Source organism: Haemaphysalis longicornis, unplaced genomic scaffold, assembly GCF_048455015.1.
Source record: "Haemaphysalis longicornis isolate Haplotype H1 unplaced genomic scaffold, Haemaphysalis longicornis Haplotype H1 scaffold_4, whole genome shotgun sequence".
Lineage (NCBI taxonomy): Eukaryota > Metazoa > Arthropoda > Arachnida > Ixodida > Ixodidae > Haemaphysalis > Haemaphysalis longicornis.
The window spans coordinates 116,785,972-116,929,081 of NW_027526361.1; the positions used below are offsets into that span (position 1 = coordinate 116,785,972).

At 47.1% G+C, this 143,110-nt stretch overlaps 4 protein-coding genes and 2 long non-coding RNA genes across 7 annotated transcripts in view; 3 read left to right on the forward strand and 3 right to left on the reverse strand.

Annotated features, from left to right (window-relative positions):
• Positions 1-9,399: 9,399 nt before the first annotated feature.
• On the forward strand, positions 9,400-31,677 carry LOC144179296 (follistatin-related protein 1-like). The gene is made up of 11 exons (XM_077707594.1): positions 9,400-9,549; positions 9,663-9,704; positions 9,896-9,920; positions 10,487-10,714; positions 14,145-14,186; positions 17,376-17,440; positions 18,725-18,885; positions 22,171-22,283; positions 27,255-27,318; positions 29,497-29,573; positions 31,460-31,677. The coding sequence occupies exons 1-11, from the start codon at positions 9,535-9,537 to the stop codon at positions 31,495-31,497; spliced, it is 870 nt and encodes a 289-aa protein (XP_077563720.1). The 5' UTR covers positions 9,400-9,534; the 3' UTR covers positions 31,498-31,677.
• An 866-nt stretch (positions 31,678-32,543) lies between these two features.
• LOC144179297 (NADH-ubiquinone oxidoreductase 49 kDa subunit-like) lies at positions 32,544-69,001 on the reverse strand. Of its 2 annotated transcripts, XR_013324197.1 has the most exons (12): positions 68,765-69,001; positions 63,579-63,688; positions 60,400-60,601; positions 52,908-53,020; positions 49,914-50,152; positions 48,569-48,688; positions 43,520-43,649; positions 41,034-41,129; positions 37,220-37,303; positions 35,977-36,201; positions 33,962-34,019; positions 32,544-32,718 (listed from the first exon to the last, which is right to left on the reverse strand). XR_013324197.1 is itself a non-coding variant. In XM_077707595.1 (11 exons), the coding sequence occupies exons 1-11, from the start codon at positions 68,817-68,819 to the stop codon at positions 32,681-32,683; spliced, it is 1,245 nt and encodes a 414-aa protein (XP_077563721.1). In that variant the 5' UTR covers positions 68,820-68,999; the 3' UTR covers positions 32,544-32,680. The 2 variants fall into 2 exon arrangements, 1 of the variants encoding a protein (XP_077563721.1); XM_077707595.1 differs by lacking the exon at positions 35,977-36,201 and having other exon boundaries at positions 68,765-68,999.
• A 14,975-nt stretch (positions 69,002-83,976) lies between these two features.
• LOC144179299 (uncharacterized) lies at positions 83,977-85,734 on the forward strand. The gene is made up of 2 exons (XR_013324199.1): positions 83,977-84,368; positions 84,949-85,734. It is a non-coding gene; the product is annotated as an uncharacterized LOC144179299 (long non-coding RNA).
• Positions 85,735-95,350: 9,616 nt separating this feature from the next.
• Positions 95,351-105,507, reverse strand: LOC144179298 (uncharacterized). Its single transcript, XR_013324198.1, has 3 exons — positions 105,236-105,507; positions 99,458-99,577; positions 95,351-97,970 (listed from the first exon to the last, which is right to left on the reverse strand). It is a non-coding gene; the product is annotated as an uncharacterized LOC144179298 (long non-coding RNA).
• A 4,033-nt stretch (positions 105,508-109,540) lies between these two features.
• On the reverse strand, positions 109,541-134,950 carry LOC144179300 (NADH-ubiquinone oxidoreductase 49 kDa subunit-like). Its single transcript, XM_077707597.1, has 12 exons — positions 134,793-134,950; positions 134,301-134,404; positions 133,673-133,782; positions 131,716-131,917; positions 129,081-129,193; positions 123,638-123,876; positions 121,167-121,286; positions 120,510-120,639; positions 118,598-118,693; positions 117,039-117,122; positions 111,222-111,279; positions 109,541-109,731 (listed from the first exon to the last, which is right to left on the reverse strand). The coding sequence occupies exons 1-12, from the start codon at positions 134,885-134,887 to the stop codon at positions 109,694-109,696; spliced, it is 1,389 nt and encodes a 462-aa protein (XP_077563723.1). The 5' UTR covers positions 134,888-134,950; the 3' UTR covers positions 109,541-109,693.
• Positions 134,951-135,107: 157 nt separating this feature from the next.
• LOC144179303 (uncharacterized) overlaps positions 135,108-143,110 on the forward strand; it is a 160,391-nt gene continuing 152,388 nt past the window's right edge. Inside the window, exons 1-4 of the mRNA XM_077707600.1 lie at positions 135,108-135,330; positions 136,513-136,703; positions 139,337-139,966; positions 142,511-142,705. Of these exons, the coding sequence (XP_077563726.1) occupies positions 135,278-135,330; positions 136,513-136,703; positions 139,337-139,966; positions 142,511-142,705 (1,069 nt within the window). The 5' untranslated portion in view covers positions 135,108-135,277. The remainder of the gene's footprint in view (positions 135,331-136,512; positions 136,704-139,336; positions 139,967-142,510; positions 142,706-143,110) is intronic.

Consider the following 143,110-nt stretch of genomic DNA (forward strand, 5'->3'; position numbering starts at 1 on the left):
ATTTTCGATCATGACTGGGTGGTTTTCTGGTAAAGTGGCGGTGGGGTTACGACCAATCATCTGCTGGTGTCCTGTGACAGTGGCTGCCCAGGAAACAGTGTTATTGTTGGGACGGCTTGTTTGCTTTGTTCCACGATTTGCATCAGACTCTTTTGGTGAATCGGTCTTTGGAAACGACAGTCAAATCAAAATACAAACAAAAATTCAAAATGCTGCTGTTCCCCAAGGGCAGTGGCGCAATTGCAAAGCAAACTTTAAAGAATTACGATATTATAAAAACAGATGAAGTGGCGACGATTTACCATCCACTTTCTCGCCCAGACTTTATGTTGTCCTAGCGACTATTCATAAAGCCACCGCCAAAAGATATGACGGTGGGATATATTTTCTGCCCTTCCCTTTTTTGTTGAAATCGCAATCGTCGCTATGGAATCGCCCATCACGCTAACCTTGAAGCCTTAAATTTAGTCTTGCGCGTTCAAATACCAGCGCTTAATATCAACGGCGCACATTCTTTATATTTGTAACAAAACATAAAAATCCTGCAACAGGCACATAAATACTACCAATGAATTAGAATATTTGGTAACCCTGAATAGTTTGTTAGTTGTCCCCTTATCAAATGTGTTAGCCACACTTTTGTTAAAAGTAAGCTTTAGTTAACGCTCAGTCACTGCATTATTGCTCTGACCACTGCAATTCCTTTTGCGATAGCTATACCGGATGTGTGCATTACAATCAGTAAGTCATCGTACCGCTTGACCCCCTACCATCGTTCCGTGTGCTACATTGCGGAATCTTATAACAGATTATGCTGTTACAAAATGAACGGGAAATTTTACACGCAGAGAATCAGATGGGAATTTCTTGAGTAGACGCTCTTTCATTCGTCCACAGCAGTACTCCCCTTGGAACGAGTAGCAGTAGAAGTAATGTAGCGAGTTGGGCAGTCAGTACAAGCGCACCTTAGAAAAAAAAAAAAAAGCAGATCTGAAAGACACAAAACTGCAGACAAGCAGAAAAGATGATCGCCATGGACGAATGGAACAGTGTGAGGTACCGGCCTGCCTTTCTTTACGTGTCCTCTGCTTTATTAGTGTTTCTGCTTCCAAGACAGGGTCGAGGGCTGCAGTTTCTTTCCAAGGGATTAAGTGCGCACCTTAACAGTTTTCCCTGACATATCTGTTGTTATTTGTATCTGTAAAAAACGGAACTTGACCACTGTACTGTCCTCAAAATGTGACCACGGAACTCACTTCCTTCGCATTGATGACACGTTTGGTTGTGAAACGGGCAAAGAAAAGTATAGAGCAATATCCACGTTTTGGTAGTTTTTTTTACTTATTCGGTTTTACTTACTTTTTGCGTAATATTTTAAAACAACGTGATTCGCCTTTTCTTTTTTGTTTTCCCTGTAAACACATTTTTATAAAATACTGGCGCATTTGAAGCCCCGTGCTATATCTCTGCTCCGAGGCGCAGCTTATGTTGCAGGCCAGCAGACTTATTTTAACCAGCTGGTGATATTGAACATGGGTCAAAATCTCGATACACGGACGTTCTCGATTTCCATCTACTTCAGAAAAACTGTCGTATGGAAGGAAGATCAAGGCCACTTGTGGTCAGCGGCAAACGGCTTAGCCACGGAGCAGCTCCTGTGGTCACACTGGTCAAGTATTAACAATTTGCAGGTGTCGGACCTTTCAAACAAAGTATGAAATGCAAACAGTTAGCACACATCGGGTATGGGCTTTCGCTGTTGCGCAGTGGAGCACTCCTGCAGCCTGATTGCTCCAATAAAGTCGCAGCTAGGGAACGGCAAAGTCGTTTTATATCCCCTGCAAGCTGCCGAGAATGACATTTCGTTTGGTCAGCTTGCACTACGCTCGCGCTTCCAGCAACAACAGACCATTGCTACACTGGTGCATATTCATTTCCCCTGTTGTTACATAGAGCGTGATAGTGTTCAAGTGTCTGGAGGGGAAAGTGCGCGAGCGGATTGCGAAGTTGATGGTACGTGTAAGAAAAAAAGCCTGAATTGTATTGACTGTGCAATATCAACAACAGAGGGTCGAACCGTTTCGGCATGAACCGGTAACCGTTATTTCTTTTTTCGGTTTAGTTCCGGTTCGGGTTCAGCGTGCTCAAAAAATAAGGGCTCGGGTTCGGGTTCAGTACCGGCAAAAATATCGGTTCGGTTCCGGTTTTCGGTTCGGTTAGGTTCCGGTTCGACACCCTGATATATATATATATATATATATATATATATATATATATATATATATAGAGAGAGAGAGAGAGAGAGAGAGAGAGAGAGAGAGAGAGAGAGAGAGAGAGAGAGAGAGAGATGGATTTTCCGAAACGTCAGCGTAGTGGATTGACATTTGGACTGCTAACTGTCCCGGTAAGGAAGGAGTTCAAATCAAAGTAGCGTTGATAGTATTCCGAGAAATAAGTGTAACGGGCCACCAATTCTTTACCTGCCACTAGAGGAGAAGTCGAATGCATTACCTCCTTCAAAATATCCCCTGATTACCAAGTTTTCTAGTTCTAAATTTTTAGATCTTTCGTAACATGCATTGGATGTAAACATTTAAAAAGGATTGGCACTCAGCCCTGCTCACATAACTGGATTGTGGAGCTGCTAAAATACCAATGAAATGCTATTAGAAAATGAACGATAAATTCACTTTGAATTGCAATTTGACCAATTACGTACGAGCGTTTTGACCGGGCCGCAGTAGGAACGAATGCGAGAAACATCCGGTGATTGCGTCATATTTGCGATTCGACATTGTATAAGATGAGATGAGATAAAGTTTATTTGCCCGTTTATACACTGATTAGATGAAAAGCGCTGAGGAAAAAAAGCTACCAAAGCAGCTTGACGCGCCCACCAGCCCTTTGAGTTTATGGCAGCAATAGGCAATCATGCTGAAACATCTAGTTGCAGGCAACTATACATATACAAAACGATGGAGTTTGCGTGACATCGTCGCCGTATACTGCCGCCCGAAAAAAAAATAAAAAAAAGAGGGGGGGTATAAAAAGTATGCGCAAGAAACCAAGCTGTGTCGACAGGCTGTCTATGATAGAGGTCCCATATACGGAAGTGAATTAGATAAATGAAACTTAAAAGGACTGCAGTTTTGTCCCAGCGGACAAACATGGGGCTCTTCGTTCCACGGCAGCGTTTTGATGCGGCTGGAATGGCTCAGGAGCGGAGGCTTCATGTTGTTTGAATTATAACTGCAACTCAATAGTTATTCACGATAAGTGCTAAGATAAAACTTCTCATGGTTACGTGTTCTTTTGAGTAGCTCAACTTCGTATAATACGTTTCGGGGTATACTTCCGGTAAAACACAACTTACAGCCGTTTCCTGCAAACGTAATACTCCTGTAAAACCCATTCATTGACAGTAGAAGAAAATTCTGAATTGTTTGTCACTCCACTGCGACTTATCATGACAAGCAAACAAAACTAGGCGTGTAGGGCCGTCTTAGCGGCCATGAACTATGATTTCTTTCCGAGACATCTACATTTGATCGATAGCTACAAAGCAACCACGAGAAAATTGGCTCCGCCGCAAAGCGTATTCTGCTGATGGACCGCGATACGAAGAAATCCCGAAGAGTGTGTCATGCGGAGCTTCGCTGAAAAACAAGAACTTGCTGCTTTTCGTCGTATTTTTATGCATACGAAGCGTGTCTCACAGAATCACCGCAGGTGTTTTGGCATCGCTTTTCTGAATGGCCACCCAGCACGTGGGGTCAAATGCGAAACGAGTAGTTTCGGAACACGTCCTCACGTACACCAAAAACAGATTGCATCACGTTTGGCCGCCATGGTGAATCGATAATGAAGCTTTTCGCCTAAATATGGCTCGAAGCACGGATCGCGAATGACGGCCATTTCCTGGTTACCACTGCTTATCGCAATGCTCCCACAAAAAAAAAATACAAGCGTGTCTGGAAAAGAAATTTGATAAAGTTATTTGATGGGCGAGTCAGTTCATGTCTTCAAAAAATAAACGAAGCGCAGAGGACATGGACGAAGAAACACAAGAAGACTGGACGAGCGGTCACTAAGAATTAGTTTTTTTTTTTTTTTTTTTTCTGGGAAAGAAGGTTGGAAGTGCTTCAGTGTGTGGAACAGTGGAGCTTCATGCCGTCCCGCAGGTTAGTGAAGGGCGTAGTGAAAGGCGAGACCATGATCCAGCACCTCGTAAAAGACGGTCGCTTCATCCTAACCCGAGGAAGGCAATGACAGGCGGGATAATCATCGCAGTCTTCGCTTGAGGTGGATGCGCACGCGAAAAGATGCAGCCACGGACAAACGAAATTAGAACACGTAAATATGAACCGGAACACGCGAAATCAAAGAATGCGGATAAGCGGCGTGGTTTATTTGGACAGACACATTTTCAATCTTGGTTACTGTTACAAAGCCTTGCGACAAATTAACTTGCACGAAAAGAAATCGCGCTGACAGTTCTATTTTCTGGTTCATATTTTCGTGTACGCGTTTCATTTGTCCATGACTGCACAGACGAAGTAGGGGCATTTAGGGCTGTCTGGCGAATTGAAAGAACCACCTTCAGGCTTCTAAAAACTCTGAAATCCCCTTTGTGGGAAAAAAAATCGCTGTCATTGTCCAATCCTTGTTTACTTACTCTTGAAGGTATATACTTCCCCCGAAGCAGCGTCAAAATGTTTGTCACGGGAGTGAGAGCTCCAGTCAGCGTATATTGACGGCCCAAACGTACACATATGAAGATGCCCATTTTTTCCGCGGAGTGAAAGGCGCTAAAAGCCAAGAATAAAAAGAAGTAACCCGAGGGCGCTTAAGCACTCTTCATTAATTGTGATTGCGAAAGTGCTAATGCCGAATTGAACACCGCTGAGTGTTCCTTCTAGGTTTGCGCTGCGAGTAACGTTTTTGAGTTTTAGTACGGACCATGGTTTCGAACTGGCAGTAAAATTGGTGTTGGTTATTTTTTTTAGTTATTAATTTTACATCTTTGCTGCAGGGCCGGAATCATTAGGTCGCTATGGCTGAGAACTCTACTGCCACGCAGAGTGGCCTGGCTCTCTGTTGAATATTGCGCCTCTGGGTGAGGCCAGCGCACAGTTCATCTGGGCTTGGAGGAGCTCCGCCAACCCACAATTCGACGACGCAATGGCGTCACGCAAGCCCGCGCATGCCGGCGGTTATGTGTAGACAGCTTGCGCTTGCGGCATACGGGCCCCGGTATCTTCATATGCAGCTTGCGTTCTGTGAACACAGTTAAAAAAGGCTAATTCGACTGTTTCGTGTGCTTTTTGTTTGCATTAATGCGTATTACCTTCACAATAATACACTTCCAGAACACGCTTGCGCTGCCGCTTTTCGACGCCAGTGAGGTTTTGCGCCTGCAACTTCTGCATGTAACCCTCTTCCTTTGTTCGCATACAGGTTGTTTGTCTATATGCAGATGGGTGTCCCACACGAAGGTGTTACATTGGCGAAGGCGTTCAACTACCCACCTCCGTCATGCCGTGGTAGTGTGGTGGGCGAGTGTCTTGTCTTGAAGGGGATCTAAAACGGAAGACTGGGCGAGTTGGTACTTGTTCATATTAACAGCGCTACCGACACAGACAGAAAGTTTGTGCCCTCTTCTTTCTGTCTGTGTCGGTAGCGCTGTTAATATGGGCTTGAAGGGGAGCTGCCTCCATTCCGACGACGTGGAGCCAAGAGCCAAACTTATAACTTGTTTAATGCATGGCGAGTAGAGAATAGCGATGATAACAGGAAGCAGCCCACTTACGTGCTTACAACATAAAAACAAGAACGGGCAGAGTAACGTTCTCCGCAAGAGCCCAGGACAGACTACTGTGCGCTCGCGGAAGGCGAGTATTTATAAGCAGAATGCCCAACGGTCAACAGGCGTTCAGTGTGTTATTCACGGCATCAAAAGTACAATATACAAAAAGCATCTTTTCTAGATTCACGGTTCGCAGTCCCTAGAATCAGCGACGAATGTCCCCAGAAGCCGGTGCGCGCTGTGCCGGTGAGAGGGCGGGAAAAGAGGGAGGCCAGCACACGAAGCCTCTCAGCCGGATTCAGGGATTGTGGTGGTCCTTGCAGCCGCCGCCGGCGTGATTCACTGGCCTCGAGGGAACGCGCGATTGACAGCCGACGTGTCTAAACTTGTTTGATGAGCTGGTTTCACCGTCACACACGGGACTTCCCCACAATGCACAAAACTTATCCGGCGTATTACGCGCGCACAGTAATGGCGAAGCACTTCGCGCTGAATCGTAACAAAGGTTGTAGTATTCGATACCCTGCTCGTAGCTTTTGGAATTATGATTGAGGGCGGAATTAGGGTTTTTGGAGAGTCCGGGAAGCACAGAATGTTCTGATCAATGCTGTCCAATTTGTTGATATCACGATCTCTGAAATTCGACATCGGCTGAAACGAAGTGTCGGTGGCTATGCTTGGCCGTCCTCTTGCGTTTGCGGTATAGCACTTGCAGCGACCTGCGTTGGCGGTACTCAGTCAGAGCTGCTGCTTCTTGCATTGTCGATAAGCCTGGAAGAGTGGATATATGTCCCATAAACCTTACAATAGAGTTTAACATCTCTATGGAAGGGTGTTTGTGATTACTAACCTTTCCTTGTACGTACATTTTGCCTTCTGTTCCCCCATGCGGACTAACGCCATCCGATTTAATAAATGGTACTTCTGTCTTCTGTCTCGACAAGCCTGGATGCATTACACGGCTGTTTGCGGTGCAGCTGGGGAGGTACACGGCTGACCATCTATCTGCTGCAGACGCAGCGCGTTGTGCTCTTGCGGCAGGAAAACGGGCTGCACATGTGGTGGTAACGGAAGCTCACCTTTCTGGCATTGCTTCGTCCGTTGGCTGAAGGCCCTGCGACGTCCGAATTTTGCATGTTGCGTCGGGGCAAAGCAGCAATGCAGTGAGGTGATGCCAGATTAACAACATGACAAGTACTACGTGCCCAATTATGGGCCCTGTTAGCATCAGGCTGCGGCCCACGGCATAGATTGAGTTGGACCGAGAGAGAGAGAGAGAGAAAGACTTTTATTCGGTGGGCCCAGCAGCCAAGGCGTTGGAGTCTCAGCGGTGGGCCTCAGCCGGTGCCTTTGTTGCCAAGCTCCCTCACCTCAGCGACACGTGTGAGTGCAGAAGTTAGCGATAACAACAACAATTTTTTTTTTCATATAAATGGTTTAGCATGCCGGCGGAGTCTGCGCCCTTCGATGTAGGGGAAGAGAGAGTTGGTTGTGGAGAAGAGACGCTCCAGTTGCCCCAGTTACTTCTCCGCCTGGCAACAGAGGTCGGCGTCTGCATGAAGGTTAAAGGGACACTGGAGTGAACTGGAAACACTGTTAATTATCATACCAGAATAAAGTGTGGAAGGCCCATAGGCCACGTCTTGAGTTTTCCCGGCAGAACTGATCGCATTTTCGACGAGTAAAGTGCATCCGGAAACGCTCTGCCTCACACCGTCCTTGCTCCCCGCAGATTTTCTGGCGGCCGCTATGACGGTACACACTGGCAGATCCACACGGGCCGCGGCTAAATTTAGCTTATCGCTGCACGTCTAACGCGTACAATCCGCACGTGAGCCAAGGAAGTCGATTTCGGAAGCTTGAAAATGTAAACGCTGAGATGGCATGAAAACGCACCACGAACCAGTGTCACTCGGAGCTGCATGGTGCGAACGGCCCGTGGAGTTTCCTCTTCTGCTGCCCATGGCAGATAAACTAATTAAGGCCGTAGACTTTCGCTCAGTAGTCAAATAACAAATTACAGCACCCGCGTTGGCTGTTCTTTTCTCGTCTACTATAGCGCTGTTTTAGGTCACCATGGATTACACGCGTTAAACAGCTCAATGCACCCACAAACCATGGTTAGGTTGCTTCACTTCAGATAGCCTCGTATTAACGTATTATAATGCCAAAGAGCCCTTCTGTCCGCGCGATTCATCTTGTACCGTAAGTGGATATGCGATGTACGAGGTTGGGACGATGATTTCACGTATTTGGCGCTATGTATGTTACAGTATGTACAACGTTATGTTGGCCATGACACCATGTTCGCCTTCATAGACACATTATTCTCTCCTCTTGGTGGGTATTCGCATGGTCCCAGATTAGAATTCGGGAATTGGCGGGGGAGATGCTCTTGTAGATATGTTTTTAATCAATGAGCATCCTGCATTATCAGCCCTGGACCGTATGCGGACTGCCCGGTACGCGATCGGGCCCTCGATCGTATACCATGTAGTCCTAGGGTACCATCCATCCGAGAGAAGTCCTCGGACTGCAAAATCGAGAAGGCCCAATGTGTCGAATTTGTGTGTCACTAAATCGTGACAATCCGCTTTGGTCTCGCTAAAACGCGCTAATGCTGCAGACAATTCTTGCGTCTTATTTTGTGCTACATAATACAGGGGGCTCACACAACGCGTAAGACTGGAAGGTAGTGAAGCTATGTCGCGAAGGTAAAAGTCCACGATTGCAGCCGATTTGCTTCTTCTTCGCTGCCGCAGCGACCTTTACTCTATCATTGTTGCTATAAGTGTGAGCTTCCTTCTTTTTTTTTTTGGAAGTGATAATCATAGGACATCACCTTGGAGGGGCGTACGCCATGACGTGTTTTTCCCGTTCGGAGCAAGTGCCGCCACAATTACAGCGAACACTGGAGTTTCTTTTTCTTTTTTGCCAATCAACCAATCTCCCTAAGTGGGTATCCTTGGCTTGACAAGCGTGCGCCGGGGACGCGGGGCGGACGTCGTGAGGCACGCACACACGAGCGGTAGGCACTTTCTTGGTTTCGTTAACTGCCCGGTGGCCGCCGCTAGGCACGCGCACACGTGCGCGTGCAATTCGGCAATTTTTCGGTATTTTTAACTGCAGTCACGAAAAATTACAATTTGCCAAACAGCTTCGTTGTTAAAACAAACACGGAGAGCGTAACAGGTAACTCGTAGATATTGCGAGATAAATAGTAAGCAAAAACACAACTGCCTTAATGAACCGTAAAATTGTATTTCAATTGGATTAAATTGTATTTCAACCTGCTTTGCTTTATTGCTTATCGCGCTTTCTCTTGTCTAGAGAATATGCGAATATGCTTGCTGAAATACAAAATTCGGACAGCCACGGATTGTGCGTGACGAAATAGCCGTTGGCAGAATCTTACACCCGTAGTTTTTAATGAGTGCCGAAACTTATACTTGACCGAAATTAGAGCTGGGGCAGAACATGCAGTATTTCCAATAACTAAAGCTTCAAAATATGGCGCGTGTCACGCGCCTGTTCTCGCAGTGCTGGCGTAACAAGAAAGATGGAGCCACCAGCATCTATTCGCGCGCCTCTCGCCCTGAAACGGATACGCCGAGGATGGGTTTCCGCTGCGGGATCGTCCGATCGTGTTTCAGAAGCGAGCTCAATTCGATTACTGCCGTTCGCGTGACCGGCCTCAGTGCCTCCCGAGGACCTCGGCAACACCCACGATGAAGGTGCTCTTCGTAAGTCAGCACCTTTTCACCCTTTGAGTGGGCGACGTATTGTTAGTCGAACTTTTAAAAACTTTTCTGGGGTGCATCCGGACAATTGCTCAACTTCGTTTCTTTCTCTGCAGGCGTGGTTGTCTTGCGTCGCTGCGTGGACATGCGTCGCATCGGTGAGTGGCCCCGATTACAGTGAATTGAATTTAGTTTTTTTCGCGCACGTTTCTGTGGGACGATCTTATTTTTCACTTGACGGGCTACTCTCCGCAGAGACGAGTGGCCTAGCGAGCGGCTGCAACATATGTCGCCGCAGAGTGTCTCGGGGAAGTATTAACGCGAAAAAATGCTTTTGTCCCCACCACAGGTGCCGTTTAAAGACGACACAACAGGTAAGACCTCTTCGTTAAGTCTTCGTGCTTGTTGGTTTATTTTAAGCGGACCTTGAAAAGCGGGGGAAATTTAAAAGCGATAGCGGAAAGTACCAAGGTCCTTGTCCGTCCGTGCTGCTGTAATTAGTCCGCCATCGAGGGAAACAGTTTTAAACGTTCTTTGACTGCCGACATTTACCCTGTAGCAGTTGAGTGTGGGTGTGTCATGGTGTCAGCGATTTGCTGGATGTCTGTCGTCCTTGCGCAATACTTCAAGCCTCCTTCAAGTCGCGCCTTGCATCATTGCAGACTCAGTGCTCCTTTTTTCGGTCGCGGCGAATGTTCTTTTTTCTTTTAATACGTGAAAAAACAAATAATTTATGTGGGTGCGATATTTTTTCTACGGTAAGGATCCCTGCGTGGCTCCCAACTTCGCCGCGCCTCAATGCCCAGGCATAGCTTCGGGGTGTAGACCTGTAGTTTCATTTCAACCCCCGGGCCGTGACTCGAGCGTCTACATGTCGAGAGTGGCTTGGTCGAATGAAACCTCGGGAGTGACGAAGTGTTTGTCCTCGAACGCCTTTCAGACAGCGAGTTGGACATCTGCGCCGCTGTCGTCTGCCGGCCCGGAAGGGTGTGTCAAATCTTGGACAACGGCTTAGCGTCTTGTCAGTGCGTGCAGCACTGCCCCACACACTACAAACCCGTGTGCGGCACCAATGGCCTGACCTACGACAATCACTGCCTGCTCCATAGGGACGCCTGCATCTGGCAGAAGCACATATCCATCAAGCACAAGGGACACTGCAAGAAACGTGAGAAGTGCTTCCACTATGCCGTCGCCATTTTTTCACCAAGCCGAGAATTAGATTTTTAGTGCTGTGGGTGAATTGTCTAGGCAGATTTTCTGCCTTGTTGAAACATAAAGTTGCTTCTTGGGCGTTGGCACATTTTTGTTTGCAATGGTGTAAGATTGGCAAATCACTGCTTGTTCGGTGCAAAGAGATGACAAAAAAGGAAATCTGTTGTAAGCAAATTTTTCTTACCTAAATATACTATCGTCTCTAGTGCATCGTCTATAGTGATTTGTAAAACAACAGAGTACATTAGCAAGTGCAAATAGATTGAAAAAGTGTCAATTCTGGATTGGCTCTCAGCCTGTTGAGGAAGGCTGCTGTGTAATATATGCAGCAATTTTTTAACTCTGAATTTTTGACATCGATAACAGTTGCCTGTGATTAGATAAGAAAATCACCACCAAACCGTTTCAGTGACACCAAATTCCCCCAAAATTCTCGGATTATTGAACTTTTCTGAAATAGCGTTCCCAAAATGCCCAGATGTGGCACTTTTCGTGAACTTTTTCTTCCATGCGGTGGCTAAACTTGAGAAATAATTGTATGAACTATATTTTGGGTCAATGCAAGAATTGATTGATTGAACTTTTATTTAAAGCAAGTGCAGATGTTAAGGTTTCCACCCACGAGGTGCCTTCTAGTTGAGGTAGCCCCGGGGCTTCACTGACCATCCTGGTCTTTGCCACTAGCCTGCACTGAGATGGGAAACTGGAAATGGCCAGCTAACCCACCCAATGCTTGTAGGTTGTGCGGGGGGTTCGGGTTAAGGGTAGGGTGTGTTGGCACTCCCATATCATAAAGCAACGTGCGGAATTTAGACATGGAAGGGTACGAAGTGTGGTACGGGGCACATAGTAGGATGCTGGGAGGGTACCCAGCCGAAAATACCTTTGGATGTCCAACTGAACCTGTTGAAACACCATTGAACCATTTGGAACCAATTGCACTTCCAATTGGTTCAGTGGTGTTCTGGACGGTTCCAATGGGACCTCCAATGGTTTTTTTTCCGCTGGCTAGGAATTGGTTCAAAGCCAGCCAGCGAAATTTGCCTCTATTCCGGGGTGGTGGAAATGCTGAGGCAATAGTTTTCTTTAGTTGTGGTGATAGTGGAGGCATTTCTTTTACTTGCACTGGCTGCACTGGTGCAAGCAGTGTAGCATGTGTTCATTTTTTTTAGTGGTAGCTCCAGTAGCCCTCTGCACTCGTCTGCACGATACTGCACTAATCTGTACCAGTTTAGTTTTAAAAAAAATGCCCCTAGTGTGTCAAGAGATTGTTGTATTGGTGGGGCAGGGAGTGGGGTGCTAGTGGTTGATTCAATGAGTCGCCCTATTTAGGAACTGCCTGCTGTGTATGAACATGGGCTGTAGTGTGAGTGGCCGCATTTCTAATTCATAGACGCTGACATTAAGGTTCAGATGGTGTGCAGGTTGGGAGGAGTCTTCAATGACTGTAGAATGCGAAGAAATTGGGGGATAGGAGGGGGCGGCAGCATAGTGCTCGCAGGCTTGAGAGTTGGTAACTACAAGGGTATTTTAGGCAGTGGTGGCAACACACTATGGCGATTTCCTTTTGTGATGGTGTAATCAGCCATGATGGTGGTACAGTGGGCTCCCAGTAATTCGAAGTCGCTCAGTTGGAATATTTGGTTAATTGGAAGTGATGTGCTGGTCCCGGCAATTTTACACGCAATTCAATGGAAGAGATTGCTCTGTGATTCGAAGCTAAAACTCCCAACATTGGTCAATTGGAAGTTATTTTGAACAGGAAGCATCGAGGTGGCCATCCCTTTTCTTGATGAAACTCAAAATTTTCAAGCGCAACAACAGCAGTGTTCTGTGCTGACGTTCGCACCATCACAGCTGAGGCAGCGTTCAGTCGATAAAAAGCGGCAGGCCGGTTGAGCCTCGTGCCAGTGTGTCATCTCTCTGTTCAGGTTCTCAGCTTTCTTTTGTTGTTGTGCACAGCATTGGGCGAGTGGTCTGATTGATTGATTATGAGGTTTAATGCACCGACGCTGCGCAGGCAATGAGGTACACCGTAGTGGAGCGTTGCGGATTAATTCTGAACACCGGGGGTCTTTAACGTGCGCCGGAATCTTTTACACACGGGCGTTTTCGCTTTTCGCCTCCATCAGAAAAAGCGGTGGGAAATGAACCCGCATCCTAGGGCTCATTGGCACAAAGCCTTAGCCACTGAGTCATCGTGGCGAATTGTGAGCAGTATGTGTGGTAAACACTTCAGTCTTCGATTTTAGGGATAAGTCTCAACTATCATGGCAACCTGTGTCGTATACTCGACTTCGGGACGGAAGTCAAGATTTGGAACAAAATCAAGAAGGGAGACGTGTTGTGGACTAATAACAATGCTGTTATTGGGCTCTTTGTTTATTTGGAAGTTCGGTTGCCATATTTTTGCGCGTATAACCCGCCCCTGCATATAATCTGCAGCTCCACTTTCAGCCCGCCGGAAAAGAAAAAAAAAATCCTCGCGTATTGCCCGCACGTTTGATACAGGAAAGGCTGCCCTAAAGCTACTGCTCAAGCAACACATCACATACTACGTAGACAGAAAAAGCGTATATTTTTCAAGTAGAATACTCTGACTGCATGGCGGAAGACAATTCACTGATAAAATTTAGCTCTGAGAGTGCGCTCATGCTTGGTTTTTTTTTTTTTACTTCTACTTGTATGTTTTGGGCAATTGCTACCATGGAAGGCTGCCAGTGTTACTGTGTAGGGGCTTCATGGCACAACATGCATTGCTGTGAAACTGCACTAAAGAAAAACCCCGCATATTATCTACACCCCTACTTTGCCACTGGAATTTTCATTTTTGGTGCGAGTTTGCGTGCAAAAATACGGTAATTCCAAGTTTTCTTGCAGTTCCGTGGACTTTGTATTAGTGGGAGTCGACTGTAATGGCGCATTAAAAATTAATTTGCAACCATTTGCTTCAGTGTGCCTGGAGTGCCACAGTAGGCTGCAGTGTGCCTAAAGCTGTTCATCAGGACCATTAAATCAACCATTTGAATTTTCTTAATGGATTGAAGGTATACACAGAGTACAAATAAGAAAAAATATAGTACATATGTAGAAGACTCCTTGGTTTCCCTGCACTGAATAAGTTGAGAGACTGCCATTGCTAACATAGCTAACTTGTCTTCTTTGTTAGGTTGTTGTCAAAGTATGTTAGCGGAAATAGCTAGCAGTACAACATAGTGGTGACTTTCATGTGTGTATTTACATAAGGATACCTGAGGCATGAGGTTAAGATATCACCTACCCTGGTTAAATTATGAATTTGGTCAACGGATGAACCAGGGGATTAGAATTTGAGTAAAATTTTACCCAGGGTGACACTTTCATTCCTTTCGTTTCTTTTCTAGCCAAGGTCAAGCCCCTGCATCACAAGTATCACCAAAAGCCAGGTAAAATTAAGCAATGGACAGTTTTTTTTTTTTCAACCTCTTACTTTTATTTTGCCAATGTTCATCTAAGAAGGAAGTGCAAGTATTTTTGTGCTTCCAGAAGTAATTATTTCCTGCCTTCCAAACTTTTTTAATGCATACTGCACACAAGGTACGACGCAGTGAGGCATTGGAATGACATTGTCCCCAGTTAAAATTGCTTTGCAATGCTGCTTACAGCTTGCTCACAGACATTGCTGAGAGTTGGTCTTTTGGGTAGACGCTTGCCTTCATGCAGTTCTGAAGGATTTTATTTTTGCTTTGTAATGCGTGATCTTTTTAATCCTGTGTGCCAAAAAAAGGGAGCTTCTTTATTTGAACTAATTCGTTGATCCTCCCGAGATTATTAGGTTTGACTCAATTGCCTGCTGTGCAGTGTCGAGGCTGGCCCTTTGAAGCTGAGGCCTTGCCCACGATGCTGTTACCAGGGTCCTTTAATGCTTTTCTGGTCACTAAACTCTGGTCAAAGGTTGGTATAGGGACAGAAGTTTCTGCTAGGGGCACCACTATTCGTAAGGGTGCAATGTTTCAAGCATGCAATGAATCTTGAATTTTCAGTGCTAGTGATACAACTTGTAGGTCAGAGGTGCATACTACGGGAGATTCATATTAGATGCATGTGATGAGGAGAAAGCTGGACATGATTCAACGTAATACAGGTAGCATCCTGGGCATGTTGGTACCCCATAGCAAAAATATAATTGCACAATAAAGCGGAGACACGGACAAAGTAAAAAACGGACACACACGGCACCGTGTGTGTCTGTTCTTTACTTCGTCCATGTCTCCCCATTATCCATGTCTGATAATTTTTTGCGCAATTATATTTTTGGTATGATGTAACACACAATACAGTAAGAAACAAAATGCTTTGAGCAAGAAGAGCGGTAGAAGCTCTTATATATACAACATAAATATTTATGGTTTCGCAAATGGGTGGCTTGTCCGGGTTTTCCCATTTTGCTTACCCTCTCTCTTATCTTAGCAAGCTGCTTTTGACACTGTTCGAGTCGTTGCCTTGAACTGCAAAGCTGCGCACTCTGCGCCTGCAACTGAAAAAGTGAACACACCGCCTCTTCCATTTGGCAAGCCTGATGTGCGTGTCCGCTATGGCTGGCCGCTACATCTGTAAAACAGTCCGATATACTCTGTTCAGAGGCACCTCAGTGCTGCCAGTCACTATAACACAGGGTCGTATGACTGAAAGAACAAAGTAACGCTACAACCAAATCGGCGCAAGAGCTGATCGCCACTACACTAACTTCTCCTGCTGAGCCAGCAGGGACGAACCAGAGAGGAGGTTTGGGGGTCCGAACCCAGGTGACGGTTCGCACCGCCTCTTAGCTGGTTGCCTTTTAATCGCTGACCGGGAACAGCTTCTTTTTTTTTTTTTTTTTCTTCTTTCTTTTTTTGTTTTTTTTAATTCCCGAGCGAGGCTGAAACACTATGCCAGGAAGCTAGAGAAAACGCCTCTTGTTCTTAGTGTCATAAAATAATTTTGTTGCATTTAAAGGTAAAGCTTGATCTTTGAGTTCTTTGTAGTCCAGAAGGCTTAGAATTGGCCTATAAAATTTTGACAAAGGGTCTACATTGGGAGGCCTCCAAAGATTCTCGCACCCGCACCCGTCCTGAGCACGGCTCTGTGTCATTGCAGCAACTGACACCTCTGTTCACAACGTGCTCATCAGTTCTGATAATGTCGGTAGCATTGAAATGCTTTTCGCAAACATGCATGTTCTTGCAGTCAAAGTTAAAACAGCCCGCTTCCAACGGCGGTATACCCTTTTCCACTTCTCTCAAAGCCCGGTGCTAGTCTTGAGAACAGAAGCGTAACGCCTTTTTGTTAGCGCTTCTTCATCTGGGATGGCAGTCCGTCACACAGCACGCCTTAGGCAGTGCTGATCCCTTGTTCCATGCGGCCAACCTTGTACACAGTACACATTGCACTGGCGCATGAAGTTTTCGGGACACTGATGATAGAAACTTTGTTGCGGGGAATGCCATTCGCAGCCTCCACACAGTTCCTCCGGGCTGCCGCTGCTGCCACTGCTGCGGTGGGCCTGTTGACAGCAACGACCCCCTTATGACAGCCTGTGCTGCATAGTGGCCGTTCTTGGCAGCATATCAAGCTCTCCCATAGTGACGCAAGGGTTTCGTGAACAGAACAGTATTGAAGGACTCTGCTGTTACTGGGATTGAATAGAAACTCTTTAGGATTTCACTCTCTAGCGTTGCTTTTTAAGTGCAGAGCACTTTAGGGGCTCGCCTTGTCATCGTAGCTCGCTCGCTGGACCCAAGAAGAGCCACACGGTGTTCTGCCGCTGCGGCTGTCATCGCGGCATCCTGCAGAGGCTTCGAAAGCTGAGCGGTTTATATGTTCGTAAGCGTTCGAAACTCGTGAACCGCTGGTGCTTGTCATGCGTCTCCACGTTGTTCAGCACAAAGAAAAATGCAGGTACATTTGAGGCAAAATATACATAATCAACTGGCAGCACACGCGTTCATTTAGCTAGAATGCTTGCTGGGTTGGTTTTTGCGATGGTAATTGAAAAAAAAGTGTCAGTGCAACACCGGCACATGCGGGAGGAACAGCAAGCACAAAAACAACAGAACTCCCGCTGGCGCAGTTTCAGGCAAGGGGCGCGCGAGCACTTGAAAGGCGGGAAATTTGAATTGCATTGGACAAACTTCCGTTGAGTTCATCAGCAGAGGAATGAGAAGGGGTGGCGAAAAGTGGGATGGGTGGTAAGAGTGAGTGGATAATGACGCCACAGCCCATTATGGCAAATCACTGCTCTGCACTTCCGACAGCTTTCACATTGAGTGTAACGGCTTTAATTTTTTTTCCCCACTTGGAGATGTTTCTCCGGTTCAACAAATAAAATTTTGCATGAATTCTTAACAAGTGTACAAAAAATAAATTCCAAACAGGATGGCGCATTTACAGTAGTAACTGCATGCTGATTTATGGGTATGGTAATGTGCACACTTTAATAAGGGTGTAAAAAAATGGTATACATGAGAACTGTTGCCAAAATTTCTCACTGCTTATTGCTTCTATTTTTGCAGTAAGGATGATAACAGATGGTGTTAACAACTGCTATCTTATCTTTTCTTTCTTTGTACCCCTTCCCTTTCCCTCTCTCTTAGTTGTCTGTTTCCAGCATGAAAGGGATCGCCTTCGAAGGCACTTTGTGGAACTTCTGGAATCCAAAGTGGGTACAGAGCCAGGCAGGCACAATATGACATTGCACTAATTTAAACATAAAGCGCGATAAACGCAACAGAAGCTGGATGGGATAAATGGAACGCTTGTCTTATCCTGCCAGTTCTACCTTGTTGCGTTTATCGCAGTATAATTTTTAGATTAAGTATGCACCAACTTTCCCAAGCATGTGCTTGACATTGCAGCGTGAATGCAATTCTCATTAAAATTTTCTTTTTTTTTTTTTATCCTGTCCAGTAGCATTACATCCCAGTGGCATACCCTAAAGCTTGTGTTGCTTCGCACATGCTCCTGGGTTTGATTCTTGGCCCCAAATGCTGTATTTCCAATGGCAGCATCTCGGTGCACATGAACAGAGTAAATAATTCAAAACCACCTCGGTGGTACACTGCATAGCGCCAGCGTAGCTTTGATGTGTATACAATTCCAGTTTGGAAACGTCTTTCCTACTAAGCGCAGACTTTCACTCACTCAAATATTGATTCAGCGAGCACGCTCACACGTACCGTAAAGTCCTGAGAGGGCAAATATTCAACGTAGTAAATGTCCTTGAAGATTGCCACCCCCAAAATTGTGCTACCTTCTACACCTTTGTAAGCCCAGGAAACTGCAAAAATGTCTCGTGGCTGCAAAGACTGCCGGTGACTCGATCTTGAACGAGGGAGAACACCTGTATGGCTTGGCTGGCATGATAAAAGGGAAGGAGCAGTAGATGGGCAGAATAGAACGGGGAGATAAGGGCACAGTAGGCATGCAGGTACTGCCGCAGTGGAAGGGAGGAGAAACGCTTCGCGAACAACCAATAGGCTGTCATTCCTTTGCCTGCCATGCAACTGTTCATCCGCACTCACTTCCAGCATCAGCCATGCGATATAGCTGCCCGATGCAGGGAAAGGTGGACGTTCCTTGATAGTTTCACTGTTGACGAGTGAGCATATAAACGTTATCTCCTAATCGTGTGTGAATGCAGTTTCCTTTTGTACGTTTCTGCACTTGACCAGAAAACTCACCCGTCCTGTACTGTTTGCTTGATTTCTCGGTAGTTTGGGTTGGTTTTATCTCGGAATTTTGTGGCAGTAAAGGGGCAAAATAAATTAACTGCAGCCCCAATGTACTGGGGTTACAGGTTATATGGCTTTTACTGTTTCAAAAGCCCACTTGGCTGCGCGATTTCTTCCTGTTCGAGAAACCCATTCGGCTAGTAAAGCATCTTTCCTTCCAAAGATATTTTTCGTAGCGACAATGTCTCTGTGGTTCTCTCACTGGCCACCAGGTGTCCCACGACAAGCACTACCCGAGGGTGGTGGACGATGTGTTTGACGACTGCGACCGGGACGCGGACGACTTTGTGAGCACACATGAGCTCTCCAAGTGCATCCGGCACAACAACACCATGTTCCGTACCTGGCTCAAGCACAGGGGAGAACTGGCGGCGTAAGGGACTCCTCCGTATTTTTCACTGTGGCCACTCTTTGGTGCGGCTGCTGCTGCTGCTGCCGATTCTGCTTATATCAGTAGCGGCAAAACGTGAAGTTTGCTTTTACTCTTTCGTGACCACGGAAAAATAGCCGATTTTGAGTGCTTCCAGAAAACGTTTTCTTTTTTCTCTTGAGCTACTAGACACATTTAGTATTGGTATGCATGAAATTGTAGGTTATAGATTTCTCTTTCAAGCTCATAGCAGCATTTTTGTGAAAGGTGTAACTATTGACAGTTTATTGGTCGACGAAACAAAAAAAAATGCACAAAAGAGTATACACAAAACACAAATAGGCGATTTCACTCAGCCTAAAAATTGTTTTAAGAATTGTAAGATATACGAAATGTTCCTACGCTCCTAAGCTATGATTCAATATATACATCAGCGCTGTACACAAAGTTTCGGATTTTTGCGGGCCCGTCAAAGTGGCGGCCTTGACTGCTGTTAGACTCCGCAAAGCCACTCAAGAGTCAGTCAGTATTTCTAAAATGTGCATCCAAGCATGCTTGCGTGTGTTCAAAACCAAGAAAAACATATTTAGTGCTGTTGAGAAGCAGCACGCATAGCTCCGCAGCGCTAATTTTACACGAGCGCCAGGCTATTTTGAAGGTGATAACGCAATGCGGCGCGGTGCATTTGACAAAATATCCCCGCCGCACATTTTCCTGACCCCACACATAAAAGTAATACCGCAGTAGTCAGATATTAGCATGTTTTGTTTATAAATACAGCGCGAAGTAAAAACGAACCTTGCCTGGCAGCACCTGTCGAAGTCTGAGGCTGTTGAATGGGAGAGTTTTCATCAGAACTAAAATCTGAAGAGTCCACATCATTGCTGGAGTCATCACTGCTGCTGGTGTAAAAAAAATATGCAGCAACATTGGCCGAAGTTCCTGAAACCGCTGTCTGCCTTTGCAGAGCGCGCAGTGAAACAGGATGCCATTTTCGCCCAACTCTCCACTGCCTTGGGTTCAAATTTCAATCGCGACGCCGCAACCGAAAAAGGGGTTTCCAATGAACACCCCAGATGGCGGCAGTTGTCTGAATAGTGCCGTTTTTAATTTTTGCGGGAGGTTTGAAAATCGTCACTCACCCGTGAACGCTGGCCTATGGTGTGGTCACAAAAGAGTTAAAGTATGGTTAAGGATGAAGCGAAAGCTATGGTTTGGCTGCTACTGTGGATTATTGTACCTTTGGTGTGTTTCGCGCCAGCTTAGCATCGATTAATCCCAACTCCTCTTTGTTGTGCATGATGCCAAGAGGTGCGCTGACTCATTACAGGTACATGATTACAACCATTTTGCCTCTACGAGCAACAGTGGTGTCTCCCTCTACAGCAGATGCATTCTCACGAGTCTGCTGAGCACGGGGATGCGGGTTCGATTCCCGGCCGCCGCGGCTGCTTTTCTGATGGAGGCAAAAAGCAACAACGCCCATGTGTACGAGATTTCGGCGCAAGTTAAATATCCCCAGGTGGTCAAAACTAATCTGGAGTCTTCCTCTGTGGTGCCTCATCGCCTATGTTGCATCGCCACGTTGAACCGTGCAGTCAATCATTGTCATGTGTGCGCGTGCACGTGTTTTCTTTCTGGAAACACTTTACAGGAAACTTCCAGGCATTGAATGGATGAATGGAGGCTTTTTTTGCCATGCAAACGTGTCTGTCTTCCACTAGAGTTTTTCTTTTCTTTCTATTTATGGAACAAGAAGCTTCTGTTGATTCATTTCCTGTTGACAGGACGTATGAAAGTCCGCACCATTCGCATCAAGGACGTGGTCTTCTTGAGCTCTTTAGGGTTGCCACTTCACTACTGTAATACTCTCTCGGTTGTGTGACTAACTGTGCAGTCTTAAAATAGAAATTTTAAAGAGATGAAGTAGGTTGTCATTTTGCCATGGGTCACCACCACTGCTGAGTGGTCGAATACTTCAGGCGTTTCCTACCGTTAGTTCACCGCTTTGTGCCATTTCCATGACCATCGATTTGTTTATCAAGATGTGAAAGCTGTAACTGGTGCGTTTGTTACAATTCCAGTATAGCAACTACATTTGGGTTACCCTATACAGTCGGAACCCGCTACCACAAACTCTGCACCAACAAAATTTCCGCTTCAATGAAATATTTCCAATTCCCCATCTCTTAGCCATAGCAGTGAATGCAACAGTCATTGCAACAACGAACCATTTGTCTGGCTTGCTTTTGCTTCAACGAAATTTTCACTCATTGTGGCTGGGTTTGAACATTCGTTTTACAATAAAATAAGCTTGACGCCAGCTATCTAACTTTTTATACATTCAGGACGCTTAGTTTCACCGAAAACGTGCGTTGCGCGCCCACACTGCCACCCAAAACACACTCATAGGTGGATGCCATTGTTTGCTGGTGATACAGATGGGGCTGGCCGTCTTTACATGAGGCGCAGGCTGGCGCAGGCCCAGTTCGCCAAGCCAGAGCTATACCCAATCCGTATCCAGTTGAAATTGCGTAAATGCGCTGTGCTGCTGGCGTGGCCCTGTCGTGTTGTGAGCAGCTGTCCTTGCAGTTTTCCTTTACAAGTCTTTAACATTAAAAGCAAACATGTTTTCGTGTTTTGTCTTGAACCCGCGTCATCCTATCTCCGTCGCGAGTGCATTAAGTGCAAGCACACTCGGCTTGCGTGCCAAGATTAGTTGCTTCTGTGCCCAATCGGAGGACAAGATAACTACACCACTCCTGCCACAAGCAGGAGGGTGGTTCCGACGGCCTAGCAGCTATCTGCAAGTAATCAGCCCAGTGGACATGCCTTGTTATACAGCAATACGTTTTTACGCCTGCATTTCTTCACCCCTCTCCCCCCCCCTCTCTTTCTCTCTCCCTCCCTCCCCCTGTAACGCGCTTTTTACATGCAGGCAAAAAACACATAACCATTGCTATGTTTGTTATCTGAATAACCACGATGTTATTGCGAGTCACTCCTCTTTCTAAACATTGCATTATGCTGCCAATGATGCGGAAAAATCCAGGGCTATTTTTCGTGCCCTTCCATGGTGTGTTGGGGCAGCTTTCGGCTCAACGAATTTTCGCTTCAATGAAATTTTTCGCACATCCCGTCAATTCCGTTGTAGCGGGGTTCCACCGTATAGAAATATGGTCCATGAATCGCTGAACACATCATGTACCTATTGTGATTGCAACCCGATGTGATGGTGTTGAGCAAATCAGCGATGTCGGAGCTTCAGGCGATCTTGTCTCCTTGCAGCACCCTGTGCATCGACGCCATGGTGGAAGTTGGAGACAAGAACTCGGACTGGCTGCTCACCAGGAGGGAGTTCCAGAGCTTCATGAGGCCGTCATTCCACCCGCCCATCAAGAGTGGGTGCTCTCCACATTTTCACACCAGTCTCCTTGTTTCAAGCTCCAAACCTGGGTTTGACTAACCTCGAGTGTCTGGCCCTGGCTGAAAAGCTATCTCTGTTACTGCCGTCGTACACTTCCCATTTTAACCCTTTCACTGCCGGGTTTTTTCCTCACTGCTCTTCACCCCCTGCCGGGTATTCTTTTTATGTTGGTTCAGTGGAAGTTGGTTCGCGGGTGTAAAAACGTGAGCTCTATCTGTTGTCTAAAATTTAATTTACAAGTTCTATGTGTTCAGGTGACCTCTCCATAGTACATGGCGGGACATGAATGCAATTTTTTTTCCGCACGAGTTTTCTCGGGAGTGGCAGGGAGTGAGTTTAAAAAGCAACACGAGTATACTTCGGAGTTGCAGGAGGTGCGTGTGGGTGGTTTCATGAGTTATCTTGGTAGTGGCAGTTCCACCTTACCAATGTACCTTACCTTACCACCTTACCAACTTTCCACCTTACCATTGTTTTCATATTAGGGCTGCTCTGTGTGATGACTTTATAAGAGCGCAATTCTGTTTCATCCTGTGGCTAGGTTTGGATAGTTGAGAAGCAAGGTGCAGTGACTTCGGCCAGTGCACTGACAGCTTTGAGAGTGTCACTTATCTCCTTGCGATGTTGTCACGTGAACACAACTAACGGATTGCAAGTCCAAGTATCCGCTGTTCTCGAGTGACTGGTGTAGCAGCGTAACCAGTTTTAGGTTGGAAGTTAAACAGGGAGGCTAACTTTTTTCCTGTCTTGTTATCTACTTGTGTGTGGCACGAGCTCTCTGCTGAAATTTCCAAAAAAGCAGATTGCACAAAGGCATAGAGAACATTGAGTGCCTGTTTGAAATGGTGGCGTTGCAAAACAGCTTCTGTGTGCATCCCATGTCATCCGCATAGATTGGAAGTCTCTCTACAGCCTGTAGTTTCCGTGTCACGCCAGAGTACGAAAGCAATGTTAAACAATGTGGCACAGGCACGGATGCTCGTGCCTCAACTTTTTAACCAAAGCCTTGTAGAGGCTTCCCCTCCGAGAGTGTATGTGGGCATGAAGTGTGCTGCTTTGATTACGTGAAGGTGTGCCGTTTCGATCACTTATTGGTTACATGCATGGATACACGAAGATTGCCTTTACAGCAGCTGAGCTCATTGCTGCCATTAAAGAGATGAATGCAACCTGGTATGGTGTAGGTCCAATATCAGAGGGATGGTGGATCTTGTTGGGCAGTCGAACCCCGCAATAACGGAACCACCGGGGAATGACAAGAAAATTTGTTTTTGCGAGAATTTCATTGCCGTGAGAAGGACACACAAACAGGAAAATCACCTGCAAACTGAACATTTATTTCCGAAAGTCGGTTATATTACTTTGCAAGCTATAAATTGCAACAACTTGACAGCTCGGCTCTTACACCGCAAGAAGTGGTTCATTGCTAGTCGTCGTTTACGCCTAATAACGACCGAATCGTGTGAAATGCATCCAAAACATCCCGCACATTTTCTCTGCATGTTTTTCTTCTCGGTCCTTGGGATTGAGAAGTTCCAAGTCAAAAAAAAAAGAAAACTTAGTCAAACCTCGCAATAATTAAACCGCTGGGGAAAGACAAAATAATTTTGTGGGAATTTTGTTGCCACAAGAATGAAACATAAACGACAGAAAAAAACTTTGACAAACAGCAAATTTATTTCTGAAAGTTGGTTATACAGTGTAGACCGCTTAAACGTATGTCGCAGGAGCCGCAAAAATCCGCACTATAACCAAAACATTCGCGAATCCAACCACATCGCGACCTACCTCTCAAGTCATCCTTTATTTGTTATCACTCAGACGCACAGCACTTAAAAGCAAAAACCTGGCCTTTATATCTTTTTTTTTTTTTTTTTCCCACATCAGCCGTTGCTGCAGGGTCTTACACATTGCAAGTGTGGCCTTACAAACAGCAAGCATGGCTTTAACTTCCATTGTGTTTATGTTTCGGAGTGTTGATGTTTTGACTGCGTTTTAAGTATCTATGAACAGATGCCGCAAAACGGGATAAGAATGCCAGCAATTTTTTTTTTTTTTTTTTGCCCCAATTTGTGCTCACGGTGCCGAAAGCGGCTGCTTACCAGCGCAGCGTATTGGTGGTGGAAATCTTCAGCTTCACGCAGCTCGTTTGTTCGGAAAAGGAAAGAGCGGTGGCTTGTCTGCACAACATTCTAAAGCGTGAACCGCATGGAGCGATTTCTTTGTGCGAAAACATGCAGTGCACGCCGCATGTGCGGCGCGGTATGAGGCGGCAACATAGCGTTGGCCGTGGCCATGAAGTGGTGCAGGTAGCTCCAGCAACCGCTTCTAACTGCTTGCTGAAATGCCGCACGAGGCGCAAGCGATGATGTTCACGCAAGAAAAGAGTCAATAATATGGCCGAAAAGAGGAATATAAACTGCCATCCAAGTGGCTTGTGAAAGCGCAAATCAAAAAATACTACAGTGGTAGGCCTAAACATCTCTGGCGTGGCCAGCCGGCTGGTCGAAGCGTTTCGGATCTCCTGCCGTTAGGTGTGCGTCTCCCCATTGGTGCAAGTCGTCAGGCTCCCACTTCCACGCAAAGAAGCCACCGCTAGTGCCGCTAGCGCAAAATTGTCGACACGAGCGTGAAAAAAACGCACGCGCAACGCCGACGTGCATGAATAGTGTGCAAAAACGGGCCATGCGGTTCACGCATAATAGAAACAACTTGCGGGGTGTGGACAGGGACGGGGGTCGCTATCTTTCGAGCTGCGCCACGCAAGGTCAGTCGAGGTTATTACGTACGCGTGAACTAAAGGGTGCCTATTCTTTTCTTGAGTGTCGAAGTGAGAGGAGAGCATGGGGTGCGCGCTGCGTCAGATGACCGATTTCATCCTTTCTTTTTTTCTTTTGCTACCCTAAAATGATGCCCCAGCTGCACCGGTCGATCAGCAGTCCTGCCAGAAAACTGCACTATAAACAGTATTGTGCTTTGGCCAACTGCATTCTAAGCGGTATGCTTTTGCATTGAGCTCTATGGGAGGTGAACCGGTGGTCGCAAAAACCCGCATTATATCCGGTCCCGCACTATAAGCGGTTACGTTATAAATGGTCTACACTGTATTACTTTTCATTTCATTTTTCACTTTATTTAGATTTCATACATGAAAGCCAAAAAAACTGCTTGGACCCGTAGCCAGAGTCTAGTATAGGGTCTAGTCTAGGAGTACAAGGCACTAAAACAAAATCAAAGCACAAGAGAAAAGCGGTAAACTAGGAGTACAGGGCATTCAAACGAAATCTAAGCACAAAATAAATGTGGTAAAGAACACTGTGTGCAAAAAAAATTAGGGCATTACACTGGCATATTTGGTTTGCACACTATAGTATACGCATATATTTATGGATATGTGCAATCACGTGTGATCTCAGATTAATACACTTGCATACTTATACACATGTAAGAATACAACAGTGAATATACAACTGTGATACACAAGCAGTTTGAAATGTACAGAAGAATAACAACTGTAGCCTTAGAAGAATAACAATAGCCTTACCTTGCAGCAGCTTCACAGCTCAGCTCTCACACTACAAGAAGTGCTTCATTATGAGTTGTGTGCACCTGAGAACAACCGTGTCGTGTCAAATGCATCAAAAACATCCCGCGGGTTTGCCTTCTCTGCACGTTCTTCTCCTTGGTCCTTGGCACCGAGAATGCAGAGCAAAGTCCAGCTGCTTTTATTGACGAACTTATCCAAACAGCGGCACCTTGTTGTTCCAATGCTGTTCGCAAAACAAAGTGAGAACTGCTTTGATGACATCCAGAAAGGCCACAGGCACCACTGTTTTGTTTTGCACACATGCCCCATTAAAGAGAGGAGTCCTTGCTTTTTATAATTGTAGAGTGAGCTGCAGGTGGTTCCGAACTCGTCGGCACTATCCTTACTTCCTCCACTTGGGCCACTGACTTGAACAATAATGGCCTCTTTGCGATAAAAACTTCCGCTTTTGGGTTGGCGGATGCATCTTATTGAGCCCAAACGTGCTGATTGCTGTACACACAAATGCACATGTATAGTTCAGCGGTAGCCGCTAGCGTAGCCCAAGCCGTACCGTGCCGTGAGTCACCATGTGTCGCACCCTGGTGGTGTAACTGCTTAGCTATGGTGTACTAGAAGAGAGAGGTGTGTCATTCAGGGCTGGTCAGGGTGGTCCCTTTTGCGGTGAAATTTTCTGCTGAGGAGCTCCTGCTGTAAGCAGCGCCTCTGGCAACCGTTGCTTACCAGAGGGCTTTGCAAGGTTTTTTTGTTAAATTTACCCTTATTTATTGCCTGAAAATAGTCTTATTTCTCTATGTTGTGGCATAATGTTTTGTAAAACATCTTAAAGAACTGTTGAGTTTGATTTAAAAACTTATAGGTGGCGCTGGCTTCAACAGGAGTTCTCTGAGGGATGCCTACGCTCCATACAATTTTGGACCCACGCTCTCCATTGGTTTTGAGAGTGGACACCTCTATCTTGTAGTACCCTGTACCGAGGCTGCCTCCAGGGCTGCCTGCTGGGTTTTTTTTTCAAGTGTGCTGTGGCAGAAATTTACGCACTTTGAGTTCGAAAAAAAATGCCTTTGAGCACTTTTTGGACGCTGTTGGCGTCAAACATGTAGATAATATGCCGGCCGGACTTGTGGTGAATTTCGTTAACGCAGGATCGCTTTCAAAAAACATTTCATTGCTGCAAGATATGAAATACATGGGCTTCTGTGGACGTTTGCTGGGGGTCCCAAAATATTTCAGTGGAAATTTCATACTTGTGGGAATTTGTTATTGTGGGGTTTGATTGTAGTGCATGTTTTGTTGCTTTGGATTATGCACTACCATTTCCGCCCTGCCCGCCTTCTTTCTTATGCTGTACGCAGTTTAATTTCCCTGGACTAAGCTGTTTTTTACTTGTCGTTTCAGGCTGCCCATTGGAAGACCGGTACTATAAAGACGGAGATGAAGTCATGATTGACTGCAGTAACTGGTATGCTCCTCCTTAATTACGGGTATCTGATACGGTTGCAGTGCAGGAGCGCTAATGCTTAAAGGTTTAAGGGTAGTGGCCGCATATCCGGATGAACTGGAATCTGCTCTGATTCGGGCAACTTGAGAAGATTGTGTAGTATAGGAGTGACTGCTTCTTTTTACAGTAAAGCCTTGTCAAGAACCCTAAACTGGCTTCATCCAGTTGAGTTCTGACATGGCTGTTGTTGCGCTTATACCAACCAAAGCTTTTATTGGATTGCAAAGTTAACTACTTTCTTGTTACTTTTGTTACGCTGAGTGACTCAATGGGTGTGTTGGGCTGCTGAGCAAGGTTGACTTTTCAGTCTCCGTGGGGAGTGGTGGCTGTTTTCCGAATGAAGGAATAAAACAAAATACTTAGGTGTCATGATTTCGGTGCATGTTAAAGATCTTCATGAGGTCTAAAGTAATCCAGAGCCCTCCACTCTGGTGTGTCTCAGTCCAGGTTTAGCTTTAGCGTGTATCCTGCCTCTCTGAATTCATTTTTTTTTTAACATTGGGGGCCGCAAGCACTCATTCTGCAATCACTTGTCTATGCAAAAGTACATCAAGTCTATATTTAACTTACTACCAACCTCGTGCAGAAATTAACAGACTTTGTATAGGAAGCCAGTTTAAGAGAGTATAATTTAGCAAGGGTTAGTACAGTGGAACGTCAGCATGGTTATACAGTTATTCTGTTTCTCTTCCCGCCCCTCCAACCCCCACTTTCAAAGTTATGCTGTTAGCTATGGTCCTTTCACCATGTGGCATTTTAAGTGCATGCAAAAATGATTTAAAAAACGCTAAAAGGACCACTTCGAGGTATGGAGAAATAGTTGCTGCCCAAAAATGCTTGTTTCACAGTAGTACTTGGGTAAACTGGCAAAAGGTTGTATTATAGCAGTCCTAAATGGTGTGCCTCTATCTTCTTCTTCATAGCTTCGTTCATTTTTTTTTTTTTAAGCCACTCCTTCATGGTGCCATGATAGGAAATTTGAGTCTTACACCCCTGTCTCACCTGCACCTTCAATCGTGCTTGAGTCGGTCTTGATCAAACTTTATTCGGATCGGTTTCTGCTACATGGCCAGTTTCACTCATGATCAAGCTCAATTGCGCTTAACTCAACCCAAGTTCCCCAAGTGCGATTGAGGTTTCCAAGCACAATTGGAAGGAAGCAGTGATACTCTTGTCCCCACTTAGTAATGCCATAGGAGACAACTTCGAATAGTGCCACAAATTGTATCAAATAACTTGACTCAAATAAATGCATCATAACATTTACATTACGTATCCCCGCTTTCACACACACTCAACACCATAGGTCAGTCCCACCTGATAACAAAAATGGCATCGTCACGCCTGCCTGAACTTTGTAGAGCAAAACAGTTAAAGGGACTCGGCAGCACTTACCATCGACTAGTCGTAATGTATTGGGTCGTAATGAATTGGTTTTTCTACGTCCTTCACAATGATTTGTGCACTCACCGCTTCACAGGCACATGTAATATCTGGCTCAGGTATTCCTGGCAGTGTAATCTAAACGTCCCCGCTAGTTTACTTGCACTGCTCAAAGAGCGTTGCAGGGTCCCTTTAATACGAGTTCATCTTGCAGTATTGCCACTTTCAGGACAAACATGAAGGCAGAACACTATAGAAGCCAGCTGTCATAGCAAAAGGGCTCACACAACCAGAACACAAACCGCACCTGTCACTACAAACAACCACACTAAAGTGGATGGCCTTGGCACGGCTGCAAATTTGGCTGGTACTGGCTACGGCTGCGGAAGGTTACCAGACGCCAGCCACAAAATACTTTCTTCCGCTGTCTGGTTTACGAGAGAAATTTCTCGACCAGAATTTCAATCAACATGTTGTGTAGCAGCAGCAATGTGTCGAGCACGCTTAAAAAGACAACCCTGTTTCGCTTCAATCCGGGTTGAGAGCTGAAGAGCCCGTGGCACAGGGGTGTTAGCACAGGGTGACAAGGACAGGCAGCACCTGTCCTTGTCAGCTTCGTCCATCCTTGTCAGCTTTTCTCATGTCCTGTCCATTGCGCTGTTTTAATCATGGAGGCATTGCACTATTCGCAGAAGAGTAAGATGTGGTAGCTTTGTTTCCGGCTCCTGCTCATAATTTCTTGTGCAATCATTTCAGCGTCTGTGCTGGTGGGAACTGGTCATGCGCGAGCTTTCCATGTGAGCTGAAGTCCTCCAAGCATAAAAAGGAGAAAGGTAAGGCCCTGGTTACACTGTTGTCAACAGTTTCCATTGGTGTGAAATCCTTGGAGGCAACTCATTGCACACTGTCCCAGTGCCAGGTTATGGCAATAAGGAGTAAATTGGATTTGATATTTCATTTGTTTGTGGAATGCTTTCTTGCTTCGTAAAAATGTTCTCGCCTTCAAATAACAAATATGCACTACTCCTTTGAAGTGCAGAATTCAGGCTGAGAGTTATTTGTAGGGTTGTGCGTGTATTCAAGTTTCTAATATGGAAGTGAATTTTGCAGGATTCTGCTTGAATTATTGCTTTTTAATGGTCATTTCTTGTCCTGCCTTATAGGGGCCATGCAGCCAAAACACAAGTTTGGTTCATTCGTACGATTGCCTTGTTAGGTTAGCTACATTAGCTAATAATTAGGGAAAAAGCTACATAATTGGGAAAAAAGGGAATGACAATGCAACCCACTAGCTTATTTCCTGTAACAGAACCTATGATGTCATATGCGCAGCTCTGCGATTGGCTGAGGCCGGCAAACACAAATACCAATTAGCAGGGCTTATAAGCTTGCCAAACAAGCTATTTGAACTTGCATTTAGGGCCCATTCTTTTTATAGCAGTAAGGGTGGTGTGGTGAAAGTTACGAAAGTACACGTAAACATAGAAGTACCTATGCGTACTGCTGTTGGTACTGCGCACATTATGCTTGGTACAGCACTGCACAGCACTGCAGCGCTCTGTCTCAGACGACACTGGCCGATTGGCGTAAGTGGCGGTGTCTTACGTGACCATATTTGTCGAGCGGACACCATGTTTCACGAAACAATTTTCTACCTTAACAAAAACAAGCCAGCTACAAATACGGTCGAAAACAAAAGCAGAAAACTGCCCGCCACGGTATGGTGGTGCCATCTAGGTTGACTAACGGTAAACAAGGCTCCCCAGCACATATGACACCATTGGAGACGTCATGAACATGCACGATTTGGCGGGAGAATCAACATTTTAACTTAATTAATTTGTCTGTGAATAAAGCATCGTTTGCTTCCGGACAAGCGCTGGGGGCACCATAAAACACGAAATCTTTCGAATAAAACATACTTGTATTTTGTCTGCATGGCCCCTTTAAACATCACCCTTCCATGTTCAGTTTAGGGATTTGCTACGCACTTTCATTGAACCAAGAATACCGTATTTACCCGATTCTAACGCGCCCCCGATTCTAACGCGCACCCGATTTTCCTGGCAAAAAAACCAAAAACTTTCACCTCCGATTGTAACGCGCACGGTACGTTGTGACCCAGACAAACGAATGCGAGAGAAACGGGCGATTTATTTCCCGAAGTAATCTCACTCATCTCACTCCTCGTCGCTCTCCGCTGACCACAACATCTCTGCCTCGGTGCCTTCAAGCGCGTTTGCGATGCCACACTTCTGAACGAACGTTCAACCATGGTCTATGGGATCGTGGCCCACGCCTCGCACGCCCATCCTGAGAACTTCTCCAGAGGTGCACGCTTCAGCCGACCGCTCGTTTTGAACGCGTGGAATCTGCTGCTACCATTGCTGTTATCAAGCGCGCAAGTGAAACGATTTGATTGTGTGAACTCCGATAGAAAAGCCTAGGCGCCTAGGCTTGCTGCGTCCGAAAAATCGTTGCTGAAAGCTTTGGCGCCATCTTGAGATAGCGATGGGTGGGACGAAATTTCCGGTGTTTCGGCAGTTTTGGTTTTGTATCCGATTCTAACGCGCATGCGATTTTTCGGCCTATTTTTTTCGGAAAAAAAGTTCGCGTTAGAATCGGGTAAATACGGTAACATGGCTTTGCTTAGGATCACACAGTCGTCCAAGGAGTGGAGTGATGGTACAACACCGTATGATCTTCTCTCCCCTTGCAGGCCACCATCACAGAAAGAACAACAATATTTCGGATTAAACTCTGGAATGGTGCGTCCTACACAACTTGTTGAGAAGTCGGCAGCGCGGAAACGTGTGGCCAGTCATGCTATATATATTATACCACATTTTGATAACTGTTGTCTTCCGAGCACCGTATGTTGTCATTTGAGCATTTGTACAACGTTTACCTTGTTGAATAAATACTCTTGAAGTATCATTTGCATCCACTTGGCTATTATTCGTAGCTGAGTTTGTGGTGTAGTGTGGCAGGATTGTGGCGCGACTTTCCCCCGGGTTGAGGTCTTTTCGTTGCAGCAAATAGATTATGCATATCGATAGTGCACTCCGCCTCGCACGGTTTTTAAGACAGAGCGACAGCGCCGCAATCGTTTGATGTGGGCAGCTTAGAAATCGGGTGGCATTTTGATCAAAATTCGAAACTGAGGTTGAGAGAAAGATGGCACTTGTGCCAGAGGGCTGTTTTGAGAGGGGCAGTCATGTTTGGGCAGTGCTTGTAGCATGGCTTCAGGTAAGTTTGTGTGGTTTGAGAGTCCAGTATGAATAAAAGTGTGGTAATGGCCATGTAGGCTGGCACACTTACGTTGCTCGTGAAAAAAGCTTCCCTGCCTTTTTTTTTTTTTTTTTTGTTCAATTTCTTATTGTTGACATGCTTCTATCATCGTCGTGTGGCAGTGAGTGTGTTATGCATGTGTCAATGGCTCTTTTGTTTCTGTTGACTTTAAGGTGCCTTTGTGTTGTCAGACACATGGCTTCCATATGTCTGGATATATATGTGTGGCCAGTTCATGTGAACACCCAAAGTATTTTTATTCATCCATGCACATACACATGCAGGAGCCAACGAGGAGGATGAACTGTGGTTTTCGCTTAAACCGAAGTAAGGAGAAGGTTAGGGGTATTATCAACACTTTTTGCTTTCCATTGCACTGTTTTGATTATGGAAAACAGTGCTGCAGCACAACATACTGGGGACCGCTGTTTTGTTGCAGTGCATCCAATCCACATGGCAGAGAAATGTCTCTATTGCATTGCATTACCATATATGATAGGCTTGAAAAAATGCAGCTTTAAGAGTAGCGTGCTTTATTCCTTCACTCAAAACACCATGCTGATGCATGCAAGCTTTCTTTGCCTCGATTTTGGCCATCTTCTGCAATGCACAGACAACTGTGGTGCAGAGATGCTTCGGCAGGTCAGTCCTAGCGGTCGACTTCTCCGAAAACAATGTCGAGAGTACCTGCAAAGGCACAATTTTTTGTCATTTGTTAGAGACTGATGTCACCGCCAAGTTTCTTCCAATCATGGAAAGTTGGCCAATTTTTATCATTTTTCTCCGCAAATAAGACTTCATTTTCCCCTTCCCCTCCACATGTATACTGCTGCTTATTCACAAAAATGCCATTGGATCGTTCACCTTTGAGCGTTGTTTTGCTGTACCCACCGAAATTGCAAACGGCCTCTATAGCAAAAATTCCCAGGCCACCAAGTTAATGCAAGACAGGAAAGAAAAAAATTCCCGCGCCTTCCCACGAGGGGAACACGAGTAAATGCAGAGCATTGGGGCCTCAGTACTGATTGAAGGCAGTGTTGCTTCCATCGCTTCTTCCGTGATGCTGGAGTAGCAGACACGAGTAAACGTGGGCACGAGCGTCAACCAAGGAAGGAAGGATCAACGCAGTGACTGAAACACGAGAGACCGCTAGCTGCTATATTTGCAGCGCGCGCAGTAGAGGGAGAGCAGTACGGGGGGGAGAGCGCGCATGCGCAAGCAGCGCGCGCCCTTCCACGCCCCACCGCGCTGCTATCACGCACCTGTTAGGCCGAGACCGCGACGGAGCGAACGGGCTGACTACGACGCATGCGCGCGCCAGCTGCTGTTGAGAGAGAGGAGGGAAGGAGAGGCGCATGTGCTGCGGACGCGAAACTGTTGACACTGTCCGACGCAGGAACAGGCGAGGCTAAGAAATGCTCTGCATTTAAAAATGGCAGCATCTCCACTCCGCGGATGATGGCGAGGGTGCAGAGTACGGGGACTGGAAATGACATCCAAGTTGCGCCCCAAGTGACGTCCGATTTGTGCCCCGACCGTCATTCGATTTGAGCCGCGAGTTGTACCTTGATTATTCCCTAAATGAAACTGCAACTCGCGACTCAAATCGAATTTCGCTTATTTTCGCTTGGTGGTGGTGTGCGTGCAGATGGACACGGACGGACATTGGGAGGTCCTAATGTCCTAAGGTACTCTGCACCGTTACAGGCTAGGGAGTAAGCCATTTGACTCTCGGGTACTAACTCACGGTCATAGCCCAATGGGTAAGACAACCTTACACTAACTGTCTGGTCTACCAGACACAGGCTGTAATCCTGCCGGTGCCTGCGTTATTTTTTGCGATTGTAAATGCTATGCGCACGGACGCAGACGGACATTGTGCGGTCCTAAGGTACTCTGCACCTAATGCAATGCAGCATCATGCACTCACCAATAATTGCCACGATGTCGGCTAGCATGTGTCCTCTGCCAATGAAGTCCAGCAGGGACTGGAATGGAAGAACACAAAGGGAGACACTTTGAACGAACATCGCCTTTCTCATCACTGCACTTTCGAGTCCTCGTTCAGGCGTATATATGTGCACAGGCGAGTACTGAGTGATACCGCTGATTGAGGCTCATTCTTTCCTCAGCTGAAGTGGCAAAAAGAAATAACCGTCTTGAAGGGCAGCGTCTTGAAAAAGACTAGAAATAACTGTCTTGAAAAAGACTAGACATAAGTGCCGTCCTGTAGTCTTCTTTTTTTTTTTTTTTCCTCTTGTATGTAATTGTCTACTACGCTGACCTTCAAGATGTTAAACTGATACCAGCTTGTCCGAATGTCGATTCTTTTCCAAAAGGAAACAAGTATATGTTCCCGCACATTACAAAACAGCATCACAGGTACCAGAGCCTTTTTATTTCGCAGATTAATTACCAGTGTGTCCCAGGACATGTCAAATTAGCATAAGTGATTCTTGTGATAACTTAGACCTGTATATCTCTTTTGTTACTGCAAATTCACTGTGGTCACTAGAGCACTTTTCTCCGTCAACGCCTTGCATATGTATGCCTTGTGTATGTAAAGCCTTAACTGTGCCTTGCTTGTAAAAGCTGTCCCGAGGGAGAACACTTGAATCATTAGAAGCAGAGTGCCCATGAGCCGTGTATGTTGCAGCAGCAGTTTTCGACTATGCCCATTCACCGACTAAATAGCGCAGCCTGCATGATGACATGCAGGTTGATGACAACCTGCCATGTTCAGGAATTGATGGGGCAATCAATTCCCTACATAGCCACGGTGCAAAAATGGTGACCAAGCACTTTAAAGGGACACGCAACCACTTTTTGTAATGTGCATGTCCCCTAGCTAGCATTTTATGTAGTGGGGTAACAAGAAATTTTCAAATAAATTGGTGGAAATAATTTTAATTTGGCACTGAACTTTCTGAAGTCTGAAAGGTGCCGTCGTAGTGTCAATGCGATACTACTGTACGTATAAAAACAGACCTGTCAATTTGAGCACGTGATTTAAAAGCCGCATAAAGGTATAGGAAAGACTGCGTTTTCTTATTGCTTTAGCTGGGGACGAGTTTTTCAAAACCTTTTTATTTAGCATTGGTTTTGGCAGCATACTTAAACCTGGTAGATCTAAAAATTCCGCTTTCAAACAGGCTAATGTGAAACTGTTTTGGTTTAAGGTGTTTTAAGGGGGCACATGGGTCTTAGGGGCCAAAAAATTACCAAAGAAAGCATTTTTAGGCGGGTTCGATTCCTGGCCGCGGCGGTCGCTTTTCTGATGGAGGCAAAAAGCAAAAACGCCCGTGTGTACGAGATTTCGGCGCATGTTAAAGATCCCCAGGTGGTCAAAATTAATCCGGAGCCCTCCACTACGGCGCGCCTCATCGCCTGCGTTGCGTCGGCGCGTTAAACCCTACAATCAATCAAATCAAGCATTTTTTAGGTATCACTTTTCTCTTGATTTGCAGAGCTTTTCCTTCAAACATTTTGTACGTGAAACAGTACCAGGTATTTATGAAAGCCGTAGAGACCCGATTTCAACGAAGAAATAATTATTCTTCCATAATTTCCCACTTATTCGCCACGAGTGGTATCGCAGTGATACCAAATTGTCGAGAGGTACATCCCTGCATGTAGTGTAGCTAGGAAGGTCATTTCTTTTGCACTGTGAAGCTGAATGTTTAAACCATGCGATAAGGGAAGCAGATTTTGCATTTTGTGCTTGAGTAGTTGTTTAATTAGTGGTATTTTTAATTGGTTAGCAGGAGTAGTTCAGACCTAAAAGTTAGAATTGATGTAAACGTGTATGTGATTGCAAAAAAAAACTGCTTCCCATGTTTCATTCTCCACAACTTCTGGTATCTATCCATGTCTTGCTGGTAATCTTTTGTTGAATAGTTTTTTTAGATGCAGAGCATCTCTTAGTCGACCCTCCGGCGTCCGCACCTCTCCTCTTCGTCCCCCTCTCCACACCAGCTGGGATAACGCCGCTCTCCTCCTCGCCGCTCGGCTCATCTCGTGCCGGCTCAGGAAGACACCCGCAACACTGTGCGTGCACGCGCTGCTCCTCCTCTCCACACCACCTCTGCGCTACGCGCACTGCTCCTCCTCTCCACACCAGCTGTCCAATCACGTGCATGCGCGCTGCTCCTCCTCTCCACTCCCTCTGCTCTGCAAATAAACCCCGTCCGCGCTCCGCTCAGTTGCTTCTTCGGTACTGTGCCGTCCGATGACTGGAAATGGACGTCAACGATTCCGTCAGCGAACTGGCTGGCACACCTTCAACCAGGGCCGTACCCAGAGGGGGGGTTTGGGGGTTCAAACCCCTCCCGAAATCTTTTCCAGGCAGCAAGTAAACAATACTTACTGATGCTTTCAGCAAAACTACCCCCTTCCCAAAATTCATAACCCCCCCCCCTTGAAAAAAATTTCTGGGTACGGCCCTGCCTTCAACTAGCGCCAGCCAGCACACTGTCAGAACTGCGAGCACCTCCGAAGACAAGGCTGCACAGAGGAGAGCTCGTGACGCTGAAACTAAACGGCAGCATAGAGCAGCGGATTCCTCGCTTCGAGAACGAGAAGCCGCTTTGAAATGCCAGCGTCGCACAGAGGATTCCTCGCTTCGAGAACGAGCAGCTGCAAAACGTTCCCCACTACTCGATAAATATAGAAGACATTTAATACGCTATTACACGTGTCTTTACTCTAACAACCAATTAACACGCTACTACTCCACGGCTTTGCATCCCCCTCAGGGTTCCCACGTGGGAAGATGGTGTAATTTTTTTTTCTACTGTTCTCAAAAACAATCAAGGATTTTTAAAAATTAACACAGAAACTAGTTGCCCCACATCGAAACTAATTAGATATTTGAAATCAGCTAAAAAAACTGAACAAGCCTATGAAGTTTCATCAGAATTGGTTGGAAAGCAAAAAAAAAGTTTCTAAGACCAGTGTGCCCCCTTAGTGACGCCTCCACAAAAATCTGTTGTCTGCCCCTTTGAGGCGCACCTCTGTCCACATGGAAATGCTAATTGCATCAATTATCTCTGTGAAAGGCGCCATTTTCACTGGAGTTAACAAATTATGTCGCCAGGTGCCGCGCAAGTTGTCTGATGCTGTGTGTTCTGGGTGCACTTTGAAATCAACGTTTGCCCGGAAATGATGTAAAGTGAGGTACAGCGCTCACCAGGTGGGCGAATCCGGGTGCCTTGATCTTGCATCGGTAAGGGCAGCTGCTTCCGTCCGACAGTATGTAGAGCCCAAACTCGCCCTGCAAGCAGTTCATTGACATGCATTGTCAGATGGAGGCAAAAAGCAAAGACGGCAGTGTGTCTAGATTTCAGCGGACGTTAAAGATCTCCAGGTGGCCAGCGTATTAAACTGCCAAAATCAATTATTCGTTGATGCGCACAGTATGGTAAGCGCCCGGACTGAGCTACAATGGAACCCCGTTACAAGAGACAGTGTCTATCGTACCCGATTGTCTCTTACATCCATGGATGTAAGAGACAATCGGGTACGATGACACTATTCACTCGCACGGTTGGCTGCCCTATCTTTTCCATTAATTTTACTTCTTTTATAAGAGGCATTGGATATAAAAGATAGTTGTTTGTAACAAACAAGTTATGCTTGAATTTTGGTCATCAATCTCACTTGTAACAGACATTTTAACTTTTGAAGCGGTGCCACCAGTCACTCACTGCAGTTGCAACCTTGTAGGAGCAAAGGGGTACGGCAGACGTGTGCAGTCACTATTATAACTTCATCAAACACGGAGTGGTTCAGACAGCTTTAAAACGATGACGAGAAGCTGGCAACGGAAACCCAATGTACAGAAGTGGTTAAAGCTTTCTGCCAAGTGTACGAGTGCAACTGCACATGCGGGTGGGCGCCTGCGCGAGCCAAGAATACCAGGAGCGTGCACTGGCCTCTCCCGATCGCGTAGCTCCCAATCAAGAAGCATCGCAGATGTCGAGACTCAAAATCTGCGATGCTTCTGCATACAGCGGAAGAGAAAGCTTCAAGAGGCTGTTGTTAAAAAAAAAAACAGTGTAAATACTACAGCCATGGAGCAAAAAAAGATTCAGGACCACTTCATGAATTGTGGTGGCAAAACGAATCGCAAAAGACTGTCTGCAACATGATGTAGCATTCTTTTGTGCTTGTTTTTGTCGTAATGTGCCTACACTGAACTGGGGGATTGATGAGTACATAAGTGAAAACATGGCACCCTGCTTAAAAGAGACGTCTCATATAAGAGACAAACTGCTCTCTAGTGTCTCTTATAAAGGGGTTCAACTACATGAGAGCCAAAATTGGTAGTGATGGTTACAGCTTGTGTTCGCTATCATTCTTCCGTTTTTTTTATTCTTTTCTTTTTATAGTTCTTGTTTTTTATAGCTCCGTCAGCTCTGAAAATCTCTGCTGGCTGCATAAGGTGTAATTATTTGTACCGTGTGGATTGTGGTAGAACGCATTTTTACGTTAATGGCAGTCTAAAAAGGGACGATTAACCCTCATTGTATAAGTTGACCATAACCACTCATGACTTCTCTCACCGGTTTTGCACGAATGAGAAGCATTGGAAATGAATGCGACGTCAGCTGTACATCACCCTTTTTTTTGGCCCAAAGGGCTCAATGAAGCAATACAGCTTCAGTGTTGATGGGATCATGGCTTTCAAAGATTGTTTTAAAGATCAGGAGCTGCTGAAGCACAAACGTTCTAGCCCATCTGTCTGTCTGTTGATTGATTCAATCACCCAGCCAAAAACAGGTTGAACATGAAGTATATATTGGAAAGACCGTTCCAAACCACAGAAACTGCTGACATGGCTTTCACATGTCAACATTGTTCAGCACAAAGGAAGCTTCGGGCATGTTTCAGGCAAATTATCAGTACAAAATGGAGAGTGCCAGCGTTCTTTTAATTTAAAAACACTGTTAGAGTGATTTTTATGGTATCAAATGAAAAAAAAATAGCATGTCAAAAACGGTGCCGAAGAGAGGCAACATAAAAGCCAACACTAAAACAAAGGAGGTTGCCTCGAGCTGCTTCAAGAGAGAGAGAGTAAAAGTTTATTGAAAAGGAGTAGAGGTCGGCCTGAGAGACTCATCTTGTGCCTGCTTCTTCCCACTGAGGCAAGGGTACGGGGAGCTGCTTCTAGTACAACAGAAAATGAAGGCCCCAACAGGGTGAATGCAGGAAAATTTAATTGAAGGGAGCAAATCTCCATCGTATTCATCCTGGGAGGAGTAAGAGGAATGGAAAGGAGATACAGTAGAACCTCATTACAAGAGACACTTGGTTATAAGGGACATCTGAGTGAAAGCGGATCGGTTGGTTTTCCTATGTTTGCCATGTTAGCAACATTGCGTACAAGAGACCTTGGTTACAAGAGACATGTTTCTTGGGTACCTTGTCTCTTGTAACGAGGTTTTACTGTAGAAGAGGTGTTGCATGGCAGGGGCAGCAGCTGACATTTCTTTTTCGACGGCGTTTGCAGCGGGGCAAGCAGATATGCCGTCATTTTTTTTATGCTGGCCTTAATTTGTAGAACAATGAGTGAATAAACAGTAGAAGAAGCGCAGCACACACTTTCGATTTGTTCACTTCTGCAGGTCACATCATAGGGAAACAAAAAGGAAAGCTTTCTATGTGCCGAAGAACTCAAACCACACACAAAGATGCACATGCCTGTTTATATAAGGGCAGTGACATCGTAGGAAATGCACTGTGGTTATGCGCCTCAAATCTGCCTTGCAAATTCACAGGCACTTGTTCAAGCACCATGTGCAGGACGTTTAGTGTGGCCAAGATATGCGCGGACTCTGTACATTCGCCCTACATACATTTTTAAAGCATTAAGTGGCCCATTGAGTGAAAAATTAAATCCGTTCCACTTAGTGCGAAAGCTGTCGGGAGTCTAGAGCAGTGATCCGCCATAGTGGACTGTAGCGCCGTTATCCGCTGACTGCTACCACCCAATGCAATCGAAATTTCCCGCCTTCGTTCGCTGTGATCGCGATCGCCCCCTATCTGAAACAGCGCCAGCAGAAGTTCCGTTCTTTTTGTGCCTGCTTTTCCTCCCACGCATGCCGGCATTGCACAGCCACTTTTTTTCGCTTACTATCATAAAATCCAACCCAACGAGCATTCTAACCAAAATGAATGCGCGCGCTGCCGGTTAATTGCATATATATTGCCTAGAATGTACCTTGCAGTTTTCTTTGCGCTAAACAACGGGGCGATGTATTACAATCGCCAGCAGTTCACGAGTTTCGAACGCTTGTGACTATATTCCAAGCCACTGGGTTACGCCGCGACGACAGCCGCGACGACGAAACGCCGTGGGGCTCTACTTGGGTCCAGTGAGCGAGCTAAGACGACAAGGCAAGCCCCTTAAGTGCTCTGCACTTTAGGTGTCGGCATTGTCGTCGGTGCCGGCATTGTCTGTAGCAGCGACATGGCACCTAAACTTCCACTGGCTGCGAATGTTGGCATAGGCACCAGCCTGACATCTCCATTTGCTGCAACGCAGCAGAAAGGGGGAACAAAGGCTGGCCTAGCCTAGTGGAAGCCAGAAGGCTTTCTGCAGCAAACTGCCACACGAATGCTGGCACTGCATGTGGCGCTTCTGCTCCATGGTGGCATTACAATACTGGCATATCTGTTTGGCACAGTGACATTTCCAGGCAGCTTAACTGGACATTAGGGATTTCACGTTCCTAAATCTAAAAAAGTGTTTCAGTGTTTTAGGAGCGTTCACCCCAACGTGAACAGTTTTACGACTTGTACCTGCACGAAAATGAGCAAAAGTCAAGTCATTTAATCATTATAATAGTCGGGAGAAGAGGTGCTTTTTGCACCTACTGATTCGAAATTGGCTTTAGCAAAGCGATGCCCAAAAAATCTACGCAGGAAACCTGCCAGAGTTAGCCAAAATAGTTAGGCTTCGCATATAAAGAAAGCGTTTTGCAGAAATATTAGTAACGTGCCTTTGGCGCTTCGACCGCAGTGTAGGTGACGCCTGGAGGCACCTGGTATCCCTCCGTGAAGTGCTTGAAATGGTGGATCAGGGCCTCCATGGAAGTCTGCGAAGGACATCAGAGCTGAATCGCCTTGTTTTCTATTTTGACGATATTAGCGTATTTGTAAAGTTAAAGGAGTACTGACACGAAATTTCAAAGCTGAGATAACTATGTAAAACGCTTCCTTTTTATCAGGAGATATCTCCCAGCAAGTTTCAACAGCAACCGTTCAGCGAAACATATTTAAAATCCACTTTAATCTTCGCCCGCACGAGAAAGCCCAGAGCGGGCCGACGTGACATCATCTGCTACGTGCCCCAAACTGCCGACGTCGGGGCTCCCGTGACGAAGCCGACGCGCTGGCTGTAATTGGCGCGCGCTGCTCGGGCGTGTGTACACGTCATGGTTTTGGGACTGACGTCATGCTGCCCGGGCCTGTGGGGACGGCGAAAACCTCGGCCGGTCTGGGCGCGCGCGTGCGCTCGCTCGCGCGCGCTTCCAGAGAGGCAGCGATACGGCAAGAATGGTGACGCCATGTGATACATGCTGTCATGGCGGCCGCTCGGCGTTTTTTTGTCGAAACCGAAACTGGCACGAATAAACGACGCCGTAAATGAATGTTTACGCTGCGCTCGACCGTCTAATCTGTCATTCTATGATTAGTGGGCTGGTGGGCACGCATAGCAGCGAAAAAAACGTAACATAAAAATTTCGTGTCAGTACTCCTTTAACCTTTCTGTATATATAACATATAGAGGTACGCGAAAATTAAACTTGGCACTGCAAATCAAAAACAAATAGTAAAAGCTGACTGCGAGTTGAATATTTTTGAATATGAATGATAAAGACCCTGCCAACTGAATTGAGTATTTTCGAATTAATACTGATATACTTGCTTTAATATGCATAGAGCTTGTAAAGCTTAGCTACAAAAACACTACAAAGAAAAAAACAGATAACTTAGGCAGTCAGGACTCACATCTGAGTGTTCATGTATTATCCTTGATTTGTACACAAATTTAGAAAAAGATTAATACAAAATGACAAAGCAGTAGAACAAAAGCTTGGCATTAATTGCTTTGGAGAAATGAGTATTCGGCAATGTAGCTACTGTAAATACAGGGCACATTTCTCACTGGTCCCTCCAGTCATTGAAAAGAGCCTGGGCATGCTTCTATTTATGATGCCAACTACTATGTCACTTAGGTGATTTTCACTAAGGGTGGTATGACCTTAGTGCAAACCAGCAAGTAACAATCCTCGATTCCTCACTCAATCTGCTGTGTGGGCCAACACTTGGTGTGGACAAGAAATTCCTTTCAGCTGACAAATTTTACGCAAGTTTTACGCAAGAGTTGCACAAGATTTTCATGTGTTGGGCTTTTTGCGTATCTTCGGCATCACACAAAAAGGCCAACATGGGCAATTATGCCATGCAGTGAAGCTCGAAGGTTAGGAGCCATGCGGCAGAGCCAACTTTTATTTCTCTAGTATTCGCAAATTTCAAATATTCGAAAACTTCGAATACTTTAGCAGCAAAACTGCGCTGCAAATCGAATCGAATCGCAAGCACTATTCGCCAAGTAATCAGTGTTTGGAATACTCTCACACCTCTCAATTATAGACCATCTCGTTTCAAGGTGCTTTTTGGATCAACGACGTGTTTGTCCGCAAAACGCTGTGCAGACATTTATTTCATTGCAACTTTTCCCTATCAGGAACCCTAGTGTTTGCATTTGAGCGTGCATTTGCAGATAGGTTTGTCTTTGCATCATTCTTGTTCAACATGTGCGATTGTAAAGCATGATGTAAACAATGTCACAACATAAACGTCCTTTGCGCGAAGTTGAAGATTAAACCTGGGGATTTACTACGGTCTTGAAAAACCACCTGTAGACCACCTGATCTTCCGTGAGCAAAACAAAATATCCAGGAATAAAATATCCGGCATGCTTTCCTTCGTGACATCAGAAAGGATCTAAAAAAATTTGAAGCGTGATTGTACTTTAATTTTTCACGTGGAACGACACCAATAAGGCCACTAAGGTTCATTTTAGTGAGTTCTGCCGATGTTCACGCAGGAATGACGGCTGCTTATGCAAGCCGTTGAGTCACGAATACACGATTCAAGAAAACGCGTAATTGTTGCCATATTCTCCTCGTCTCGAAGAGGCTCGGTCCTTTCTACGTGACACCCGCCGTGGTGGCTCAGTGGCTAAGGCGTTGTGCTGCTGAGCGCATGGACGCGGGTTCAATCCCGGCCGCAATGGTTGCTTTTCACATGGAGGCGGAAAGCGGAAACGCCTGTGTGTCAAGATTCCGGCGCACACTAAAGGTCCCCAGGTGGTCAAAACTAATCCAGAGCCCTCTACTACAGCGCGCCTCATGACCCAGCTATAGATGTAGCTTTGGCACGTTAAACCCCATAATCATCTTTCTCAGTTCTACTATACCTTCATTTCATGCCTGGGCGGAGGCACGATCTTGTAGTCGTCAACCTTGACGGGACCTGTGGGCATCTTGTTCATTGCCTGGTACATGATGCGGAGGCTTTGCCGCATCTCCTCAACTCGGCAAAGGTACCTGGGAAAAGGAACAATGCACATTTCATCCCAAAGCGACAACCACCGAGGACGGCTCGGGTTGTCAAACATATATCCCTCATAAAAATTTTTACCAACATTGAGTTCAATGTTTGTTGACAAAAGTCGACAAAAGCTACCAACATTGAGTAGACTGTCTACTTACTGTCTATAGACTTCCTAGCAACAGCCTACCAACTTTTTGTCAACCATTGGCCACCGTGTTTGAACTGAAACGTTTCTGTAGACTTTCTACAGAAAGTTTTTTGTAGACTTTATACTCAATCGCTGTTGCTAACCGAAGCGTTTCTGACAGGATATTCGAAACGTGATGCAGTGAGAAAAGCCGGCCATTCCTAGACCGTGGTGTCAATACAGCTTAATAGAACGTCGTCATTATTGCCCTTTAAAAGATCGTTTAGTGGGAGCAAAAATGAAAAAAAAAAAAGAAAGCAGAAACAGATTAGGCCTCGGGAACCTCGTCTGCGAGGGTTCACATTTTGCGGAGCCACACATCCACACGCGCACTTTCTGAAACACAACACAACCCCAGCTCACAAACGTACTACATCCGAAAAACCACAAGCGCTTGCAAGCAGTGCACCGCACAAATGCTAGCAGTGCACTTCATGTATATATACCCGCCAGCCGCGGGATGCCGATGCCGCGGTGAGGCGCGCCTCTCATTGCATGTTTACAAAACTACGCGTTATTATTTCCAAAATATAATACCGCGAAACACTGGAACGTGAGCAATTGCACATATCTTCATGTTTACTTTATTGTTGCAAGCTGTAACTAAACAAAACGGAAATCTGGAATGGGTTGCGCGCCGCGTTTCGGCTGCCTCCGGTGATTGACGCGTTTCTCCCGGAGGTACGCAAAGAGGGAGGGGCGCCGCTGGCGGTTGGCCGAGAGCGACCAAAACATCTGCGCCGGCCGTATTAGGTGGGCATAGCAGGCGATTTTAGATTATCGCCGTTGTTGGAGACACGTCCAGTAGTCTGTCGCGAAATATTTACTGGCATAATTCGTTCCTTTCAACCATGCATGGCACTTAGCTTGCGCAAATCAAAACACAGTGACGAGCGGTTGCGCGTGGTTGATGCCGCTGGCTGGCGCTTGTTCGGAACCGCTGAATAGTCATGTTGATCACCGTGAAGAGTGAAAGCGAGCGGGTCGTGAAGTACCAACCCGTGCGGCTGAGGGACGAACTGGTTGTTCCGAGGGAGAAACTGCGCGGCTCGAGGTACGAACAGTGAAAGTTGCTCCCTTTTGCTACTTTTTTTTTCTCGGGCTGCACAAGTGTGAAGATACATGCAGAGAGAGAGGGAGAGAGAAAGATACGTGTGTGTGTGTGTGTGTGTGTGTGTGTGTGTGTGTGTGTGTGTGTGAGAGAGAGAGAGAGAGAGAGAGTATGTGTGTCTGTGTGCGTACGTGCGTGCGTGCAGGCGCTCGGGCGCGCGTGTGTTTGTGTGTGTGTGTGTGTGTGTGTGTGTTTAAAACCTGATTCAAACAAAGTAACGTAATTTGGTTAAAGTCAAGTAAATAGTTTGTCCCCAAATATTGTGAACCTGTCCTGGTATTTAGCAAAAACCAATATGAATTAATTGAAATCGGACTCCAGGACGAAATAAAAAGATGTTTGCGTTAAATTCAACTTGAGACAAAGCGTGTCAAAACACTTTTAGTGGTCATCCTACAGAAGCTCGTCAACAGACAAATGTCAACAAAAATGAGGTAGACTTTCTATATACAACCGTCAACAGACAAATTTGCGTATCCCAAGCAGCATTGGCCGATTTGCGTAATGTCAACGTGAATTAAGTAGACTTTCTACATACAACAGTCAACAGACGGGTGTCAACATACATTCAGTAGACTTTTTACAGACGACTGTCAATAGAATGTAAGAGTATGTAGGATAGCAATAAAGTTGGTAGGATGTCAACAGAACGTCTACAGAATGTAAAAAAGCATTTTTGTAAGGATATACGTTGTTTGAGTTCAAATTAGAACTCCATGTGTGATTGCCCTCTCACTTTTTTCAAAGTTTCTATTAATGTTGCAATGACCATGACAGCAACAGAGGGGACAGAGGTTACAGGTAACAGAGTGGGTCCCTAGGGAAGGCAAGCGTTGCAGGGGGCGGCAGAAAGTTAGATGGGCGAATGAGATCAAAACGTTTGTGAGGTAAATTGGTCGTAGTTAGCACAGGACCGGAATAATTGGAGATCTATGAGAGATGCCTTTGCCCTGCAGTGGGCATTTGCCCTGCAGTGGTATGATTATGATGATGATGATGATGATGACGCCCATGACAGGCAGGGGTGAGTACAAGAAGCTATAGTGAGCGTTCGGGCATAACGATTGTCAGATTGCATTTAACTGTATGCATAGAATTTCTCACTAGAGCCCCTGTAACTTGCTTTGGTGAAGTTAAGATGCAAACTTCAGGTCCAAAATCTTCTATTCCCGTTATTTTTTCACATAACTGGCCCAGTTTTCAAAACTTAAGTACTCGAAGTGATTTACGGCAATCTCAGGGGCGCCTGTACATGAATGTATGCGACGCGGCTTAATACAGTCGAACACGGATATATCGAACACGGGTATATCGAATTATTGTCTATATCGAACCCATAAATTATCCCCTTGCAAATTCTCTATAAAAGTATAGGAATTCGTACGTTTATATCGAACCGTATTTTTCCCGACATCGGGTATATCGAACGCCGCGCGAGCTGGAAGGTGCTCTTCGGCGGTCGCTGCATCCCCGATTGAGGTTGAAGAGGATGTAGATGAATGCGCGGGCATGGCGAAGACTGGCTCGCGGAACTAATCCCCCCTACCGGAAAGAATTTGCGCTTGCCCAGTCGGGCCCCGCTACCGGCCGCCGTAGCGTTAGCGGATGGCGTAGCGTTAGCCCCAACGTATACTATATATAGCGTTAGCCCCAACGCTGGGAAAATGTGAAAATTTTGACAGTGCGAGTTAGGGATGCCCCGACTGCGCACGTCCTTTTTTTTTTTTTTTTTCGGCTGCGTACGTTCCCTGGCTTGCCGAAAAAGAGTTTTTTTTTTCGCTCTCTGGATGTCGTCTCTGGAAAGGAAAGAGGGAACGGAGGCGCGCGAGGCCTCTTCCTTCTTTTGCATTTTGCTGCTGTTGCTGCTGTTTGGCGAGTTGTCCCGTACCTTTCGGAGATCACTGTTTCTCTCAGAGATGACCATCGCGAGCGCTTTGTTGGAGTCCGTTCAGAGAGCCTTGGAATTGTTACCTTCAAAGTCCTTGTGGTACGCGCGCGCTGTTCTTCTTTTGCGTGCGTGTTGTGCATGGTGTGCGAAGGCGCAGCGTACTGCTGGAATTTTCTAGTTGTGCAGCCTCGAGAAGATCGAGACCAGCGTCTTTAATTTCATTTCCAGGACGACGAAGCAGGCCAAGATCAGCGATTTTTTTTTTCACGGAAATAAAGCGTCCTGTTGCGTCGTGAGTGCGGAATTAGTTGTCATTCTTGAATGCGACGATCGGTAAGTGATCGTCCGACATAAGTGACGTCTCAGAGCCCATATTTTTTATATCGAATTTTTTATATATCGAACTATTTCGCGATCCCCTTGGAGTTCGATATATCCGTGTTCGACTTTACACCTTTGGCTGTTATAATGCACCGGTATCCATCTGCCGACATGGTCACTATTTTTGGCAATGATGTCGCCAACCGTGTCTCTTTGCATCTGCACATGGACATCCACTGTGGCTCTGACAGAGACCTTCCTGAATGACACTAGTGAACATTTGAGAAGCTGTTCCATCCGTGCTTGCATAGTCAACCAGGAACCCTGTTGTCGTCCGGGCTCCCGTTGAGTTGACACGCGGCTCAGAAGGGCGACGTGGGGAAGTTCTCAAAGATGAGGTGCAATCAAAGAGCTTGAGACGTAATTGATACAATGAAAAGAAGTAAATACTTTATCAGCTACTTACATACGCCACATCACTTCCAACTGCTAAGTTTAACTCCGAGTCCCCATGAATCATTTGAGCTACAAGTCCAACTGTAAGGCCATGGGTGCACATAAATGATTGTAGCACTCCGAGTCCCCATGAATCATTTGAGCTACAAGTCCAACTGTAAGGCCATGGGTGCACATAAATGATTGTAGCAACCTCGAATCAGAACCCAATTTTCTCTGGGGCCCCTGCAACAAGTTCGACAACCTCATGGCTTGAGATTGATCTACCGAGCCAGAACCCCAGCGCATGCGTCCTCTAGTCGCATCGTATCCCTCCCCCACGCAAACCGCTACCGATGTATCGGGAAAGATTATTCTTTGCCCTGCAGGTTAACACCTTCCCACACTGCACCAGACCTCACCTCTTTGACCGCACACAATTTTCCCAACTTCACCTCTTGTGTGGAGAACCTGGGACCCTCAGCTGCATAGTGTTAGGCTGCGACAAATCTACCCTGGACCCGCCAAACCTCAACCTTTCCACAGAGCTTTGAGAGAGAGCCTTGGCCAGCTCCGGCCTAAAAGGTTAGCCACGCTTGATCGAAAAGCTGTCAATGCGTCCCGAGCTCGAGGATCCTGGAAGGAGGACGCCTCTCTAAAGTCTTTCCCCGGCTTCATTAAAGTTTATTATCTCCATCCCTTAAGCTTGCGTGGGTACTTACCTACCACCCAAAGCGCAGACGAGAATGCTTTTTCGCTTCGCTTTAAAAAACAATGTTCCTCTGCACTTCAATGTGAAATATAATTATAGGATCCATCCACACGCTCCGCCTGTGCCTAAGGCATTGGCTTTAAAATAAGGGCCCATATTGTGCCTACCTGTTCCACAGGTTGAGAACACCCTGGCTTTTACCTTCCAAAAAAAGGAGAAACACCGGCAGGGGTAAGCACTGTGATGAACCCATCTAACCTGTCGTAGCAGTCCCCCTTGAGGCCGATTGGCACGTCAAACTCAAAGTCTTCGTAGGAGTCGTACGGCTGGGATTTCCTGAGGTCCCACTTGATGCCGGAACCTCGCAGCATCACACCACTGGTCCGGAAAGAGAGACAACAAAAGAGAGAATTAGATGTGTGACAGCGGATCCCACCACAGGAATGCAAAATTAAATTCATTATGACCCGGCTGCGGAGACTCCTCGTCTCACGCTTTCTGTCTCCGCTCTGAATTCAATTAATTTCATTGCTTGCAAAAGAGCAGAGTAAGAAAAGCCCCCCATGATTGTGTTATTCAATACTGTGGATATAAGGTATACCCTCATTGTAACAAAGTCACTTTATTCGGAGTGTCTCTTGGTTCGCAGGATGATGTGCATTAAGAGCAAATCATCTTTCCCCTCTACCAAACCCCTCTGTGGATGCTGTTGTTGTGGCTTGTGGGAAAAGAAAAGGAAAGAAAGTGCACTGGGGATATTTTTGAGCTCTGCAGGGAGCTCACCTGCCTACAACCCCGTGCGGGGGAGATAAACACGTGCTTGTCGTAATGAACTCTGCCGTTCCCTGCCCAACCCTTGTTTATGCAGCCGTGCCCCGCTCGCTCGGATTACTATTAATATGAGAACACAACCAGCGATAAAAGATTGCGAAACCCAGTGAGACATTGAAGAAATGAAAACTGCAGCCGTAATTGGCGGCGACTTGCGCCTAAAATATAATAGAAATGTTGCCCAAACGTACGTAAGTACATACGAACTTGCAGATTGCGTTTTTGCGCGCGCAGCAGTGGATGCTACGTGCCGCTCAACAATGCATGCGAGGTATATACGGTCAATTTAGCGTTGGTGATAATTCAATCTGAAGCCACTAAATAAGCCAAATGACTGCATTCAGTGACACTAATTCAATCGTAGAAGCAAACATCAGCCATGTTTGATTGGTTGATTTATCGATTGATCGATTTTTGGGGGTTATGAGGCGCCCCGTAGTACAGGGCTACAAATTAGTTTAGACCACACCGCGGGCATCTTTAATGTGCGCCGAAATCTCGAACACACGGCCATTTTCGCTTTTCGCCTCCATCCGAAAGGCAGCCACCGCAGCCAGGATCGACCCCGCGTCCTTGGACTCAGCTCAGCACAACGCTCTTAGCATACACTTAGCTACTGCGGCGGGTTTGCTTGATTGGATGGAAGCAACTGACATGTTTCGAAGTACCGGCACTAAAGGATATAAGAAAACAGTGTTTACGGATGCACGAATGAGTGATGCACTCCACATGCACGTGCCTCGTCCCTGAAGAGGGAACAACAAAGGCTGACCTGCAGCCCCAGTCGAGCGCGTCCTCCGCGCTGATGATGCCGATGTCTACGGTACGCTGCTTCCAGATGCGGTTGCTGGTCAGCAAGTCCTCGACTTCGTCCAGCCGTTGGCCGAACTTGGTCGCCCAGTCGTAGATGTCGTCCATCAGGCCCAGGGGCATGTCTTGCGAGACGCCGCCTGGCCGGATGTAGGCCGCGTGCATGCGTGCGCCGCTCACTCGCTCGTAGAACTCCATCAGCTGCGAAAGCCGATGAACTGTTCCGAATCCGTGCCACTCAGGACGGCTGGGCAGTGGCGGCCGAGCTCGCATGCAGGCAAACAAGAGCTTAGTGAGTTACTTAGTGAGTTAGCTAAACCGACAGCCACGGATGGCAGGTCTCGCGTGAACCTATTCATCTGCTCGCTCTTTAAGACCTGTCATTTATATTTGTTGCTACTCACTTTACAAGACACATAGCGCAGCAGTTCCTTCAACGATAACACCGAACATCGACAAGAATGGTCGACATCATCCACCTGCTGTGTCCTTTATTCACTCTGCCTCTAGCCTTCTATATTCTGTATCTTCCACCCTATCTATACCAGCACATTCATGAGACCTACGTGATCGCATAAGAGGCTTGTAAAACTTCTTGCATGTTAGTTATTTTATCCACTTTTTGTTCTTCGTTCACAAACGCTGCAATCATGACCATCTCGGAGCACTTCATATGCGAGCTACTGCTGGACCTTCTGAACATACCGAGCAGCCTGTAGGTAAACTAACGCATTAGCTGTCATTGGCTGTAGCCCTTTAAGGGATCAGGGCTAATCTTGAAAAAAAAAAACATATGGAATGGATGGCTTTTGTGATCAAGGAAGAGATGTGTTTTGCCCGCGCGCTTGTTTTTCCTCGCGATGAATGCCGTCACCATCGCGGTAGGTTGTGCTTGCTAAAATATGCGTGATTCAGTGCATAGTGTTGTGCCCTTAAAATGATATTCACACTTCCCTGGTGATCCTAATCAGTCGTTTTGCTCCGTCCCTACCTCGTCTTGCTTGATAGTCGCGGGCTGGCTGATGCAAGTTAACAGGGCTGACCGTACTCTTATTTCTTTTTGCAACTGCTCAAACTTTATGCCTAATGTAACTTCCTCGCATTAACTCTTTGGTGTAGGGGTTTTTGCTACATGGTACAGTGAAGATGCCACTTCCTGTATTGCTTGAAGTATCAAAGCCCTGGATCTGTCTTTCTATTTCCTCAAACGTAGTCGCTGCCAGGAGTGTGTACTACAACTGTGGAGATGGGCCTGTGGCGAACACGGCCTAAACTACCAAGCAACCTGAAAGCACCAAAAACTAATTGCCCGAAAACCCCCTGCCCAACATGCCCAAATGTCAATCCTTTTGCAATGCAACTGCGTCAGTTACAAGAAGGCTGGCTGTACACGACCACGCTAAACCGGAAACACTTAACGACGCAAGCGGAATGAATATGCCTTGGGATAATAATTGTCAGAGCCACGAGCAATTTAACGAGTGAATTTGGGTATACAGGCAAAAAAAGGAGTACTGCGGAAATGCTACTTTAGATGACGTTCTGAAACTAAAAAATATATTGTTGTCACGGGGACATCATTCTCAACACATCATCTTCATCATTATACCTCGCTGGATCCTTCGATCTTTCCTTCCAATAGGCCAATATGCACTCGTATGTGGTCTTTACAAGGCAGTCTAGGGCGGCCCTGATTATGTACGCAAGGCAGAAAAACGAAACACCACCAAGCACACGACGCGACTCCCCAATGAACTTACAGGGGCCATGAAGACAAAATACGACTTTGTTCAGTTTGAAAAAAACTAGCCTTTGGTAACTCATTCAGCTCCATTCTAGACATGAAAGACTTCGTTTACTGAAAAAATGCAACAAATATTGAAAAACATTCAAATTTCGCGCTACAGTGACGCAATATGGGCAGGAGACGTAATAGGCCAGCACTGAAAATGTAGTTATCAGTGCGCTAACTGCATGTTAGCATCTAAGTGATACCACCAAACGGAACTAAAGGCCCCACCACAATCTCCCAGTGATGTTTCTTGGTGGTAGCCTCAGTCCTCCAATCACACAAACAAGATTATGTGACGTCATAGAAAATTTGCCAAAAAAGTGACGGGGAGGCCGCCGCTGCTTCATATGGTTTTATTAATATCTGGATTATTTACTTGACGCTTCGGATAAAATTGGTGCCACTTTTATCGGGACAAAGCAGGCTTTTTAATGAAACCAACTTGTACTTTGTCTTTATGTGCCCTTTAATGAACGTTAACCGCTCTCTCTTTCCTGCTAATCCCTGCATCCTTGTCATTCACTAGTATCTTCTTTACTCCACCTATTATATCGTTTTTTTTTAGGGGGGGGGGGGGAGGGGGGAGGGCAGTGCACTGATTCCCAGGACAGTGCTTTGCTTTTCGAGGCAAGAGCAGGTTGCTTGCGAACTAACAGCTTTGCGGGGAAGTATTCAGAAAATAATGGGGTATGCGTGGTCTGCGGAAAAGAAACAGAAACTACGCGGCACCTAGTGTCAGAATGCGAGGGTATCCATCCAAATCTACATGTGGGAAATATTCGGCTTCCAGTAGCCCTAGGATTTAAGGGTAGCACAGAGGAAGTTAACTTCAAGGCTGTCGCGGCGACGAAAAGAAGATTAGTAGGCTGGTGGACGGAAAGCCGACAGGGGAATATTGCCTAGGACAGTTACCACCTGTAGCAGAAAAAAAGTATTTTTTGCCTAATAAGCTTTTTGTGTCTGCCCTAAGCAGCGCTAGTATTAAACCAAGAGTGTAAAACATGGTTATATTAGTCCTTTTTGGTAAGATGACATGTCATCACCCCGCTTCAAAGGGGAAACTAATAGCAATCATCATCATCACCATCACATCGTCCAACGAGAACACGAGGCATGCCCCATGCGGCAGTTTCGATTGTCCCTCGTGCAATGCAGTGGGCGCACCTTCTCTCGCTCTTCGAAGAGCCAGAAGAATGGGGTGATGCCGCCGATGTCGAGGCAGTGCGTTCCGACAGCCAGGATGTGATTCAGGATCCTCGTGATCTCGGCAAAGAGCACTGAAAGAGGGCAGTTGTTACAGCCTCTTCTACAATATAAGGCGCACTTCCCAATCGCGTTCTATTGGAGAAGCTCACTGGGGGGATAACTGTTCTAAGTCATTGTAGGTGATTGATCATTGATGGGATCTTGTGTTATAGGTGCGGAGCACTTTAGGGGCCCGACCTGTCGTCGCTTGATTGATGATTGATTGTACGCGCCGACGCAACGCAGGCGATGAGGCGCGCCGTAGTGGAGGGCTCCGGATTAATTTTGACCACCTGGGAATCTTTAACGTGCGTTTTTGCTTTTAGCTTCCATCAGAAAAGCGACCGCCGCGGCCGGGAATCGAACCCGCAACCTCGTGCTCAGCAGCGCAACGCATTAGCCACTGAGCCACCGCGGCGGGTAACCTGTCGTCGCAGCTCGTCCGGGGTCACTGTATCTAGCCATCACAGTAACACGTAACGCAGCGTCACAGACCCAAACAGAGGCTTCGAAACTACCAACGCTTCCCTTGGTCAGGGTCGAATCTGGGTCCTCCGCGTTATTACGAAGCCCGGTGTCAACCCCATTGGGCCACACAGGCACATGCCGCTCATATGCAAAGTGTTGGGGGTGATCTTTGCGCTGCGCCGTTGCCACAGAGACTGCTGTTGCTAGGCCGCAAATAAGGACACAGTAACATGAAATAACTAAAAAAATCACGAATTAACGCATTGATTACCCAAAATAATGAAAACTCAATCCAGTGTCTCTTTATACGCATTTTCAGGGGCTGCGGCGCTCTTTCGACTACTTTCGATACCGATTCCCCCGTGAAAATGGAAAGAGCATTTATAGCAAGAAATCATGATTTCCGGCTTCATTTCTGACTAGATTATCAGATTCTAGCTGGAATCGACAGCTTCTCTAACTAGAAAAATTCTTAGTCTAAGTAGAGACGATTATTTCCAGCTTGCGGGGTTTTTTTTTCTTCTAGCTGGATTGACAGATGCTAGCTCGAAGTAAATCTCAATACAGCTAGAAATGAAATAGAAACTGAATTTCTAGCTAGAAACTCTGCCTATTTCTAGCTAGAGTATTTCTAGCTAGAAGAAATTTCTAGTTCACTAATCCAGCTAGAAAAAAAATATTTTTTTACCTGGAACGCCAGGCTGATACTGTAACTAGTCAAAAGAGGGCGCCACAGCCCCTTTGGCGAATCACTGCTCCGCACTTGACAGCTTTCACGTTGAGCGTAACTGCCTTAATTTTTTGGTATATGTAGCGTAATTCAGTTAATATAACTTGCAGTCTCTACTTTTATTTAGATTGTGCGTTGCAATCCTGACCTGTTCTCTGCCTTTCAGGAAAGCAGGCGCTCCTTTCACTGGTGTTGGTTGGATGCACATCAATTGACTCTTGCAGGATCACTTACTTCGCTGCACTAAATAAGTGTGAGGAAAATGCATTCATTAAGTAATAAGGCTTCAGCACTTAAGCGTCTGTAGAGCTGGCACTGAGCAATACATCACCAGCAGGATGTCCTTCTAAACTAGCATATAGTATTTGGTGGTAAAGAAATGCTGTCAGGATTATTTCCACCTCTTAAATAAAAAAGCACTGGCGATTACTGCACGCCGCAATGCGAAATTCCCGCGCAGCGCGAACTGCAGTCTTCTCGGTCGTGGCGAACACCATCTCTGTGAGTGATCGCGTTATCTGGGAACTTACGGTGGTGCACGCTGCTCTTCCGTTATCTCGCAGCGCGTTGCCGCCGCCGCCGCCGAGCATGTTGTCGTGAATCGTGTATGAACCTCCCGCGCAACTGTCACATTGTTCGGATGAGCCAAGAACACAGGAAGGACCGTGTGGCGAAAGTGTGAGGGTGAGCACGCTCCGCGGTGGCGCTATACCTTCTAGACTGCAAGCCGGAGGGCTGCTGGCGTCAGGAAGTGCTGACGTCGTGGTGTGGCGGCGGCCAGCACGGCTGCGGGTGAAGGCGGTGACGACGAGCCACAGGGCGAGGCGGCGGTACGGCGCGCGCGGAAGCACACGGTGAAATAATTTTTACGCCTGTTTGTATGTCGCTCCACTAGATGGAGCCACAATAATACAACAAAATTTATTTTTCTGATTTTTGGTGATATACTTTAATAAGATAAAAGAAACAATTCTCTCTACGGGTGTATAATCATTTTTATATAATCATATAGTGATAATGATATTTCAATGGAGTCATGTAGCGAGAAAGCGTTGTAGTAAAAGTGCGCTATATTTCACTGCGGAGTATACAAGTAGTGCCGCATCACACCATGCTCGTCAGATTGTTGCCGCTGCTTTTTTTTTTTTTTTTTTTTACACTGTAGATATTCCGTGCTGTGACGATGTATGGAACCTAAAGCAACACCCTCTTGAATTCGCCATGCCGAACAAGTGCTGCATCACTCAGTGCCGTGGACATTAGGACTTCCCAAGTAAAAGATGCGCATTTTTAGATTTCCCCAAGACTAGGAACTATGCAGGAAATGTGTGCACGCTGTTCCACAACGGAACTTCTGTCCCTAGCAGTATTCCAGGGTGAGTTATTCCGCAGAGCTTTCATCATGCTTCCAAGCGCAATTAGGAGTACGCAACGTTGTGCCCCCAAAAAGCATATTATATATACTGGAAGACTACGTTGCGCACGCCCGAAAAAAGGTTGATTTAAACAAGGACTCATTTTTCTTTTTTTGGTCTGCGAGCTGCGCTTCCTACACGAAGATGTAATTCACGGGACTTCGTACATTGATGAATAAACAAGCTGAAATGTGAGAAATGCAGAAAAGCGTATTGACACTGAACAAGGCAATTCCAGTGTCAGTTGCTGAGAAGCATTATGACCTCATCAAAGCGATGGATCTAGGCCCTTTGTGAATACAGCATGTCTGTTGCAAATGGTGTCACGTATAATCGTCACGAGATGCAGTGTTCATGAAGCTATCGAAGTGGTTACAGACCTCACCGTGATGCTGATCCTGACCAACGACGAGTCACCCGATTATGACACATACGTCGGATACAACCGCTAGCGAGCTAATTTTAAAGCACGTGTTGTGGTGTTGCACGAACATTCTCCTGAAGAACTTTTGCGGTACAACGAATGAGGAGATTTTGAAAGCTAGTTCGTACTCAAAAAAAAAAAAAAAAAAAAGGAAGAAGAAAGTTGCAAACGCTAGGCGCTGTGGGGGGTTTGAACCTCCTCCGAAATTTTCTCGGGCAGCGCGTAAGCGAGGCTTGGTCTTCCTCCCGGCAAAACTCCTCCCTTCGGATAACCTCTAACCCCCTCCAAAACAAATTTCTGGCTACGGCCCTCCGAGGCAACTCACAGCTCCGAAAATGCCTGTGCTTGCGATGTAAATAACTTTGTTCCGTAAAATGCTGTCTTTTGATCTCGCTTATAAAGCATGCTTAATGTCTTGACCCACATAATGTGCGTTTACTACCTGCTCATGCGTACCCGAATGCTGGCAATCGGAACTAAGAAAGCGTAATGTTTGCGAAATACGCATGATCGCCCCCAAGAGAGTCGACCTTTAATTTTTGCTAAACATCGAATGTTAACGCGCTTTTATGAGTCATTTCTGGTTATTTTAACATTCATGAATGCTTTACACTTAGGTAATTCTTTCTGAGATGTGATTACGCGTTCGAACTGTTTTGATCCCATATATTATTCGACCGAAATTTCTGTTATCATAACTAAGAATCGATAAAGAAAAATGAGCGTCGGGCATTCGATATATCTGCTCCTGTTTACTACCGCGCTGTATTGTGCTGGGAGCTCGACAAACGACGTTTTCAAGCGCTTGCTTGAAAGGATTATATTCCTTTTGAGCATGCATTTTTTTTCTTTTTGGCGGCTAGAAAGACGGCAAATGCTGAAATGTGTGACGTTTACTTGTCATTCCATATTTGCAACTGTATACCTTCCTTTTGAGCGACGGAGTTCGCCTGTTCATTAATTCACAGTGCATGCTAAATGCACCCCTCGCGGCCAGGCATCGCGCGCCTCCGCTTTGTGACGTCACCGCGACAGCCTTCAGGCCTTAAAAATCTCGAGGGTGTTGGGCCATGACGCATGGCGAGAGTGTGAGGGGGAGGCGGTGAGAGATGACACTACAGCAGCGCGTGCCGCCCTCCCCCTTACATTGGCCAGCGCTCCGACGAGCGTCTCGTGCGGGCTCGACACACTGTCCGCCGCCTCACACTTTCGCCGCTCTTTCCTCCGTCGTTTTCTTTGTCTTTTCTCGCTCGTTTACAACGCCGTCGCCATCGCCGCCGCTAAACCGCAGTAGTGGCCACCAAAGTGCTGCGCGCTAAAAATGGCTTGTGTGCAGTAATGACATTAAAGGAGTACTGACACGAAATTTCAAAGCTGAAATAACTATGTCAAATGCTTCCTTTCTATCAGGAGATATCTCCCAGCAAGTTTCAACGGCAACCGTTCGGCGTAACATACGTATTTTAAATCCATTTTAATCTTCGCCCGCACGAGAAAGCCCAGAGCGCGCCGACATGACATCATCTGCTACTTGCCCCAAACCGCCGACGTCGGGGCTTCCGTGACGAAGCCGACGCGCTGGCTGTGGTTGGCGCGCTGCTCCGGCGTGTGTACACGTCATGGTTTTGGGACTGATGTCATGCTGCCCGGGCGCGTGGGGACGGTGAAGACCTTGGCGGGTCTGGGCGCGCGCATGGGCTCGCTCGCACGCGCGTTCAGAGCGGCAGCGGTACGGCAAGAATGGTGACGTCACGTGATACCTCCTGTCATGGCGGCCGCTCGGCGTTCTTTTTGTCGAAACCGAAACTGACACGAATAAACGACGCCTTAAAGGGACACTGAAGTGATATGTAAACATTGCGGGATTACTAGCGCAAATTGTAGTCCGGAGTCCCCAGGCCATGTTTCGACCCCTCTAGGCGCGTTTACGCGATTTTATTTAGTAGAAAAACTAATTCGAAAACGCTGTCCTCCTCTCTTTACGCTCGCCCATTTTCTGTAGCGTTTTCGTGTGACGCCAGGAGGGGATGAGCTGGCAATTGGCTGCGCCACGGCTGCGCTACTGCACGGCTCCCCGGCCGACAGAGTCAGTCGGCCCAGCGTTTCGTCCGCCAGCCGCCGGCGGGTCGTCGCAATCAAGGAGGTTAAAAAAAATTGCTTGGTCGCAATTCGTTCGCTTAGTTGAAACGAAGCCAGGACACGTTTGTGAATGGAAGAATGTGCCTTTCTTTACTTGGTTTGTTTGTACACTGTATCTAGCTCCAAGTCAAGGTCGCTTCAGACAAGCGCTGCACATGCGACGCTTCGCTGACTGGTACGCCAGTAGGAAAATATAAGGCCTCTTGGAGGCGGTAGAAGAGTCAGCGAAGTCAATATAGGTACTAAGCAAATAAAATCAACTGATATTTTTACCGTACAGCGTAAAACTAGGGCGCGGGAAGCACTTTTTTGCGCTGGGCGAACAAGCACAGTGGTCAGCAGCACGACTACGCATCTGCGAACGCTTTTCCGTCTACGAAATGCAATTGCTAGACTTGAGCTACTGTGGAAACTCGGGCGACGCTTACTGCACGATCGCAGTACAACAAATAGTCACCTAAGCGGCTTGAAATGCCAAAACTAAATAAAAGTGTAAACCGGTTGTACAATATATACCCTATATTAGCAAGGCATTCGCGTCCCGCTCCGTAGCCTAGCAGTCTGGGGCGCTAGGAATTCACCGGAAATGTTATTGAGAATGCTATTGAGAATGATATTGAGAATGCCCATCCAACAAAGCCATTGGTTATGTTTTACAGAACCGAAACCGAAACCGAAACTTGTGTGATTGCTAACCTTGGGCATCGTCCAATCACGGCGCCCCTCCTCCCAACGTCACAGCCTTAGTTGGTGCGGCCACCGCAAACCGCGCATGGTAGTTTTTCTTATTTCGCGCTTTGTAAAATAATTACCGATTTGTCAACCGGATAAACGATGAAAAGTGTGCTAATTTGAGCCAGTCTACGCAGTGCAAGCCAAAACGGGATCTTGACAAATTCACTTCAGTGTCCCTTTAAATGAATGTTTACGCTGCGCTCGACCGTCTAATGTGTCATTCTATGATTAGTGGGCTGGTAGGCACGCATAGCAGCGAAAAAAACATAACACGAAAATTTCGTGTCAGTACTCCTTTAAAAACTGTACAGGTAGGGTAGGATGGACTATCTGTACCTACTTTTCGCGTCTTTTGGATAGTGAGAAAACTTTATTCTGGATCCGCTGGGTCAACGACGACTGGTGACCAGCGGTTAGAGGGCGCCGGTGACCCGGGCTGCTCGTTCAGCGAGTCCTTGCTGGACCCGCGGATGCGAGCTGCCTAACGCCGCCTCCCAGTGCTCCACACAAGACATGAGAGGGAGCGAGTTTTGAGGGCATTGCCAAATGATATGAGCAACGGTTTCGTGGGCTCCACAGTCGGGACATTGGGAAGAGGGAAAAACAGATAAATAAATTGCGTGTAGTCTGGCGCGACAGGGGAGGGTGTTGGTTTGGAGAAGGCGCCAGTATCGTTCCTCGGTGATAGAGAGTGACCAATGGGGTAGAGGGTAGCGCCGGCGAGAGAGGCGGTAGTTTCAAGTGATTCTTTTGGAACACCGATACATGATTCACGCAGAGTCCTCGCAATGAGGCTTGGCCGCACGGTAGCGCCACTGAGTTTCGGCGACCTCTTTCGCTTTTATTTGTGGTTTTTATTTGCAGCTATTCCGCTTTTATTTGTGTGGCCATGTGGTTGGCATGTGATTTCGTTTCTGCGCGGTCTGCGAGGTTCCCGTCCTCTCTGTGCGCCCGAGGTGGCTTAAAGCAGACGTACAAGTTCCTCCTCGCTATCTCTTTGCTACCACCGCCACTTACTATCCATATTAAAGCTATCCTCTCCAGTGCCAATAGATCGTTCGCTCCGTTACGCCGACGGTGACGCCAAATGCGCGGACGGGGAACGGACAAGTGCTCTAAAAATTGGCGGACGATTACAATTTATAATGTGAATTTCGAGCGCACATGCCGAAATCTTCTTTAATGCAACGGTATTAAATTTTATAGCGACAATATCTGGTTTGACGCCAACATGAAACAGCGGCAGCCACAACGACAACCTGAACGAGCTACTAAGCAACTTTTCCTGGTAAGTTTTGGCAAGCAAACGTTGGCAAGTATGAAGCATTGCTACCAGCTATTTTGTCGTTTGGAAAGGTTTTGACTATATACAGTTCTTGTTCGAGAACTCTTTTAAGTTTTAGCCGTGCAGCGGAACAGAGGGTGACGTACAGATATACAGACAGTGGTCCAAGAAAAACTATCGTTTTTAAAACTTTCCGGCGCAGCGCGTGCTCATACCTCGAATGTACTTGGCGCGCTTGGGGATGTCGATGTTGAGGAGCTTCTCGACGGCGAGCGAGTAGCACTGCTCGTTGGCCATCATGGAGACGTAGTCCAGTCGGTCCATGTACGGCAGCGCTTGCGTGTAGGTCTTGTACTCCATCAGCTTCTCGGTTCCGCGGTGCAGGAGGTCAATGTGGGGGTCCGCTCGTACCACTGTCTGCGACACGGGGACGGCGAAATAAATTGCGCGAGATGCTTAGAAATTCATAAGAATGCGGATGCGAAAGTCTTGTCGGATCAGCTGTTGAACTTCGCCCGTGCACATCGATAACCACTTTTCCAGCCCCTGGACAGCCCCCTCCGAAGCTAATTCCGCTCGCTCCGGCGCGGCTGTTTCCCTCTCCTGATGCGCGCTGCGTCGCCATTTCTTAGCGCCCTCATCCGACCACCCTCCCGCATTGCTGTTTACCTTTCCCGGCGTGCCATCCCCTGCTCGCGCCTCCATAAGACCATGATGTATCCCTATGAAAAACCTCCATAATTATGACCATGATGGATCCCTATGAAAAATCTCCAGAAGACCACGATATGTCCTTATGAAAAAGCTCCATCAGGCCATGATGTATTCGTATGAAAGACCTACATTAGACCATGATGTATCCCTGAAAAAACCTCCATAAGACCATGATGTATTCCTATAAAAAGCCTTCACAAGAACATGATGTATCCCTATGAAAAAACTCCATAAAACCATAATGTATCCGTACGAAAAACCTCCATTAGACCATGATGTATTCCTATGAAAAACCTTCATAAGACCATAATGTATCCCTTTGAAGCGCGGTACACCCAACCTCTTTAGTCGACTTTATGTACAGAAATGTATTGCCGGGAAGACATTTTTCTGGCGCAATATAAAGAGTTTGATATCAAAGGTAAAACGTCCTGAGGTTTTCTATTAAATCTCACCGCCATCAGTCCCCTTGTATCCCTATCTAGCTCTATACACTGAGTCCATTTAAAGTCGGCTTCACTGCTGTGCATGCTGTGCTCTGCACGAATGCATTGCTGGGAACGCGTTATTTCAGTGGAATGTATAAGGCGTCTATCAGCGTACGAAGTCCCTGGCGTCTTTTATGAATAGTATTTTCGTACGCGGTGAAACTGTGGTACATGAAGCGAGCAACGCTGAGTAACGGTAAACCATTTAAATAAAGAACAGAAGTTTGAGAGGTCGCGCAAGTAGGGTACGCGGCGCTATCCATACCAACCACTTGCTATCTGTTGTCAGCCCACATGGAGCTGGAGCATACTTCGAAAGTTATAATTTTGATTTGTCGCGCCGAAACACCGTTCGATGTCAGAAACACGCTGTGGTAAAGGGCTTCGGATGGTTATAAACCGCCGGGGATTATTTAACCGGCACCGAAATCTTCCATACACTACCGTTTTAGGTGCGGAGTACCTTAGGACCGCACAATGTCCGTCTGCGTCCGTGCGCATAGCATTTACAATCACAAAAAGATCACACAGGCACCGGCAGGATTCGAGCGTGTGTCTGGTAGGCCAGATAGAGTTAGTGTCAGTCGTCTTACCCATTGCACTACGACCGTGAGTTAATACCCGAGGGTCAAACGGATTACTCCCTCGCCTGTAACGGTGCGGAGTACCTTAGGACCTCCCAATGTCCGCCTGCGTCCATCCGTGCGCACACCACCATCAAGCGAAAACCAAGCGAAATTCGATTTTAGCCGTGAGTTGCAGGTACATTTAAGGAATAATCAAGGTGCAACTCACAGCTCAAATCGAATGACGGTCGGGGCGCAAATCGGATGTCACTCGGGGCGTAACTTGTATGTCATTTCGTGTCACTCCGCACCCTCGCCATCATCCACGGAGTGGAGATGCTGCCATTTTTTTACTACTATTATTTTTTTCCTTCTCAATGGTCATCGAAGAACTGAATCGAAGCCTCTTGCGTAAGCAGAACCTCTTTACCACTGGAACTCGGCGGAATGAAGCGCTTATTGATCAACGGCGTTGTTCTCAACTATAGGGCCCGTGAACACCAGAGGGTCCGCGAAGCCCTCTCCAAAACCCTCCCGAACACCCCTATCCCCTTCTTCTCTTTTGCCAAACAAAACATTGCTGCCAATGCAAAAAAAGAAAAATGTGGCTTCCCTGCATGACATGCACGTTTATTTTTAGTGCGCGGCACTTTTGCGGCCGCTGCTGTGGTTTGGTGACGGCGGCGGAGTCGTAACCGAGGGAGCGAATACAGAAAGAAAACGGATGAGGAAAGTGTGGCGAAAGTGTGAGGGGGAGGGCAGTTTGCTGGGCCCAAACAAGACGCCCCTCGGCTGCGACGGTTGGCGAAAGTGTGAGGGGGAGGGCAGTTTGCTGGGCCCGAACAAGATGCTCCTCGACTGCGACGCTTGGCAAAAGTGTGAGGGGGAGGCAGTGAGACATGCTCTTCGTTGCGTGGCTGATCCGAACCACGTGACATTTGCGCGGGAGGTTCAAGCCCGATTCACAACAACATGCTCGGCGGCGGCGGCGACGCGCTGCGAGATAACGGCAGAGTAGCGCGCGCCGCTGTGCGTTCGTGATCACGCGATCACTGCCTGAGACCCAGCAGCTATGCGGCGTGACCGAAAAGAGTGCCGTTCGCGCTGCGCACAAATTTCGCATGAGGGAGTATCGCAATCGATGCTTTTTTATCCGCGATAACATCGGCTTTTTTGTACAGCATACCAGCTACACGCGGAAAAGCAAGACGCTCACAAGTCAGTGTACAGGTGTTTGGGTAACTTTTAGCTGGTAACGCAAATTGTTGGACTATATGACACGCTTCATCATAAACGTCAGACCCGAAATGTGGGCATTGAATAAGCATCTGGGGGGCGACTCTGCAATTGCAAGTTTGTTTGACATTCGACACCGGTCAACAAAAATCCTCGCGGGGTCCACCAACTCTTGTGCAAGCCCGAAAGGGGTCTTTTGCAGACTCATGGTTGAGAACTACTGGATTAACGGATAGCTATACGTTGCATGGGTAGATCGGCGTTAGTTAAAAATTGGCTCATTTCCTCCAGAAAGAAGGAGATAAATTATAAGCACTCCGCCGAAACGTACTGCAAATCTGCAAAGGCGCCCACGAAAGACGGCGAATACACGGCAGTGTGCATGCGTACCTCGCCTTCGAGCTCAAGCACAAGTCTGAGCACGCCGTGAGCCGCCGGGTGCTGCGGTCCGAAGTTGATCTGCATGTTCTGCACCTTCTTCTCGCGTGGAGGGAAGTACACTGCGTGAACATGCACGGCGGAGCACCGCACCGTTAACTTCATTACGCACGTACACACAGAACACAAATAAACCGAAATGGGAGTAAATGGCTTGTCGCATAACTCAGTGCCAATTCGGAGTTTACAGAACTCCTTCCCATGGGAGTATCGCATTACTCCCATTATTTCTGCAGTTTATTCAGTAGCATATGGGAGTTGCATTTTATTGCCACTACAATGGGAGTTTTCAGGGGGTCCATTGGGATTATATTATTTTCTTCAACTGGGAGTTTTTAGGGAACGCATTGAGAGCAGTGTTGAGCTGCATTCAAGGTATTTTTTGTTTTATTTTCGGGCGTTTGATACAAGCGCTGCAGGGGAATTTGTTACTGTACTTGGGAGTTCTTAATTAGCACACAGGCCGCATTTTCATTTCTCGTCTAGGATTACGTAATTTCTATTCTTTTCCCGCTTCAAACGTTGAATGCAGGATGGACCCATCTTCACAGTGAACTGCAGCGTTATACGGGGTCGGGAAACAACTGCAATGTGTACATCTATTCTATTGCTTCACAATGCGTACGCCGGAAAACAATAGGACGGAAGAAAAAAGAACATTTATAAGCGCTAACTTTGTACTCATTTAATTCAATTGCATTTATGGGGCGTATCTCGAAGGGTCTGTATACGCGTGAGACCGACGGTTATTGTTTAAGTTCGTAATGCGCGTGGCTTTACCCTCCCTGACGTCTTAGTCATAACTGCGAAACTGACCGACGGACCGCGGCCAATAGACAAGATGCGTTGACAAAAAAAAAAAAAAAAAAAACAGGGGCGGAATTATCAGTTTTGTCCATTTCATGTCCGCTAAAAATTGCCAATTTCGATCGAGCCCTGATTGGCTGAGAGCAATCGACTCGGATATACGTCGGTTTTTGTGCTTGTCCAATTGGCCAGAAGCCACGAAAGTGCAATACGTCACGATTAAAATGGCAGGAAATGGACATTTTGAAAGAGTCTTTCGAAGTGACGTACCAACGACAAAGCGTTTTTTTTTTTTTTGTTTACACGCATGCCCGTTTTGTACATGTGGCGTGATAGAAACCGCTACACGCGAACGTTGTCTGCACTGCGTTCTTACGAGCAAGACCAGCAGACGACACTTTGCCGGTACCGTGAGCCCGCAGACGTTGCTAACCGCCCGCTTGTCCCGGTTGTATACCGCCCACTTGTTCCGGCTTTCACACAATATCCCGGTAGGGCGGAATATTATGCGAAAGCACCGTAATGTCCTGCGTTTAAAGCAATTGGCCAATATCCCACTGAGGGTACACGGTCTACTCTGTGGGTATGCAACCCTTGCGCCGTCAGAGTGCGCAAACAGAATTCAGAGAGACAGAATAAACTTTATTTAGATCGAGGAAAAGCTTCAGAGAAGCATCCTCATTCCAGGACGCCTTGAGCTCGGGCCACGTCGACAGCCCTTCCGACCAAGCGCATCTGACCTTGGAGGCCGGAGCTGGCCAAGGCTATCTCCCAAAGCTCTGTGGAAAGGTGGAGGTTGGGGGCGTCTAGGGTAGATTATTTGCAACCGCCCACTATTTGTCTAAGGTCCCAGGCTCTCCACAGAAGCGGCAAAGTGGAGAAAAGCGTGTCCAGTCCAAAGGGTGACGTCAGGTGGGATGTGGGAAGGTGTTGACCTGCAGGGCGCCGAATAATATTTTCTGGCGGGGAGGAATACGTTTTACGGGACAGCGTATAGTGCTGCGTAATGTCCTGGCACTTGACAACAAGCATATGCATGCGCTCGGGCTCGGCTTCATCAGCGCTGGCTTGGCGGGTCCAATCTCGAGCCACGAGGTTGGCGATCTCGTTGCCGGGGATGCCGCTGTGAGCTGGTGCCCACACAATCCTGACTTGTCTCGTACGTGGTCTCTGATTGATTGTTCGAATTGTTGTGACGTGCAATCGATCGGTGGCGAAGTTGCGGCATGCCTGCTGGGAGGCCTTGCTTTGACTGAGCGTACGTGCTATCGCCGCTTCCTCGGCTTGGAGGGGGCTGTGTCCGAGGATCGAGATGCTATACACCTGCGTTTTAAAACGACCGTGGCTGTCATGGCTGCTTTACCGGTGTAACAGGCTGCGTCCATGTAGGCGGTAGATGATTTTACCTCCGCACAATTTTAATATTGCCCGGGCTCTCTGCGATCTTCGTGATGCGCATGCAGGTTGCGTGTTGCGTGGTAAGACGGGCAAAATTAAATGTGTGCTAATGAAGAGGTGCCCGCTTCTAGTAAGGAGAGCTGGGTGGCTGAGTGGGACAGCGCTCTGGGCGAGATGATGAACCTTCCCGGTTCGGTTGCTCCTAACGTTAATCATTGGCTAGACAGGTGCGCCTCTATTAACTCCTCGGCCGTGGATGCCAAGTCGGAGTAGCCGTTCGGTTGAGGTGCTTGCCGGGAGGCCCATGGCTTGCATGTACGCCTTCCTGATCGTGATGTTTATTTTCTCGAGCTCTGTGGCACTAAGCAGGGCGTGAGGTATAGCGTAATTAATGCTAGACACCACGAAGGCCTGGACAAGGCCGAGCGTGTCCACTTACCCCGCGCCCCTGGTTTTGGTGATGAGATGGTACAATGATATGGCTCTCTAGGCGTAGGCTTATACATAATGGGCGAACCTGGAAGGTGTTTTTTGCGCGGTGAGATCAGGAGTATACTCAGGCTTCTGGGGTGCGCTGCTGAGACCACATGACTTGGATAAGCAGCCACCACATCCGCTGCTTCTTGCAGGCGGCTCTCTAACTGTCCGATTCACCCTGTAAACGACCAGATGGTTTGTCGTCACCTTATAGGCCTTGCCGGATACCCGGGATGTTGTAGAGGAGTGGCGGAAGGCCTAGCAGGGAACGGGATTTGCCTTGACTAAGGTGTCTCTTTGCTGAAATGTTGGCAACAATCGTGGTAGCTGCCTTGTTCGAAGTTTTCTTTGATATATATATATATATATATATATATATATATATATATATATATATATATATATATATATATATATATATATATATATATATATATATATATATATATATATATATATATATATATATATATATATATATATATACAAATAGAATGGTGAATGTACCCCACGATGGTCGCAAATAGGGATGGCCACTTTCTTGTCGCCTGCCTGCCGGCTTACGAATAAACATTTTACCATCCTGAAGCAGCACGCCTTCGCACTGCCCGCTGTAGAGCATATAAAGAGCATACAAAGCACCTACACTATGTGGTAGTTTGTTCTGTGACACAACAGAAAGGTTACATTACAATGATACACGAATTAAGAACGGGACCTTTCACGTGTGTGAAAATCTTTGACACACTGGGGTTTTTCTTTCGTCCTCCGTTGGGATAGCAGTAAAACAGCCGCCATGTCTCGGACTCGAACCGACAGCCTGAAGCTCCACAGTGCCACGCCTCAGCAAAGCAGTTACTTCGGCGAATGATATTACAGAGTTTTAGGACAACGTCTGTTCCGTCCTTTTAGTTGGTACCGTCTTTACCGGGACCCGACTGCGCATGCGCGCGCGGGCATGGCGAGGGCGGGCACGCGAAACTAACCAACACCAAGTTAGGTGGTGTTGGATGTACTTACTCCTTGTGGTTCTGTTAATGACCCACAAGATTTAAAGCATTTTGATGTTGCTGTGACAGAGCAAGATGTTGCAAAAAAGCAGCCCATGCTTCCTGCCATTACATATGTGGCTTGCGTGTACATCTTGCAAGGAGAACCTGGTGCTCGAAAACCGGAATTTTGACGAGGATGATTTTGCACTCATTGCCACTGCCACTAGAGCTGGCCTCATGTTTCCCCAGCCTATGGTTGTGCATGCAGTTTTGACAATGGACATAGTGCTTGAGCAACTTGTCAATGAAAAAAACGCCACTACGTTTTATGATTGTACAAAGCAAAAAGAGCTTCTTGTTGCCTTGACATCGTCCCTTATTGACAGCAACGAACACTTAGACACGTGTCACCATGGACATTCACCACAGCTCGTCATGAAATACATTTTTAGTGCAGCTGCTAATGTGTTATGGAGAAATCTGTGCAAACAGAAAAGTGACAAGCTTACGGCCAGTAAGCAAGAAAAAAAACGGAGGTTGAAAACACTGGAATCCTAACCTTGTTTAGCTGCAGCTGACAATTAATTTGTTTGCATTTGGTGATATGTGGCACCGTAATTTGCTTACATGTTGAATGATTTGCTTGTACATATTGGTATACCGTGCTCATTTTTAAATGTTGGGCTTGTTGATTGCTTACAGTAATGTTTTTTTGTACGAAAAATATCTTTGTATATTTTTTGTATGTCACGTGAATTTTGAAATAAAACAAATGACAGTGTACTCGTGTGGCTAAAACTTTGTCTTTCATTTGTCTTGATTATTTTTGGGGTTAGATTCAAATATACTACAGATCGCAGCATTAGTCAACTACAAAATACTTTCTTGCATCCAGTCTCGAAGTAATATCAGCAATAAGTGCATTTGCTAACTGCACCATCGGTAACGATTGTTAAGAAAGACAAGTCCTGAAAACAAAGAAAAAAACCTTAATGCTGTGTACATAGACGCCTGAAAAAAAGGGTAGTGGTTGGTAGGTGGTCAGCCAAAGCTCTGTTAAAGCACTTTTTACGTATCAGAGAGGAAACAAAATGATTTGGATTGCCCATGTTTACAACTTATAGCCTAAAAAACATTTCTAAACATAAATTCAAATTTACGGGCTGTTTGTACACGAAGGAACAGATAGGTAAATCGAGGCAACCATGCGGGCGCAGTGAAGCCGACTACCAGGGCGATCTCACTTCTGTGACGTCACTTCGGCGTGGGGAGGCCTTCAGTAATTTAGGTGCTGTTGAACTAACCCACCCTACCGGTACGAATGCGCAAGTGCCCAGTCGCGAGTCCCGGTTAGTACACGGTACGAAAGGAAAAGACGGAACAGACGCAGTGCTAAAACTCTAGCCAGCAGCCAGCAGGAGGACACAGTCCAACGCAGGAGGACACAGCCAAGCTCCGACTTACTGTTCGGGGGTAACGGGACCATTCTGTCTGTCACCTCATCCGAAATGAAAACCATTCCTCTGGTTTCCTTGATGAAGTCGTCGTCGGGGTAGTACCTGGCTCCCCTGCAAGAGAAGACGAGCAAGTACTGCACCTTGCCCCCCGCTCTGACGATTAAGTGCGGTCATACGTGAAGTACTTCGTGGTATGACGGAGCGGGATGCCTATGGATGGTATGCGACAGGCTACAGGAGGTAAAGAGCTGCGGTGGCTTTCCTCAAGCTAAAAAAACATGGGACCGTGAAGGAACTGGACCGGAGATAATGGCAAGCGCGGCATGTATACCGGTTATTTTAGGGAAGTGGTAATCGAACACATTGATTCTCGAGTGAATACTTACCTGACGAATATGAGGGGTCCCGCGAACCGGCGTGGTACCATGGAACTAAAAATTCTTGCGGTGGCACCTCGGAGGTAGGCCATGCTGAGCTGGACCGAAGTAGTGGTGGTGGTGGTGATGACGATGATTATGATGATGATTCCCCTGATGTTTTTGCTCGTACCTATAAAGGGGGCTTGGCCAGGGCTAAACCATTGACTGTACTCCGATTGGGCCTTGAAAGATTAATTTATTTTTCAGGACAAAAAAGGCTGAACTCAGTGCGTCGAACCGGAACCGAAATGATGTTTTTGCTGGAACTGAACACGAATGGTTATTTTTTTAATGCGCTGAACCCGACTCGGAACTGAACTGAAAAAAAAAAATGAGTAACGGTTACCGGTTCACGACTAAACGGTTCGATAACCCGTTGTTGATAATCCGCGGACATTTGGGGAATTCTCGTTTTTGTAATACCAACTTTCTAATCACCCACGGAATTTACCGCTCAGATTACCCCTCAGACCAATGCCACGACTTTCGCGGTAACAACGTGAGGAAAGGAATGTGCGCTAATATCGAAATGATTTGTTATTGCTGCGCAAATGAAATATCACAGTGTCGGGAGTGTGACATAGACGAACGGAGCAGTAAAATCTTAGATAAACACAACAAAGCAACCAAAGCCGTCTCAGAAGATCAAACCTTCGCCTGCATTGAGAGATACCTAGCGAATATATGGGATAAAAGAGCCAAACTAGTTAAAAGATGGAAAAGACAGAAAAGCAACAAAGTTCTGAAAAGACGGATCAAGAACATAACAAAGGCAGCTAGAGATTACGCAGAGAGACTTTCGAGACAAAACCGGAACGATTTCTGTGACACCCTGAAGAACACTCTTAGCACATCCACAACGTGGAACATCATCAAAAGTCTGCTCAACCCAGAAGGCACAAAACGCGAGAGTAAACATAACCTGAAAAGAGTTGCCCACCTGTTCAAGGGTACAAACGAGCAACTCATCCATGCCGTGAAGGGAAAAAAAAGTCAACAAACAAAAGATACGAAGGTCTGGCGAACGAGGCCCTAGATCGCCCAATTACTAAAGAAGAAGTCTTAGCAGCCATCATGGGAACAAAAAGAAAAGGAGCAGCCGGCAGAGACAGAATAATCAACTCTATAATAAGAAACTTAGGTGACCAACAAATAGAACAGCTCACCAAATACTTCAACGAAAAATCTGGATACCCGGTACAATACCACCATCCTGGAAACACTCCAAAATAATAACCATACCGAAGCCAGGCAAACCCCCTGACATTGGCAACATGAGGCCAATCTCACTAACCTCATGTCTGGGGTAACTTTTGGATAAAATCATAACCAGCAGGCTTTCCAAACATCTCGAAACGAAAAACTCATTGCCCCACTGCGTGATAGGCTTCCGGAAAGGCCTAGCTACACAGGACGCTTTTATCCAACTCCAGCACGATATCTTCAAAAAGAAGGAAGAAGGGAACAATTTATCCCGGCATCAGACCTCAAAGGAGCTTTCGATAACGTAACACACGACGCCATATTGACAGCTCTAGAGAGGCTAGAATGTGGGGATAGAACCTTTCGCTACGTGAAAGCATTCCTGTCCGACAGAACGGCTACCATTTGCATTGGAGACACGAAGTCAGATCTCTTTGACATGCCCAACAAAGGCACACCACAGGGATCTATCATCTCACCGCTTCTCTTTACATCACCATGATAGAGATAGCAAAAAGAATCACAGAATACAACCAACTCGGGGCTGCAATATACGCGGACGATATCACCCTATGTACAAAAGAAGGCAACAAAAATCAGGAAATCCAAACACTGCAAAACGCGATCAATGAAATCACAGAACTTGCGACCAAGAACAGGTTGCAATGTGCCCCTGAAAAATCAGAGCTGGTCAGAATATTCCCCCGAGGGCATGAAAAAGCAAACGTTACTCTACATCGACTCGAAACCAATCCCTGAGAGAAGCCAAATAAGAATCTTGGGTATGGTAATCCAACGCAACAACGGAGCCAAGGAAACTCTAAAAAGAGTCGCCAAAACCACCCAACAATTAGGCAAGATTATAAGAAGAATCACCAGAACCCGAAACGGAATGAGAGAAGAGGACACGCTGAGGATCACCCAAGCCCTACTAATTAGCAGAGTAGCCTACAGCCTACCCTTCCACATTCTAAAGGGTAACCACCTGAATAAGATCAATGCGACAATTAGAACAGCCTATAAAACAGCACTCGGCCGCCCCATCTACACAGCTAATAAAAAGCTGTACGATCTCGGAGTGTGCAACACTTTCGAAGAAATAAGGGATGCAGTGCTTGCAAACCAAAAAGAACGAATACTCAAAACTCGCACAGGCCGAGCAATCCTATCCAACATTGGCTGTGCGGTTGAATAGAACAATTGAACTATCACCAGACCAAAAGAAGGGAATAAAAACCCTACCTATACCCAGACACATGGACGAAACCTTCAACAAGGAAAGGAGAATAGCAACAACAAATTTTCTAAGAAGAAAGTTCGGCAATCATGTAAACACTGTCTGCACTGACGCAAGTAAGGGGCCACACGGCTCTTCCATTGCAGCAGTTGTCGACTTCAAAGGCTCCCCCATAGACTACGTAACCCTTAGAAAACAGGACGCTGATGAAACCGAAACCAGTGCTGTTCTGATGGCTATCAGATGGGGAGAAGCAAATAACAGGAGCTTAAACATTATCACGGACTCGACATGAGCCATCAAAACCATTGTTCATTGTTCAACTATTTAAAGTTGGCATTAAAATTGACATCATTTTCTTGAGACAATGCCATCTTTTGAATGAACTCAACGTGTACTTTCTATTCACGGTCCCTTTAAACTACAAAGTTTTTTTTTTCGCATTTAGTTATAATTAAACATACTAACCGGTTCAAGGCTTGCGAACCGGTTCGTTGCGTAAACTGAGCCGGAACCAAATTATCTCACCCGAACCCGAACCATAGCCGAACCGGCACTTCTTTCAGTTCGACAGCCTACGTAAAATAAAAGTCCTTTACGACAAAAACCGCAATTACCCAATAATTGCGGTTTCCCTATTAATTCAAGCTACCTGTAACTGAAATATAAGCTTGAATACAATTGTAACTATCCCTTTTCGGGTAAACCAAATTTGTTGCCCCAAAAGTTGTCCCGTAGCGGCTCAGTGCTTTCTGGTTCGTGACGACCTTTAGAGCTATTCAAACAGGCTGTCTCGTAATGACCAGGCTGCGGCAAGGCGTTTCAGACTAGGTCTGTTTAAACAATAAGCTTTTCTATCTAGATCTTCATATTATTTCTCAGTGTGCTCCACAAAATATCAAAGAAAAAAAAAACAGCGTCCCTGCAATAAACAAAGCATTGTTGCCTACAAAACGTCTATCTCTCAGCCTGAAAAGAATTGGAAGTTCACCGACCAAGCTGTAAGACTATCAAGATCTTACTTCGAAGCTTTAGCAGGAAACGCACCAGTACGTATTTTAAATATAGGTGTTTTCTGGGGGAACACACATCAGTTGAAGACGTCCTGGTATCGGTGCTGGAGTAGTGTCACAGTCACGCAATGTAAAGGAGTGGAAAAAAAGCGCAGAAGGCATTTTAAAAAGACTCACGGGAACCATTGAACACACATTCGAGACAGAAGTGAGAAGTGTCAACCACTTGCTTGAGAAAACGTCGAGAGCCTCGGGGAACTTCAGCAGACATCTACGACACCAAAATGTAGGGGTGAAAATTGGCGACACGTTCTTCACTACAGCTCTCAAGAACCAATACTGAGCACTTCGGAAAAAAAAAAAAGGAGAAACAAGCTGCCAGGCATAAAGAACGACCAATCCCGATTCCCAACTCTCCCCGTACAACCGGAACGAAAAGGTGCAATCACGCTGTGCAGGCGCACCAAGCGAACACAAACTTTACAAACGCCGCAAAAGCCCGGTGAAAACTAGTATTCTAAGACGCGAACAATGTAACACCTGTAAGACATAAAGAAGACTGGTAACGAGATACGAGTTGCACGCATGCACGGGCACGAAAAAAGATCGACACCTGCCGCCCACGCCCATCATTCGTTGGGCGGCGCTGTAGTGCAGCCTGCGCCGATAAATGCGGATTGGTGTTACTAAACTGCGAGAGAGGAACACCTTATTATTTCCAGGCGCCTATAGGTGCCTGGTTTCTGCTATGTAACCGGTTGTCGGTCTCAGTGTCTCTACACCAACAAAAGCTCTTCTCGGAACTCCAGGAAGCACCTTAAACCCTCCAAAATTCATACGTAGAGTACGAGATTCCACGCTGGCCTTCTCAGTGCGAAAGAGAGCTATGTCATCGGAACATGCTAGAATTTCCACCTCTGCTGGCGATAAAGTGGACGAATCCACACGAACATAATTGTCCTGCAATATACGCCCACACAGCCGGCGGCAGGTGCAAGCGAAATATGAGCGGCGACAACGGGCACAGTAAAAATTCTTCGCCTATCCCGGTGGTCCTCTCTAATCGCGCATCAGCAGGCCTTCAGACCAGGGCGGAATTCATACTTTTGTGCACTTCATGTCGGTTTGGAAGTGTCCGTTTTGGGCGAGCCCTGATTGGCTGAAAGCGGGCGGTCAGGTGCGACGTAGCGATTTCTGCTCGCGTCAAGGGTCAGAGGCCGCACAAGTGCATTTACGAAACGGACACAACTCATAATTCCGCCCCACGGGTGTTTTCGTTTCAAGAATGTGTTCGTTTGTGTTCGTTTCAAAAATGTCCATTTTACGTCCGTCTCGGTCGTGACGTAGTTACACTTGCGAGGACTCTGATCAATGATATGCGCAGAAATCGACACCCCACCTGGGTTGCTTGTTGCGCCCCACACCCGGGTCGTCTGCTTTCAGCCGAGACTCGTCCGAAACGGACACTTTGAACAGACAAAACTGATAATTCCACCCCAAAGGACTCTAGATGAGACCGATGATCTTCCTAGTGCTGCCACATTCGCGATCGAGGGTCGTGGAGTGACTGGAGTTGAAGGGTTTGTTAATTTACTTACTCAATTGAGGACGTCCTGGTATCGGTGCCTATCATTTCACCGCAGGGGAAATGATAGGCTGGGGTTAACTTGGAGGTCAGTTTGTCTTTATTTGCATCTTGCACAAAGTTAGGGGGAGCTGTAAAAGCTGCCAGAGTCGACAGAGTGATGACAGAGCCGCAAGTACCAAACGCTAAATAGCATCACGTCATCTTAAATACAACTTGTACTTTGAACGACAAAAGAATAAAACAAAAAGAGAAAAACACAATGGCGGATCCCATGAAAAGGTGAGAATCGACGTAAAGCGCACTGACATCACCACCTGCATGCATGCTGCATGCTTGTACGGTGGGCGTAGATTTCCTTGTCGTCGGAAAATTCGCGTGCGTGTATGTGTCGTAATGCTTGTGGCCCGCCTCGAAAGAGAGAGAGAGAGAGAGAGAGAGAGAGAGAGAGAGAGAGAGAGAGAGAGAGAGAGAGAGAGAGAGAGAGAGAGAGACTTTATTACACAATAATGTAAAAGCGGTTCCTCAGTATAGGAGCCCATGTTCTGTCCAGGCTATCGTAGCCCTGGTCACGAGCAAGAGCTGGTACTCAGGTCATAGAGAAATAAAAAAATTCTTTCTCTATGCTCAGGTCATACAGTATTTCTTCCTCTATGCTCAGGTCGACAGCTGAACAGCAGTATCTCCCACTGCTCAGGGGAAAGGGACGGGTTCAGGGGCGAACGCTGTCAGTTTTTTGTGCATCTGAAAAATATGTGAGTGAGAGTTCGAGGTTCCTGGGAGAATTTACACTTATCTGAGTATTATGTAGGAAAGAGTAAATGCATGCGGACTGGATGGGAAAAGGGCCTCCTCGAATTAGTCTGAGTGTGATTTCTTGGCTTTTGGTCAAAGATGTGTGGGTACTGGGGAAGGTTTGTATCGTGGTCCGATTGTGCTGGGTGATTTACTGGTAGGTGAGATGAGGTAGGGAAACACCCCAGGGGCTCGGAGAGAGAGGTCGCGAGCCTGTCGATGAGCAAAATTATTGCCCTTCAATGCAGAATGGGAGGGAGTCAACACAATAATGTCCGCCCGATGGTCAGGCGGATGTTGTTTCAGAAGTCGCCGTGTGACGGGGGTCACCCGACCCAACAGGAGCCTGCGGCATACGGCTTGAGAATCAGTCAGTATATTCTTGAAGGTGCGTTGGGTAAGGGCGAGCACACTAGCTACATCTTCAGCGTCCAGGGAGGAGGCATTGGTGATGAGGGTGTTCTTAGAGGTTGCCGCTGCCACCATAGCTTGGTTGTGCGAGTAACTGACCGCATCTGTGTAAATTACGACGGATCGGTTGCTGTTAAGTCTTTTAAGTAAGGCTTTCTACCTCTACCAGCCAACGGTTCTTTCGCGGCGTGCGGGACAATAAACTCCCAACGCGGCGGAAGCGGCGGCGGGGGGGGCGAAGGGCTTCACTCACGGAGCACACTGTAAATGGCGTGGCGACTTTCTTTACCCAGCGTTCCCCGCGCGAAAGTGCCTGCTCGCTGGCGGGTGCGTCGGCGGCACGGCTTTGTCGTCTGCTTTAGCGACGGTTGTTTCGGGCCTGTTTTGGGCAAGCTTCGCGTCCATTGCGCGCTTCCTTCGCACGGCTTGATTAACTTGTTCGACAGCACTCCCTGGGTAACCCGGACACGGCGGAATTAGGTGGTCGTACGGCAAAGATACGTTAAGGATTGGTTTGCAATTGGGGAAAACAAAATGTAGAGACCACATGCAGACATTTGGCCGCTGAAGAAACGCTACCTTTTGCGCACTGCTTGTCACGAATGGGACTCGGTTTTCTAAATTGCTCAATATTCAGTTCGGTTGTGTTTTCAGAGTTGTTACAAAAGGCAGAAGGAGCAGCTGGTCCTGATAAATAGCGATTACAAAAGTTCCTTCCGCTTTCTCTCAATTCTCAAACTTACTAAACTAACTCGTTTAAATCACTATAAATGGGAATCACTAGGCTCACATGCCGAATTGTTTCGGTGCCTACGCTTGTGTCGCGCAGTGGTGTAGCACCGAGCTAGCACATCAGGATGGCTATAGGTTCCGCTGTCTCACCCTTCGAAAGACGCTCCTCTCCGTTTTCTTTCTACCGATGTACGGCCGGGCTACGGCCGCCGTAGCCCGGCCTACACCGCAGATTACCCACATGGCCTCCTAAATTGCGGCGTCTGCAAGTCGGCTCCCATCGGCACTGTCAATGTTTGACAAAGAGAAAATTTCCGGGCGTTTTTTAACTTGCTGCACGGCGCAGTAGCTAATATCCACCATTTCAGACTTCATATCTCCTTAGGCGCGCAGTATGGAGTGTGCAGTAGAAGTCGGGGGCACGATGGCTAGACAGGATACTGGTAAACTTTCCCAGGAGATGAAAGATCTAATTAGGAAACGGCATAGCATGACAGTCTCCACCCCAGCTGAGAGAATAGAACTAGTGGAGCTTTCGACGTTAATCAATAAGCGTAAGACAGCTGACATACGGAAGTATAATATGTAGAGGATGGAATATGCTGTAAAGAACGGATGCAGCCTGAAAGCAGTGAAGAGGCGTCTTGACATGGGGAAAAATCAGATGTATGCACTGAAAGACAAGCAAGCTAATGTCCTCACAAATAGGGATAAAATAGTCAAAGTAGCCGAGGAGTTGTACAGAGAGCTGTACAGTAGCCGGGAAATCCGGGATAATGCCGAAAGAGAAAGTAGTTCAGAGGAGTTAGACATCCCACCAGTAACGACAGAAGAAGTAATGAAGGGTTTGAAAGAAATGAAAGGGGGCAAAGCATCTGGTGAAGATCAAATAACAGCAGACCTCTTGAAGGATGGCGGGCACATTGTACTAGTAAAACTGGCAAACCTGTACACGCAATGCCTAATGACCGTGAGTGTACCGGAATCTTGGAAGAATGCGAGTATCATACTAATCCATAAGAAAGGTGACATGAAGGACTTGAAAATTACAGGCCGATCCGCTTACTGTCAGTCGTCTACAAGGTACTTACCAAGGTAATCGCTAACAGAATTTCTGCCACCTTAGATATCAGTCAACTCAAAGAATAAGCAGGGTTTCGTAAAGGCTATTCAACAATCGACCATATCCACACGATCAATCAGGTGATAGAGAAGTGCGCGGAGTATACTGAACCCATATATATAGCCTTCATAGACTATGAGAAAGCGTTTAACTCTGTCGAAACCTCAGCAGTAATTCAGGCATTACGGAACCAGGGTGTAGATGAGCATTATGTAAGATAGAGGATATTTACAGTGGGTCCACAGCTACCAGCATCCTCCATAAGGAGAGCAAAAAAAAAACCTATAAGGAAGGGCGTCAGACAAGGAGACACGATCTCTCAGATGTTATTCACAGCATGTTTACAAGAAGTATTCAGAACATTGGATTGGGAACAGGTAGGGCTAAGGGTTAATGAAGAATACCTCAGTAACCTCAGATTTGCTGATGACATTGCCTTGTTAAGTAACTCGGGGGAGGAAGTGCAAAGCATGCTTACCGCACTGGACAAACAGAGTAGAACCGTGGTCCTGAAAATTATTATGCAGAGAACTAAAGTAATGATCAATAACCTCGGGACAGCACAGCGGTTTGAGATATATATAGGTGGCGAGGCCGTGGAAGTGGTAAGCGAATATATCTACTTAGACCAAGTTGGGACCCCGCATCCAAACCATGAGGCAGAAATAATTCGAAGTATAAGAATGGGGTACAGTGCATTCGGCAGGCATTCTCAGATAATGAATGGCAGCCTACCATTGTCCCTGAAGAAGAAAGTGTATGACAGCTGCATCTTACCTGTACTCAACTACGGGGCAGAAACTTGGAGGCTCACTAAGAGGTTTCAACTTAAATTGAGGACGACTCAGCGTGCAATGGAATGGAAGATGATAGGTGTAACATTAAGGGACAAGAAGAGAGCGGAGTGGGTCAGGGAGCAAACGCTTGTTAAGGACATATAGAAATTAAGAAGAAGAAATGGACGTGGGCAGGGCATGTAATGCGAAGGCAAGATAACCGTTGGTCATTAAGGGTAATAGAGTGAATCCCTAGAGAAGGCACGCGTGACAGGGGGCGGCAGAAAGTTAGATGGGCAGATGAGATGAAGAAGTTTGCGGGGATAAATTGGTCGCAGTTAGCGCACGACCGGGGTAATTGGAGATTAATGGGAGAGGTCTTTGCCCTTCAGTGGGTGTAGATAGGCTGGTGATGATGATGATGATCTCCTTAGGCTTTTTTCCATTGTGTTTAAACTGCAAAATTGCTACAATTAGAGAATTAAATTGCGATTGACTCGTTTATTTTTATTTTTTTTGCGAGCCTGCCTAAAAGTGCCACTTTGTCTACATCTTTAGGACGTCTCAAGAAAAAAATACAGAATAGCCAAAAAATAGCCAAGCATCCAACCAACAGCTTTTCCCGCCTACCACAAGGACAAGTCGCCAAATCTGGCTATTTATAGCCCAACCTGACATCCCTGTTTCGGTGGCGGCGTCCACCGCTCTAGCCCGGCCGTGGCCGACGCTGCTGCGTTCGGGACGCCGCCCCCGCGAATACCATGTAACAGCAGGCAGAATCTCTGGTTTCGCTCTTTGTAGAGCTACGCGTGTCAATTCAAGTGACGTCGCGTGGGCAATTATTGTGGCTGTCGTTTGAATGAATGAATGAAACTTTATTAACGATACGGGGGGGGGCTTGGTAGCCTAGTTGGGGAAGAGGGGAGAAGGGAAAGGGAGTGGGGCGGCCGTCAGAGTCGTCCGGTCAGGTCTGCCGCTCGCACGAACTCCCACAAAGAAAGGATCGTGCTCGCGGCGTCCAAGTGAGGGGGCGGGGTTGTCCATTCTTCCAATGATGTAACGCCGGCGCCCTTGTGCCTGTTCCTCAGCGGCGAAAGGCCGGGGCAGTCCCACAGTAGGTGCCTTAACGTTGGAGAGGCACCGGTACTGCACGTGCAGCACGTCGCAGTGGCTGCCTGGTCGCCCTCCTCGTTCTGATCGGTGATGTCCACTTGTGGGTCACCGCCACGAGCTCTTTTGGATGCAGTGTGTGCTCGCCACTTGGCCAGAACATCTTCCGTAAGTGCAGCACCTGTCCTAGCCTTGTAAATTAGCACTTCCGCACCGCGCGGAAGCCCGTTGGGAAGTGGGTGGGGATTGTGCGGCACCTTCGCCCTCAGTTCTCGTTTGGCTTGCACCGTCATCCGCTCGCGTTCCTCGTCCGGGTCAAAGAGCAGCGAAGCCTGAGGGACTGTGTCAAGGGGGGACGAGCGGAAACGTAACAGCTCGCTCGCCGCGTCATGGGCGGCGCCGTTTCCGATGCTGCCCGCATGCCCCGGGACCCAGTCCACCCGCACCATCACGCCGTAGAGCTCGTGAAGGGTTGCGCAAGCGACTTTCACGTTGTGCGCCAAAGTGCCGGCTCTAGGTGTCTTCGTCAGATTTTTGAGGGCGTCCAAAGAGTCGGTAAAAATTGTGAAGGTTTGTCCTCGCACAGAAAGTGGGCTGGTCCTTGCACATTCAGTCAACTTCTCTAGTGCATAAAGGATGGCCTGCAGTTCAAGTGACCTCACAGGTTGCTCTTGGCAGTATTGAAACGCCTGCGCATCCCGCTGCTGTCCTCGGACGGCAGCGACCGCTCCCCGGAAAGTGTCTGGGTCCCAGGCGGCGTCCGTGAAGATGGCGTTGTCCTGGAAGTCAGCCCTCTCAGCAAGGGCGGTTCGTTGGGCCGTGTGATCCCCTTTCGTGCGTCGGCGCGTGACTGGCTTCGTGACACGAACCTGGACGTCGTCCCAGGGAGCGATCGCGCGGAGCACTTCTATCTGTTCACCCAGCTGTTCCCCGTCCAGCTCTAGGAGCGACTGGCCCGCTGGCGTGTAGAGACGGCGGCGATCGTGTCCTGCCTTGCGTTCTGCGATGATGTCTCTGAGCGGCGGGATGCGAGAGTAGCGGTGCAGCTCCTCGACCCGGGCATGGCGGGGCAGGCCCGTTATCACCCGAAGACACTCCCGGTGTAGTATTTCCAGCTTGTCGTATTGCGATTTTGTCAGGTCAAAACACACAGCTCCGTAGCAAGCTTTGGACGTTAGTATTGCCATTGTGAGGGTACGAGCTGTGCGTGTGCTGGCTCCTCCGGATTTGTGGGCTATGCGTCTTACAAGATGCAGAAGCTGTTTCCACTTAGGCTCTAGCTGCCGTAGCCACGTTGCCGCACCTCCGCTTTCATGTATCGGGATGCCAAGAATCTTGATGTGCCGGTCTGGAGCTCTCTCGAGTGTCTGGCCGGCGAGGCAGAGCTTGACCTTTTCGTTTTCAACCGTGGAGCCGCCCAGGAGAATATATTTTGTTTTTTCCGGAGACACTTCCATTCCCGTAGTCTTCAAGTAGTCGGCTAAAGTATTGAGGGCGTCTTGTATAGCGTTGGCTGCGTCTTCTGTTGTTCTGAGAGGGTCACCAGGCTCCGTCCACAGCGTCACATCGTCGGCGTACATGGTGAGGCGCACACCATGAATTCGCCGCAGGCGTGTAGCTAGCCCTCGCATCACCAGGTTAAATAGCGTGGGCGACAGTATGGCCCCCTGGGGAACGCCAATGCTGCTGCTGTAAATCCTAGGGTTCCTAATGTCACTCCGAATCTCAAAGGTGCGTCCCTCCAGGAATGACCTGACGATGTTGAGGATGCGGGCTCCTGGCTTCGTGTCTTCGAGTGCGGAGATTACTGCCTCGTGCGCTACGGTATCGAACGCCTTCCGCAGGTCGACGGCTACCAGTATGCCAGGAACCCTTTTTCTTCCTCTCCGCTTTTGAAGACAACGGCGGAGCAAGAAAATGCTGTCTTGTGTGCAGAGGCCTGGACGGAATCCTGTCTGGCCCGGGTCGAAGTAGGGTTCTTTCTGTGCCTCTTCAAGGTGGTAGTTAAGCCGGGTGAGAACCATCCGCTCCAAGAGCTTGCTGAGTGTTGAGGTAAGCGAGATGGGCCTCAAGTTACTGATGCTGACGGCTGGCTTCCCTGGTTTGGGAATGGGGCTCACCACGGAGTGCTTCCATTCAGCGGGAATTTCGCCTGACAACCAAACCTTGTTAATTTCTTCAAGTAGCTGCATTTTCCCGTGTTCGTTAAGGTTGCGCAGCATCTGCCAGGTGATGCCATCCTTTCCTGGTGCGCTCTTGGCGTTGACGGATTCGAGAGCCATCACTAATTCTTGCATTGTGAAAGGCGACTCAACATCTTTGTCGGAAGTAGGTGCTGTGCGTTGATAAATTCTGGGGTCTGGTGGCACTGATGGCTGCGGGAAGAGCGTCTCTGCTGCCTTTTTTTCGAAGTCGGACGCCGAGTCGCCGGTCGCCAGCCTGACGTTTTTGACGGTGTTTCCAGTCTTGCGGTTGCCTGACATGGCCTTGTAAGTTTGCCAGAGCTTCCGCCCGCCAGTCCGTTCATTGAACGAGGCGCAGTGGTTGTGCCATCGCTCCCGAGAGAGCATTTTGGCGTAACGGCGCGCTTGTGCGGTCTTATTGCGCACCTTGACAAGGTCGACATGCCGTTTCCCCCTGTCAAGGTAAACTCGATGCAGCTGGCTACGGGTGTCCCACAGGTTGAGAAGGTGCTTGTCGGGTGTAGGAAGGTGTTCATCCACTTCAATCTCTCTAGTGGCTTCCCGGGCAGCTCTGGAAAGCTTCTGAAGAAACGGGACGTTTTCGTCGTAAGCGTCAAAGCCGGATCGAAACCTGTCCCAGTCGACAGCTGCGGTCATCCGTTTTTTCCGCCCTGTGGCTCTTACTTCAAGTTCAATCCAGATCGGATAATGGTCGCTACCCATTCCGTCGGGACCGCACCTCCAGTCCTTTACAAGCCTGGACGTTGTCCAAGTCAGATCTGGTATAGTGTCGCGCTGCCTGGAGTGAAGTGCATGACGAGTAGGGTAGTCTGTGTCGTTGGCCAAGGTAAGTCCTGCCGCTTCGGCCTCTTCGTAAAGTCGGCGCCCCCTCTGTGATTCTTTGTCGTATCCCCAGCTCTTGTGTCGAGCGTTGAAGTCCCCCCCGGCCAGCAATCGGTCTTTGGGGTACCGATGTCGGAGTTCGCGTAACCAAGCGAAATTTGCAGTCTCCGAATTGCCCTTTCTGTAGCAGCTGCTCTCGGGACGTAGGTAGGCAGACACCAGGATGGTCTGGCGACCGCCGAGCTCACATCGCACGGCAACCACCTCTTGTATTCTGTTGCAGTACTTCCCAGTGTCGAGTTTGACGTGCGGAACATCTCTACGAATGAAGATTGCCGCCTGTGCTTCGACTACCTCGTCTGGCTGCTGACCTTGCTTCTTCTTGTTTGTCTGTGTGTGCACAATGGTAGGTTGAAAATGCCCTTCGTATCCCTGGATGCATGGATTAGTACCTCTTGTCTCCTGTAGTAGAAGGGCCACCGGTTGCCCTACGTGTCTGAAAAGTGCTCCAAGCTCGGCAGCGCAGGACTTGAGTGACCGGCAATTCCACTGCAGGACGTCTGGTGTCCGCGCAGCCGGTAAAGCGTTGCTTTCCAACCACCTTCACAGCGTGGATCGGAGCCAATTTTTTTCTTGGGCTTTGCTTCCGGCTTCTGTGCGAACAGGGCGGAGGTCCGAGTGCATATTTCTGGAAAGATGACGCACAGACATGGACTGGTACCAAGCGTCGAGGATGGGGACCACGTGGTACACGCACCTGGTGAGGGGGCGGGGGGACGTGATATACGCATGCACTGGGGCTTTTCCGCCGCCAGCTGTTTCCTGGACCCGCTGTCGCGATACGCGGAGGCTAGCGTTATCTGTTGTTTCTTCCCTGGGGGCTCCCCTCTCCCTTTCCCGCCCCCGGGGGCGCTGTTCGGGGAGGTCAGCGTTGTCTGGGGTGAGATAGAGCCACTAAATAAGCTACATGATCTAGTGGCTCTAGTGTAAGGTTGTCTGGCGCGCCCTCCCTGAAAGCAGGAGCAGCCGCTCCGGGAAAACCGATAGGAGAGCCAAAGAAAACTTCGCTTTAATACTTACACAACACCTGTACAACGGATGCACAAAATACACATGCGTCAGCACGAACTATGATACATGAAAAGACAAGACTATACCGTGCAGAAGTTAAAGCAAAAAGGGATAAGAAGTAAATAGTTTTGGTAGGTAGTACCGGTACGGCGCTAGGTTAAAAGACAAGTTTTTTTTTTTTTTTTGCAGTTACGTTTTGAAGGGCAACAATCATTTTGAACCCTATAAATCGTTGCCGTTCTCGGAAATCCATTAGGAAAAGTTGAATATTTTGGCAATATTTTATTTCCTTTAGAAGCCTTGGAAGTCTCTTCTGTAGAGTTTGTAGTCCATATGCTGTGTAATACGTTAATTCGGACACGAGGGGGTTCCGTATGCCTTCTGCTGTATGCTTTAAGTTTGTCCATCGCCTCGTTTGTCTATTAGGTATTGGGAAATCGAGCTCTGACTAGGAGCTCGATCACTGCTGAAGGATATGTTTCGTTAAAATCTTAACAAATCACTGGTAATGATCACATTACATAAACAAATTAGACCATTAGGCGAAACTGCGGACTCCCCTTGCAGCTTTTCTGTGCGAATATAGAGCGTATTCACATACATACAGGCAACCATGCGTGCGCCGCCATATCTGTGGCCAAGCGTCTGTTGCTAGGCGACGTTGTGCGCACGGCCCGCAGATCAGGCCCTCCTCTTCTCCTCCGTGTCTTCATGGCGGCCAGGCAGGTCGCGGTCCGCGATATGAGCTTGTGTTTTCGTGCAAGGCGTGTGTGAGTGGCTTGATAGTCTGTTGCACCGCGATAGCGTTGGTTACGCGAAAATTCATGGTTCCGCTCATGAGTGTGACAACCTTATTTGCAATTCAACCCCAGCCTCTGCGCACACCTACGAGCGAGTGCGAGCCGGTCGGGGTGCAAAGGTTGCATCGTTAGCGCATTGGTCGTTTGTCAGCATGAACTGCATCATTTCCAAACTGATGCCCACTGAACGCAAAGTAATAACTCGACGTTAAGTACTGTTGAGTACAGTGCGATCTACCTATCGCCAGACGCGTATCAAGTCGCCGCCGCAGATCAGCTGATGGCCAGCCGCCGCGCTCTAATGTCACAGGTGAGTTGTTTTGCTGAGTGTGAAACATGTAGCGCACGAGAAACCCAGTGCCAATGTGTCGCCCGTGCCACCTTGAGGGAAGCCGTTTTTAGGGCTGCTTTTTTGATAATAACTCGAACATAAGCAGCAACGTGTTTTCTTCTTGTTTTTTCTCGTGCGGTGATTGGATCGCATGCAGCGATCAATTTACTTCTGTCAATCTCAGCGCAGGGCATGAAGCCCTGTGTTTCGATTGTCCTTGGGTGGAGTGAGGAAACCGGCGAGCATCAGTTAAAGGTCAAAACCTCGGGTACTTCTATCCTGCGCACTTTTGAGGCCGATATATCTTTTAAAGAAATTGCTGTTCGATCACGCCGTCCGGAAACGAACGTCTCAAGCTGTTGTTTTGCGCCAGCAGCGCTTAGCGAAACTTACTATTATGTGTTTTTAGGGGCAGCAGAACTGCCATTTCAGTCTCCGTACAAAACTTGTAGCTCCTGCTTGGTTTAGAAAAACTAATTGTGCACATAATGGAAGTAATTGTGCCTTTCTGCTTCACCCCGAACTTTAGCCCGTTTTTTTTCTTTCTCTTTCATTGCAGGCGTATGCAGCTGCTAGAAAAGAAATACGGCGCCCTCACAGAGCTGGTGTGCGTCCTTCGGGGCAAGCCTCAAGAGTGCCGTTTTTTGCGGCATCCGTGAGCAGCAGCAGGTTTAAATACAGTGATGGTGTTTAGCACACTTCGAAACTGATCTACAGAAATATTCAGAAATAAATAGCGAGGTCGACTGGTGCCCTTTTATGTGCATTTAGGTGCCTTTCCAGCTACTGCTATTTGAAGTTACAATGACTGTGGAAAATGAAAAAAAAAAAAAAAAAGTCACATTTTGGTCATGCTCTTCATGTGCTAGAATATAAAAAAAAACATTTGTCATACTCTTCATGTGCTAGAATATTTTTTGCAAGACGTGGTTTCTGGCCAGGAAATGATAACTCATGGCTATCGCCTTCATTTTGGCTAATTCAACTGTTATGAAATGGTGATCTGTACAGTGAGCACAAGGACTTCATTGAATTATCGGGCCACATTTTGTCACACTGGAAAAGTTACGCTTGTGTTCCACTTTTTTGGAAGTGCGTTCATTGCTTAGAAAAGGAAAAGTTCGCACATGAATTGATAGGCGTACTTAAAATTGAATGTTTAATAATGTGTGCATTAGAGACCCTTCAGTTGCACTCCCAAAAAAAGAAATCGTGTATCAAAACATTGCTATGTAGCAGGGAAGGGGCGAGATGACGTGTTGGTTTCGATGTGCTTTTAGCCTTTTCATTGGTTGTAATCGCATTGGTATGTTTATTCCTTGAATAAACAATCAGTCACAGTTCAGTGCTTTGTCCTGCCTTTGTTCATATTGCTTTGTAAGACCCACTTTTCATTATGCAATACCAACTAGCTTACCAAACCATGTTCTTTGTGCACCACCAAAGCTTAACATTGGTGCTTCCGGGCATCAGCAGCAAGGCTTCTTAAGTTAACTTGTCTTACTTACACCTAGGGTAACTGCTAACAGCAGCTTGGGACACTATTAAAAATGGCATGATGAGAACATGTCTATCAAGAAACATTTTATTACACATCAATAAAACACCACCCAACCAACAGTTCACAATGTAATTACCCATCAGTTAAATATTAGTGATAGTTTGCAGTAGGTCACAGGAGCACCGATGCAGATTGCCGATTCTCTTTTGTTGTCACTTCTGCACTACTACTTGGAGCTAAACAAGGAGCCTTGCTGGGGTACAAAAAAAAATTACACCCATCTCCCCGAAGGGCACCATGAGTAGGATGCGGAGTGTCATGGGGGTTCCGTTTGCGTTTCCGTTATGTTTAATTGCGTCAGCGCACCCGCTGACGGCACTGTTGCTTCCATCCTACTTCATCTGAAGAAGCTCGGAGTCAAGCGAAGCAAGGGCAGCACTGAACGGGCGCTCTGCTAGTTCCCCTTTATATTCACAGCTGTAGGAGAGGAGACTACGAGAGAGAGAGCCGCGCATGCGCGCGAGAGAGCTGAAGCGAACGGAGGAGGAGCGCGCGCAGACGGTAGGAGAGGAGAGGAGAGTACGCAGCTGTTTGGAAAGGAGGAGAGGAGCGCATGCACAGAGGGTGTGCGGACGGTCGCCACCGGTCAACAAGTGACATACCCCCGAGCATAAGACACTCCGCATCTAGAACACGGAAACACCATTTTTTCCCATTCCATTCGGTTTTTGTGTGTGGGTGCTTCCACTTGTAACCTTCCATTCTTTGTGTTACGATTGATACACATAGCCATGCCCTATTGTGCACAGTTAATCTAAAGCAAGGGTGTGAAACACCCGGGCCACATATGGCCTGCAGACCTTTTGATTTTTGTTTTGACCTTTTGATGTATTAAAGGATCACCGTAAAACAAATATCAGTGCCTAGATTTTAGTCATCCTGGAGATCAGTACTGATATGTTTCTCGAATGGTGACACCAAATTCCATACAGAAATAACCAAGCATATTTACAATGTGTGGGAAAGGACTTGTTTCGTTTGAACGGCAGCATTAGGTGACAATTTGTTACACCCCCCTCCCCCCTGCCTTTCTTGCATTGCAACCTTCCCATGTGGGACTGAACTTCTTGACTGTGGCTTGCTTGCTCACTGATGTGAGTTGAGACCCCTCATGTCACTAACTAAGATGCGCAATTTTTTTTGCACAAAACATTAACAACTCTTAAAAACTTGCATACTACGACGACAATCATCAATGTCAGTTTGGACAAAAAAGGGAAAGAAATACTGACATTGGGCAGCATTACAAACACCCTGTATTTTTTGTGAAGACACAGAACTAAGCTGAAGAACGTTTACTAGAGCAGCAGCAGCAGCATAAAATGGACAGTGGTGTAACAACTGACAAAAAATAACCTACCTAAACCATTGGAATCAAAATCACAAGCGTAACAGTTCAAAATTGGGCTTGATGTCTTCATCTAGACTCCCATTGCTTTAGGCTCGCAATGGGTGCTGCCATTCACTGCGTGGAATAGCATTTCACATTATGGAAAATTCGGAGGGCTTATTTTACACATTACGGCACATCAAAACTTTCACCGCCAAGAAATGAGGTAAATCGTTGGTCAACAGTCCAGGAAACAGCTTTTCATGTCTACAGGAGCAAAATCCTCATAATGTTCTGTTTGAACAGAAGAGTGCATTCATACAGATGACCAGGGCTAAAATCTTCATGACAGAACATAACTGCAAATCGCACAATGAAAACCAAAACATCTGTGCATTTAGATACTACAGCGAAACAAAAAATTGCATCAATAAGTCAATCATCAGGAATTGCACTACCTGGTACAGTAGCCTGTGTATTGTGCTGTTATGACCATCGCTGGGTAGTCCCTAAATCATACTTCCAATAAATACACATGGTTTGCGGTGATTTTAGATGCCCACCACACAACATTTTTTGCACACCCGTTACACACCACACTAACCATGCGTTGCATCCTGGCCGTCTTAATGGTCATGCTCGCCTTCTAACCAGTGGCATTGGATGCCTGCTGCTCTTTTCACTGTTGCCCAGTATTGGCATTTCATTGCGGCCATTCCCATTCCATCCTCTTCTGTGTGGCTAAGGTGTTGTGCTGCTGGGCCCAAGGACATTGCAGGTTCGATTCCCAGCCACTTTTCTGACAGAGGCGAAAAGCAAAAACGCCCGTGTCTGCGAGACATCGGCGCACGTTAAAGATCCCCCCCCCCCCTTCTTGCCCCAGGTGGCCAAAATTAATCCGGAGCCTTCCACTACGGCGTGCCTCACCCACCTATTTCCCACACAATAAGGGAAACTGCTAGACATTGTTGTCTCAGCCAAACTGATGCACACGGCTTGCTGGAAAATGCCTATTCGAATGGCACAACTGACTGGCTCAGATTTGCTAGAGCTGCGCAGACAGCTACAATTTTGTCTAGCCGGGTGAGCCTCTCATTGTGCTTCACAGTCACAAGATCAATTGGAATAGTGCTTGACAGGTTTCAGTATGGTCCTCTAAGTAGCCCAATCACCCGTTCTACATGAATGCGGACATTAGCCAATTTTCGAGTTTTTTGGACGTCCCAAGCCGATAACTGCGATTTCCCCCTAGTGAAAGCCGGCATTTCTAGCTTGGCTGAGTGGATGCCAACAGCATCACCTATTGTGAATCCTTTGTCAGCCAACACTGCGTCACCTGGTACAAGGTTATTTAAGATGCCGCAAGACTCGGTAAGGCGCTTGTCGCTGGTCCGACCACCCCAACCCTCGGAAATGAAAGTGACTGCACCTCGTGCTTTGCAGCGCAACGCCTTAGCCACTGAGACACCGCGGCGGGTTATATTTGCAGCATTGGTAAAACCATTTTGGAATACTGCAACTTGCCAAGGAATTTAGTCCTGTCAGTTTTACCTTGCAATCTGATTATACCCACATTTTTTGCAGTTTGTTTTTAGTTGTAAATTAAGTGTATCAAGTCATTTTTTTTGCGTGTTTGCCATTCAGCAGAAGACTGCACTTACTGGGCACGTCTGGTATTGATGGTCATTTGTGCTCAACACATCCTGTATTTACAGATTTCTTTTCTGACTCCAACAACTGCATCGGTGAAGCAATTTTGTAAGCCTGCAGCTCGTCGTCTTGTTCAGTTGTTATTAACGTGCTATGTTAGAGAAATCACATCAATCTCAATTATCTTTTTAGTTTAAGAGTGTGGCATTACTTTGTGTATTTACCAGAAAACTATTACCTGTCTGTATAATGCCTTTAAATCCCTATTTCTTTGAACTGTTTCAACACTTTTCTGTGTATGATACTGTCCAGTTGCTGTGATTTTTTTAACACGAGGAAAATGCAAATATCATTTTAAGCAGTGACATCACAAATGACATACTGTGTGCTGAATAAACTTTTTCTGTTGTTGCCCACTAACCTGTTGCCTACTAACAGCTTTGCAGGCTTTGCTTAAAGACCTACAAAAAAAAAAATAAGTAGCAGATAGTGAATTTTCACTATTGTAAACGCGATACCCAGGACTCTGCTGGGAAAAACTCGTCATTGTGTACATAGAAGGGAACTTTGTATCTGGCACACAGCATCACTGAAAAGCAATTTACATGCCCATCATAGCTAAAACATGCTAAAATTCACACTCACTGCTACATTGTAATTTTTTTTTATTCTAAGCATCCCCTTTTATTCATGCCCCTTGCACTTGCGATAGATGCACTTACGGTTGATGCACAAAGATTTGGAGTATTTAACATTCAATACACCTTTTATTAAAATGGGGTAGAAACTAAGAATTGAGCAAATGGGGCAGTAAAAATTGGAACAATTCATATGGTGAAAGGTGTTGGAGGGCCAGAGACAGATGTGATGATAGTTCCAGGGTGCTTACTGCTCCTACCCTTGTTCTACTCTCCCCAAGTAGGAGCTGTGCAGTACGGTCTCCCACTGCTATTAACACTGCAACTTGGTGTGGCTGTGTGAGGACGCTGACATAGCATGTGTGCTAGGCCTGCTCCTTCCTGGCACCTGTGGCACTCTGCAGGGGGGGTGGGGGGACAGCTACTGTTACCTGTCCTGGGTAACAGTAGCTGTAGACAATTAAGCTCCGACACGAATTTGTCTGGAGGTGTCTCCAAACCACAGATTCCTGGGAGGGATACAGGCTCAGGTCAGCTGACAGTGGTTGGGGATATCCGTGTAGGACACTACTCTGTTCCTGCCTGACAGTGAGATGAAGCCACCGTCCAGATTGACGTGCGCTAGGTCGGTGAAGCCACAAGCGGCGTTGTGTGCGGATTCACTCCTGGCCATGCCAAAGAGGGCAGCGGTCCAGATTAGATCCAGAATTAGCGGTCCAGAATTAGCGGTCCAGAACTTGCCGGTTCGTTTTTCGGGGGATTGACGTGCGCTAGGTCGGTGAAGCCGAAAGCGGCGTTGTGTGCGGATTCACTCCTGGCCATGCCAAAGAGGGCAGCGGTCCAGATTAGATCCAGAATTAGCGGTCCAGAATTAGCGGTCCAGAACTTGCCGGTTCGTTTTTCGGGGTCGAGGCCAAAAGTTAGAGGTACGGACACCTCTTCGGAGATCTGCCCTCGGGAGAAATTTAGGATTGCAGACTTGGAGGTTTTAATTAACAGCGATGCTGTTGAGCAAATCATTTCTGTATGGTGTCCGCAGCTTTTAAAATACTACGAAAATGCACACTATTCATGCTCGCGTGCCTTGATACGTGTGCATAGTTTGTCGCGGATAGTGGATAGGCCACAGATAGTTGGCATGGCCGAGGAAAGGAAGAGGCCGGTGTGCTTCGACAGGCTCGGCGTGCAAAGCATCTGCTAGAGACGATAAGTCATGCTTACAGGGCGGCACAAGAAAACGTCGATCAAAACGACGAGCTCACTCTGGCGCTGCTCAACGTAAGGTAATGAAATGCCATCCCGCCGACGTCAACCACGGCACCACGACAATAAAACTCAACTTTGTGTCCGTCAATGATCAAGTCTTGCACGTGAGCGCAAGCTTCCCTGAATTTTTTTACTGTTCTGATTTTTGTGAAGGCCACCATTGCCAGTGCAATGGCTGCTGCTTCATACACCACTGGGGTATGAAGCGGGCCAGAGGCAATGGAGTTTCCCTAGGGAGGTTATTGACTACAGCAACTAATATTACGTCGAGACGAAAATAGTTGGCTGCGTCCCTGTAAACCACGTCCTCACATTTAGCTTAACGTTTGCGCAGAGCTTGCGCCCTGGCCTATCGTCGCTCGTCGTTGTAATTGGGGTGCGTTTCACGAGAAGAGGGGGAATGAGGATGCAATCTCCGCGTTGTTGGAATAGCTACTTGTAAAGTCGTGCTGCAAGGAAGGTTAATGTCCAATGTGCTTAAAATGCGACTCCTTGTTTGGCTGTTAGCTAAAGCTCATGCTGCCTTAACCTTTGTAGAAAGTGTACGTCTGAAACTGATCATGGTATGCAGAAAAAGAGTTTTCCTCCATGTTCAAGAACCTTTCCCATGCATGGAATGAGAGATAATGGCTGGAGAATTTCAATCGTAAGCTTTTTTTCAGGTTTAGGGATTAAAATATTTTTGGCTCTTTTCCACTGTTTCGGAATGTGCCCTCTATCCCATCACATATTGAGCTAATGAGTGAGGGCTTCCAAAAAGTCATAACCTAGATTACAAGCATTTGTTCCTGGTGTCGTTTTGCCTAAAAGCACATTTTGTTTTGTGCAAAGGGCCGTAATGGTAGCCGCGTACCTTGCCCGAAGTAATGTTGAGGAGGGCATTATTCCGGCTCGAGTAGGGGGGCAGTACCTTGGCAGCACAGCTTGCAATATGAAGATCCTGAATAACCTTCAATAGTTCTTTGTCCGTGCTACCAAACTGATAGGGAATGACACTTATGGCGAATTCCATTGGGAGAGCAGGAGCACTCAAAAGCACACTGAAAGTGCTCTCTCCTGAGCAGGCGTGTTTCAGTGGTCGAACAGAAGTAGGAGCACTGTCATCCAGTGGTAGTGCGAGACCACTTTCGGTGCTCTGAGAGCAGTTGGGAGCAGTTCGATCTGCTCCCGCTTGAAAAGTCGGAGTGAGCACAGTACGATACGAAGGAAGTCACATGACCTTTAACGTCTGTGTGTGTGTGTGTGTGTGTTTTGCTCCCTTGTATCGGGGAGCGCAGCAGTATCCATCGTGCATTTCCAACTTTGTGGAATGGGCAGCGAGCCCTACGAGCATGCGAATGCTTCACACCGCCACACGTGCTTTGCCCGGCTTTGCTCACACATGCTTTTCCGCAGAGATTGCTGGGATGCCTAAAGGCTGGAATACGTGGAGCGAACTTTCACGACAAAGTTCGCGCGGCAGGAAATCTCTGAGCTACCGTACTTATCCAATTCTAACGCGCCCCCGATTCTAACGCGCACCAGATTTTTCTGACAAAAAAACCAAAAAACTTGCACCTCCGTTTGTAACGCGCACGGAACTTTATAACCCAGACAAACGAATGCGGGAGAAATGGGCGATTTATTCCCCAAAGTAATTTCGCTCATCTCACTCCTCGTCGCTTTCCGCTGACCAGAACATCTCGTCCTCGGTGCCGCCAAGAGCCTTCGCGATGCCACACTTCTGAACGAACATTCAACCATGGTCGATGGGATCGTGGCCCACGCCTCGCACGCCCATCCCGCGAGCTTCTCCAGAGCCGCACGCTTCAGCCAACCGCTCGTTTTGAACGCGTGAGAGCCGCTGCTGCCATTGCTGTTATCAAGCGCGCAAGTGGAACAATTTGACGATTTGTGTGAACGCCGATAGAAAAGTCTAGGCGCATATGGTTCCTGCGTCTGAAAAATCGTTGCTAAAAGCTTTAGCGCCATCTTGACATGGTGATGGCGATGGGTGGGACGAAATTTCTGCTGTTTCGGTTTCGGTTTCGAATCCGATGCTAACGCGCATGTGATTTTTCGGCCTATTTTTCCGGAAAAAGGGCGCGCGTTAGAATCGGGTAATTACGGTACATGGAGCGACGACATGACACGCGCCGCCGCGCTGCCGCTGGGCTGCTCTAAATTAAAGCCCCTCCGCCGCGGCCCTGCCCATAGGAGGGGCTTTACTCTCACTGAACTCTATGCCCAGAATCAACGGTGCTGTTCAGTAAACCAGGGGTGAGACAGCTGAATCAGATTTGGGAGCAGTTTTTGGAGCAGCGAAATCTCGATTTTGGAGCAGAAGAACCTTGATTTGGAGCAGAATGATGACATTTATTATGTCACCTTAGGAGCCTAAAAATCAAATTTTTGGCAACTCGGGCGGAAGGGGGGGAGTGCACTTTTAAATGCAGAGCATTTCTTAGCCTCGCCTGTTCCTGCGTCGGACGGTGTCAACAGTTCCGCGTCCGCAGCAGGTGCGCCTCTCCTTCCCTCCTCTCTCTCAACAGCAGCTGGCACGCGCATGCGTCGTAGTCAGCCCGTTCGCTCCGTCGCGGTCAGGTGCGTGATAGCAGCGCGGTGGGGCTTGGAAGGGCGTGCGCTGCTTGCGCATGCGCGCTCCCCCCCCCCCCCCCCCCCCGTACTGCTCTCCCTCTACTGCGCGCACTGCAAATATAGCGGCTAGCGGTCGCTCGTGTTTCAGTCACTGCGTTGCTCCTTCCTTCCTTGGTTGACGCTCGTGCCCACGTTTACTCGTGTCTGCTACTCCAGCATCACGGAAGAAGCGATGGAAGCAACACTGCCTTCAATCAGTACTGAGGCCCCAATGCTCCGCATTTACTCGTGTTCCCCTCGCGGGAAAGCGCGGGAATTTTTTTTAATGGGTTTTGAACGTACATAACACTGAAACAGCTTTTCAATGAAGTTTTTTCTACTAGAGTATCACAAGGAGCGAACTGCACTACCTTTTTACAAGCCATTTATAAATTCTTAGGCTCTATGCAGATAGCATGGAGTGCCGTTGAAAACACCGAATCCAAAAACTAAGCAATCGTAAGGCATTTTCATTATCATATGAATGCTGAAATTATTATATTTGTAATCCCAGACTCTGCTTTACACACAATTGCAGAGGCGTGGCAAAAGTTGCGCAAAGCGAGATGACAATCTTCGCACCCCACCAGCCTATTTCAATCCCCAAGGTGCGCATTCACTACGATCGCAATTTGAATTACGCTGGTATAGTTTAGCCACGTCCCTCTTGGCATTAAATTTCACTTCAGATAGATAAACCATTATTAATAGCGTGCAATAATAGCCCGTCCCGCTATCGGCCACTGCTTGAACATTTTGCGGCGATTTAGCCTGCGCCGCCACTTCTGCAGTGTCGATCGTCCCGTTTCCGCCACTCGCAAGCTCGCTGTCAAAGGCAGCAATCACTCAGCGTTTTATTATAACACCGCAACGAGTCCGAAATTTCACTTCAAGCACGCACCGCGCCTCTCACTCGAGGCCGAAACACGGCGAATTCGCGGGCCCCATGTTTTTGATGAACTCGACCTCGTTCTTCGAATCACGCAACTTCCCTCAACAGATCAAACGACTAAATGAAAACCCAGCCACCCCCATAACCAAAACCACAGTAGAAATCGGCGAAGAGCACTCTGCCTGAACCACGAGCAACCGCTTCGCCCGACGGCCATGTTTTCCAATATTCACCACACCAAGATTCACCACACCAGTAATGTCGTTCCGGAGATACGGCGCTCCGAAAATTGCCGTCTTTTCATCAATTTTCACCAGTAGTTTGTCGCCTGAGTACACATACATGTTTTTTTTCTATAGGACTTTGCAGTTGTTTTCCACGGGAAAACTTAAAAAAACCCGACATGGTGACCTTCGAAAACACTATCTTGGGGACAATTTTATGCGGGTTTTTTATTGAATGATCAATCAATTAAACCTTTACAAACAGGATCATCTTGGGGGTGCTGGGAAATTATGCCGTCAGTAAGCGTTTTCCCCACTGAAACTGGCTGGAGCATTAAAATCCTTGGCTCTCAGACTGTTTTGGAGCAGTTTGGCGCAATTTTTGCCATTTTCAAGCTTTTGGAGCAGCCTGGCGCAGGAAAGCAGATTTGTATCAAAAGTGCGCAATATGCGCAGCTGTCTCACCCCTGGTAAACAGACCCAGTGAAGGAGCTTCCCACTTTGGTTGTACATCATTTAACGATTCTGCGTGGGGCGGGGTGTTTCTTCTACTGAAATATTCGTTCTCAGTTCTCAAAAACGCTAAGGGCTGAAGAGAGAGAGAGAGAGAGAGAGAGAGAGAGAGAGAGAGAGAGAGAGAGAGAGAGAGAGAGAGAGAGAGAGAGAGAGAGAGAGAGAGAGAGAGAGAGAGAGGAGAGAGAGAGAGAGAGAGAGAGAGAGAGAGAGAGAGAGACAGAGACAGAGAGAGAGAGAGAGAGAGATAGAGAGAGAGAGAGAGAGAGAGAGAGAGAGAGAGAGAGAGAGAAAAAACGAACGGCACTGGGGAGATTCGCACGAACGACTACAAGAACAAGTAGCCGGCAGTTTAACCTCTACTTCACCCCAAGAGATGGTGCATATGAGCAAAATAGCCTCTGTTACTGGTTTTTGTCGTATTTGAGACGCCCTCGTAGTGATACCGCCTGTTCCTCACTCGCCAATCTTGCAGACAGGCCTCATATTGCTGCTACTGCAAGTAGTGTAGCCGGATCGCCCTTATTTAACCTGATAAATGCTATCATGTATGCCCATACAGCCGGTCGGGACCGTGTTTTCCCCTCGTCGTTTTTTCCTCTCCCACCTGTTCTCCGGGTGCGTGCCGCACTCATGGCAGGTGCAGTGGCCCTGCTCCCGCGTGCCCCCAAGTGTTCTGTCACCTACTCCTCACTGCACGATGCCACTGCTCCTGTTCTCTCAATGGAATTCCCCATTAGGTTGCATCAATGTATGGCTTGGCTCTTACCGAGATCGATTAAGCATCAGACGACGTTTCATGTCTTGGGTAGTTGCTTCTCACGGTGCAATCGCAAGCTGCATGCCAATTTTGTCGCAATAACTGAGTATTCTTCAATGTGTTGGTCAAGCCAATCCAGGCGACAAAACACATTGCAACTGACTTTGTTCTTGCGGAGTTGCTGTTGCAAACCACTTTTGGCCTCCCACATGTGGGGAAGCTGCAAGTCAACCTGGCATTGGTTCCCTGCTTCAAATGTATAATTAGTTGCCTGCTCAGCATCTCGGCCCAGTTGATCCGCCTTTGCCTTGATGTTAGTTATTTCTCAGATATGTGGACCAATCACCGAGTGTGAGGAATCCCGCTGCACCACTCAGAGCCCTTGAAATGCATCTCAGTAAATGAGGATAAGCGGGCCTACCAGACCTTCGTTTGATGTTGCCGGGTGGTCGCTGCCGAGATTCTCTTATGTGTTGCGTAAAGTGGTCTTCCTTTACGTGTGTTCTGTAAAAGTGAGGCAAGGCTGCTCACACTGCTGCTCATCACTGCTCACACTACTTCCGGTGCAAGTGGGATGCGTATGGTCAGTGGTAAGGGTGAGGCCTTCTTGTTGGGCTTCAAGCCAAAGGTTTTCGCTTTTTAATGGTGTCATGCTTGCAATGCCCACTTAGTGTGATGTGCATTAAAATCACCAACAATGAGTAATGTGTCGAAATGGAAAATTTCAAGAGTTTTCTAAAAAAGCTCGGTCAATTTGGAGGTGTTGCGAGAAGGGCTCCATACGTTTAGGAGAAACGTGCCGGTCAGCCATGTTTTGCATTTAGTAATTAATTCCATGCAACAATACTCGCATCCCGGCTGGCAAATTTCACTTCTTTTCACAGACGCAGAAGTTTTGACGCCTCCGAACGCTCCAAGTTCTACACCGTGTTTGCCATTTGAAAAGACTTTCCACACTGATGAGTTCTACACTGTTTGTTGATTAGTACACACATACCCTGAAGTCACTGACCAAAGAACTGAAGCGCATGAAAAATTCCTTGCCGGCCTGACCCCTGACCCGACAGGCACAGTCAGCCCTGTGCGGCAGCAGCGGCTCACCATTGTTTGCATTGCTGGATGTAAACAAATCTTTCCTTTGCAGCTACGTCAGCTGACTCCTTAGCCATGATTGGCTATCCGGTTTTGCATTGCCGAGGCGCAACGAGGGGATTCAGTCCTAGAGCGATCTTGTCCTCCCTCGCAAAGCGAGAAAAAGCGATGCCCGGCTCATCACTTGCGATGTCACGCAATGTGCCAAGTCGCCAGTGGGAATGTGCCTTTAGACGATTGGTGAGCACTTTGGAACTGTCCGCTGACGGAGGCCAGACGCACGTGCAGTCGATTTTATGGGGCCCATTCCCCTTCACGCAGCGTCCTCAAAGAACCGGTGATGCAAATGTTGAGACCGGTGATTTCAGCACCAATCTTATCCTCAAATTGCACTAACATGGCTTTGAATGTCGCACAAGGGTTTCCATGATCTCTTCTCCAAAATTTTGAAGCACACCTTCCGTAACGTACTAATCATCCGACCCTGAAGCAAGGGGGGTTTGCCAAGGCCAATTTTCTTGTCCCAGTGTTTTAACTGAGTAGAGCCAGATGGAGAATTGTCCATTGCATCTGCGGACCCAATTTCTGAGGACCCCAAGGTCGGTAACCTGCTGTGGCTGGAGTCAACGATGGCCTGAGATGCTGGTCTGATGTTTTGGAAGAGGCGGGGTTCACAGTGGTGTCGACTCCCTTAAGTTCAGTTAGGGCTGCTTTTAGAACTTTTTCTTTGCAACGATAATGGACTCAAGCATGTGATGGATTTTGTTAATTTCTGAGCATGAATCGGAATGTCTGCCGTGAGTGTATTGACTCTGGGGGACCATGTGTCTCTGAGTGTGTTTGCCGTGGGAGACCGTAGCTGCCCAGCTCACCTTGTTGTTTAGGTTGATTCTGTTGGCATGGATATGGCCGCCTGTCCTCGATGGTTTTGGCCCTCAGTGCTCGACAGCCGACGACGCAACGTCCAGCGCACACAATCCCAGCTCCGGGTGGAGTTGTCCTTGGTCGCCGGTCCACAGCTCGCATTCCCTTGGCTTTGCTGCAACCAAGGAAAGGAGCCCAAATGGTCACTCTCCCCAGATGAGGCCCTAAAGAATTTTTTACTGCTCCTTTCTATTGTCCTCGTCCTTCACGAATAGTCACAATCTGCGCATAGAGTGTAAATCCCGAAGTGCTAGGACTTGATTTTAATGAAGCCTGTCGCGTGCTTAAGCTCCCAATCAGAGGTCAAGAAAAAAACGTTCAATGCATTACTGACCGCTAATCGCTAAAACGCTTCAACAAGGCCGAAGCCACATGTAGCCAAAGCAACAAGCACGAAATGAACATCGTACTGTTAAACTAGGCCGTACAGCCAGTGTCTTCTTGGCAGGAGGCACTTATTCATGTGGCAGCATGTAATGCCTTTCAGCTGCTGCTTGCATCAATCTAGAGTTTTGCTCCCGTGAGTACACCCCATTGTTTTTCTGAACAGCTGCGTAGTTTAATTTGACCCAATGCAAGTGCAGTTACTAATACGCCTGCAGTGCACTGGCCTTGAATGCAGGATCACACATGCTTGGTGCATTGCTACCGTGGTATGCTGCACGTATCAACTCGACTCAACAGTGTGTCACCTGACAACCTCCAAATGCACACCTGAAACACCTCCTTTAGTTCTTTCCAGGGTGCTCATTCTTCACAGTCCATCAACTGTTGGTACAGCCAGAAATACTTTTAGGGGTTGGGTGTGTATGGAGGTATGGGAGAATGGAAGGAGCCTTGCCAAAATGAATGCTAGCACTTGCTTATGTGCAGCATAGTAAAATGTTTGGGGGAGGGGGTTCAAAACCCCTCCGCGCTGTACCTGGAGAATCCTATCGGCCATCTGGGAGGCCATCACTGATGTGTTGCTGGGGCATTCTTGGCTCGTTTCTTTCTCACAAAGGTGAGCACATGGAGGAATTATTTGTGCACTTGACAGCACCTGAGGATTCACAAGGATTGTCAGCTGCTGATAATGGCTGAGCTGTTGGGTTGACCTTTTTTCTGTGCAGCTTAGCAAAGGGGTCAGCCTCGAGTAGGATGTTTACTAGCACTGATGAGAGGCTGAAAGTTGGGACGTAAAGAGTAGTCAGGCAGTGGATGTTCACACGTATTTAAAGAATTGGCCATCATATGGCTTATGTGAAGACTATGACATGCTTTTCATCACTATCAGAAGTGGGGTAGGTCCAGCCCCTTTAAGGGACCGTGGCACACCATCTTGCATTCGGGACAGACGCAAACACCCACACATCAAAACGTTCGGCAAGTACTCCTGTAATGATGCCAGCATTTACGGAGGTGAAGGATAAAAAAATCTAAAATGAAGTTTGCCTTGGAGGTGCAGTGTCCCTTTGGCACTGCACATTTTTATACGTTTCAACACGAATTTTGCATAATCAACATAAAAAAAAAAGTTGTACAACTGAAACTGAAAAGCAACACAGGCTGCATAAACTTTACCTTTTAAGAGAAGCAAAAATAGGCCAGAAACATGCATACGCTATGCCAAGTTTTTTCTGCAGCCTTGTGTGCCTAGTGGTGGCTGGATGGCTTTTTGTTGACTTCGTCGGACTGGGGGAGTGGCTGTTGAGAGCCAGTGGTTGATCTCATGCTTCAGACCTGCAAGAGTGAGTAGTAACATGTGAACTTAAACATGCTGCGATGCACAGTTTTACAACAGTCAGTTCACCAGTGACCACATAAAGTTGAAAACGGCTTGTGCTTGCTTTGTAGAAGGTTTGTACGAACACTTTGATTGACTATGAGGTTTAACACACTGACACTACACAGGCGATGAGGCACACCGTAGTGAGGGACTAAGGTTAATTTTGACCACTTGGGGATGTTTTAACATGTGCCAAAATCTCGAACATGGGCATTTCTGCTTTTCGCCTCCATTAGAAAAGCGGCAACTGTGGCCAGTTGCCGCTTTTCAAATATGAAGTCTGGACTAGAAGGTATGCAGGCAACGTTTAACAAATATACATATGTGCAGACGCAAGGATGGTGAAAACAGAGCCTGCAAGCATATGAATAGTCTGCTTGCCGGTTGGGAAGGTTGGTTGCTTAAAAAAAGAATGGTGCATAAAATAACCTGCTAGATACCATGTGTGCCCAAGGCATTGCTTAAAAATCAACTCGCCATTCCATGTAATAAATGCAGCTATGTAGTAAAAGCACAGAGGGGGAGGGAGGAATAACCGGGTGTTCTAAGGTGCACAGTAAAAATAGCGCAGTTAAAAGGAACGAGCCAAAGATGGAACTAGCGTTACTCCGCTTTGTTCACTAATTAAAATGCCCAATTTTTTTTCATTCCTCAAATTAAGGTACTTCCTGTCTCGTCGGCTGACGAGTGACGATGAAAGCGACCACACCGACCGGTTGATGGAACTCAAGTGCCTTTATTAAGCGAAGAGAAATAAACCCCCCCGGTCCCCGATGGCGCGGCGGCGCAGGCGTGGAACACGATAGCTCACGCGTCACACATCCGGCGGGTTTGATCCGCGGAGCTTTCAACCGTCACTGCTGGTGTTTCGTCTGTGCTTGAATAACTGTCAGACGCAAGGCCATCAGGCATGCCTGCACCGTTGAACGGCACCAAATGCCGACGGTTGCGCTGAATGATGCCTGTCGGTGTTTCCACCACATATGAGCGTGGTCTTCTTGCTGGGCTGAGCACCTTTGCTGCGCATGACATATCCTGCACCCACACATCCTCCCCGTCAGCGAGTGGGCGGAGTTGGTGGGCGGCATGACGACGGTTGAAGTCTTGACTTTGTTTTGTTTGGTTAGCTTTATCCTTAGCTGCAACTTCGTCATGTGGTGGCCACTCCGGTTGCAGGGTGTCTGGCATCTTCGGCACTGTCGTTTGCAGATGTCGGCCCATTAGGAGCTGCGATGGGCTGTATCCGCTCGCTCCTGGCGTGTCGCGGTACACCAGAAGCGCCATGTGTGGGTCCTTGGATTTTGTGAAAAGATCCTTCATGGTCCGCACCATGTGTTCTGCCTCGCCGTTTGACTGTGGGTAGCCCGGGCTGCTCGTGATGTGATGAAATCCGTAGGTCTGCGCGAACTCGGCGAACACCCATGACGAAAATTGCGGGCCGTTGTCGGACACGAACACATCAGGTATTCCATGTCGCGCGAACGTGCTCTTGACAGCCACAATGACAGCTGTGGAGGTGGTCGACGACAAGCTGATTACTTCCGGAAAACGAGAGTAGTAGTCCACCACGATTATGTAGTGAGTTCCATCAAGTTCAAACAAGTCGGCGCCTACACGCTGCCATGGCCGATTTGGAGTCGGTGTTGCGATTAGTGGCTCCGAACGCTGAACTCTCGTCCGAGCGCATTTCTCACACGATGTTACGAGCTGCTCAATTTCGCTGTTAAGGGTAGGCCACCATACTGCGTCCCTTGCCCTTGCCTTGCACCGTCCAATGCCCTGGTGGCCTTCGTGGATTTGCTGAAGTACCTCACGGCGCATCAGGCTTGGAATAATGATGCGGCGATCTTTGAGCAAGAAGCCATCGCACACTGTGATGTTGCCTCTTTCCTTCCAGTACTTCCTTAGATGAACTGGAACCTTTGAGACGTTTTCTGGTTATCCTTTCTCACAGAAGCGGAGTAGCCCAGAACAGATGCCGTCTTCCGCTTGGTGCTTGCGTAAGGCATCCATGCGGGAGGACATGAGGGTGGCAGCTGCTGTAACGACTTCCCCGATGAATAACTCGATGGAGTCTGTCTGCCATTGACTTCGCTCAGGATCGTGTCCCTGAATAGGAGCCCTTGACAGCGTGTCTGCCGTGGCAATCAGCTTGCCAGGGACGTAGAGAACAGTGAACTGATAGTGCATAAGACGGATTCGCAAGCACTGGATTCTGGGCGGAATCATGTCGAGTTCTGCTGATCCCAGGAGCGTGACTAAAGGACGATGATCCATTTCGACTTGAAATGCGATGCCCCTCAGAAACTGGTCGAACCTCTTGACAGCCCACGTCACAGCCAAAGCTTCTTTTTCTGTTTGACTGTAGCGGCTTTCAGTGTCCGTTAGGAATCGTGAGGCGTAAGCAACCGCTCGTCGTTCTCCCGATGGTTGATCTTGAAGCAATACGGCTCCGAGACCATATGAGCTTGCGTCAGCTGACACAACCGTGGGGTACGATGGGTCATATTTAGCCATGCAGACCTCTGAACTGAGCAAGCTTTTGAGCTTGTCGAAAGCAGCTTGCTGGCACGGTCCCCAAAGCCATGAGTTTCTCTTTTGAAGCAATGCCCTGATCGGTGCTGTGATGTCGGAAAGATGAGGAATGAAGCGGCCCACATGGTTCACCATTCCTAGCAGTCTTCGGACACCGCTGACATCCAATGGGGTTGGTAGCTTGGCCAAGGCCTCGACCTTTTCTGGATCGGGAATGATTCCTTGTGCGCTAACCACGACTACAAGAAACTTGACTTGGTTAGCAGAGAACGTGCATTTCTTGCGGTTCAGCTTGATTCCCGCTTCTTCCAAGCGCTATAACACCTGCTTGAGACGTTGGTCATGCTCTTGCTGCGGTGCTCCGAAGACAAGAATGTCGTCAATCATGCTCACAACTCCTTCGAGGCCTTCCAGAATTCTGCTCATCTGTCGCTCAAAATATTCTGGCGCTGAGCAGATTCAAAAAGGTAGCCTTTGGAAACAATCTCCCCATTGGTGTTATGAACGTAGTGAGTTCTTGACTTTCTTCTGAAAGCTTCACCTGGTGAAAGCTAGCGGTAGCATCGAGCTTAGAGAATACCTTTGCTGATCCGAGGCGTCCCAGGATGTTCTCGACTGAGGGTAGTATGTGACGCTCCCGAAGCACGACTGCGTTGAGTCGGGTGAGGTCAACGCATATTCGGTAGCCTCCTCCTGCTTTTGGAACAGCCACCATACCGGAACACCATGGTGTGGGACGGTCCACCCGTTGGATGACTCCCTGGGATTCGAGCTTGGTGAGCTCCTCTCGAACTGGTTTGTGAAGCGGAATCGGTACTCTTCTCGGCACGCTGAGTGAGAACGGTTTGGCGCCTGGTTGGAGACGTATCACGTATTCGTCTTGCAGCTCACCCAAGCCATCGAAGAGACTGTCCTTCAAAGTGACGGTAGAATCCGTTACACTGTCCACGAACCGTACAACTCCAAGAGCCTGTATCGCAGGGAATCCAAGAAGCGGCGGGTCTTGCGAAGGCACAACATACACTGTTTGCACTGTAGACCTGCCTTTCCAGCTCAGTTTCGCTTGGAATGTTCCTAGAACGGTGAGGGAGTAATTTCCTGGGCCCGTAAGCTCACCTTCTGGCTTTTGCAGCTGTTCGGTATGCCTGGAAACGAGTCCGGTACCACTGTCACCTCCGCACCCGAGTCAACCTTGAAGTTAGCGTAGTCCGTTGACGGCCACTTTTACGAACTTGGCTCTGGTGATGGCTGCTACGGAGTGCAGTGTGAGAGCTCCCATGTTCTTCTTGCTTTTCTTTTCGCAGACTGCTTCGAAGTGTCCAATCTGATTACACCCTTTGCACTTGGCTTGCCTAGCTGGGCAATCTGCTCGAGGATGCGTTGGTCGACCGCAGTATCTGCAGCTCGTGGTAGCGTCGCTTGTGTTGGACTTCGTAACACGCTTGCCGGAGCTCCCTTGAGAATCCGAGCCATGTCGCGGCTTTTGGAAGCGCTTTTGAACTTTGGCCTCGGCCACAACGTGAGCAGGATTCGGCTCTTTTTGGAACACTGCTGCACGGGCTTTCACGGCATCTTCGTTGATGCGAGCCTGTAGTCTTGCTTCTTCAAGGGTAAGCTTTTGTGTTCGGCACAGTTTGTCCACAAGGTTAGAGTCCCGGAGACCCACGACGAACCTGTCTCGAACGAGTCGTTCTTCCACTTCCGCTGAGGCGTAGTTGCACTTTTTGACAAGTGTACGCAGCGCAGTGTAGAACTCGTCTACGGTCTCGCCTTCACCCTGGGTTCGACGGTGGAAGCGGACACTTTCGTAGACCTCGTTGACCGGGTGGATGAACTGATCGGTGAACTTCTTCTAGTGAGCTCCAGTCTTCGCTGGACAATGCTAGAGTGTTGAGAATGCGGCAGGCGTCTTGGGAGCCCATGTCGTAAAGAAGCGTTCTGACCTGTACTTCTCCCGGCGCTTGGTAGAGCCCAGATGCATAGCAATAGTCGTCGAACTGGTAGACCCATTCTTTCCAAGAGCTTGGGTTCCCAAAATCGAATTTCGGTGGCGGTTGAAGCCCGGTGCCGCTGAACTGGATAGAAGGATCTCCATCCGCCATAGCGTGTTTTGCAGGCTACACACCTTAGACTGATTGCTATTAATAATTGATCGATGAGTCGCTAACTTTATCCCACTTCTGACACCATGTCTCCTCGACTGACGAGCGACGATGAAAGCGACCACACCGACCGGTTGCTGGAACTCAAGTGCCTTATTAAGCGAAGAGAAATAACCCCCCCCCCCCCCCCCCCCCTTCCGGTCCCCGATGGCGCGGCGGCGCAGGCGTGGAACACGATAGCTCACGCGTCACACATCCGGCGGGTCCGGTAACGCGAACCGCCGCCCGAGCGAGCGTGAGAAACGCACCTTCAGCGCGCCGTGAAATGCGCGTCCACTACACTTCCGAAATCTGGGTCCTAGTAATTTTTCTGCGTCAAGACTTGCGCATTGAATCTACACGGCACCAGCGGAACGGGTTGGTCACTGCAACAGCAGATTTTCTCTGGAATTGGAGTCTGAAGAAAATCTCAGTGATGTCAGTGATTGTCAGTGTCAGTGATTGCCGCGATTTAAATAAAAAACAAGAGCGCGCCTGTTTTTTATCCCTCGTTCGAACAACCGACAAGGCATCCAGCGTGCGACCGCGACTGGTGACTGCGAAGCTGATGGTGGCGCATTGCTGCCTGCGTAAGTTTTCATTCCAATTTATTTGAAAACACGTTGGCAGACGGGGGCGTGCACGAGTAGGTAGAGCGATAAAAACGTTAGAGCCCACGTATGCGTGCGACTGCGTCGCGATAAGTCACGCGTATGCTCGCGGAAAAGCGATCGCCCGAAGGCATATGCAGAAAATGTTGCCGTACGGAAGCCAAACTCGAGGGATTTGTTCAAAGGGCGCTTGCGATCCGTCAGCGCTCGGGTTACAGCACCGGCCTCGCATTCGCTACCATCGCTAAATCGGCGTACGCGTGAAACAGCTCTCCAAAGAAATTATTCGGTTTTTGTAATCAACCATGTATTAGAGGGAACTTACCAGACAAAGTCGTGGATACGGTGCGGGTGCACTTGCGTCGGCATCCACGGCGGCAGCCAACTGCAGTGTCGGACTTGCGCGCCGTTCCGGCCGTTCGCTGCCGCGGTTTCATCCTCCGGTGATGCGAAGTTATCAATGGCAGGTGGTAGAGCGCCACCACGTAATGTGAATGCGATTAATAATATATCTCTTGACGCCACTACCGATAATTGGGTTGAAACGCGGCAGACGACAAACGGGACACCGGTGCTTTTTTTTTTTTTTTCTCGAGATGTGGGCGCACAGCGCATGCGCTAGCACAGTGGCCACAGACATGGCGGCTTTCAGTGTGGCCAAGCGAAGAAAATCGCCCGCTAAACTTTTGAATGAATACCGTCTATACGTTGGCTCCTGTCTCGCAGAGGAATCAAGTAGGGTGCAGCGGTGGCCCTGATGGGCCTCACCACCACCCCCAGAGGCCGGGAGGTCGCCCAGGGTGGAGTTGTGAGTGAGTGATGGAGAAACTGTATTGCAAATCGTGGTTATAGGAGAGAACTGTGACCGGGATTCGCAGACGCGCAGCCTGCCGCTGACCAAGGCAGCCCGTTCCGTCACATCTCTTCTGTATGATGATGATGATTAGTGACCCTCCCTTTGCATCGGGACATCGGTTGTCAGCAACTGACTTGCCTGTTTTATTTCTTTGATTGCTAATGGTATCCCGTATGTAACAAGCTAATGGGATGTCACCTTACCAAAGAAACTAATACATCTATGTTTTACACTAATCTATGTTTTACGCATCGTTTAATCATAGCGCTGCTCTTAGGGCAGGCTCGAAATACGTTTTTCTGCCGGAGTTTGTAGCTTCCTTAGGCCCTTTTCCCCTCTCTGCTTTCCGTCCACCAGCATTCTAATCTTCATTTAGTCGCCTCGACAGCCTTGAAGTTAACTCCCTCTGTGCAATACCCTTAAATCCTAGGGCTTCTGGAAGCCGAACATTTTCCTCACGTAGGTTTGGATGGATGCACTCACATTCCAGCACTATGTGCCGCATAGTTTCTGTTTCTTTTCCGCAGACCACGTGTCGAGGTACGCGAGGACTGCAGTGCCGGAGATTCTTCCCCATGTGGAGTTGCATATTATGGGCTGGGAGTCGCCGATGATTTTGCGTGCTTGGGTTGTGGCTAGGGCTAATGCTCCTGTCTCGCACTGTCCGAATTCGCCACCGAATTTCCGTATTGCTCTCTCCATCGAGTTGATGGTCTTGCCCTGCTTTTAGTCCCATCTCTGGGCATCCGCTCTCTTACCTTGAAGATCCACCGCTTGGCATTTTTGTTGAAACTGCATGTCCAGCCCAAGTCCATTTCTCTTTGTTAATTTTAACGCTATATTTTCCGCTGGCGTTTGTTCAACTCTGGTCTAAGATGGTCGCTTTCTGTCTCCAAGTGTTGCTCCTAGCTATCATAATTTGTTCCATCGCGCGTTGAGCTGACACAAGTTTTATTAAGGCACGAAGTTTCTGCCCCACATGTCATCACTGGCAATAAGTACTGTCCCTCTCAGCGATAGAAGTACCCTGCTCTTTGAGAGTGCTTGCCGAGTTCCCCCCAGTCCATACCTATTTCCCGCGGTACAATTGTCGGAAAATGTTATACGCATGATGTTTCATCCCTCGATGTTCCTGTGGAAGTATATTAGGGCATTTCTGCACGTCACATTATATAAGTAGTTATATCAGTAGTTCATTGCATAAGGACTCGCCCTTTAAAACGCGCGAAGATTTGCGAACATGCCCAACAACCGGCTCGGTGACAAGTTAAGCCTTTTCGCTTCATGAAGCGACGCCCGCTTCTTGCGTGCTTACGAACGAACTAAACTGTGTTTGCGTCGAACCTGCCGCTACCGGCGCAATGCCCGCGACGAAATTCTTTCGTACATCTTCAAAATCTCCACTCACCGTGACGGATATATCGGCCGCGCCTGACTGAGCGTACCGGGAGCTGCGTCGCTTCAGCCGGAGATGAGCGAATTTCGAAAGTTTGAATGTCATCACTGTTCGTTATCAGCAACTGTGCTGACGAAGTGCCGCCGAACCGCGATCTCTAGATGGCAGCTAAGTAACCACCGGCGCTAAGTAACTCAGGCGGCGTGAAGATCCATGTGCGGTAGCAACGCTTGAGCGGCAGTTGATACGGAGTGGCATGTAATGTTCATTTATAGCATCTCGCATATGTTTAAGATTCTAAATTGTTCACACTTTATAACCTTTACCACGGCGTAAAATTTAGGGCTTTAATTACCACAATTTTTTAAAAACAATTAAATTTATCCTTATTTTTTTTTCTTCCTCACTGCCATCCTGCCTTTGGAGAAATGCCTGGAAAGTGAGTGACTTCGGTCGCGGCGTCCGAAAACTGCGGGCGGTGCTCGCCCATCTGGGATGTCTTAGTCGCGATTTAGCTGAAGTGGTGAACGCACCAGCACGCTGCCTTTCTGATGCTTTAAGGACTGTTTTAATTTTTTTTTTCACTTCGTATGCACCATATTTTTATCCTGATCGTGTCGGAAGTGTTCGTTGTAAAAGTAGGACATTATACCTGGGATCGTTACAAGCGAGTTTGACTGTAGCATGAACATGCATCCCTTAATTAAAAAAAGAATGCCTAAACAGGTTCACCATGGAAAATTTTAGATGGCATATTGTAGTCCTTTTCCAGAGCACGAACAGCAACCAGAAGGGCAGACAGATTTGGCTGCACACTTCTGGCAATGCACAACTCCGTTCCATCTTTTTTATCTGCCCTTGGAATCAAACACGGCTTCGATTCAACACAGGACACTATCGTCTTTTGATTTCATGCTACTCCAATTTCAACCACAATGGAAGCAGTTGGATCACTTGACAGTGGTGTTGGAAATGACGGTCCAGAAATAGTACCAGCTCCGGTCACAGCCAGTTGGTGCTTCTTACCTTTAACAGCATGGCGCTGGTCACTGCTTTTCTCCTGTTGTTGCTCAGGGAAAAATACCCTCTTTCTACACCGCACACGGTAACCATGTCTGTGTCTCTTTGAACAGGCCTAATCGAGGGTGCTAAAGCACAATGTTTTGGATCTGTTTAGTCCTAAATGAAAGAGCACTTGAAGGTAGTCATGTTTGTCATGTTTCACAAAGCTTGCCTGTGACACCAAGGCAGTGATTAAAACCAAGTCGGTATTTAGACAACGTAACAATCCCAGTGTGTGCCAGCATCGGCAGACCACCGTTTCCCACAAAGGTACTGTACCCAGCTTCTGGAGGGGTGCCGCCGGGAGCACGCGTCTTTAGCAGCATCAGAAATGTATGTGTCCGCCATGGCGTGGCGCAAAAAAATTAAAGCCGTTCCACTCAATGTGAAAGCTGTCAGAAGTGCAGAGCAGTGATTCGCCACAATGGGCTGTAGCGCTGTTATCCGCTCACTGCTGCCACCCAATGCAATTCAAATATCCCGCCTTCGCAGTGCTCGCGCGCCCCATCTGAAACTGCGCCAGCGGGAGTTCTGTTCTTTTCGTGCTTGCTTTTACTCCAGCACGTGCGGGTGTTGCACTGCCACTTTTTTTCGCTTACTATTGTAAAAATTAACCCAACGAGCGTTCGTAACTAAATGAATGCAGGCGCTGCCGGTCAATTACGTATACTTTGCCTTAAATATACTTACAGGTTTCTTTGCGCTAAACAACGGGGGGATGTATCAAAAGCACCAGCAGTTCATTAGTTCCGAACGCGTATGACTACATAAACCACTTGGCTTTTGAAGACTCTGGGTTACATCGCGACGACAGCCGTGACGACGGAACGCCGTGTGGCTCTACGTGGGTCCAGTGAGCGAGCTACGACGACAAGGCGAGCTCCTAAAGTGGTCTGCACTTAAAAGAGTCTATGCCCAGCAATCAGAAGTGTGTCAGCATGTTGAGCCACCTCGCTATAGTTGTGTCCCGCGAAACAGTAAGAAATGAGGGGAAGCCGCCTGTCGTTGAAGGGCTTACATTGGATCTGTATGACTCGTCGCCTTCTTTTGTCCTCATTTTCTGTGCAGTTTTTCCCCTGTCGTGATGTAACAACTAGCCCAAGTTGTACTGTATCGTGATGTACCAACTAGGCGAAGTCTGTAGGTGACAAGCAATGCTTCCATACATAGTAATGCTTCCGGAACTAAAACTACACCATTCTGCTTTTTGCCTCAAGTGATCACTCTGTGTACGGCATTACTTGTCACCGATTAAGTTCAAGCCATTTCTCACATGAAAAGAAAGAAAAAAGAGCCAGAGACTTTCACAACAGGGGTTGTTGAAGGTCAAGTCTTTATTTCGTCCTGCGATGCGGCAGTGCAATATTAGTATGTACACGACTTGTCTGCCAGAACTGCAGGCTGAAAAGAGACGAGCCATTTCTACACAACTGCCGAGGCTTGTGCCTCGTATCGCTAATTCCCTCATGCTAGCGGTCGACTTCTCCAAACACAATGTCCAGAGTACCTGAAAAAATCAAAATGATTAAGCAACTTTTGTTCTGCCTCCTTGCTCAAAATATTTCTTTATACAGCAAGTTGGTTTTTCATATTCCTAATTGCGTTTTTAACGACTTCAGTCCATAGTCATGACCGCAGTGATTCATCATATTCAAACTTAGCATTCAGCAAAATGTTAAAGGGAAAATACAGGTTTGTTTTATTCGTAAGATCTAGTGCTTTATAGCGCTCTCAGCGCTTGTCCGGCAGCAAATGCTGCTTTATTCCCTGAGAAATTAAACATTTTAAGCCAAAATTTCAATTCCCCCGCTAAACCGTGTGGTTTCGTGACGTTGACAGTGACGCATTAGGAGCAGTGCTTTAAAAATAATATAGTTTGGTGACCAGGGCTGCTCCCATCTCCCTGGCGCTCGTTTGATTATCTTGTTTATCGCTCACTTTCATACATGGCGCTTCAATATCGCTGAAGTGCCAGTGCTCGCACTTTGCTTCTGGCCGGACTTCCACACCTGCCGTATTTTTATTACGGTTCATACTGATTGTTTCCCAGAACTTAAGCTATGACTCGACAAACACGGTCACGTAAGCGACCGCGCCACTTGTGCCAGTTGGTCAGTGTTGTTTCAGACTAGTCCAGTGTGTCCAACGGCTGTGTTAGCAGTGTCAGCCGGCAAAGTGCCACACTAACTGCTTCAGTGTTTACGTGTCCGTTTCTAACTTTAATTGTTCACCCCACAATTCTTATTTCTATAAAAAGAATGTGCACTACATTTATGCACAGATATCTCGTTTGGCAAGCTTAAAAGTCTAGTGCCTAATTTGTGTTCGCTTTTGCCAGCCTCAGCCAATCGTACAACAGGGCTTACAACATCATAGGCTCTGTTGCGGGAAATGAGCTAGTGGGACATAAGGCGCCATTCCCTTTTTTTCTAATTTTGTAGCTTATTTGAGCAAAGTTTACGTTAAAAGTGGAGTCAGTACGATTCTAACGAGGCAATCCTTTGAATGAACCAAACTTGTGTTTTGTCTGCAGGGCCCCTTTTAACTGTTCAAGCAAGACTAAGTTAGGGACAAACTTACACACTACTGGATGATTATGCAAGCATTACATAGAACCTATGAGATAGCACTGTCTTTATTGTGACTTTACTGACAAAAATTTTTATAACTAGTAAAAACAAAAACGTGAATTCAACTCCACAAGACAATATCCTGGAAGCACATAAGTATTTAAAGTTGAATAGAAGATGCATTTTTCAGAGAGAATTGCAACACTGTAGGCAACAAAGTGAACAAAAACAGCTCAACTCTAACTTTCTTTTTTTTTTTTTAAATGGTAGAGTAGCTGGTAGAATACAAAGCTTGAGTGTGTGACATTTACATTAAACTACAGAGAAAGGCGATATGGCAGATGATTTTCATTTGACTTTAACTCAGTGGGGTGCTCCTTCAAGTGACTACAATTTTACAGAGAATGCGTTTGTGCTCACAACTTACCTATGATGGCCACTATGTCAGCCAGCATGTGATTCTTGCCAATAAAATCGAGGGCAGACTAGGAAAAGAGAAGAAGAGATCAGTTATGAGAACAATATTCCCTTTCACAATGCAGAAACAATAGTTACCTAATGATTTCCCTTCAACACATCTTTCAAAGCTTTTTTTGCGAAAGCAACAACAAGGAAATTGTTTAATAAACATGTCGGGGAAGAAAATAGGATTAATAACTAGACACGAAGGAATGCAGGAGTGATGACAGGCACCAGGTTCACAGCTCAAGTGCAGCTAAGTTTCCCAGTGTCCTCACTACATAAATGCAGAAGCTCTGCCAATATTATCTCTCAAAAGCACGAGAAAAATAACCAGCACCTCAACACTACACAATGAAAATATTGTTGCAACGCAACAAGAGGTCCTTGCAACAAACCAATTATGGCCGCGTGGGTACGCTCTGATGCACCAATAAAAAGGAGTGAAGGGACTATGAAACAAGTGTCAACAGACCGAAATCGTTTCTTCAACTCACTTTTGTGTCCAGTACAGCAAAACCCATTACCACAGACCTGTTCAAGCCATAGTTTTCTTTTGCTTGAAAAGTGGCATAAAGTCGACAAGCCAGGATTTCCTAACTTTGCAATTGATTAAGTCATATTACTGCTTGCTATGGCATTTTTTTTTTTCACTTGCCCTGCCAACACTTCAGCATTTGTGCCAAAAGCTACCAACAATGAGTCTATCTCATCCGGATTTTCTGCCGCTCCATTTCAACTCAACAAACAAGGAAGACGACGTGAGTGCAGTTTGCTAAGTCATTTGGAGAAATAACTCGGCAGAATGTTTCAGGACTGAGATGTTCCCTGCTGTACAAAAACTAGGGGTTCACGGAATCCAGTCATTCAAGCCATCATCTCCCTGTGCTCATCTTTGAAGAATGTTTCCTCTCTAATTTATGAAATCAATTAAGTTTGAAGACTATTTTGTGCTAGATAAGAGCAACCCCAAGGCAATCTGTCGGCGGGTGGTTGATTTGATTGATGGTGGGATTCAAAGCGCCAAAGCTACACCAGGGCTATGAGGCACGCCGTAGTGGAGGGCTCTGGAGTAATTTTGACCTCCTGGGGATTTTTAACGTGCGCTAAAATCTCGACACAAAGGCGTTTTCGCTTTTCGCCTCCATCAGAAAAGCAGCCCCGGTGCATTATGCATTATGTGATGATGCACTATAGCTGCATTTATTTGGTGGGAAAGGATGATGCGTTTGCGGTATGAAGGGGAAAAAAAAAAAGGAATTTTAACGACAACCAACACAAGGGGTGCATTTATTTCGCAAATATGTTCGAATAGACTTGCTTGCAAGAAAATGTCCTGAGGGCTAACATCGAGGCTAGATGTGCCTAATCTTCAGCACATCTGCAGAAGACCACACACACACATTCAAAAAAAGCACTTTGACATGGCTGACAGATTAAGTTAATGCCACAGTTACGGTTCTGCGCACAAGTTGTGGGGCCTTTTCTGCGACAGCCATAATCATCTGAAAAATTGCCCAACAACTAAAATTGCACAACATCATTGTGGGTAGCATGGTGAAGTATTGCAGGGGTGAGATAGCCCAAAGAGATTTGGGAGCAGTTTTCGGAGCAGCAAAATTTCGATTTTGGAGCAGAAGCAGCTTGATTTGGAGCAGGTAGGGACATTTAATACATCGTCTTGTGAGCTTAAAAAATCACAATTTCAGCAATTTGAAGGGTCAAGTACACATTCCAATCAGTTTTGAATACACAGAACACTGAAACAGCCTTACGCGAAAGAATTTTTAAAGAGTATCACAAAGTTCTAACTGCACTACCTTTTTCCTAACTGGTGAGATTGTGTTGTGGCTGTACGCAACACTGACAACAAAACTGCCGTTAACATTATCCAATTTAAGGGCTCTGCAATTGTGGCGTGTTTTTTTACCGTTTCAATGCTAAAATTATTATTTTTGTAATCCCAGGCTGCGTTGTACGAACGAGTGTAGTCACGGCAACAGTTGAGCAACTTCGAGCTAACGGTCGCATAGCCCAACCAGCCTACCCGTTGCAGTCCGTGGGGCGCACGTCCACCCGGTGATCATTTAGCGTTACTGTTTAGCCACCTAGTTTTGGGCATTAAATTTCACTTCGCATACATCAAGTGTTATTAGTCGCGTGCTATGGCAACCTGCCTGGACAGGTCACGGCGCCGCAGCGCAGCCCGCAACTTTCGTGCCGACCGTTCCCTCCCGGGCTCGCGATCGCACTTCGAAGCATAGCAACACCTCAGCATTTTATAACACCACAACGAGCCAAAAAGTTTAATTCACGAACTCGATTATAGACGCACGCACCGCGTTTCGCACTCAAGGACAAAGCACGCCGAAGTCGTAAACCCCACATTTCAAAACTTTTTTTACGAGCCGCGCAACTTCTCGTAATCTCGCACCAATCTCAAACCATATCCCCGCGTTAACGTCACTGTTCAGAGCCACAATTGATAGAATGAATAGACTGGAACCCAGCTGATAGCGTAAAATAAACCAGGGAAAATATCGGCGATGCGCAGTGAGCGCGTGAAGTAGGCAGTAGCAGGCAGATCAGGCTGCGGCCATGTTTGTAGCCACAGCGATGCCTAATCGGGAAGGCCGTTTCAGCGAACCCGGACAGAAAGCCAATCGTGCTTTAGAAGCTATCGTTTGCTTCATTTCTTCAGTCTTTCTATTTTTGCCATTTCTGTGTTTGCAAATGACCGCCAATAAAAGCGGTCACTGAGATGCGGGAGGCTTTCGTCCCCACCGGAACTGACATGAGCATCAAAATCCGTGCCTTTCAGGCTCTTTTGGAGCAGTTTGGCGCAATTTTCGCAATTTTCATGCTTTTGGAGCAGCTTGGCGCAGGAAAATGGAATTGTATCAAAAAGGCGCAATATGCGCAGCTGTCTCACCCCTGGTATTGACAAAAATCTTGGTGCCTCAGTGCCTGCAGCATTCGATGACAAGTTATTCTTGTGCATTTTTGATGAGAACAGTTACGACATCGGGAATCGGAACACAGTCAGGAGCTACTGCTAAACAATCATGCCCAGTGCATCAAACGCCAAGTGACTCTCCACACCTCAACAAAGGGCTCGACAATTGCTTTGCATTTGATAATAACGTTCCCTGACTGTTCCATGCATTGCAATGAAAACAACTGGGCATTTGAGTTTTCACTGCAGCGTTCATGGCTGTTGCCAGTTGCTGTTTTTGTAGCGATTTAACGCAAGTCATTAGAGTCGAATCCAACTATATCAAACCCATTTACATCGAATAATCCTCTATATAGAACAATTTCTGAACACAGAATGTTTACCATAAAAATGTATAGCGAAAAAAAAAAAAAAAAATTCTCGCACCTTTACAAAGTGAATCATGACGAGAGGGCGAAGCACTGGGGATCGCTCTTACCGTAAATGACCCGTGGCATTGCCCACTCGCGCATGCAAATGAGTGACAACGCGGTGTGTACAGTATATACAATTCCAATCCAATCCGATACAATTCAATTTAATCCAATCCAATCCATTTCAATCCAAATCCAATTCAATCCAATCCAATCCAATGCTCCTCGCGCATGCGCAACACTGTGTACACGGACGCCAAGATACGGACAAAGTGAGGTCCTAAGGTGCTTCGCATCTAAAATTACGCTCACAGTGAACAGGAATAGCAGCAACTACCGATATATCGAACTGGAAGTGGCGCAAAAGCGCCCCGCAAGTTGGCTTTCCCTTGCGGCAGAGGAGAAACCCGTCGACACACCCTCGAAATGTGGTTAAGCCCGGCGGTTCATGTGGAGGACTACTTTGGGAGTAAGGTTGTTTCATCAATAAAGTGCTTTTATAAACGGTGTGTGCTTTTATGACGTTCAATACTTTAGCATGCTCATATCGAATTATGCCGTGTATTGAACTACGGGACATTTTTTTGAGAGTTTGATATAACCAGGCTTGAATGTATTCACTTCGTATTTGCTTCAAAGGCAATACCGTATTTTCCGGTGTATAAGTCGCAGTTTTTTTCTGAAATTTTCGTTGGTGCGTCTTATCCACTGGTGCGACTTATATATGGAATAAATCCGGTTCGCGGAGGCTGCGCGTGGCCAGCGCACGTTGAGACACAGCTCTATGGTGTAAATGAATCCGAAGCCCACCGCTACGGCGTTTCTCATAGCCCATATGTCGCTTGGGGACGTTAAACCAAAGAATTTGCAGCTTTTTTCTAGTCAAAAACAATGATAATGGCCTGCGACAACCGCGCACCACTTTCTGCCATGCGCAGTAACTACAGTTCAGAATAAATTCAAAGTAACATCAAACTGGGTTGCAAAAACAAAATGCAGCTTATAATTTATTACAGAGAGTTACTCTGAAGGAGGTAAATGTGCTGCTAATTTTTAAAATGACAGCTTGCTGATAAGTTTCGATTTTCGGGCCGCTTCCGGTCGTGTCACTTCCGTCCGCCATGACACCTTCATTGCGCTGATTTACGACAGCACGCAAGAGACGCGCGACGTTTGGAGAGGTGGCCAAATGGGTCTCCGACTCTTGGGACTCCATTTCTACAAAAAGAGTTGTAGCCGGGTTGATAAAGGCCGGAGTAATCCGGTCCGTGAGTGGTAACGATGTTGGCGAAGAAGACATCAGAGAGTCGGAGGACGACAGTGATACTGTCGTCCTCCGACACTAAACTTTCACTGAAGATACTGAATTATTTGTTAGCGAGTCGGAGGAAAAAGACTTCGATGGTTTTGCCTAAGCGCTCTCGTAAGTACATGCCATCTGTGCATATCAATAAACCATTTTTGAGAAGTTAGTTCTGTCTAGACTTTGGATGTTATATGCCCATGTCTAGCCCTCATTACCGGGGGATGCGTTCATATGCGGCGGCCGTCGCAACCATGTACTTTCGCCGCACTTTTAAGTGCAATGCACTTCTTAAGCGACCCTGAACCTGCGTCCACCGGCGATGTCCGCGCACGTGGAGATGGGCGCGCGCAGCCTGGCCGCTGACATGGCACATACCCACGTGGGGGATTGGCCAGGAATCTCCTCGTCTTCCTTGGCAACGGGGGAGATGGGCGCGCGCTGCCTGGCCGCTGACATGGCACATACCCACGTGGGGGATTGGCCAAGAATCGGGCGTGAGAAGGGCTAATGCACCTGCTTAAAGGAGTACTGACACGAAATTTCAAAGCTGAGATCCGCTCTAGCAATCAAGTACAACGACAACACAAATAGGTGTCTGTGAATAAATGCATCTTTCTTTCTTTGTAGTTGTGTGTGTGTGTGTGATCTCTCTTTCGCGAACATTACCGAACCGCGCAAATTCAACTCGTGCATTCGCACTTTCACATTCTTCCCCTCGGGGAAATGCGGGGAATTTTTTTAACGATCTGATTCACTATGAGTTTACCTAATTAACAAGTGCGTCTTATATACGGTGCGTCTTATACACCAGTGCGACTTATATACGTTTCTTTCGGAAAAACTGTCATTTTGAGGGGGGTGCGACTTATACAAAGGTGCGACTTATAGACCGGAAAATACGGTAATCACAATTTGTTCACTCCTAATAGCTTTTTTTTTTTTTAAACCACGTCTTTGTCTAAGCTTTCGTTGCATTTCAACAATTTCAGTGCAGGTCTCCTGATTGCACAGGCCAGCCTAACTGAGCAACGTGACTCTGGTCGCAACTGCAACGCAGAAACTGCGACTCCAAGCTTTCTGCCCGCAAAAATGGTTAGAAAGGGAACTCACCAAATGGGCAAAGCCAGGTGCCTTGATCTTGCACCGGTAAGGGCGGCTGCTTCCATCCGAGATCATGTACAGGCCAAACTCTCCCTGCACCGAGCATGCAAGCGAGGGCAGCACAGGCTCAGCACTGGCCTCCAGGTGTGGGCAACACATATACAAGGCATCTCGACAAATCATCGCAACATATTGTGGCTGGTAGGCATCTATAAATTACCCCCAAATCTTGCACCTATTCCTGTAACACGTACCATAAGGACATGATTGAAAGTCAACCTTCCAAAATCAGATGTTCGGGGGAAAAAAGAAAAAAACTATTTAGAAGGGCACACCAATGTGTACATTCTAGAATGAATATTCGGGCTCTGAAGGGCGAGCATAAAATTGCAACCGTCCATTAGTGGTCCCTAATATCCTTGGTCATACCACTCTTATTGTCGTTGCCTTGCTTTAGTTTCTTTCAGTCGACCTCCCCATTATTATGTGAGTACAGTACTCCATTCACCTGCTACACTTCTTTGCAGTGACAGAGCTATCGACAAATGTCCTGCAGTAGTCTGCATGCACTGCACATCTCACGGGTGCTCCTTTTTGTTTGAAAATATGAGTACTACTGGTACTCGACTTTCCTCGTTTATTTTATTTTCCCCTCCCCTCTGCCAGCTTGCAGTTTGTATGAACCTAATACACGACCCATGTCCTACTTCAGCAACTGATGTGAGGCTCACAGTGTGCCCATTTTGAGCTTCAACACCTCTACCCACCTTCGTGCTTATGACAGGGTAAAAAACTCGTACAGCTCAGCAAGGTAAAGGCTGCTTGCTATCATGGCTGTGGGCTCTCTTCTTCTCATTGTATGGGGTGCACTCAACATTTGGCGGTGCCTCTGCTTTCAGATATATACCTACTGCAAGCTTGCATTGGCAAATGTAACAGAAGTTGCTCAAGATCTGTACCAGGTTAAAATAAACTTCCAGACTGTAGCTCTTCCTTGGATCTAGCCGAAAACATTTGTAGGCTTGTGGGGAGGGTTTTCATAAGCACTGAACATATTCGATAATTAAAAAAGTTCAAGTACTCAAACTTATTTTCACAAAACGCAGAGACAGGAGAGGCAGGGGAAAGGCACTTTTGTCTCTTTGTGCTACTTAAAGAATGAAGCTGCTCCAACCCACCCAAACTTGTGCCCAAGTACTGACACTCCAAATCGTGCAGAAATCTGCATATCAGGAATTGTAATTTCAAATCGATTTATTCTCGCAGTGACTATTGAACAAGAATTCAAAACTCAAATATTCGCCCATCATGCCACATAATTTAATTTATAATTTGCAGAAATTATAAATTTGTAATCTATATATAATTTATAAATTTAATTGTTATATAACTTAATTTATAAAGATGGTTTTCACTTCGCCCGGCTGCGGCTCTATGCACACAGGGTGTGCAGATACCACTTGCACAATTTGACACGACGAGATTATTAATAAGTTGGCCCCGCTCAATTGTAACACCAAAAGGGGAAGTAAAATGGTAAAACTCAACGCGTGCCCCGTGGAGCTCACCTTGGGTGCTTCGACAGCAGTGTAGGTCACGCCTGGAGGCACCTGGAAGCCCTCTGTGAAGAGCTTGAAGTGGTGAATCAGGGCCTCCATGGATGTCTGTCGAAGACACAATGAGGAACAGGTGGTGTCAAGGGCAGAAGAAGAGCGAGAAACGAACAACAAGGGGAGCTCAAGCGTGGGAGGTCAAAGGAATAGAAGAAGTCGTGACAGACAGACACAGCAGACAGATACAAGCCTCCAGCAACATGTGCCGTCCAGTTTAGCACATGTGGATACGTGGCGGGAAATTCAAACTGGTAAATACAGTCAGCACATTGCTCATCATCTCAAATGTGCGTTTCAGACAGGAATTTCAAAAGACTGGAATTTCATCAGCACTGGCGCAATTTAGGCAGGCGTTGTATGGACATTATCACTGAAGGATATGGCCAATTATTTAGACAGGCCACTCAACGGTTGATGGACAGTGCTCAGAGTTGATTTCAGCAGGTTGGTATTTCTTTGTGGTGTGCTTATGTTTTGATGAATAATACTTTGGAGTTTATATGAGTGAGAATGGGAGTGTGGATCCCGGGATTATTTGTGTACAAACCTTTGGTTGTTCATGTGGCCAATCAGCAACCCAGTGTGTATCAGTTGGCTAAGAGAATCACTAAAAATATTTAAAAGTCCGTTCTCCGATATACTTTGAATCTCACACACCCACCATGTTCCTGACGACATCAACAACTACTGGCACTAACGAGAGTAATCTTGGTTTCACGGTATTCAATAATTTAAAAGGTTTACCGCGATTTTAAAAAGCACATGCACTGGCAAGTCAACGCATCTGTTCGCAACGAAGGAAAGCATTCAGAAGCTGAGTCTGAGGAAGTCCCAAAGAAATAATTTGCCAGCAATGCAAAGTTTTCTCTTGCACAGTCGAAATGTCTCCCCTGCTTTTTGCATGGGGCTCAGTCATAACAGCTGGGTGAAAGTAATTCTGAATGTCACTCACTATATCCACCTCACACCAAGCCAAAAAAAAAAAAAGTTTGAAACCTCACCTTCTATAAATACCAGCACGGAATTTTCGTTAGAACTGAACGGCACCATTACCAGGTCTTCCCTAGCCCTGCTTTGGTTGTTCTGTGAAGTCAATTCTCAAAGGTTCCGAGCTATAGCCAAGCAAGGCTAAGAGAAAAGCAGCGGTCAAGGGTTGCGGAAGTATGTGAACTATCACAGAACTTAACTCATGCTAGATCTCCTATGCATGCCCACTGCAGAGAAATTTTGTAGAATCAAATCCAGACATCCGTCGATTCTTTTGAGCGGCTGCTCTACCTTCTATGAATTCCACGTACGGCTGCAGTTATAAGACCTTCCTCCCGGCCTTGTTTTGTAGCAACCTTGAGGGCATAACTACCAAGACCGTGTTTCTATAGAACAAGTGCCGCCAAAAAACTTCCCCAGTGTGGCCCCACACACGGGGGACAGTGTGGCCGCCTGATGCCCTCTTATCGATGGCGGTGCTCCCGACGGTAGGAAGCCTGTGTCCCCAAACGAAACTTGAGCGGGCATTTCATGACCAGAAAAGCATTGAAGGACTCTGACTCTAGTAACAGCAGCTGTCAAATACCTGCCCTGGCGCCAAGCATAAAGTTCTCTACACGGCTCAGCATCAGGGACACTTAGCTCATCGGAACGCTTTAAAGCTGCCGCCATTGGTGCTTCCCATAGTTTTGATGCAAGGGTCAGGCCTCACCAAAGTGGTGTACACTTATTAACACCATGCGCTTAAATTATAGTAAGGACGGCTTTTTAAGTGCATGGTGGCCCTTTCTCTTATGCTCGACTTTCTCCAGCCTTTATGACAGGCTTCCTCATGGGATAATTCAAGTCGGTAAGGAGGAAGCCAGCGCAACCGACCGACCTTCATCTCCTCCCTGGTAGGGGGCACACACTTGGTGTCGTCAGTCCTCACTTCGCCGGTGGGCATCTTGTTGAGGCACTGGTAGATGATGCGCAGGCTCTGGCGCATCTCTTCCATGCGGCACAGGTACCTGCACGTGTTGCCGCAGGGGAAGAACGTAAAGAACCTCGAGTGGTCGGACATGAATAGAGGGGCTGTTTTTTCGGTTCACCCACTTTACTGCCCTCAATCACCGGCAACTTGGAGAATGTTTTGGATCTTGTGAATACATTGACCGTAATTCGCTCGGACACTTCTTCTTCATTAGCAAGGCAGTGTGACAACAGTTACCACAAAAAGATTGGAAGGTTTGAGTGGCTACAGCAGGACTAAATTTGTTCAATAAATCAACAAAATCTTGCATCATGCTGTTTTCATTTTGGGGTTTAATGCACCGAAGCTACACATGGGTTAAGAGATGCGTCGTAGTGGAGTGTTTCAGATCGATTTCGACCCAAATCTTGACACACGGAAGTTCTCACTTTTTGCCTTTATCTGAAAAGCAGCCACCGTGGCTGGAAATCAAACCCGTGTCCTTGGGTACAGGAGCACGATGACCTAGCAAATGAGCCACAGGGGTTAGTCTACGTCCCAATGAAACCGCACACAAGCCCTCACCTGTCGTAGCAGTCGCCCTTCAGCCCGACAGGCACCTCAAAGTCGAAGTCCTCGTAGTTGTCGTACGGCTGGGTCTTCCTCAGGTCCCACTTGATGCCAGAGCCACGCAGCATCACACCGCTAGCAGGCCAGACAAAGGAGGACAGACAACATACCGTGTTCACTGCTAATCACTTATGCCAGCGGACTCTTCTTTCCTTAGAGTTTCTGAAGATTAGGGCGCGTAGCCTCTATAGAGCTCACTTTATGAAATGCTTGTTAGTGGGCACGTGACTGCCGCATGGCAACGGGCCTTTAGCACGTGAGCTAGTTAAAGTGACAGAGTATCACCCAGCCTGGTGAAGGGCAGCGCAACTTTGCTGCAAAAAAAGAAAGCCGGCCATTCAAGAAATAGATTGGAACTCTGATGATAGTTTAGTATTCCAAAAGGAGGGGGGGGGGAGGGGGGGGCAGCTTCTGCGCTTCTACAAATGTTACCACATTATATATAAAAAAAAAAAAAAAAAAACAGCAGCATAAATGCTCACTGTGCTACAAATGATGTCAAAATGCTACAGTCTCCTGCCGCACCTGCCTCTTTTTTTACCCCACCCACCTCTATGTTCTTCCACTCCAGCCTCGACCTCCCACGATAAATACCGTGGAGGCTTGCTCAAGTCAATTCAATTTTACTGCGTTCCACTGCTCACATGCCATCTACTCCAACCTTTCGTTACTGCTGAACTTGGAATGCTGCCATGAGGTCTATGGTTGGATACGGGCCATTTTTGAATTTTTGGGTCATAACTAGGCTTGTGCGAATATTCGGGCGCTTCGAATATTCGAACGAATATTACAGTATTCGAATTCGCTTCGACTCGAATTTAAAATTTGCGATATTTCGAAGTATTCGGGATGAACGAATATCAAAACTTCGTTCAAGTTTCGGTTTCGTTAGGCAAGCCGCAGTGCCATCGACATCAGTCCTACATCTTGACTACATGTGGAGCCAAGACAAGCTAAGCCACATTCAAAGCGTTGTCGCTTCGTCGCAGCCTTCGCGCATGTTCGGCAGGGTAGTCGAGACTCCTGTTTCCTTGTTTGAAACAATGAAATTGTTCCCACTGCAACAATGGGAAAAATTTCGGCTCTCGCGAACGGGCCTGCGCGGCCCGGCGGATGATACAAACGAGCCGGCGAGGCGCCCGACTGACGAACGAGCGAGAGACGGTGACGTACGGGCTCTTTCTCCAGGAACGGCCGAGCTGTTGTTTTCTGTTCGCGAAAACGCGCCGCGGACTCCACAGGCGCGCTGACGCCGCCGCGAAACCACCCGCACGCTGCCGGCCGGCCGCGGCACCTTCGGTAGCGAAGTGGTGCGGGGCGCTCGAGCCACCGCTTCTAACCGCTACTTAAGATACCGCTCAAAGCACACACGAAGTTTCTTGTGCGGTAAACGAGCTAACAATGTGGGCGAAAATGGTGCTATAAAAAATCTGCGCCGCGAGTGAAAGCGCCTATGAAATATCTGCCGGGGTGCTAAGCCTAAACGTCTCCTGTGGAGCCAGCCAGCTGTCTCGAGCGCTTCGAAACTGCCGCCCGGAGGTGCACGCCTTCCCATTGGCGCCAGGCTCCTCCCACTGCCACGCGCGTCATTTTCTCAGAGGCACAGGCGACCGCGAGCGCGGAATCACCGAGGCGGGCGTTAAAATCGCGCGCGCAATGCCGACGCCCATGAATCGCGTGCAAAAACGCTCCTGTAGTGAGCTTGGGCACCGCGAGTGAATAGACGAAAGTCCAGAAATTACCGCTCGGCGACATGGAGGTTAAGAACAAGCAGAAAAACGTCACGGATTTCTCCATGCGAAAGTAAGAAAAGAATTAAACGAAAACTTTTTTCAGTGCTCAATTTTTTGGTCTGTGTTGGTTGATACGAATTTCGGATGATACGAATATTTTTCGCGGTCCCGCGATATTCGTATCATCGAGATTTTACTGTAGAACTTTTTTACCGGAATGTCTCAGTGACACCTGACAGCTATTCGAATTCGCTTCGAAAGTATTCGACCCCTAGGACTATTCGCTTCGAATTCGCTTCGAACTAAAATATCACTATTCGCACAAGCCTAGTCATAACATTTTTTTCAACGCATACTTTTTAATTTGCTGTTGCAAAAATCAAGCACACATCCCCTTTCAATTAAAATAATTGTGCCTGGTACCAGTTAGGTCTCTATGCTTTCTTCGAATATGCTTAATGTTTTCTTTTTGCTCAACAACGTCGACAAGTACGAAGTATGGTAGAAGATTTACCAGGTTGCAAGGTCTTTGACTATATAAAAATCTTGCTGAGGTATTCGTTCAACTTTTGCTTGGTAGCTGAATCAAGGAACATACAGACAGACAGACAGACCAAAATTTTTGCATTTAAGTAGCCCTAGAAAGACTATTTTGTTTAAAGATCGTCCGCAGTCCTCGCCGCACGGACGTACCTGCAGCCCCAGTCGAGCGCATTCTCCGCCGTGATGACTCCAATGTCCACCGTCCGCTGCTTCCATATACGGTTGGCTGTGAGCAGGTCTTCGACCTCGTCCAGTCGCTGGCTGAACTTGGTCGCCCAGTCGTAGATGTCGTCCATCAGGCCCAGGGGCATGTCTTGCGAGACACCGCCCGGCCGGACGTAAGCCGCGTGCATGCGTGCGCCGCTCACTCGCTCGTAGAACTCCATCAGCTGCGGAAAGACCCCGCACAAAGAAAACGGAGCAACGGATGAGATGGGAGGGAACAGGAGCGCCTCAACTCTTTCGTTACCACGCCTATTCAAATTGATCACCAGTGATCGATGCTCTATACTGCCGATTTTGACATTTTGTAGTCGTTTCTCTTGCACCTAATGTGCCCCAGTGGTTAGTCTAGGCACTGTACTTTTAGAATCTGTTTAAATTTTCCTGCTCTGGTGACACTGAGATTATTGAAAGCGTTTTTTGCGAGCTGAGGAGTGTGCGTTTTTGTAAAAGGGGCTGTGGCTGCTGCTCTCGACAAAAAAAACATGCCGCTTGTGGTTATGCTGCATTACTATCAAGTTTTCTTGATCAAGAGGCTCCCAGCCAGTCAGCAAGTAAAATTATATTGTCACCTTCGTAATCCAATGGTGTTGAGAGGTGATAATAACCTGGTATTCACTAGTGAGCTTTGGCTTGGAGAAATGATAGCTTTATTCTGGCAAAGCTTATTTCTGAAGATCCCCCCGCATGTCTAACAAGTGGACCCGGCGTTTACAGCAGTTCCAGTTTCGTTTCTGCGTTGCAAAATTCATATTTGGCACAACTACACAGCTGCTCAACTTGAAGCCGATTCGCCATGGCGCCTCCGTCGCCCGCTACTGTTCCTCGAAAAACACATTCCGGTCGTGATTTCACTTCACCCACGCCTCCCTTCTGCGATAACTGCCCCAGCTGAAAGTCGAAATAACTACAAATCGTCGGATATTGGTTCAGACAAGAAGAGCACTTCCAATAAGCCTTGAACACCACCAGCTATTTACCGGCCAGCTTGGTTTCCATACGAGGGTATTTCCTGAGGTCTAGCATCGCTTCTTAGTAGAACTGTCTATTCTGAGAAAGGCTCCAACAGGCGTGATATTGTTTCTTTTCGAAAATGTTAGGTGGTGCTGCAATGCAGGAGGCAATAAGCGGCCAGAAAGCCACCGACCTCGGGTGAAATTTCAGTGCAGAAAAATCAGGAATAATGGTTTTCAATGACGCTACCACTGACGTAGCGTCTATCCAGCAAGGAGAATTACCTAGAGTGAAGGAATATAAATATTTGGGAGTGTGGATAAATGAAGGGAATAACTACTTAATTAAGAACTCATGAGGAGCAACTTAAGGTCATGGGAAAGCGAAATGCAGCTATAATGAAGCACAGAGCTCTGTAAGGGTATAACAAATATGAAGTAGTAAGAGGAATGTGGAAAGGATAATGGTTCCGGGTCTCACGTTTGCGAATGCTGTACTCTGCTTAAAATCAGACGTTCTATCAGGCCTTGAAGTAAACCAGAGAACGGTAGGACGTTTGGCCTTAGGCACGCATGGAAAAACAACTAACGAAGCAGTTCAGGGAGATATGGGCTGGGCGTCGTTTGAAGTTAGAGAAGCTCAGAGTAAAATATGCTTTGAGATGAGGTTGAGGGCAATGGATCAACGAAGGTGGGCAGCTAAGGTTTTTGTACAGAGATGTACAGGGCTGAGAAATTGAACATCAGAAAGGAAAATTTCTACGATAATTCCTAGGGCAGTGCTTTGCTTTTTGAGGCTAGAGCAAGTTGCCTGCGAAATAAGAGTTTTGTGGGGAAGTATTCACAAAATGATGGGGTATGCGTGGTCTGCGGAAAAGAAACAGGAACTATGCGGCACATAGTGTTAGAATGTGAGGGTATCCATCCAAATCTACATGAAGGGAATATTGGGCATCCAGAAGCCCTAGGATTTAAGGGTATCATGGGGGAAGTGGACGCTGCATCGTTTGGCTGTCGAGGCTGTCGAGGGGACGAAAAGAAGATTAGAATGCTGGTGGACGAAAAGCAGAGAGGGGAATATTGCCTAGGACAGTTACAACCTGTAAAAGGAAAAAAAAAAGTATTTCGTGCCTAATAAGGTTTTTTTGCCTGCCCTAAGCAGCGCTAGTATTCAACCAAGAGTGGGGACGCTGGGGCCAAGGGCGACGTGGTGACCACAACACTCCAATGTCCTTCCCAACCAGAGTCCTGTCAAACGTGCTTCTACAAAACACCCCGCAACCTGCCATCTATGCTGGCCGAGCTTACGGCCATCCGGGACGGCTTGCAAGCACTAACTGCTGCACTTCATCAAGCCCCTGGAGGTACTACTTTACAAATTTACCCAGACTTCACGGCGGCCATACGTGATTTACGTTGAGTAAATAACAACTCAGCTGTCTCGAGGGACATTCACGACATACTGGACATGTACCCCTGCCCTTTGCGGCTCTCGTGGGCCCGGCGAAATACTCTCCCCGCTCACATTGCGGCGGATGGTGCCTGCCACACTGCATTTATTCCACGACCATTGCCTTTACTGCCACTAGACACCCCAGAACAGTTTCTCCAAAGGAAAGCAGATCTTCGTCGCGCCACACGAGCTCTAATTCCACCGTGTGGAACGGACCTCCCTAGCAGACTCGCTCGCTGGGAGGAGGTCTTGCTGCGAAGACTTCGTGTTGGTGTAGCCCTCTTCCCCGCTGTTACCCGGGAGTGGCCACCACGCTACCATGCCCCGTTAGCACAGAACTGCCCCTTTTGCACGGCTCCTGCCGAAGAGGTGTACACTGAGCATTTGCTGTGGACTCGCCCTTCATCGGAAGCGGCGAGAACAAGACACCTCCGAGGCACAGGCCTCCACCCTGGCAGACCACCTGACCTTCATCGGTGGATTTGGGGACCCCATCATCGCTCCCTGCTTGAGTTTCTTCGCGAAACGGGGGTTAATCTATACCTGTGACGCTGTATTTTACGCCAACAGGCATACTATCGCAAAAAAAAAAAAAAAAAAAAGAGTGTAAAACATGGGTACATTAGTCCTTTTTGGTAAGATGACATGTCATCCCCCCGCTTCAAAGGGGAAACCAATAGCGATCATCATCATCATCATCTCGTAATGCTGAAGCTTTTTCGTCACGCAACAGCTGGTCAGTGAAAGCTGGTTGGGCACAATCCTAGCGCATCGCACCTTACTCCTACAAGTAGGGCTACCATAGCTAGTCAGAAGATGATAATAAACCTCAAGAGAACGTTCTGACAGGTAAGTGATGATCAGAACGTCAACAAGCATCCACCGTCGAATTTTGTTTTCAACTCCAAGCAGTATCGCTTGGAGTGGAATCGCTTGCTTGCATTGCTTGCTTGCCCTGAACCTGGTGTTGGCCGCAGTCAGTAACAAGGTGTTTTTACATCACATGGATATAACTGGCGCCTCTATTAATGTCAAACCACCACATTTCTTCCAGAGAACGATTCAAAATTGCACATTTTGAAATGGAGGTTGGGCTTCACCACAAGGCACAGGCACCCCGCATGCTAACATTTTTTTTTTAGTTTAGAAATTGTTCTGTGCAACTAAATTTTTTTAAAATGGGTTTTTTAAATGTTTACCTACAATACTTATATTCTGAATTTTTTCTAGTGCAGGTGCTTTGATATACACTTTTTTTTCATTTTCTTTTGACACCTGGACAAAAATTCTGAATTTGATAATTTTTGTTGCTACATTATTTATGAAACATTATTAATACTCAAGTTGTTGGAAAGGGCATTAAATCATCTGCATTTTGTGTCACTGAAATATGTGCCTACCTAACTAATATAGTTAGCACAAAAAAGATGTTTTCTTGGACCCCTGAAAATCGTTCAATGCCGTGCAGTAACGAAAGTGTCAAAAGCTAGAGGGTGCCAGCCATACTTCAGCACAACTGCAGCAGGCTGTTCCTCTGCACTGCACAAAGAATGCGTTGATGTGAGTATTTTGAACATGACACGAGTCGTTTCCGCGATTTTTTGCACTTCATCTGCTTATAAATTACTGCAGCGACGGCAAACAAACTATGCGAGAAAAAGCAGGTGATGTCACCAATTATGCGCAATCTCCTTCAAAACACATAGGCATTGACATCCGAGTCCGTCGCTTTGGCGGAGTGATACACTACATGAGCTATTGCCATTGTTGACTTGCACTCGAGCATAGTTGGCATTTCATGATGCTCACAGTGCAAAAAACAGGCCATGGACAGGGACAACAAACAGCAAACAGTGCTTGTTTGTTATGTTTTCTCCCTCCTTGGTCCAGTTTTTGCACTGTGAGCATCAAAAACCCCCCAGCAGAGTCTATTTTTTTAAAAGGGTAAAATGCATACCGACATTCATCCCCTGGGCAACACTTCCAGTTTCATGTAGCCTTGAAAGAAATTTACACGAGTGACCATTGTGCAGGATTGTTAGAACGCGCACCTATAAATTATCGACAGTTCTGTCTGCAATGGTGGTCTTGGAAGAGTTGTGGTTTTATGCGACGAAGCTATATCTGGGCTATGATGATTGAATTCAAACCTTTGGGCCCATGTAAGGGGCTACTGTGCCTGCTGAAGTAGGGGTTAAGCATTTCAAAGTTTATTTTTAGTTGCATCATTAGGGTAGGCCATTCTGTCTTTCTAACAGGCGCAGTATGTACCCCAACCCCCAAAAAAGAAGCAATCGTAAGCTGCAACCAAACCAAGCACAACCAACAAGTGTGCAAAGTAAACTATTATTACTGCTAGTTGCCTTCCCCTAGCTGTGGTCCATGTTTGTTTGTTTGTTCTTGTTTGCATATGTGTCTGTGCAACAAATTGTGCACAGTTGTTAGTCAGCAGTCAACTGCGTGGCTCCTTCACTTGACCCTGAACACCTAGTACCTAGTACTCGAAAATTTACAACCCTTCCAAGGTGGAAATGTAAGGGAGGCATCGAGAGCAGAGTGAAATCTCTATTTGCCACGTTTCAGTATTCTTTCCGATGCACTTATCCAAGAACAGACGACGAGTCTGCATGCTTTTTCATATCACTGGGGGTGGGGGAAGGGCTGGAGGAGGAGGAGAAGAAGAAAGAAAAACCTTGACACGGCAAGCGCCAGCCCATGAAAAACGTGACACCGACAGGGTTACACGGCGGTAACAATTTCACATCCCAACAATTTCCGCCACCGCCTTCCCTCCCCAACGACGTATCCAGCACCACGTAAAGCAGGGCTCAAGCAATGCCCTCGGCCTGTCTCCAGCTATCCCAGCACCTTAAAATTCAGAGTGCCTGCACCAACATGTGCTGGACACACTTTTCAGTGTGCCTTCCAAGAACCAGGAGCCCTTTCCTCCCGCCCAGAGTAGCACCTTTTCTCGCTCCTCAAAGAGCCAGAAGAAGGGGGTGAGGCCACCGATGTCCAGGCAGTGGGTCCCCACAGCCATGATGTGGTTCAGGATCCTCGTGATCTCGCCAAACAGAACTGCAGGGAGAGAGAGGGCCCAACCGTCCAATGCAGAGAACACATCCCGGTTGCGTCAACAGTACCGAACGGCTTCTGTGACATAGCTGAAACATCTCTTGCACAAGTGCTGGCCACAGTTGTATCTGGCCGCTGCAGAAGACCAAGAAATGTGGAATAGCTGACCCACAACGTGTGGCTACCCAAGTGCGCAGTACGTCGCATTTTCAATTGTACAATTCTGATTGATTGATTCTGGGGTGTAACGCGCTGACGCCACACAGGCGATGAGCTGTGCCGTAGTGGAGGGCTCCGGATTAATTCTGACCACCTGGGGATCATTAACGCGCGCTGAAATCTCGGACACATGGGCGTTCTTGCTTTTCACGTGACTCCATGATTGTGAAATTCTGACAAGCTGAACAAAAGTTTGATGAATTGCCGCACAGGTGTAATGAAAATTTCTGCGCCAGGTTAGGTTATTTATTGATTAAAAGGTAAAGACAACAGATTTTTGTGGAGTATACGATCTCTATCCCAAATGAAGGGGCACCACTTAAAACACCTAGGGCAGGAACGGTTCTCCTGATAGGGCCTTAGAACATTTGAAAGCAGAATTTTCATGTCTACCAGCCTTATGCATGCTTCCAAAACAAATGCTAGCAACTGTGCCAGTGAGCTGCATGGCAACGTACTTTTAGCATGATGTTTGTTGAAAAAAAGTTTTAAAACTTGCACCCAGCTGAAAAAATATCAAGTTGGGGTCTTTCCCATTCATTTACACATTTATTGAATCAGGTATTCAAACTGACAAGGCTGTTTCTATACGTTTGGTAGTGTCGCGTATTGACATTACATGGTGCCACTTTTCAAATTCAAAAAGTTTAGTGCCAAATTAAAATTATTTTCACCAAGTATAATCAGAAATTATTTGTGGTTATACCCACTATATAAAACATGGCTTTCATATGGGTTACAGGACAGGCAGTCCACAAGAATCGGTTGGTGAACTGCAGAACTGTCTATTCTCAGCTAATCCCCTGTTGTGGGTATCAGTCATGATGGCATGTAGATATGAGGAGGGGATGCTTCCTTGGCCAATCCCTGTTATGGGTATGTGCCAAATGGGCATGGGCTTGGCAAGGCAATATTCCATTCCCAGATGGGTACAAGCCAGGCCTTTTCGGTCAAATGCAGAACGTTAAACGTGTTGATAAGCCACACACCACCCCGAAACTGACATAAAAGATACCGCACCACCCTTATTAAAGAAACGAATGTGCAGAACTGTGCCAGAAGAATATTTTACACTAACAAGCACAACCACGGGTCCTTGCAAAAACCTTTCATTGCTGGCGCTTGAACCCAGGTTGTTTGTGCCAAAAGCTGCGATTCTATCCCTCTGCCACTTAGGCCAAATAGCACGGTCCTTTTAGGCGTTGCTAATAAAAATAATAGAAGAGTTCGAAGACAACCAGTAGATGGCAGTGGGTCCGACGGGAAGCGGCCAGTTTGCACCCATGAGGAAACGGAATCTCACCTTGGGTAGAGGGTGGTTTTCAGCATGGCATTCGATGTTAATGCTGCAACCACACCACTAAACAAATGCTATGAAATAAATCAAAGCCCTTTCTTAGAACAACGATGGTTCAAACCCGAAGCTGCTTCAGCCGTGTCACAATGGTACAATCGGATACACGTCAGCTTTGTAACACGACAGACTTACGTTAGATTCTGACCACAGGAAGCTTTTTTTTTTCATGAGGCACTCAATGCGCCTGCGCTTACCATCATCATTGTTTTGTGAAACCCGTGGTGCAAAGTTGACTTCCCGGCAGCCTGGTTTGGTACGACATTGAACCCCACCAGTGAGGCACAGACAGCTTTGCTTTAATACAGATTATCACCTTCTTATTTTGTTTAATTAAGGGATTCCACTCATCAGCATGCTGCAGCACTACAATGCCTGGTATTTGACCACAGCTGTTCGATTTTAATGCGTACCATTCTTTGCCGAGTGCCCCTCCAGCCAGGACCGTGTAAATCCCTGCATTTCTACAGTAATGCAGATTTTGCGAAAGTTCCACCTATAATCACTATATTAGCGCAAATGAGGTAATTGGCAGAAGCAAATTTTGAAACATTATATAAAAAAAAAAGAAATGTAAAAACAAATATGCAAAATGGCGAACCATGCAACGCCCTGAATTTCCACAATAATGGAGATTTCGCGAAAGTTCCACTTCTAATCATCATAACAGCATAAATGGAGATAATTGGTTGGACAGGATTTTGAAAACACCCAAAAAATTCGGCTGAAAAAAAAAAAAAAAAAAAACCCACACTCAAGACAAGCGGCATAACAATGCTACGCATTAGTAGTTAATGCTCTAAAGTTCTCTGGAATTTTTTCTGTTGAAACTGACATTGTTAAACTTCTTGCCCCCCACTGTTCACAAAATCACCACCTCCCCGAAAATTATTCGGGAAAACCCTGAATAGAAGGGAAACGTTTTTTTTTTTTCTGTTATGAGCAACCATACCCCGAATGTACTTGGCCCGCTTGGGGACATCGATGTTGAGGAGCTTCTCAACAGCGAGCGAGTAGCACTGCTCGTTGGCCATCATGGAGACGTAGTCCAATCGGTCCATGTATGGCAGCGCTTGCAAGTAGGTCTTGTACTCCATCAGCTTCTCAGTGCCACGGTGCAGGAGACCGATATGGGGGTCCGCTCGAATCACAGTCTGCGGAACCGACATAACGAGTACTGCTGAAGATGCACTGACCACAGACCAGGCAACATCAAGTGCAAACTGCAGCAAAGCTGGGCTTGCAGCTTCTGTACTTAAAGGGGCCCCGTAACACTTCCGATAAATGCTGTCACTCTTTCCTCCGCGTCTGAAAGCATTGTCAAAGCTACAGTTATCAACAGCATGGAGCTGCACTGCGTCATTTACTCGTCGCAGCAGAGCTATCCGTCTTCCGTCTCCGCGTTGCTTCCTGGCTTTTTTCTAAAGTGGGAATCAAATGTGTTTATTGCCGCAACTGAAGGAAAGAGGCCGATAGCCACTACATTGCTGTAATGATGTAATTCGAGCGTCAAAAAAAAAAAAAAAAAAACAGACACAAAAAAAGCCAAGACACGGAAAAGACTGAAAATCTTTTGAGCAGGTTTCCAAATTATGTGATGGGCATAGAGCAGTAATTTTTGGCTGTGGACCCCCATTCAAGTTCTGGACGTATTTGTTGAGTACATTATGAAAGCATTCAAGATTTACAAAAAAGTTGAAAAAGGTGTTGCAGGATTTGAAGGAACCACGAAGACAAAATGCAACTTTGTTCTATTTGGAAGAACTAGCCCTTGGTAACTCACTTGGCTCAACTCAAGCCACACAAAAGAAGGTTTTTAACCAGAAGGAAAGCAAGAGATATTGAAAAGCCTCAAATTTCACGCTGTACTGATGTAATATGGGCAGGAGTAACGTGATATGGGCCAACACCAGAAACATAGTGATCAGTCTGTTTAAACTGCATGTTAGCATTCAAGTCACACGATCGAAGGGAACTACAGGCCCCACTACAATCGCCCAGTCATGTTCGTGGCCGGTGGCTTTGGTCCGTGGCCGCCAATCGCTCAAACGAGATTCTGTGACTTCATTGAGAAATCGACAAAAAGTGCCTCGGCAGTCGCCACAGCTTCATATGTTCTCTTTATTATTTCGGTCATTTGCTTAAATTTTGCAGTAAAATTGGTATCAATGTTATTGGGAGAAAGCAGTCTCTTTAATGGACTTAACCTGTAGACTAAAAAAGCATCTTTTCTGTGGCTGAAATGAAGCTGAGCAAGTTACAAAAGCCTATTTATTTTTGTCAAATTGATCAAAGTTGTACTTGGTCTTCATGGCCTCTTCAACGTGCAGCAATTGAAACAGCAGGCTGACCAAGTGCTGCCATTGGCTTCCTTTTAAAGGGACCCTGCAACACTTCCAATAAACTTCCACCCTTTCCTTCGTGTCTCGAAGCACTGCAAAAGCTACAGTTATCGCCAGCACAGAGTGGAACTGCACAATTTGCTCGTCGCAGCAGATGCACCTTCCGTATCTGCTTGGCTTTGTGGCTTTCTTTTTAGAGTGGCTATCAAATGCGTTCACCGCTGCAACGGAAGGAAAACTAACCTATGGCCGCTACACCACTGTAACGATTTAATTCAAGCGGTTGAAGAACACCAAGACCTGGAAAGAGCGAAAAATTTTTTGTGCAAGTTTCTAATTTATCTGACGGGCACAGAGCAGTAATTTTTCCCTGAGGTACTTTTGCGACCCGCTATTCTAAGTACTGGATGTGTTGGTTGACTAGGTTCTGCAAGCATCAAGATGTCGAAAAAAGTTGAAAAATGTGTTGCAGTGTCCCTTCAGTCCCCTAATGCCCAAATGTGCACGCAATTTTTCGGACAACTTTCGATGCTCAGTAAAAGTATCAAGACAGTAAGGAACAGTCACCTCTCCTTCCAGCTCAAGTACAAGTCGAAGCACGCCGTGCGCCGCGGGGTGCTGAGGCCCAAAGTTGATCTGCATGTTCCGCACTTGCTTCTCAGTCTTTGGGAAATACACTGGAATGCACACCAAGATTGGCGTCAAAGAGTGTTTCGCATTGTCGTGAACAGCAAGACAGGGCTTCAGTAAAAGAGTTATAGCAGAGCAGAGAACCGGTCACGGTACGGTACCCGGAAGGTGGACGGCGCTACTGAGCATGCGCAGAGACGGAAAAATTGGTTGTGCACATGCGCAGTGGGTACCGTACCGGGACCGGTTCCCCACTCTGCTATAACTCTCTGAAGTCACACACTTGTTGTCAACAAATACACACTACTGAGCTTACACTGAACAACTGCCTCATGAACATATTTTTCAGCGAGCTTTCACAGCAGGCAAATGATAACCCTTAGCTCGTGCACAAGATAAAAAAAGTCGCGAATTTTCTCGGATACGGTTCGGCAACTGCTTGTAAAAGGGCTTCACCTTTGTGAGATGATGAAGCTTCGACGCTTAAACAGAACACTGGGTGTTCTACATACACATTTTGGAGGTCTTTAGGATTGAAAAGAGACAAAATTGCCGGTCAACTTACTATTTGGAGGCAGAGGGACCATCTGGTCCGTCACTTCATCAGGGACGAAGACGAGTCCCTTCATGTCCTTAATGAAGTCATCGTCAGGGTAGTATCTCGCGCCCCTGAAACAAACAACGGGTCTCACTGAGTTGAAGGGTCGTTATAAGTCAGTTCAGTCTCATTAGGTCTGGGCGGCCAGCTCAGAACTATGATAGATGGCTAGTTCTTCAACATTCGGACACTCCGACACGTTGGTTAAAACGGTAGATATTATCCTTTCGAAACAAGTCAAAACAGAATATCTGAAGCGATCGAGACAAACTAATGGATTGCAGACTACTTAAGTAATAAATCAAACAGCAAATTAAGATTAAGAAACGGTAAACAGTAACACAAAACACAATTTAGCCGAGGTCAGAAGCATGTCGTGGCCGGTTGATCTACGCAGGTCGGACCAGAACTCTCATGACGCGATGTCACAGGTATTGCATTGTTTACTACAAAGCTTACCTCGCAAAAAAGAGCGATCCACCAAATTTCGGCAACGCAGCGGTGGGCAGTTTAGACTGCAAGAGTCTAGCAGCCGCAGACAACACAGAGGCCATCGTAACCTTGCACTGCTTTGCAGCTTGCAGCGGGGCAGACAGCAGCAAAAGCAGCTAGAAATCTGGTATCATCATCAAAAATTTGATTACGCTTCGAACTTAAGTATAAAAATTGAAACATTTTGTAACATATAAAAACAAAAATAATGATTGTTTTAAGCTATTTTTAGCATTAAAAAGAACGCACTTCTTGCACGAGTGTTTACACCGGCCAGGCGGCATCGCCACACGCATCGCTGTCATGTCAGCTTCCAGTGCGTTAACTTGTCGTATGCGCGTCTCGTAGTGACAAGAAGTGTTTACGTTGCGCAAAGTCGTTGATTAGTGGCTGTATTTTCTTTCTCACATACTTAAATAGCAGGAAACTCCTTTGGTACCAAAACAGCAGTCATGGCTGGCATCAGTGAAGAGAGACGCAAAGAAATGGAGGAAGAAATGAGCCGGTGAGTCCGAGTGAAAATTTTTACTTTTCGAACGTCGATTTGCAGTTAGCGCAGTAACATTAAAACGCGTGACTAAATGCAGCACTGCTCAGATCTGGCGCGTTATCCTGTCGTAGCAACACTTATAGCTTAATTAGGAGTGATCAAGAAAGATCAATACCCTTCAATGTCATCTGCCGAAACGGCGCACCTTTTGAAACGCCGTTTTAATGTTTACGTTCGTTCCGGTTGAAACTTGCTCTACTGTGAGGAAAGTAATGAGGTGAATTTCTTGAGCTAACATGTTTGACTGCGCGTCAGCTCCCTTGCAAGAAAACTCGAGAGGTTAAGCTTAGCGAGACGCGTCTTAAGAAGGCTGCGTCTTATCTCACGGCAGCCGTGAGAATTCCCTCACGGAGAAATTCTCATGGCGGTTTCCATGAAAGCTCACTGGGCTAAAACTTCCTGAATAATATCACTTCCCAACGTGACCTAACGTAACCTAACCGAACGCGTCATAACCTACCCAAATCCAGCCTAACTGCAACAAACCTAATCCAACGCAGCCCAACGACACGAAACACAACCTGTATTAAACGTAATTCGACCCAATCTAGAAGTCTTGTGCGGCGATCTCTTGATATAGTAAAAACAAGAGTAAAAAAAGCATTAATAAAATCACGATGACCGAAAAATTCTGAAAAAAAAAAAAGCACCGCAATGTCGGACTCGAACCACAGCCTTCTCGTTTAAAATAAAGTACTATACCACAGCGCTACAAGGGTAGCTACAAACGCAGCTTTTTAGGGAATATTTATCCCATAGAATGTCGGGGTAGCGTTTTTAATGAGACGCGACTCTGCCGTGAGAAATTTCTGACGCTAATTCTCGCGGTTGCCGGGAGAATAGACACTCCCTCTTAAGGAATACTCTTCTTCGTTTGTCACGTCGCTTATTAGTCACTTTCGTGCGGTAGCCGTATTTAATTATTGTGTTTCCGTACGGCACCTCCTGGTTAACTCAGTTAATAACACTCAGATGGTTGATTTCTAAATCCGCGGTTTTCGCCACTTTATTTGGTGGCAGATGTTTCTACGGCTTCTCCTTCTAGCAATTTCCGCTCGTGTTTGTTTTGCTGTTTTCGAAGCCTCCGCCTAACTTTCCCGACTAAACAACGGGGCTGATTTCGGCGCCGATCTTCAGTTTCGAGCAGGAGATATTGATGCCCGAGCCGGGCCACCCTGTTCCGGCGGCGGGCCCACCTGTCGTCGCGGTGGTTCCACCTGCTCCCCCGTTGGTTGCCCCACCACTGGCTCCGAGGCTGCCTCCTGGGCCCCCTCTACAGAGGCCCCCCTCACTGGCGCCGCCACCTCCACCTCCGCTTCCGCTGGCAGGTGCGCCCATCACACCCGTTACTAGGCGTGTAGTCACCAAGGTTTTTCACTTTTGCACCCGTTGGTTTGTCAGCTAGCCAGCTTTTGTCAGGTTAACCATGCCGTTAAACTTTTACTTTTACTAAGTGAGGTTTAACCATGCAGGTTATACTTCACTTGCGCAAAAAGACAAAAAACGAAGGTCGAGGAGAGATGACACGACACAAAGCGCAAAGCCCAAGATGACAAAGTGTCGGCTCCCCTCAGTCTTCGTCTGTTTGCGCGGGTGAAATACAGCTTGGAATACCAACACACCCAAGCCTACTCTAAATTAACCAGTTTGTTGCCGGAGCAAATCTTAGGATGTATTAGGCATCCTCCATATTTGGTGTCGGAATATGAAAATATTGAAGCTCTGTACTGTTCAAAACTTAGTAAGAACAGAATCTAGCACTTTCTGCTACCCTTTAACGAGCAACGCATATCGTTGCTACGAGATTTTAAGCGTCACAACCTTTAAAGGGGCACTGACACAAAAATTTAGCATCTTGTTTTTTTCGTTGCGATAAGTAGCTAGTGACCTACTTATAACCTGTAGAAACCTCATTTGCTTCAGCGTGCGACGGTTGTTTAATTAGAGGGATTTTAAATGCGGCCAGTCGCAGTTTCGGTTTCAGCGAGTGCCGCGAAACGATGGATTTTGTGGATTTTGTGTGAACAAAGCTGACCACGTGACCGTCGGAGGGATATCACAGAGCAGAGCCGCCGTAGCACTGTCGAATCCGCATCGACGGCAGTTTCTGCGAATGCCCCCACGTACTGATCTCGTGAGGCGCTTAATTAAAAAGCGACCATGGATGTGACGCAGGCGCTGCGAGTGCAAATGCTACCGCGGCTAAAGAACGACGCGCGACGCTCGAGGCGGTGGGTGGCAAGACGCGCGCTGGGAGCAGCCGGCCGGTCTGCCTACAGGTCCGCCTACAGATGTGTTCGGCTCAGCACTGCGGCGGATATTCGAGTGCCGCTCTCGTAAGCGGTGCAGATGACAATTTTTAATGCAACCCGCAATCGCATCATTAACTCCTTTCTCATTTAAGCCACTATGGTCGGGACTTGGGGACAATTTCGTGCAGCGGTAACAAGCTATCACTCGAGCTACCTGCGCCGGCCTGCGCCACTTCGCGGCCGTGGCCGCCGCCTGCACAGCGACCGTGCGGCTAGCTCAGTGGGCTTTTCGTGCCTCCGGCGCGTTTTCTCATCCAATGGTAATAAACAGTAATAGAAACAGAGTGCCTGGAATCGCTGTAGAACTTTGGTCGCGGCCAGCTGCCCGATTAGCTGACGAAATCACGGCGCCTCCGCCGCCAACGATCGGGTCGTTCGTTCTCGAGAGCAGAAGCTCCGCCCTCCGGCCCTCCGATTGGAGCGGCGAGCCGGGCGAGCCCGCGTAAAACGCCGGTAGTGCGGAAGCGGCAAACACAAACTCGTGACGTGTTTGGATGTTGTTTATTTACAATTGCGCGTGGTCCTCTGCTGGCTGCTCGGTTGCGTTTCGCACACTTCAAAATTGATTTTAAATATGTTCTAGGCTGTATTCGCCGCTGATATTTTGCAGATGATGTATATGTGTTCCCACCAATCTATCTCCGACGTTATCTCGCCTTCAAAATTTTGTGTCAGTGCCCCTTTAAGGCAGTGAATCTCTGACATGAAAGTTTCAGCATATTGCCCAAATTGCACCCAGTCCAGTTTCGCCCTGGAATTCATGTGAACACTGAACAACAGGGGAGCACGAGAGGCCCTTTGGCTCTTCTTTGGTAACTGCACAGTCACCTCGGTCAAAAGCACCTTTCTTAGTGCCGTAACATAATTTCGCAAGCATTAGGCCTCGGTTCAGCTAGCGGCATCTGTCGCCAGCACAACAAACTGCGTGGATGCGGGGCATTTCACTGCACAGCCCTTTAAGGAATTGGGGACGCTATCATTTGTACATCAGGTGCCGCTACCGTCTCCTCGCTGTCACAGCTACAAAGCTACATAATGGCAAGGAAAATTTGACATCCACCTCAATGCACTGTACGGCTACAAAGGGAAGCTGTACAGCTTTCACAGAAACTTCGCAGTTGAAGAAAAATTTGTCCTCGTCCAGGGTTCGAACCTGGAACCACTGCTTAACTGGAGCAGTTGCTCTACCAACTGAGCTAACCAGGAGGCTAGTTGTTTGTAGTGCGAGAGCAAATTAAGCAACAACTCGAAGTGATGGACAGGTGTTAATTGACCAGATTTAGGAGAAATCCCCAAGGTGGAGTAAGTTGCTGCGAAGGTTCGGCGATGGTTCCGGGTTTGAATCCTGGGCCAGGACGAATTTTTCTTCACGTGCGAAGTTTCTGTGAAAGTTTTACGGCTTTCCCTTGTAGCCGTAGGGCTGCATTGAGGTGGATGTCAAATTTTCCTTCGCCGAAACTTACTCCACCTTGGGTATTTCCCCTAAATCTGGTCAAAGCTACGTAATGCGCCTTGGTTTTGATGGCAACATTATTTCGTTACTTGCCTGCGCCTGCCACAAAAAGCTGTTTCGCCACCGATATGTATTCTTGCAGCGTGGTCAGGAGCGCACAAGCAAGTTCTGTAGATGTCGTTCTTTCCTCTTCCAGGCCCCCCACTTCCTCCACCCCGGCCCACGCCGCACATCCAGTTCATCCCCCACCAGCTGCGCCACCTGCGGCCACCACTGCCCCGAGCCCCCATGGCACCACCGCCTCCTTTCATCGGCGGACCCCTCGTTCCCCCACCGCCCCCGCCCTCCTTCCTCACAACCCCCGCCGCAGCGCCGGTGCAAACCCGACTTCCCGTCCCTCCAGAACCCCCAACCCTTGTGGTGGCCACACCGCAGTTGTCTGTGCCGGTCGCCGCCCCACCGCCGCCGCCACCGCAGCCCGGCCCTAATGTCATCGTTGCGGCACCGGCCGTGTACGCCGCGCCTCCGCTGAGAAAGAATGCCGCGGCGGTTGTTGCAGTGCCCGTGGCTCCGCCGGTGGGGGCGGGGACGGCCGCTGAGAACACCCCAAGAGAGACCAAGCCCAAGTCGTCATCCAAGCAGTCCTCGTCGTCCCAGAAGTCGGAGAAGCAGCGGCCGCAGGAGAAGGCGGCGAAGGGGGCCGACAAGTCCTCGGCGGCTGAAGAAGGGCCGGCTGCAGGGAAGAAGCGGCGGAAGGAGAAGCGCCTGCTGCGCGTGGCGGGACAGCAGACGTGGGAGGACAGCTCGCTCAATGAGTGGGACACGGGTGAGCGGAAAGGGGTGCCACGTGGCACAGAGTTTCATAATATATATGCTAGAGGGAAACCTGATTGATTGACTGATTGTGAGGTTTGATGCGCCGACGCAACGCAGGCGATGAGGTGCGCCATCGTGGAGGGCTCCGGATTAATTTTGACCACCTGGGGATCTTTAACGCGCGCCGAAATTTCGCACACACAAGCGTTTTTGCTTTTCGCCTCCATCAGAAAAGCGGCTGCCGCTGCTGGGAATCGAAGCCACCACGGCGGGTTTGAGGGAAATCTGCTGCCAGTGTCTCGGCGAGCCAGGCTTCAAGGAGGGAGGCGGAAAAACTTTTAATCCGGAGCATGTCAGCGCAAAACATGCTGGATGAGAGTGGCTCGCTTTTCACGGGATTCCATATGCTGCCTTCGCCAGCTGGCCCCTCGTAACCAGCCGTAGATGATCCTTCAAGGCGGGGCTGAACAGCAAGACCTCCCATTGCTCGCTAGGGGGAAGGATTGAGTTCTTAGGGGAGGAAATGCAGATGGGGAGGGGTCGGTGAGTGAGCCGGGTAAAGACGTTCCACTTGTCCTTGGCGTGGCCCGTGAGCTGGCTGAAAAGTTGCGTGTGGCTACAAAAAAACTACAGCGTTAGTGTAAAAAATTTTCTAAAGTTGTTTATTTATTTAAAAACTTGGAGCTCAAAGAGATTTATTTGTCAGAAATTATTTGAACGCGTCATGCGAGACGGACGAGAGAAAAAAGTGTTCCCTTTTTTGTTGATTTTGGCTTCAGGAGTGAGAAGAAGCCATTTGGCTAGTCGAGCCAGGTAGGTGAGGCTATGCCGCGTGGGTGTCAGAAAATGAACGCCCTGGTGGGTGCATATACTTGGTTTGGTTGTTGCGATCAGTAGCAGTAACTTAGTGTCCCGATAACTTAGAATATTGCTACCTGGATTAGCATGGAGTGAGCTGTAATCGATGGTGCAGATTCAACTTGCTGGTTTTCTTGGCGTCCTAATCAGTTGGCTGGCACTTGTGTAGAATTTGCATACGACAAAAATGCTCGCAACCTGCAAAGTATTGTGACAACTTTCATCTTAAGAATGGGCAAGAAAAAGAAGACCCTTATGCACAAAGGAAATGAAAGAATGGGGTAAAAATTCCTTTATTCAGAATTGTGGATAATTTGAAACTTCTGACCCCGTCCAGTCACTCCACCCCACATTTTTTTTAAGGCCTGTTATTTCATGAAAAAGTTTGTTCCTAAATTGATAATTTGAATTGCACATCACCATGGATGGGCTTATTATAATGACACCGTGTCACCATTATTATGTTGCTGAGAAACATCACAACGTGAGGCAGTATTATCATTGGCAAGGGGATTTGTATCGAACTGCGGTGTCGTGCTTCTAATCATAAGTGCGGCTTATTTCTGCCATGGATGCAATCGACTATCACAGGTAGTGCTACATGACGTTTCCTGTCAGCCGTGTTTGCATTGAATGAGTAATGGTGTGCACAGTACATCAGTTTTAAGATCAGAAACTTTGTGTTGTAGCAGACGAATCTTTCAAGTTGAAGTTTGTTTTGTTTTGCTAAGTATTCCAAAGTGCCCATTTCTGTTCATCTCTCCTTTGTTCGAATATTGGTCAAATAGAATCCAACTCGAAAGTCATCGATGCAGTAAATGCTGGTACCTAGAAAATAATTTGGAACTGATTCCTCCTTGGGAAGAATTAATCAGAACATGATGACCGCATGACTGCATCCCGTCCTTTACAATGCATATAATACTAGCGGTATAGGCGGGTACTCGTAAGTAACTTGTGCAGCTGCCCAACTCAACATCACGCTCGACTTTTAGCTTTGGTGACTGTGCCACTACACAGTTATATTGAGCAGAGGAAAGTCGAGGTGAAGGCATTTTGTGGCATGCATATATGCACACAGATATTTTTTTGCTGGAACCAAGTGTACATAACATTCTTTGGTAAAAAAAATTAAATATTGAAGAGGCTGCAGCTCTGCCAACAGCCGCGTACCTCAAGATGTATGACCGCATAGTGATGTGCAGTTTGAATTATCAGTGTGGAAGTGAATGTTGGTTTGAAACAACAGGCAGGAGGGGGTGAGTTTGAATTCAGGGACGCAGCGGAGGGATGGGACGGGGATGGGGGGAATTTTTCCCAGACAATGTGTAAGCAAGTGCTAGTGTTTTTTTTGGCAAAACTTTTCCCTTCCCATTAGTCGCCCCCCCCGAACTGAATTAGCGTCTCGAGTGGGGCCAGTTGGTTCATTATGAACATACAAAACAGCGCAAAAAACGAGGACTGAGAAAGAAGGGCACAAACAGCGCTCGTCTGTGCCCTTCTTTCTTATTATTCGTTTTTGGCGCTGTTTTGTATGTTCTGCCTCGAAAGAAATTGCTGGCTACACCCCTGTTAAATTATTTCAAATGTTAAAACTTACAGGCGTATGAGATGACGAGCTTTCCGTGTACATATCATGTGTTGATCGAAAAATGTGTCGTGTGTGACCTTCATTTTCTCTTGTGCGTATGTGCAGACGACTTCCGCATCTTCTGTGGTGACCTGGGCAACGACGTGACGGACGAGGTCCTCATTAGGGTGTTTGGCAAGTTCCCCTCCTTCCTCAAGGCCAAGGTGATCCGCGACAAGCGCACCAACAAGAGCAAGGGCTACGGTTTCGCCAGCTTCAAGGATCCCCAGGACTTCATCAAGGCCATGAGGGAGATCAACGGTGAGCCCGAGAATTCCCTTCACACGTATCCTCCCTTGCTCTGCTGGGGCAACCTTTTCTTTTTTTATCTCCGGTAGTGCAGGTAGCGAACTTAGCATACATTCAGCTAATTTGATGGAATAGGCTCTGTTAGCACTGCATTAACTGTTGTCCACGCCGCGAAACCGTTTCACGTCCAAGGAAGACTTGGAATATCCCCGGGCTGCAGCTTTCCAGAAAAGCAAACCCTGGCTGCAGAGATTTTGTTTTATACATGCAATGGGGTATTGTGCTAGGTGTGCGGTTTGTGATGGTCGGGAGTAAACAGATCTTCAAGTTTTCTTTCTTTCTGCGCAAATAAGGCTTGTGTTTAAATTTTAGTGCAGAGCACTTTGGTGGCTGCTACTTTGGTTTGACATCGATGTT

Excerpts from the sequence above, each read along its gene's own strand:
- LOC144179296 (XM_077707594.1), top strand. Across the intron at positions 14,187-17,375 it reads CAAGTATCACCAAAAGCCAG|TTGTCTGTTTCCAGCATGAA; the intron begins GTAAAATTAAGC and ends CCTCTCTCTTAG. Across the intron at positions 18,886-22,170 it reads CACAGGGGAGAACTGGCGGC|CACCCTGTGCATCGACGCCA; the intron begins GTAAGGGACTCC and ends GTCTCCTTGCAG.
- LOC144179297 (XM_077707595.1), bottom strand. The coding sequence starts at position 68,819 with ATGGTTTTCATTTCGGATGAGGTGACAGACAGAATGGTCCCGTTACCC. Across the intron at positions 41,130-43,519 it reads CGCCCAGGCATGAAATGAAG|ACTTCCATGGAGGCCCTGAT; the intron begins GTATAGTAGAAC and ends TGTCCTTCGCAG. Across the intron at positions 34,020-37,219 it reads CACCCGGATTCGCCCACCTG|TCCCTGCTGGACTTCATTGG; the intron begins GTGAGCGCTGTA and ends CTTCCATTCCAG.
- LOC144179300 (XM_077707597.1), bottom strand. The coding sequence starts at position 134,887 with ATGGCCTCTGTGTTGTCTGCGGCTGCTAGACTCTTGCAGTCTAAACTG. Across the intron at positions 118,694-120,509 it reads CTACCAGGGAGGAGATGAAG|ACATCCATGGAGGCCCTGAT; the intron begins GTCGGTCGGTTG and ends TGTCTTCGACAG. Across the intron at positions 111,280-117,038 it reads CACCTGGCTTTGCCCATTTG|TCTGCCCTCGATTTTATTGG; the intron begins GTGAGTTCCCTT and ends CTCTTTTCCTAG.